This window comes from Athalia rosae, chromosome 2 (genome assembly GCF_917208135.1).
Source record: "Athalia rosae chromosome 2, iyAthRosa1.1, whole genome shotgun sequence".
NCBI classification, from domain to species: domain Eukaryota; kingdom Metazoa; phylum Arthropoda; class Insecta; order Hymenoptera; family Athaliidae; genus Athalia; species Athalia rosae.
The window spans coordinates 28,064,165-28,179,716 of NC_064027.1; the positions used below are offsets into that span (position 1 = coordinate 28,064,165).

General features: G+C 39.1%; 9 protein-coding genes and 1 long non-coding RNA gene across 21 annotated transcripts; 6 read left to right on the plus strand and 4 right to left on the minus strand.

Moving 5' to 3' along the window:
* Positions 1-8,937: 8,937 nt before the first annotated feature.
* On the plus strand, positions 8,938-18,657 carry LOC105685710. Of its 2 annotated transcripts, none has more exons than XM_048651367.1 (4): positions 8,938-9,589; positions 11,586-12,624; positions 12,998-13,659; positions 16,768-18,657. In XM_048651367.1, exons 2-4 carry the CDS (start codon positions 11,910-11,912, stop codon positions 17,251-17,253), a joined length of 1,863 nt encoding a protein of 620 aa, XP_048507324.1. In that variant the 5' UTR covers positions 8,938-9,589; positions 11,586-11,909; the 3' UTR covers positions 17,254-18,657. The 2 variants fall into 2 exon arrangements, with proteins under 2 accessions (XP_048507324.1, XP_048507323.1); XM_048651366.1 differs by having other exon boundaries at positions 8,938-9,452.
* A 162-nt stretch (positions 18,658-18,819) lies between these two features.
* Positions 18,820-19,958, plus strand: LOC105685736 (vesicle transport protein SEC20). The gene is made up of 3 exons (XM_012400095.3): positions 18,820-19,055; positions 19,133-19,547; positions 19,642-19,958. The coding sequence occupies exons 1-3, from the start codon at positions 18,975-18,977 to the stop codon at positions 19,827-19,829; spliced, it is 684 nt and encodes a 227-aa protein (XP_012255518.2). The 5' UTR covers positions 18,820-18,974; the 3' UTR covers positions 19,830-19,958.
* Positions 19,931-22,605, minus strand: LOC105685735 (Kv channel-interacting protein 4). 4 transcript variants are annotated; one of them, XM_012400093.3, is made up of 5 exons: positions 22,580-22,605; positions 21,373-21,539; positions 20,416-20,749; positions 20,141-20,339; positions 19,931-20,055 (listed from the first exon to the last, which is right to left on the minus strand). In XM_012400093.3, the coding sequence occupies exons 1-5, from the start codon at positions 22,588-22,590 to the stop codon at positions 20,008-20,010; spliced, it is 759 nt and encodes a 252-aa protein (XP_012255516.1). In that variant the 5' UTR covers positions 22,591-22,605; the 3' UTR covers positions 19,931-20,007. The 4 variants fall into 4 exon arrangements, with proteins under 4 accessions (XP_012255516.1, XP_048507327.1, XP_048507328.1 ...); XM_048651370.1 differs by having other exon boundaries at positions 20,134-20,339; XM_048651371.1 differs by lacking the exon at positions 22,580-22,605 and adding an exon at positions 21,808-22,063 and having other exon boundaries at positions 21,373-21,485.
* Positions 22,606-22,614: 9 nt separating this feature from the next.
* LOC105685805 lies at positions 22,615-25,615 on the plus strand. Its single transcript, XR_001103008.3, has 2 exons — positions 22,615-24,547; positions 24,969-25,615. It is a non-coding gene; the product is annotated as an uncharacterized LOC105685805 (long non-coding RNA).
* On the minus strand, positions 25,408-33,565 carry LOC105685804 (phosphoinositide 3-kinase regulatory subunit 4). Of its 2 annotated transcripts, XM_012400231.4 has the most exons (18): positions 33,454-33,557; positions 31,531-32,544; positions 31,254-31,434; positions 31,033-31,176; positions 30,796-30,950; positions 30,502-30,692; positions 29,798-30,423; positions 29,419-29,727; positions 28,957-29,340; positions 28,559-28,882; positions 28,161-28,490; positions 27,945-28,098; positions 27,662-27,799; positions 27,393-27,585; positions 27,168-27,333; positions 26,830-27,100; positions 26,441-26,771; positions 25,408-26,373 (listed from the first exon to the last, which is right to left on the minus strand). In XM_012400231.4, the coding sequence occupies exons 2-18, from the start codon at positions 31,620-31,622 to the stop codon at positions 26,142-26,144; spliced, it is 4,221 nt and encodes a 1,406-aa protein (XP_012255654.2). In that variant the 5' UTR covers positions 31,623-32,544; positions 33,454-33,557; the 3' UTR covers positions 25,408-26,141. The 2 variants fall into 2 exon arrangements, with proteins under 2 accessions (XP_012255654.2, XP_012255655.2); XM_012400232.4 differs by having other exon boundaries at positions 27,662-27,775; positions 31,531-33,565.
* Positions 33,566-34,294: 729 nt separating this feature from the next.
* On the plus strand, positions 34,295-39,876 carry LOC105685731 (shootin-1). 2 transcript variants are annotated; one of them, XM_012400088.3, is made up of 10 exons: positions 34,295-34,629; positions 35,534-36,112; positions 37,477-37,590; positions 37,796-37,890; positions 38,054-38,207; positions 38,279-38,407; positions 38,471-38,616; positions 38,686-39,220; positions 39,301-39,359; positions 39,434-39,876. In XM_012400088.3, the coding sequence occupies exons 2-10, from the start codon at positions 35,542-35,544 to the stop codon at positions 39,587-39,589; spliced, it is 1,959 nt and encodes a 652-aa protein (XP_012255511.2). In that variant the 5' UTR covers positions 34,295-34,629; positions 35,534-35,541; the 3' UTR covers positions 39,590-39,876. The 2 variants fall into 2 exon arrangements, with proteins under 2 accessions (XP_012255511.2, XP_020707888.2); XM_020852229.2 differs by having other exon boundaries at positions 34,298-34,321.
* Positions 39,877-39,946: 70 nt separating this feature from the next.
* On the minus strand, positions 39,947-41,327 carry LOC105685741 (protein BCCIP homolog). Of its 2 annotated transcripts, none has more exons than XM_048651368.1 (3): positions 41,153-41,327; positions 40,791-41,054; positions 39,947-40,719 (listed from the first exon to the last, which is right to left on the minus strand). In XM_048651368.1, the coding sequence occupies exons 1-3, from the start codon at positions 41,279-41,281 to the stop codon at positions 40,180-40,182; spliced, it is 933 nt and encodes a 310-aa protein (XP_048507325.1). In that variant the 5' UTR covers positions 41,282-41,327; the 3' UTR covers positions 39,947-40,179. The 2 variants fall into 2 exon arrangements, with proteins under 2 accessions (XP_048507325.1, XP_012255522.2); XM_012400099.3 differs by having other exon boundaries at positions 40,800-41,054; positions 41,153-41,323.
* Positions 41,328-50,802: 9,475 nt separating this feature from the next.
* On the plus strand, positions 50,803-81,783 carry LOC105685708 (protein Skeletor, isoforms B/C). 3 transcript variants are annotated; one of them, XM_012400062.3, is made up of 12 exons: positions 50,803-50,851; positions 51,434-51,637; positions 62,363-62,588; positions 63,610-63,721; positions 75,219-75,457; positions 75,964-76,144; positions 76,254-76,274; positions 76,448-76,814; positions 76,900-77,220; positions 77,329-77,452; positions 77,581-77,875; positions 78,084-81,783. In XM_012400062.3, the coding sequence occupies exons 2-12, from the start codon at positions 51,571-51,573 to the stop codon at positions 78,231-78,233; spliced, it is 2,103 nt and encodes a 700-aa protein (XP_012255485.1). In that variant the 5' UTR covers positions 50,803-50,851; positions 51,434-51,570; the 3' UTR covers positions 78,234-81,783. The 3 variants fall into 3 exon arrangements, with proteins under 3 accessions (XP_012255485.1, XP_048505188.1, XP_048505189.1); XM_048649231.1 differs by lacking the exon at positions 50,803-50,851 and having other exon boundaries at positions 50,976-51,637; XM_048649232.1 differs by lacking the exons at positions 50,803-50,851; positions 76,254-76,274 and having other exon boundaries at positions 50,976-51,637.
* A 2,942-nt stretch (positions 81,784-84,725) lies between these two features.
* LOC105685817 (nuclear pore complex protein Nup107) lies at positions 84,726-88,487 on the minus strand. The gene is made up of 8 exons (XM_012400247.3): positions 88,338-88,487; positions 87,686-88,252; positions 87,090-87,565; positions 86,760-86,967; positions 85,812-86,665; positions 85,420-85,737; positions 85,089-85,340; positions 84,726-84,948 (listed from the first exon to the last, which is right to left on the minus strand). The coding sequence occupies exons 2-8, from the start codon at positions 88,239-88,241 to the stop codon at positions 84,847-84,849; spliced, it is 2,766 nt and encodes a 921-aa protein (XP_012255670.2). The 5' UTR covers positions 88,242-88,252; positions 88,338-88,487; the 3' UTR covers positions 84,726-84,846.
* On the plus strand, positions 88,448-90,133 carry LOC105685818 (general transcription factor IIH subunit 3). Of its 3 annotated transcripts, none has more exons than XM_012400248.3 (6): positions 88,448-88,556; positions 88,805-89,301; positions 89,413-89,535; positions 89,616-89,751; positions 89,841-89,877; positions 89,972-90,133. In XM_012400248.3, exons 1-6 carry the CDS (start codon positions 88,547-88,549, stop codon positions 90,045-90,047), a joined length of 879 nt encoding a protein of 292 aa, XP_012255671.1. In that variant the 5' UTR covers positions 88,448-88,546; the 3' UTR covers positions 90,048-90,133. The 3 variants fall into 3 exon arrangements, with proteins under 3 accessions (XP_012255671.1, XP_048505190.1, XP_020707904.1); XM_048649233.1 differs by having other exon boundaries at positions 88,518-88,593; XM_020852245.2 differs by lacking the exon at positions 88,448-88,556 and adding an exon at positions 88,589-88,711.
* Positions 90,134-115,552: the final 25,419 nt, after the last annotated feature.

The window sequence follows — 115,552 nt, forward strand, 5'->3', positions numbered from 1 at the left end:
CATTTCATACCTAAAAGAAAAAAAATCCAAATCGAACAAATAAATAATCCAATAAACCGAGGGAGTGAAAGAGAGAGAGAGAGAGAGAGAGAGGGAGGCTGGGGTGAAAAATCCTCGAAAAGAAATTAACGAGAACCAGCGCGAATCGCGTATAACCTTTTTTTTTTTTTTCTATCATTCCTCCTTCTTTTCACTTTTCTTTTTCTAATACTTGACATTCCGTACATAAATTATTAGCTCGTCGATTAAACCGCCATGTTTTTTCCCTTTTCTTTCAATCCTAGACTAAATAGACTTGCGATTCGTACAGCTTTCTCTGAAATACGCGTACATTTACATTCCGCTTACACAGGTGCCTGCACAGATATCGTAATATACCGGGTAGGAAAACAGGTTTCTAAACGTTAAATCTCTACAAGATTATATATCAATTGAAAGTAATTTTCATTCACGTGACGCGGAGTGACAACGACGATGAGTAAAACCATACGTCGACCCGTTTGAATATTCATTTGTAAATAGTAAAAGTAGCGGTTTGCCGCGTCTTCGAATCATCATCCTCTACTGATTCATACGCGTATAATATGCGATTAGACTCGGACATTAGCCGCCTTCGTTTTACGTTCGGATAATTTACGACCGTCCGCGTCACGGGCGAAGCTCGTTCTCGAGAAATGATGAAAACGTTTCAAACTAATTGCAGGTAAATGTTGCTGCACCTGTACACAGTACCTACTACGATACAGCTGGAGTTGGACAGCTGGATTACATGCATTTAAATGTACAGACACATCTTTATGCGGAAAGGCTATTCACTTGCACTATACATATACGCTACGCAGGTCTGATATCGCAGTTAATAAAAAATGCATCGTTCGCGTTGATCGATCGGTTTATTCGATCCTAAAAGAATTTTTGTTCGACATGTTCTCGAACGATCTCGTTTAATGGCAAAAAGAGCGAAGAAGAGGGGAAAAAAAAATCAGACGAAGGGAGCCCCGGGACAAAATGAGATCCGTACAGTGTGTGTACGGTTTAATTTTGGGTCAACGACCGAACGGCCGAAGATCATCATCCGAATCATTATGAAAAGATATTCGTGTCGGTCGGATGTTCGTTTTTCCTCTTTCTCTGTGCCGCGTCTCCCTTTATTCGATCGGTAAAATAATGCTTCTTTCTCTTTTCTCATCCGCGGGCACGTCATCGGTTGTATAGGTGTAGCGCCCAGTTTTATAGCCCAGAGAGGTGAAATCTTGCAATACGCGCTTTGGAAGGGGGTCAAATTCACGAGAAGGAGGATATACCATACTACCTGTTGTATTACATTCGAGGAGACGTACGTACGTACGTATGCACTATAAAGAGCAAATATACGCGATACATCGTACTTGTACTCTCCGCGAACTGTGGTCTGTACGCGCGTCTCTTTTCTCTCGTTTTCTCTCGTTTTCTCTCTACTTCCTTTTTCTTTATCTGTTTTACTCGCGTCCACGCACGCACACACCTAGGGCCGATCTACATATCCTCAAATGGGTTTAACAACGTCTTTCCAACTTCTAACCTTCGCAACAAAAGGGTAAGAAATCGTCGACCCGTACACCTCCCCGGGGAGTGTCCCGTCTACGGACACTTTGGGATCCCCTATATTATATATATATAATTCCCTTTTTTTCTCAACACCCGTCCCAATCTTCATCTGTTCTATTTTTTCTCGACACTCGTTTCACGTACCTTTCATCGTCTTTCATTTATACGCAAACCCTTTTATCGGACATCTGTCGTACAATTCAGAAATATCGCCTGCTCTTTGTTTCGTATCCCTTTTTTTTTTCTCGTCTTATCCTTCGTTTTTCTCCGGGGTGTGTATTTTCGATTCGATGATACACCTCTTATTTCACTTTCCATCAGTTTTATGGAAACCCGACCTTTGGACCGTTCGGCAGAGGTGTCCTCGATATACGTGTCTCATTGTCATGGCGAATACTGAGAAAGGTGAGACCGCTTTTTCAAAATTTATCAGTTCACCCTACTTCTTTTTCTACGTCTGCAGCTAGACCCTGACTTGGAACAAAAAAGAAATACATGCGAAGTTATTTCAGGTGTTACGTTGAATTTTTTTTCTGATTATTCTGATTTTTCTCCATCAGAAGTTAGACGAAATGATTTTTCCAACGATAGAAAAACTCGTAGATGTAATTATCATTGGCTACCGAGAAAAAAAAAAAAAAACTAATAAACTGAGGGAAGGAAAATAGCTGTGAAAAAGTTTCGCCACCGAAATGGCGGTGGATAATTTCCAGGGGAGAATTAGAAATAGTTGTTCGTCAGACGTGAGGCGAGGCCGATGAAGTGAGTAAAATTCTTGTGAGAACCGCTCTTCAACGTTCTGCAAGAAACGTATTAACGTATAAAATAGATAGCAAGATAAACGTGTGAATAATACAAAGGACTCGAGATAAGACTCTCTTGATGGTGAAAGTTAAGTTGAGCGAGTTGATGATAATGAGAGGGATGAAAAGCGAGGGTTATGTTATTACGTATCGCGTCTCGACCCGGAAGAGAAAATTAAAGGGAAAGGAGAAGCGAGGAGAAAACGTAAGAAGAAACTGATTAAGTGAAAAGAAAAGGGTACGAGTAGATTTCTAGTTCCATAAACGTGACTCTCTGCAAGCCAAGGATTCATAAGGGAAGATTCCCCGACTTGGACCGTGTACCGCCATCACGTACACTGCAACACTCTGTAACACGTGCGTAGACGGTTTATCTAAGGGCAATGTTAGTCGTTCGGTAAAGGCTTACTGCTTCAGCTTTTAGGAGTCCCATAGGATACCAGGCATTAACCCACTATACACGTAGTCGGTACATAGGCACGGGTACATATATAGAACTATATTAGGAACCAGTTTAGGCTACCCTCAATTCTCAAACCACTCGCCATGTATTTTATACCTCCGAAGACGCTTTTTTATTCTCCATCTTTTTTTTTTTTTCATCCGAAATAAAAATTCCAAAATAAAACGATATCTTTTTTTTTCAACGTTATTAGTATCATACTTACAACTGGGAATGTCGATATCTATTCGATGAATGTATACCTATCGAAATTACTCGTTTAATCAGAATTAATTAACAGAATACGAGATGTTATTATCATCTTCAAGGTGTAGTAGGGTGGTCGGATTCAGAGTGCTTCGGAGCGAATTAAGTGTACAGGTATATGGGTATAATCAGGCCTGGCGATAATAATAATAATAATAACGGCGATGATAATAATAATCTACCTATCTATATCTGTATTATACAGTCACTTTAATTAACGGCGATTAAAAATGAAAAGCAAGCTCTAAGTAAGCTCACTCAGAAATGAAATCGCAAGATTACTACGTGCAGAGCCGTATTTGGGGTAGGCACTTACCGAGAATTCTTCTTCACTTTATTCGTTTCATAAAGTAAATTTAAAAAACATCTCAATGATCCCTTTTGAAATTCAGCCACATGAATCAAGTGGGTATAACGAAAGTGCGGGGGACGCGAAAAATACGGTATGTACTAATTACCGTCCGAACAAATAGGACCTCATCACCGACAATTTCGTTTTTAAAAAGCTTCGACTTCTTCAACGAAGTATGGAAGAATAGAAGAAAAAGGACGAAACAACACGGTTTCGACCTACCCGTACGTGTATGAAATAATTCTTGATATCCTCAGAGAATATATAAAGGTAAAATGTATCATGTTCGAGAATTGATGTCTTCCATAAACATAACGTTATACCTATGCAAGAACAGATGTCGTACCGCGACAAAAATTCCGTATGTACATTTTATTTTATTTTATTATGCATCAACATGAGCCGGCTATAAAACCTCTTCCGTACCAGATGATCCAGAATTTGAATTCATGTTTATCGAAAAGAGAAGAAAAAAAAATGAAATAAAATAAAATTAGAGGGAAAAACGAAACTGACTTCTCTCGATCGCCATAGATGTGACGACGATCGATTACATTCTTTTCCCTTCTCTTCGTTCTTTTCTTTGGGGCGCCGAACGTTCGTTTCTCAAATTTTTTCGATAAAAGGATTAATTAATAATAAAAAGCGTCGGCTCGTGCCCTGTACCTTTTTTTTTTTCTTCTTCTCTTTTTTTGCTCCTCAGGACATCGTTGGATCTTTTTTTTTTTTTTTTTTTTTTTTTTTATCATCGTTTTGTTCCCCGAAGGTAAGAAGGGACAGGATCGGATCCACTGGCCAGAAAGTGTATAGGTACGTTTAATACGAAAAGAAGGGTGCCTTGATCCTGCAGGATTTAAGAGTGAAATGAAAAGCCGAAACAAAAGAGTGTCACGCACTCGAGAACATTCATCGCATCTCCTTTTATTCGTCTTAACGTCCCCGCAATTCCTTTGTTCGCCTCCACTCCCGGCTATACCTACATTTATGTCATATCAAGGATATACATTATACATATAATTTATATATATATATATATATGTACAACCTAGTGAATTAGCAGACAAAACATTCATCCCTTTATTTCAAAAGTGCACTCCAAAGAGGTTTTTAAGTGATCTTTTTGACAAAATAACGACGGTAATAAGAAACGGTATGATAATGATAACAACGTGACGCGATAATGACATCAACCTTTAAGAAGCCACTCGGTGGTCGGGCCATTTTTTTATTTTCTTTTTTTTTTTCTTTTTTCACGTATTAAAGTTATAAATTGCATACTTATACACCCATTCCTACGTTTACCTTTTGTTCTTTGATATATTCTTTGAAAAAGCAAAGTAAAATATTTCCCAACATGTCGCTGAGATTTAAAGAGAAATGAAGACTGAAAAATAAGAGGAAGAAAAAATTGCATTTCAGGTCAGGTTAGATTCGCTTGGCCGATGACACCGGTTCTCGTTCGTCGGCGCGAAAGCTCGCGCCGACATAATGAGATTGAACTTTTGGGGCTGTGCGCGGATGCGCGGAGATATATATTTTTATTTTTTTATTTTTTTTTCATCTCGGAAATTTTTTTCATCAAGTAACACAATGAACCCGTGCTCGTTATAATAATCCGCGTTACGGGGAGAAATTATTCTCTGCAGGACTACGTCGGTTCCGCGAGAATCTATAAACGTGTATAGTTGAAATATGAAAGCTCGACGGGATGATATTGTGCACATGCACCAAGCGAATACCAAAACTCGCTTATTGTCGACTCTGTCGTTGTAGTTGTCGTCCTATCGTCAGTTTTCATCTCCTACCAGCGTATTACTTATACACGCGTTATACACCTGATCATCTTTCGTACTTGGACTGCATCCGCACAAAGTTTCTACTATAAATTCTATATAAAGAAAAATTTTCCATTATTAGAATATCATATCAAACTGGATATAATATATATTGTGCCTACCTTTTCACGTAGATCCTTATTTGTACCGTACCATTTTTAATAAAAAAACTTTTCGAAGAGAATAAAAAAAGAAATAAAAAAAGAAGAAACAACTGCAAACGAAAATTTTCATCTACTTTGATTTCCCATGGAATATTTTTGGAGCGACGCCGCGTTTCGTTTTGAAATTCTCGTTTTTGAGCAGGATTTTTTTCCCCTTTAACATTTTGTGAGTTTTCAAATTCGAATAAAAAATCCGGCACGCACGGCCGTGCACCTACAGTAGAAGCGTGTCCTTTCGATTATTTTTCTCTCTTTCGTCTGGGCAAAGAATTAATTAAATAATTTTCACGAATAAAGCGGACCACCTGCGCAACGTTTTTTTATTTCTCATTTTTCATTGGTTTTTATAGATCCGGATAACCTCCTCGTACTACTCCGAAACATATTGTTCATATTATATGGCATAAAAGCTGGTGAACACAGAAAAACCCAGCCGATATTATATAGGGGAAGGTAAAATTTGCATAATCGTGATTTTACCCTTTCACGGTAGACGTGATCACGCCACTTTTTACATATGTGTACGTTCCTCCATGGGATACTATAGGTATACAATTTTATGGAATTCAGAGTATCCCTTTTTTTTAAAGTCACGGTACAATAGAACCTTTATTTTATGGTTTTTTTTTTCCTTCTCTCGTACGATGTTTGCTGAATTCAAAAACGGCTGGTATGATATACGAGGTATGAAAAGTCCGAATATTTCATCATCCGAAATAGATTTACAGTTTCTTTGACGGGAGAATGTAAAATGTGCAATAATATCATCGGGTTCGGGAAGTTGATGGAATTTTTTTTGACAGCATTTCCAATTTTTCTCTGTTAATTTTTCTTTGGAACTATTTCCCCTTTTCGTTCGACTATGCGACGATATTATTTTATATTCCGAACGATTTGTCAGAAAAATTCTGATCGTTCGAAGAAAAGTGATTTTTTTTTCCTAATATTTGTTCCTTTTTGTCTGTTCATCCCAACGTTACATTCGCCCATCTATATATACTTGAGCACACGACGAGTGAAATCAGCTGCGATTAAATTGTGAAGGTGTTCTCCTTTAAGTCTAGCGGCACGGTGATTTTTTTTTTCAGCATAAAATTTTTTTTCTTCTCTTTTTTCTCTTACATGGTCCATGGTATTATAATGCTCATTTTAAGACGCTGATACAGGTGTAATACATCACCGTTGTATACCCCATTTTCATTATTGTTGTTACTGTAATATTATCGTCAAAACGAATGAAATATGAAAATTTATCCGTTAAAAAATATTTGTTAATTAGTTACTGCACCTCGACTAATTCCGAACAAGGTAAAATCTGGGGATACCAGATCTCTTCGTTTTTTTGTTCAACGGGATGAGCATTGTTGTAATATCCGTGAACAGGTGCGTGACTACCGTTATGGAATATATATTTTATATAATTTATAAAAATAAAGTAGAGCATGCGAATAAGAAATTTATTACATCTCCCACACACAATTGGCTGTGCATCGTCTGTCTGTCCGGGCGAACAACCTCGAATCTCGCATTTCAAAAATGCGCCGGAACTCAAGATTTCGCCTTGTTCTAACCGTGGGCAAATTATTATGCAGCGAAGAAAGAAGAGGAGGAAGCGAATAGAAGATGAAAAAAAAATTACTGTAAAAACTTGTAATTGGCCTAGACCATGAAACGGTTAGAAAATATAAGAGGGTAGCTACTCTGGAAAACTCCTCATTCAGACACACACGCGAAGCTGACATCTTTCTATAATATTCTATGGATTATACCTATACGGGAATAAAGTTTGTCTTGCCAGTTTTAATGGGGAGAGAGATAAGCGGAAGATTAGGGAGATTCCCCGGAGGTATAAGTCTAGATATAGGTATACAGGTATACCTACACGTTGTGATACTTATATAACTTGTACTCTGTACTAATAATAATAATAATTATTATTATTATTATTTTTTTCATCCTCAATTTGTCGTAAGATCTTATTTATCCAGCCATTTACTTGTACACACGTACGTACTCGCAACGCCGAGGTAAAAACTCCAATTAAAAAGGAAGAACGTTGAAAGAGAACAAAACAGAAAAATTCATCCTACAATTTCACATCCGAAGGATTGAGGAAAATAATACCGCGTCGGATGAAATGTGAGAAAATCAGAGAATGAGATAAATTCGAAATAAGCGAAATTGATAGAAAAAAAATAAAATATCCCCAATCATTGTAATATTCGAGTGAAATTTTCTTTACACTTTTCTTTCCGCGCTTTCGCGTATAAAAATGACTACAGGTACATTGGCAGATAGCCAATAAGAAATTGCTATGAAAAAAAGTTCCTCGTTGCCATCACGACCAATTTGATAAATGATGAGAACGCTTATAATATCGAACACCCCGAGAAACAAGGAAAAAGGGAGAGAGACGGAGGGAAAAAAGTTAACGACGGTCCTTCTGCAATTTCAGGCTTTTTCACAGTCGCATTATATTTCTTTAGTGTGAATATAATACGATAAAATTCATCGACGCGTAACGCGGTTACCATACTATATGGAGCACGATAATCACATTCACGAATATTATTCTCAGATTTTCGCGGTCATTTCTTCGTTTATTTGTTCAGTTTTTTTTTTTTTTGTTTTTTTTCTGTTCCCCCACCTGCAATTTTATCGGAATTGATTTGGTCGAATCGTTCCACACGGCGAACCGCGAAACTCGCCAGTCAAAAAATTGCTTGACAAGTGTGGAAAAATTTAAGGTAATCAAAATACACCAACCCTTGACGCTAACCGTGGTTATACGGGAGGGAGAGAAAAAATGAAAAACAGGAAATGAAGAGAGCACAGTATACCTGTACGTGTACACGCCACGATCGCACGCGTAAAACCGAGCGTAAAACAGTTCTGCATAATAATGAGAAAAGGGAATTAAACAATGCGATTTAAATTTCAGGGATGAATATGCATTAGGACATATTTTTAAACCTGACTTATAAAACTTTTCACGCACGTTCCTAGATCCTCAGATTCCGCACGAAGCCGCGTGACGCGCATTGATCGAAATTTTTGATTCGAATGAAAAATAAAAATTGAATCAAATCAATGATGACGAAGTTCAAAAAATGAGAAAGAAATTCCTACAGGTATAAGACCGATACCCCAGATATTACAGGTGTGTATATTTGGGGCCTTATATTGGGCGGTTTTAAGACGCAGCTTCAAGGTCCTTAATTCTTCTCGCTCTTCCTCTTCCTTTTCCTCTTCATATTCATCTTCTTCTTCTTCTTCTTCTTCTTCTTCTTCTCCTGCGGTATGCAGGACAGTAGGTCGCCAACCGCATCTTCAAGGGGGCCCCGCGCGAGCGTCGCGCGTTTTAATGCGAAGTATGTATATGTAGGTATATAAACGTGGTATGTACGAGGATGTATGTATACAGATGATGATCGTAAGGCCCTCGGGGCCTCGGGCCAACTTGGACCACTTCCACTGAGCGAACTGCCGCTGCTGCCGCTGATTCAGCTGCTTCAAACAGTGTCAAACATTCGAATGCGAGAGTCTTTTCGTACCGCAACGATTTTCAAACTCGGCATATTTAAATTATTTGATTTTCCGCCGATTCGTATGAACGCGGGTGCGGCTTGACGCGCTATGTCAAAATATGCGGTCCGAGATATTCAAGAAATTATTGAAAAAAAAAAACGAGAAATCGAACACACGACGGATGAAATATTGACGACGAGACTCTCCGAAATTTTTTCATTTATGTAAAACCGAAATTTTATCATTCGGTCGCAGAGACACGTATCCTCGTTACGAAATAGTGTTTCGTTCCCATAAAAAAAACAAAAAAATTACGTTTTTAAATTCGTGACTTGTTTTTCGAATAACTCAAAGTGTGTGTCAGACAAAAAAAAAAAAAAAAAAATTGGTGTTTCTTTAATTAGTGACCATCAATTGATTTGGATATTAAATCTCCCGTGTGTACATATTGTAACTCATAAACTACTAAAGCTGGTAAGAGGATTGATTTTCTACACGTGTGCGAATATATCGGTAGTATAATTAGTTGCGACGAAGTGAAGTGAAATTGAAATAGATTTCGTTGTGCAGAATCGACGAGGGGGGAAAAAGGAGCAGTACGATATCTAACGGTAATTATCTCGGTGGATCGTTCGCGATTTTATGTATCCGCCGATACGCGTATACGCGAAACGACGTCGTCCAGTTTTCCTGCAGGTATACATTCAGCCGGAATTCAATTATTGTTACAATTATTACCATCATCGCGTCTGGAGGTTGATTTACGTTTATTACGACCTTACGTCGTATGTTATCAGCTGCGTGTACGCGTACAGCAAGTTGACGCGATAATTAGGCAACGGTGGCGTCGCGCCCCCGGATCCACGTCGCGTGCTTTATTGTTGACAGGGGATGAGAATCAGTCATACCCCCACCCCCACGTGTAGTTCGCGCGTCGGGGTGACGGACGAGAAATATTAACGCGTCGCAAATACCGAATAATCATGCCCCGGGAATATTTATCATCTTCGTCTCAAGGCTCGGGACTCGATAGATTCTGATTAAACCGCATCCTGCGATTAGCGAAATTTCCCTCAACTGCGGCTGAATTATTCAGAGAACTTTTCGGCTGCGCTTCGGAATCGTCAACGAAATATGAATCTTCTCGATACTTCCGGTACGCGGTTGCGGTAGGTGGATGAAATTGGTGCACCGATGTTACTCTACGGTGTAATTTCGAGTGACATAAATATGTATTATGTGACATCGATAAATTTTGAAAATAAAAGACAACGGTAGACGGTCGTGCATAAAATATAAATATAAATAATGTAGGCGCTTATATTTATTTCATGCGATACGGTCGTACACCTCGTCGGTATGATACGGTAAATTTATAGATAGGTCTGTTGTACGTGTATTCCACACGTAATAGTACAAACGTGGTAATAAGCCGAAGAAAATTCATCCAACCGGAAAACACTCGGGGTGTACCCCGAGGTATACCCGCTGTCGTAAAACGTTACAAGCAACACGTATTATTTAGTTTATAGTATATTATACGATAGGATGCGACGCGATGCGTGAACATCCCCCCTATCGTGATTTTCAACCTATAATACAGTAGGCACTGTACGATATAGAAGAATTTATATCCTTCGACGACGATATCCTCGCGGAGCGTCGGATTCTCCTTTTTACCTCCTCGCCGTTTCGAATTTATAACGCGGCGACGCGTACCAGTTTTTCCATTTGTCTAAAGATATACCTGTCTTTTATTTTATTTTCCTTTATTTTATCATTTTTGAAACGGTGTTCATCAGACCGCACGTTCGTTTCGCTTTGCGTCTGTAGTGCAGATTTTTCTCCTCCTTCCAGAAAAATGAATGTGAAAAAAAAAAAAAAAAAGAAAAACTCTCCTCACATATTACGTCTCTTCATCTTTTCATCATAAGAGTGAAAAGCTATTTTTTTTTTTTTTTTTCTTTCTTTCTTTCCTCGTACACCTTTGACGAGACACTTGTACTTCGTTTTTATTTCTTTTTTTTTTCATACTACATTTTTCATTCTTCTTTGTCTTAACATCCAACGTTGGCGGAGGGTAGTGGCTATATCCATCCGCGAGGAGTAATAAAAGAAAAAGGAATATGTAGAACAAAACGAAGGAATGCAGAAGAAATATCTGTAGACAACCTTCAAACGTGCTTTTTTTTTTTTATAAATTTCCGATGAAAATTACCGCCGAATTTACTTCTATCATTCCTTTTTCTTCCCACCATTCCGTGTGATGTATAGCATCGTTTTATTTTATTTTTTTTTTTCCCTTCGCAGGGAGTCGAATTCTGCAGGGTATGAATAAGAACGAAAACGAGCAATCTGTTAGCTACACACATAAGATTCTCGGAGATTTTCTATTACGCGTATTTAATTGCTAATACCCGTGAGAATATTTTTTTTCTATTTTTCTTACGTCTTACCATGATAGGTGTAATAGTTGGCTGATTTCTCCGACTTCCTTCCTATGAGAGTAATAAATTTGTGTAAAAGAATATATAGCTGAATTGTAATAAACCCTATATAATATCCTACTGAATTGAATCATGCGAATTTCGCTCTAATATTTCACAGGAGGCGCGATAATAAATACGCCGAGGAAAGAAGAGAGAGAGAGAGAGAGTCACTTCGTGTTGCTAGTGAATAAAGAAGAGGCACTAGAAAGTGTGGTGTACGCACGTAGATATCTAACATATCCTAAGCCAACTTTGAATCGTTGATGTGATTCTGTGCCAGCGATATAATCACCTGTACATGTGAAGTGGGCCGATGCCGCGAGGCAAGAAGCGCCGGTAGGAAGTCTATCGGTGTAAAAAATAAGAAAGAGAAAGATTGAAAGAAAGAAAGAAAGAAGAAAAAAAAAGCAACGTGAAAAACGAATCGAAAACACTACCGAAAATGAGCAGGAGAACCTTACCGCTGCCGGGCATTAATTCCTGCGAAAGGATAAGACCGGAAAGACCGAGGAACGCTATACAGAGGCTCGTTTGGTCCGGGGCACAATTTCAAGTTGGCCCGATGAGTTCCATCGAGGACGAGGCATCGAATCCTAGAATGGCATTGAGAAGATTACTCAGACTCTACGAGGGTAGACAGTACAGAGAGGCGGCCAGTTTTCTCTCGAGACTTCCGGTTTATACGTTGAAAACTGCTCTGCCGGATATACCTATCGATTTATTGGTGGACGCGCTGCCCCACAGTTTGGCTTTGCTCGAAATTCTATACATCAGATTGACCGAGTTGAACAGCGAAGATTTGAAGAGTTTGAGGGTAGATCCCGTGTTGTGGAAAATCGTTTACTTGATATCGACCGCGCAGGACAATTATCAAGTGAGAATATGGACGAAACTTTTGACCGCTTTGTCGAAAGTAGCGCCGAATTCTAAGAATATTCTCAACAATAGGAGGAGAGCCCTAGAAAGAGCAGTCGAGGGACTGGGGAAACATGGACTCGTTACTTCGACCGTTGGAAATGGATTGGAAAACACTAACGCACAGAATCTTGTATCTTTACCTGTTGCTCTGAAGGACGAACTCGAGTCGCGAGCGGAGGCTTATAAACTTGCTTTGCACAAAATTGAAAGCTTCGCGAAACACGGGGGCACGAACAAAGGTGAGGGGAAAAAATGTTCTCCACGAAATTTCTCTCTATTTCGTTTTATTCATCATTTTCGTTTCTATTTTTATTCTATTTTCATTTCTTTCGGTTGTGGGCGAAAAATAAACTAATCGTCCGGCCATTCAGTGGCGTCCCGTTTCAAACTCCATTCACGTATAACGCGGTGTATGGATTTTTTTTTTTTTTTTTTTTTCCCACAAGTTGGAGTGGGTTTTTTCCCTTTAGAATCAATTCAACTAGAATTGCGAGGATTTATATTCTCTACCTTTTTGAGAGGGTGTCGAAAAGGGTTGAATTCGGAAACGTGTGCGGTATATATTCGCAGTGTGCATAATTTGTTTTTTTTTTTTCCACCTCGTCGTTTCAGGGGATCAAGGAGTGCACGCGGCTTCTCATCAGAGGCAGTTATCTTTGAAGTACAGTGAGATTCAGCAACGGCTCATCAATAATCAGGGACTCTTGAATACCTTGGAAAAAGCGACGAGTTCGGCGCTCGAAAATCTTCTCAGAGAATTGAAACATAGAGTCGAGTACGACAAGGAAGCTCTGAGGCAATGGACCGCTTTGAGGAAATCAAATTTTCGAACGAATGCTAAAAATCCGCCACTGGCCGCCAGACTATTGCAGTGCGCCAGGGGGTGCGGACTCGCACTGCAAATTATCGCCGAAGAAACGAATTCGAATAATTGCGATAACACGATGAGGGACGTTAACGTCAACTTTGACCACCAAGAAAACACGCTCGTAGAAGATTACGAAGAAGAATCCAGCAGCGCCGGTTATCATACAGACGAAAGCGGAAGTCCGACCCCCGAACCCGGGGATCCCAACGGCAGCGATGACAATTTTCAATGTATTTCCAATAATTCTTACAAGTCTCTTGGAAATCTTACCGTTGGACAATTGGCCGAAAGATATGCCGCGTTGTACGCCCAAGCTCAACTTCATACTCTCGACGCTCTGGACGCCCTTGAACCCCTCAAGGATGCTCCAGATCTTAAAGCGAAAATACTTTACTCCGTAGTTGTGGTGAGTACCTAGAAAATTGCGGACCAATTACACCGCATCGAAAACTAAAAAAAAAAAAAAAAATTCATAAAAACATACCGAATCAAACCTCGCGAAACTATATGTACATAACTAGATCGCATCCGATCCCTCGACGTTCTTCTTTTTTTAATATTTCATTTCAAATCGAAGACGAGAACGTATTTCAGAATATCCTTTGAAATCGAGCATGCATATGTACAGTTGATGTACATGTGTATTTCGTATTACTTTGAAAGAGGCCATAAGTTTCAACTTTGTATATATACATATATAATAAGTATGTACGTAGATACATTAGATGGTGGAAAGCTCACGTGACTTCAGTTGTACAATATACCGAGATTTTTGAACACTCTCGGTAAGGGTAAATCTAACGTCGCGTGAGGCGTCTTTATACAATACCTTTGGGGCGTACATATGTACGTATACAGAGGTACATTATATAAAGGTACGCAAGAAGGGATACGTCATCCCCCGCACAAGCACAAACGTAAACTTTGAACACAAACTCGAAAATATATACCACTCTTTCGTACACACCTTCAGGGCGCACCTGTACACGTGGAATTTCACGTTTATTTATATATATATATATATATATATATATATATATATATATATATATATGTATAAATACCATAAAGAGCACCTGCCAGTTTGCGATGTGGGAACAGTTTACCGATACACATGTGCATATATGATATGTATTCGCAGTATGTACCGTTATACGTGTATGTATGTATACCATAAAACACATGTATGCGGACGAACGTATGTACATGCTTCTTCCCCATGCTCTCGTAAACAGGAGACAGCGCACCAAGAGTTCACTTTTCCCTCTGATTCTGTTTCTACTTCTTGCGCTTTTCTACCTTTTATATTCTCAGGGCGACAGCTTTTCCGTAGCTACAGATGCTGAAAATTTCTTCGTATAACAGCAGCAAGAAAATCGGCAAGGAAAGGAACGCGAGTCACCCGTCGTGACGTAAAATTCAGTTACCTTGTATATATATATATATACGTACACCTGTACACATACACATACGTGTATACCCATATAACTACCTCCGGGAAAAAGGAGGAAGGAAGTCTCTGGGATTTCAAAAGTTTCTTCGTATATTCTATTCGACCGACTCGATTCAACTCGACAGTACCGCCCACATATGTATATGTATATAAAGCACTTGAAGATTTTGTCATTGCGAACCGCGTTATTTATTTATTTTTTTTTTTTCTCAGTTTTCTTTAATCCGCGTATTTTGTATAACTCGTGTGCGCGTAGAAGAGAGACAAAATAAATAAATAAAAATGAGAGAGATTGGATTCAAATATTATGTGGTATGAATAATTCCGATTGGAGATTACTCGACATATACATATATAGTTACGCGGGATATGGTGTTCGCTAGGGATTTTGTGACGAACCTTCGTTGTCGAGTGAGAAGGTGTAAATTAAATTTTGGGAATTGCCTCCCCTTTGAAGCGGAGTTAGGGAAGCGTTTGTGTTCATCGTTTCTCGTTCGCAGTACCGAATGTAAGAGGGAGATAGAGGAAGAGAGAAAAGAGAAATGTTGGCGAGGAAGGAGACCGAGTCTCCTGGTAGCTGCTTGTTGCGGAGCTTTTGTTGGGATATCTCTTGCGGGTGTTGCGGTGGTTGAATATAACTCGATTTTCTGTAGGTACGTACATCGTCGTGGTATACGTTCGTACTGTACGGGTACCTCAGACACCGCGATGAATTCCAAAACTTTCAGATTAAAATCCTTCAGGATTAAGACAACCGAGTTTTGTCATGGGCACCCATATTATAAAGCTTTCGATAAACCGCTATTGTAATCATATTATTTGGCTAACGCTCTTCGTTTCATAATCGAATCGTTATTTTATCTCATAAGTTTACTGTCAGGATATCTAAATAGGTGATCATATCTATTCAGATCGTCCGTAATTTGTTGAAAATTACGTTGCTGTTATCCGAAAGAAAGAAAAAGTAATGGAACGACAAAAAATTTACAAACGACAGGGTATTCTTTTTCAGCCACCCCTGCAAAGTTTTTCACGCGTTCACATGCGTCACACCTTGTTTTGCATTCCGAAAAAGCGAAGGGTGGGGAAGAAAAAAAATTAAAAGAAGAAATTAAAGGTGTTGAGGTAAAACACTCTTGAATTATTATTGTTTATTATACGTAACGTACAACGGTGAATTTTTAGGGCTAAACTGTCGTTTGCACATACCGCGAATACGTCTCGTAAAGCTGTCAGCTTGCGGCGATGTTCGTTCGTTATTCTAGTCAGTCAAGTGTCAGCCCGAGGGAATATCCCTTGCATATAGATATAGTACAGGTAACATCCGAATAGTTATGTGCCTATACAGATCTATATAAATTGTACGTAATATCACGGGAGATGTGCAGAAACGCTGCAACGATGCAACGCGCGCCCGGCCCTCAGAAATCAATAAACTAAAATAATAAACGGTCGGAAAATGATGAAAAAAAATCCAGAGTACTCCGAAATTCTGTATAAACAATTTTCCAAAATTCACGGGATTAAGGGGGAAGGGGGGAGGGGGATGCGTGAAATTTTTCCGCCGCAGGTATAAGAGCTTCGGAAAATTTTCAAGACTAAAAAAAAAAAAGTGTTGAAGAAAAAAGCGGAAAATAGAAAATTGCCGAATTCGTTTTGGTTTTAGATATGATACCTGAAATTTGCAATGCCATAAATTTATTTAACGTGCTGCATATTCCGGCTGGGGGATGGAGGGCGTGAAATTTATTGTTAGTGTGCGTGTTTCGCGTTAGATTTCGTATTATATACGAGCGAAAATTTTTCTATTTGTTATAGGTAACGGGTGTAATCATTTACGAAGAACATCCCGCAGGTTAGCGTATTATAGCTACAACCTGTACGGGAAACTCTGAATTTTATTGATCGAAGTACTGACATTATTTTATGCAAGAAAAATCTAAGAGCGATCTGAACTTTTTCCACAAAGTTTGCGACGTTTGATTCGATGGTTCATAAAAAATCAAAAAATACCTATCGCTTGTAGACAAAAGCATCACTTGATTCGATTCGAATTTTCAGCTGTCATGGCGTCTTGCTGGAATGATTCAAACTTCTCGACGTTTGGAGGTAATAAACGTATTAACCGGAACATCTGAGCTTCAATTGCAGACCGGATGTCCATCTGTAGCGTCTGATCCTGAGTTAGAAGATTGCATAAGGAGACAATTAGCTACAATTGGTTACCAAACGGGAGTCGTTGAGGTTTCAACGCAAGTCCTCAACCAGCTGGAACGCACCCTTTACGATTTTCCCTGCCTACGTAGCTCTTCGGAATTAAAAATTTACGCAGATTCTTCGGCTAGTTTGGCGTGGTCTTGTTTAGCTAGATCCACTCCGCTCGTATTAGACGTTGCGCAGGGTGTAGATTTCAGAACCGAATTTCACGCCAGACATCACGGTTCCCCAAATCCAAATGGTTCCAGAATCAGAAACGTTCTGTGGCCAGGATTAAGGGAGGGATGCCAAGGACGCTGTTTGCACAGAGCTGTGGTCCTCACCAATTAATTATTCATTCAATTATTTTTCTTTTCTCCATCCTTCTGTTTTTGTTCGTTTTGCGGTTTGTTTTATTTTCTGCCCAATGATCCTTTGTCTCTGGATTTTCATATACGTACGGCTGGATACATAAAATAAAAGTTTTCCTGTCTAGCCCCTGGGGCTTAAGAATTATGATCATATGTACATACACAGTTAATTTTCTTCCTTTTGTTTTATGTCACGTAGGCGAGGTATAAGTACATATACCAATATAGATTTTTGTACAAAAAGTTCGGGTTCGCTCAAAATAAATTAATATACACTCGAATTATTATACGATAGAATTATTACATGTATGTTAGTAAAGAAAGTGACCCAAAATGTTTTCGCTCTTCGACTACGAGTAAAACTTCATTTTTGCAAATAATAATTAGATGAAGTATTTCAGATCATCCTAAGTAACTTAATCGATATTAAGAATTTTATTAATTCTACTACAATAATAATTAATTATGTCATTATCTATCTATAGTATGCATTGTTATTATATTTATTAATTCATTGGTTATTCACAAATAAATTTATTAATAATCGTTAATCGAATAATAATTGATTGAAGTACCAATATAAGAAGATTTTGAGAGAGGAATGATTTTTCTTTTGATTATGTGTGACATGTTTCGAGCAAGAGGTTTTTTAATATGACTTTCTATACCTGATTCGTACCGAGAAATTTCTGACGTTCTATACTGTACATTATACGTGTTTCATATGTGCTTACAAATGCAGAAACGCGCGAAAGTCTTTTGACAAGGTTTTTATAACGTGTTTTTCATATTATATGTGGTTGTATACAGGTCAAAGCGTCATATGTAAATTCATGTATGATGTGTATAATATGAGTGATAATGTTATTACCATGCAGGGAAATACGAACTGGATTTAGAGTGAAGCTTGCAAAGAAAATTGACGATTTCTACTGGGAATTTATTCGGACTGTGAATGGGGATTACTTTTGATTGATTCGGACGTATTCACCGCCGTATAAACCAACGTACAGAGTAACTCATTCGACTCGTAAATCTAAATTTCATCGTACGGGAATTTATATGGCTTCATTTTCTAGAATTTCGTATCTTGATTATTCGTTATAGATAGTGAAATAGAATCATGATTACTGTATCCGCATTACTATAATCTTCTGCTTCATGCAGGAAGAAGTTTTCAATGTTTCTTTTTTGCTTTCAGCAAAAGCGAAGGCTTTGCTTAGTTGATTTTCCACACGAAAAATGGCAAAACGTCTATACGAATCGGAGGGATAAGCTCAACATGTTTCCGCAGTACTAGTAACATCATATAATCCATTCAAATTTAGGGTAGAATTCAAATTTCACGTCTGTTTCACTAATGTGATATTTTGTTAACACATTTTGAAAAATTGTTCCATTTTTAAACTATATGGATTAGGATATAGTTGAGATCAGTAATACCGACTGTAAACAATTTGATTTAGTTATTACAAAATTCCACAGATAGCCTAACTGGACGGGCAGGGCAAAACTTGTGTAGAATCGAGTAGAATCACAGATGGTAGAATCAGTATATTGTTCATTGTATAAACTAAAAGATAACCTAAGTATGTCTGACATAAGACTATTCAAGATCGTGTGTAATTAGGCATGAAATTCTGGAGATGAATTACTGATTTGCATTTCCAAGTACCTGATTCAACTTGACAATCAGAAAAAATGACTTCCGTACAGCAATCAGTGGACTTAGTCCGACAAGAGATTGTCAACAACAATATGCAAGTCAAAGCTATTATCCAAGTATGTCCTACAGAAGTGAGAAACATTTTGTATTCATGCGATTTGTCTGGTTAATACTGCTATCTTCTTTTTCACAGGATATCCAAAATTGTACAGAGTCTATGGAATTACTGAATGAATTAAATGCAAAGGGCAGAGCTAAGATAGCGGCATTAAGATCTAGCATTGAACGACTGCAAGGTTTGGCGTTCCAAGAGCACAGTAATAAAAAAAAATTGGAGCTCTATACAGAAATCGATAGCCACAAAAGTCAGTTGACTATTACTCTAGGCGCTTTTCGCAATGCGAATGTTGTGAGTGCCTGCGTTATTGATAGAATGGCAAAGGAAGAACTGTTAGAAATGCCAGAGGATCAACAAAATGCTTTACGTAAAAGACGAGATAAGCAAACTCTCATAAAAATGTCTGGAGGTGTCACCGATAAATTATTAAGCATTTCTAGGCACCTGGCAGAAACTACACAGAAAAGTGCCCATACTTTAGACACACTAAGTATGTCAATAATTTCTTCATTGTAAAAGAAACCACCGTCTTCATATATGGTATCAAATTGTTATGTGTGCCAATTTTCTGTGTTTGATTTCAGTCATTTCATCAGATAAAGTAAGTGGGACAAAGGATGAGCTCGAGCATCAGCAGCAAGTCATAGTTCAATCGGGAAAGTTACTGGGAAAGTACGGTCGCCGTGAAGTTACCGACAAGGCTTTACTAGTTCTAGCATTCGCTTTTTTTCTTGCCTGTGTTTTCTATATACTTCAAAAACGATTATTTTGAGTTACATGACACATGATAATAAAAAAAAATTGCTTGATTAATTATGAAAACACTTACCACATTCCGTTGTGAAATTTTAATTATGAGACACAATTGTTTAATTGTTATATTAAATGTTTATTTAATTACAGTTTTATATGAAAACAGTTGCATCAAATCCTTCCCAATAAATATTCAATTACCAGAGATCGTCAAAGATGGAGAGTTGGGTGTAAATAGTTTGATCCTGTAATAACGAATGAATAAAAAAAAAAAACCATGAATTGAACAAAACCCAGTATAATACAAATTCTTTTCCAAATACTTATTACGTTTATACAGCAAGCCATAAATTCGTCTCTGGATATGACTCCGTCCTTGTCTAAATCCATCTTTTCAAATAGTTTGTCGACGTGTTTGTTCACTGCCCGTTGTATGGTTTGGCTAGTCTGAACCATCTCATAAATTGCTGAGACTATAAACGACATTTCATGTCTCGTGATATGCCCATCTCCGTTCATGTCATACAGTCTAAAAAAAAATTGAAGACAATGCACGGTGCATTTACTAGTTTTTTTTTGTCTATTTATTTTATTTGCAAACCCACCCAAAAATCCATGACAATTTTTCCTCAGGTTTCCCTTTTACGATAAGTGCCAATCCGGTCAAGAAATCTCCGAAGCTAACAAGCCCATCTTTATTAGTATCAAAAGTGTTGAAAACGACCTGTGCGTATTTTGTGGAATCTCCGAGTGGAAATAATTTGGCATAAGCAGGACTTAAATCGTTTGGCGTTGCCGCACCGCCCGGGCAATGTTGTTTGAAAGCTCTGTAAATCTTGCAAATTTCATCCCTCTTAAATCCCGTCTGAAGAACCAAGGTCGACAATCTTTCCGGAACTACGTGTACCGGCTTCGTCGATTCCTCATCGTTATCATCCTCTGGAAAGATCTAAGACTAAGTCAACATTTCATTATAAAATTTTGAAATTGAATGGATATTAATTGAAATAAATGGAAGCATTATCGTTCGTTTTGTTACAAACTAATGGATAAATAAATCATGCGCGTAGAAAGGCGAGATAAACGCGGGGCCGCGATACAGGAAATACTGCAGTTGTACTTCCATTATATTAGCTTCATAATTCATTTATAATTGTTATACTAGCTGAGGAGGTGGAATTAGAGCGTGGAAAACTGCTGTGACCCACTCGTTCATATTACAGCTCCGTATACCAATTCTCCTCTAATGTTTATATTATAAATCACCGCGCCGTGTTTTCACCGATACAGAAACACTATTTTTAACTTTCAAAGATTTTCGGGCATTTCAATGTATTCGATAACCATATCGGTGCTAAATTTAATTCCACCAGGCATCGCGGGATGGTATAATTTACTTATATATTTAGAAAATATAGTTTAAATTGATCTTCAAGCACTGCTGATCAATCTTCCGACTAAGAGCGCACTTGTTTCATTCAGATGAACCATAATTATACCGCATCATTTAAAAAGAATTATCTGCAATTCTGATTTGTTTAAAGAATAATGCACCTACTTACCGGTTATCTTTTTAATGCTTTTTTTAACTCTTCGAATACTTCTCCGCATTTTTCGAGTCAGGCTAGGCCTATGAAGTCGTTGTTGACTCCCATCGCTTCCTGCAGCATCTTCGCTGTCCGACATTATAGGTATATTGTTTATATGAAAAGATCCGTGACCTGTCGATCTTTAGAATAGATTTGTAATCGTTTGACTCTACGATGTATGTACAAATTAAAAAACAAGTATTTCAATGCGAGCAATTTATCTGCACGACTGGTTTTTACCCCTATTATTTTTTATCGATGGACGAAATAAAAAGTAAAGAACAAAAAAAAAAAGTGTGCACCAAATTTTGGAGAACTCGCGAGTTCAATTTATCTCGAGTATCTCTTATAGAAATCGCCATGCGATTCGACTGACGATTATAAAGTATGTCTCTTTCATTTCCTTACTGAAACGTGCGTTTTGGAGCTTTGCCAAACCTTCTACGCGCTTGCACCTTGCCGAAGAAAAGAAAACAAAAAATAAATGAATGAAAAGAAACAAAAATTCGAACCAAATAAATCAAAATAAGTAAAAAAAAAAAACTTCTGAAACTTCTAGACTTATTGTTAGATCTCTATTGCGGTCGACGTTGCCCTGCTCAAGTTTGCCGGCTGTTATAAAATGCGAGCGATTCTAGACGCGATTAGTTCTAAACTGAAGACGCTGAACCGCCCGTACCAACGACTCGACGGGTGCAGAATACACATACAGCTGGTAAATTTCAATCACGTTGAAATATTTAGACGATTTATCAAGTCTAATGCCTTATATAATCTGCAGGCATCTACCCCTGGTGAAGAAAGAATTATGTGAATTTATTTAGGACTCGCATGCATGCAGGCATATGAATTGATTGGAAAATCAAAATGGCTGCGGCGATTCCCGCAGTAATTGATGATTAGAAATTTAATTAATACGTCTTGTCATCCGCAGTTTAAATTCGATTTTTAGCCGACAAATGAAAAGAATTTATTTGTTCATTTCACCGACTGTATAAGCATCCGCTTAACAGATAGACATGAAGTCACGCAGCTGATGAAGATTTGAATATATTTATTTTCGCGTCTATCTTAAGACTCCTCGCGAGTTTATTCGAACGTGTATCCGTCACTATTCGGACTTTTGTAATAAAATTGAACCGACTACTATAATTTAATATGGATGTTATTTGGTACTTACCCAGAGTTCATCTCTGCAATCGTAGCACGTGCGGGCTATGCGTACGTGATGCTAATTTATCATTCATTGATACTTCTTTTTTTGCTTTCATTTTGTTATTTACTTTTCGAACGTCTCAATTTTTGAGAACGTACGGAAACACGTATTATCTGCTCAATATAGTGGATGAACATTTCGGATTACGGTCCCAAAAATTGAAGAAGTCCAAAAGCGCCTGCAGTCTTTAATTTCTTGCGATCTTTGGAGTGGAAAACAAAAGCTTCTACATTAACAAATTTGCAGATTTTCCGATGAACTCTCCGCGAAGTCTACATAGACTGCAAACGATTCGTTGAAACCTTGACCGCTTTTTCTTATCAACTTTAATTAATAATACTTGCAAACGAAGACGATGCATATGTTTACATTGAGTTATACATTTTAGAGCAAGGTTGGTTGAGATAATATTTCGCGTTTATGTACACGTTATACGACGAGCTGATAAAGATACATTTTATATAATGCACTCCCAAAAGCACCGCGAACTATATATTCGCGGAACAATGTACCTTTAAAATGATTGAAAATCATTTGATACAAATAAACTCTTTCTTTCAATTATTAAGTTTTTGATTCATCGTAATCATTTTGTACGATAACTGACAGTAAAATTTTCTTCCATTGAATTTTTAAATGTACGTACATAATGTAAGGTACGTACAGTGCAATTGGGGATGAATTTTTAAACCAGGGATCTTGGATGTATCGAATGACATTGATTATAATTGTGATAGGTATGATATCCATTTATGTTATACTTAAAGTTCAGCTACTAGAAACTGCGAACTTCAAATCATAAAGCTTTAATGACGAGATCAACTTTTCACGGTATAAGTTCTGCACTGCAGCTGTACCAGTGCAGTCCAGGAGCAGGTAATTACTCCGGAATGCTGAAGTCTTATAAGTTTTACTCCCGGGATATATCCAAAAGAAATGAACATGCGAGGATATAAAACGGCAGGTAGATAGAATTGCTATTCTAATTCTACGCCGAACTAAACTCGTTATTAGAGAGTGCAATTCTGAAATCACAGGAAATCTAAGGTCCCTATACGTAGGTACATGAGTATATTTATAACCAGTACTAAGGTAACCCGTGGACTTTCTCTGTGATCGATGTCTATTAATAGATCCTATAGATCCATACGATTAAAACCGGTCATTACGGTAACAGGAAAATTGCCATATAATAGTAATCGATCGGATTTGAATATTCATCTGTACGTACGTCGATTTCCCATTGAAATAAACTGATCATTTCAATACCGATCGAGGGAACTTTTTTGAACTTGTGTATTCCGACTGGAGTTGTTTCTTTCGTATTGTTTTTTTCTTTCTCTTATTTTTGTATGTGGTGTAATAAATTTACAACCCATTTTACATTTCACGAAGAAAATAAAATTTAACAGCGGCATGTGAATCCTAAGACGATCCGGGCAGGGTGATTCACCGAGCGTAAAATAAAACTTATACGCTTGCAGAATCGAAAATGAATTTCGATGGACATTCTTCGAATCGTAAATACATATTCGTACGACAATTATTCTGTGGTTTAGAGCGTAATGATACAGAGATGACGCGGTAAGATAATTCTTTATCATTATGTTTTATTCTCGATGTCCATTCGTTTATTCATTCGTGTGGCTATTTTTTCTTATCTGGGATTCTTCCGAGGGGAATTATATCCCGGGAGAAGTTCCCCCGTATATAAGTATAACATAAAACGTACGAGTGGACATCCAGCATCTCCAGAGCATTACGAAAGTGCGAGAGTGAAGTAGATACTCCAGTGGCTGTTGCTCCTCAACTCTTCACTCTCGAGGATATTAAGTTGAAAATTCAAGTTTATTAAGTATATTCAAAAATCATACTCACTACCTGCGCATTGACTACAAGAACTTTTGGCAATGTCATCTGAAAAGTAAAAAAGTATGTAAATCGAATTGCTCTTCATTTTTGAATTTTTCATAAGATTATCTTGAATTTGGGGACTAAATTTCATTAGAGATAAAGCGATCATCATTTTGACTGAGATTTATTTCAATTTTATTTTCATAAATTTTCCAACTTTCAAACTGCGGGCTCCGCTTTATTTTCCTGAAGATTTATAAGTTCAAAGTTTTTATAACGTTTATCGAGGACATGGCTAGACCACAAGTCTGTTATAGTATAAAGTCGTAAAAACGTAGTTATCGCCTTTTACAACTAGCTACTGTTCAGAAAGTGTGAAGTTTGAAAGTAATGTTAAAAACGCATGTTGTCTATACATATTAAATATTACCACAAGAGTCCCAAATCAGAAATCGCCGCGATAATTAAATATAAAATTTTCATATTGCCAATGTTACAGGAATGACTAGTCTACCATAAACGCTCTTCTCTTCCCGCTCATACCCGAACAGTTATCGACAAATTCGGCTCATCGATAGGACCGAATACGAGCAAGTGGCAAACGAAAAGTAAAACGAAAAAAATAAAAATATGAAATCAATCTTTATAATTTTCGCATTGATTGGCTGCGCTTTAGCCGCGCCATGGTTCGATTTGTTCGTAAGAAACCCTGGATACAATAGCGGATCGGGTCACCGACCAAGACAAAATCGTCAAGGAAAAGGAGGAGGTGAACGTTGGAAGGAAATTTGCAGGACAATCACGCCGGATAATTATGCTTTTCCAGGACAAACAGGAGCCATTTGCCCCTGGTGATGGTATAGTTTGGACTCATTCTACTATTGTGTGCCTGTGAATTAAGTGCATAATTTTAAGAAATTGTGAAGATTGCATGGATCTTAGGTGAAAAAATTTCTCATTTTATTATAACAATTTCATATAATTATAATGAATATAGGAATATGTTATTGAGTATGTTTCTTGTAAAGCTGTGTACATTAGTTATAAATACATGAATTTATGTACAGTTATCTCTAATCTGTACCGTACCATGTGTATATTTAAAAAAAAATGAAAAAAAAATGCCATAAATAAGTATTTATTCTACTGTGTAATGAATTTTTAAATCTACCGGATATCGACGCTGAACTAACAATAAAAAAATCAGTAACCTTATTATATACTTTCTCAATTTTATATCATTGAAAAAAATAAAAGGAAAAGCTCATGCGGCAGCCTTGGGTCGAGAATAAATATGTTTACATATAAATGACTAATTTGGTCTTTAAAAATACTGAATAAATTTAGCTAAAGTTAGGGTGTATAAATTTCAGAACAAAGTTACGATTATTCAGCTGGGATACGAAAATTATTGACTCTACATGTGAATTTATAAAAAAATATATATATATATATATATAGGTGTATTATACTTACGAGTTTAACGTTGATACCTAATTTTTACATCAACACTGAATCGATAGTATTTACAGGATTTTGATCACATTTTAGGGACAGCCGATCAACCTCGACGGAATCAAAAGGATTATCATAATTCGTCGTACCGCGTCATCACATAGATAAGTATTCGATAAACGGAAAATATCTCCTAGCTTTGATTTCACATCACTAATTACTTCCATACTTGTATCAATCCATCTGTACTACCTGTTAATATACATGTGTTCGACATAGCCACAGCAGATATAGTGTCATGATGACCTGCTGGTGGTGAATCTGGACCCTGACCTTGACCACCTTCTTCGTGACCTCTGCTGCGTACGGTACTTCCAGTCACCCCTCCTGGTGCAACTCCACCAACCAATACTTCCTGTACTACATTCGTTCCATCGATCAATCGTTGTCTATTGGAAAAACAAAAAAGAAAAGTGTTTCAAAACTGATTCTTAATTTCGATTCCGTTAGACTTACTCGTACGCCAGCGAATTTGGAGGTACGGTGTCATTGGCAGCAGGTAAAGCTACGTATGATTCGTTAGGATTTTGTAAATCCCAAAATCTAAGTCTCATATCTGTTCCCCCAGCAAGTAAGAATCCAGAACGATCAATAGCACCTGAATGCATAGCGCAGACACTGTGCCCAGCTTGGGTGTGACTCAGCGGGGGTGCGCTTGATGCCCATAAAACTGTTTGACGGAACCCTGTTTCTACATTCCACATTGATATTTCATTGTTTCCTTGCACAGCTGAGAGGATCCAAGAATGTTCAGTGGGATGAGTGATCACTTTTCTTACTCGCGCACCTAGCAAGAAATACCATATTAGAGATGAAAGGTCACGAGTTTATTCAATTTTATTTACCTGTCGGATGTTTAATGCTACTGATAGGCAATTGAAATCTCAAGTCCCAGCATATGTGAACCCCGGAACTAGTCCCCAGCGTTAACCACTGTTGATAATTGTTGACACAGAAAGACGTGATAACTCCATGTTTGAGATCGTTTTCTAAACGCCACGCCGTACCAGGACATCTCAAATCCCATCCGATCAGAGATCCGTAAAGTGTGGCGTATACAAGCACTGATTGAGAACCAGAATCTAAATATTGTACATCGACGGCACAACCCTCTTCCTAGAGTATAAAATCAAAATGTAACCTGATTGGGTGTTCCTCAGAAATACAAAAATACAATTATTACCTGTAGATCTAGCTGCCGAGTATAGAGAACATTCATTTTATTCGAAGATTGCTCAACTCTCAAAACAAATACAGTTCCGGATTGGCTCGCCGAACTTGCTAGCGACTGTCCCTGATCACAAACTGCAAGTCCTACCAGGGGGCCTCCTCTATGCGTGTACACTTGTCTGCAAGAAAACACTCAACATTGAACGATTTTTCTACATTAGAGATGTTTTTAAAGTACCTTGATCGATTTGCGATATTTCTTCCTTCCATTTTGCTAACATCCCAAACCCTGACACATCCATCAGCCGCAGTACTTGCAAATAAACTTGTATCAGGAATAGAAACAAGCCGATTTACAGCTGCCCTATGTTCATGCAAATGAGCAACAGGAATTCCACGTGGACGCCAGCCACTTGGAAGCAGTCGAGAACCTTTACAGAAGCATAAGTTCATTACACTATAAATTCTGAAAGACCCGCCTACTGTTCAACAGATATTAATTTTTACCAGTTTGCCACGCAATGTTATCAGCCCAATGCTGCGCTCTTAATGCAGCCGAATGTTGTTCCTGTTTTCTGTAAGTCAGCTGTCGTAACTCAAGTCTGCAGGGGGCACATCGGTCTGCAAAACCATAAAGAGTTGCGACTATCGCCGATTTAGACATCCATAAGTTAGTATTCATGCATACGGAAAATAAAATCTCACAGAAGGAAAGTGAACAAAATCATGCGTCAATGAAAATGAATCTTTACAAACCAATTCAAAAAAATTCATAGGCTGCAAAACTTACATTGAATGTAAGACCTTTCATGTAACGAGTGATCGTTCATACTGTTAACATCCGTCAAGCTATGCTGTGGGGATAAATGAATATCACCACCATGGATACTCTGACTGGGACTACCACCACTGCCAGTCATATCGGACATCTTAATGATTGTGTGCTGAAAGTAAACGTATAGTTACGATTACAGCATATGTTACTGTTCGGCCATTCTTTACTTACTTGTACGCTATCTTGTGCAGCAAACATCGTCCGCCATTCCTGGTTCATCGCAGCGTACGCAATCATGCTATCAGGAGTTCTACGATCCAGTTTTTTGAAAGCAGTAATGCTAAGGTCGCTTTTTGTGTCGGGATATAAAACGACCATATGATGACGTACTTTGTCCTTCATCAAATTTAACTCCAGTTTACCGTCCACTGATTTATTCATACTTAGTTTTGCTTCTATGCTCAGTCTGTGTTTATTAATTTTTAACAAATGTGGTTTCATCATCAGCAACTGATCCTCCTCCATTTCCGTCATTGCCTCAGAACTTAATCTCCGAAACAGCTAGAGGGATGAGAGCGAATTTTAGTTTAAAAGGAAGTGATTAAGAGCAAGTATAGATTTTCACTCACGTTCTTCAATGTAGTACTCATTTCGTTGTATTGCGGTACAATGCCAGAGATCGCCTTCACCCGAGCCATTTGCCTCTGTTCAAATACTCTGAATAATTCATCTATGTCATTATATTTTATCACGGAATCATAAACAACTCGGGGAATCGGAGCGACAAGAGCCTCCAGGAGCAGCACTTCCTTTTCAATTTGTATCAAAGGGTGCCTAAGGTAGGGTTGAATAATTGTTTGCACTTTGCACTGAACATCAACTAAATTCAGAGTTCTTGCCGCAGCCGAAATAAATCCAACTATAGCGTGACGAATCCACAAGTTGGGATGAACCTGAATGTGATAGGAATCAATTTAGACGGAATGTAAGTTTCATGATACAATTGACGCAGCATATTTTAACTCACCAGAAAAACTACACTTTCAGAAAGTAGTTGGTACAATGCTGACTTGTGTAACAGACCAAGTTCGGTAAGGGTAGCCATAGCATTGATAGCTTTAGTGGTCACAAATTCTTCGGGATCGGTGAGACCTTGCTGCAGAAGTGGCATCAGAATGGGACTACTGTGCCAACCCACGTATGCTGCGACTCCGACGATACAATCAAAAAATGATCCTCGAAGTTGCTTGTCATCCTTGTCATTCAAAAATGTTATTATGTGACTCAGTATGACGTCATTCGCTTTCTGTTTTCCAAAAAATACACAGAGTTTTGTTATGCTGTTCTCCATTAACGTTTGTTTCACCAAATTCTGAGGATCTGTGAGTAGCATTGCCACCGATTGTTGAACCTATAAGGTCAAGTCTCATGATTAATTCTATAATTTATCGCATACTGACTGTTGCTCATCTAAATTAAACTTCCGCACCATTTCATGAAGAGTTTGAAGTTCACTGTCATAACTGGGCCTTGGCCCTTCTTTGTTATTTGGATTTGTTAAATGAGAATTTTCCAAGTATCGTAGAGCGATGTGAGATAAATGCGCGATATTTTCGGCATACGCTGCCCTAACGATCACAGCTTCGTCTTGAGTAATGTGAGATAATCCTGGCAGTATATATTCGGGAAAAATGTTTACATCCGTTGGCGGTATGGATTTGACAAGATATAAACATTTCGTCAATGTATGAATGGCTGAGACTCGTACGCGGGGCGCGGGATCGTGAACTAGATGAAACTGAATAAAAACAAATGTAGGCAATCAAAATTCTCAACGTATTCATAGAATTTTGTAAAATATTACTTACAATGTAAGGTAGAATTCTATCCAAGATCGTTTCATCGGAAGTGTGTGCTGCAAGTTCCAATAAAATGTCTAAACTTTGCAGCTTGGATTGGGAATGGTGTAAGCCTCGGATGCACGAGGTGACTAGTTGAGTTATTATAATCAGCCCTTCCAAAGTCTCGCTAGATTTGCCCACCTTTGTAGCTGCTTCTGAATCTTCTTTTTTTTTATCCTCACCGGAAGCATGGAATTGCTCATTATTTTCTTTTTCATCCGAGTCATTTGATAATTCTGTATTATTATCACGTGACTTAAAAATACTCGAGCTAGATGAATCGCTCGATGAATTTGTTTTTTCCTTATGTTCAGACTTCAAAATTTTAATGATATTCCCAATATCTTTTTTCAGTCTGTTTATCTTCTCATCAGGTGACAATATTGGAGCAGTGGAGAATATGAGCATATAAGATTGAAGGAATGAATAAAAATACTCTGGAAAAATCTTCCCACGTTCTTGGGCTAAATATATTTCAGCACTCGTTCTGTCCATAGGATTTCTTTCCAGCATCGAAGCTAACAGTGCTCTTATTCTACTATCCTCAATTTTGTCTAGATGTTTGTTTGCAGAATATTCTCCATTTCTATATGCTGCTCGTTGTAAAAATAAAAAATTATTTTAACACATTACTTTGCCTGTAATCTTTAGCAATTATTTCTAATATTCACCTAAAAGTTGAGAAAAATCAAAGGGTGGATGGCCTTCATTGAACAACTCTGTTAATGCACATCCTGCGGAAAATATATCCATCATTGGGTGTAAGTCACCTGTTTTAACTTCTTGTTCTGGCAGCAACATCGTGTTGCTTAATTCTGACGATAAGGTCTTAACAAATCTTTCTGGTGCTATGTAACATGTTCTGAAAGGTATTCATTATATTTGTAATGAGAAAAAATCAGACATACATCAACACCATCATTACAACATGAAAAATACAATAGGATAATATCTGTTGAATGAACCTTCGTCTGGAAGTATCGAAGAAATATGAAAAGTCTGCTGGGTTGTCCTCTGGTAGGTATGTAGGTTTAAAGCTCGCAAAATCAGTCAATAACACCCAGTTCCAGCTCGTTATCATTATATTTTCAAGTTTGATATCACCATGGCATACGCCAAACTGAAAATTCACATGAATATCTGATAGAGCCAAGAAGTGTGTGTAATTGAGATGACAATATGACTGCACCCTGTTAGCGTACCTTGTGAGCTTGATGCAAAGCATAAAGTACTTGGAAAGTGATCCATTTCTTTTCTATACTGGATAAAAATGGCCTTGTACTAATTCTATCATATAGAGAATATTTAACGTATTCTCTCATTATAAATCCAGCTTTTTCAGTTAGCTAAAAATTGATTTTTATATTAGGTAGATAAGTATACTGTCATGTTGCGAGGTAGTTCAATGGGTATATTGACTTACAATAGTTCGTTGAAAGGGTAAACAGTTAACTGCAGAGGCAAGTTTGGTCCTATTGTCCTCAAGTTTGTCTTTATACATAGTTAACGGTAAAGTAGGATCATGAATAGCAAAGACTTTAACAACAATCAGGCCTTCTTGACTTTTAGCTCGAGCAACTTTAAAAAATCTGGTGCTGCCCAGGCTAAAAATTATGAAACAATTGGTCGATGCAAAGTAGATTCCTTACAACAATTTACATTTAAACAAAAAGCATAAGAATTGAATATTCAATACTCACTTAACGTCAAACTGTAGATCATTGTGATCTGTCAAATAATGTTCAACAGGGAATATTTGACTGGGAGCAATCCCTACCAGTTGATTACCCATGTTTTAATAGATTTTTTGAATCGTGTATCGACTGTAGTATTTATTTTGGTTAGCTTAGACTATGCTGTGTGATTTTTTAATAAATCCATCGTAACGAAACCAGCTTCCGTGTCATCTACTGGATAGGTTAGGTCGATCAGCTGTTTCGTATCGTGTAGGATTAAAAAACTTGTAAATTTAACAGCTGGCTTTCTAGAACGTCACTGCAGCGCCACCACTACGTAAGGTGGAAGACGAGCGAATTAAGTTTAAATTCTGAGATTCCTCTGCAGCAATGATGGGTTTTTTAAATATCATTTAAATCATTTTTCAGAGGCTGTCGCAAAAATGTCCATCGTAATAATTGTCACCTCTCAACATTTGACTTAATAATTATCACTCATATCTTGAATTCATTGAATTTCCGAACGTTTCGCTAGTCTCCAAATGTATAGGCCTATATTGTACCCATGCATAATGTATATGAGTGAAAATTTACTTGTATTGGAATAACACGTCAATTAATCCATGACGAGCAGTTAATTATAACGTTTAACTTATATTCCAACATAAACGAACAATTTTGTCATGACTCACATCAAGAGCTCGTCCATCACGAGGGCGGTGGCCTCTCTACGTTGGGGAAGAGAATAGCGTTTAATTTAAAACAATATGAAACGATTAAATTTTTTAATCATAACGATGAATAAGTATAAGTATATTATGGAGTATTCTTCCGATATCGATGACCGATTGATTAGTTGGTAAAATACGTTCACGTATTCGTGTTATCTCTTATCTTATTATACGATCCAACCGCAGTTCGTACCCACTCACAACAATTTATTTGTGGCGGAAGTTGATTCGTAAGATATAATAATATTTCATCCATCCAGAAATCCAGGAAGTCCTGAGGCTGACGTATATAAAATAATTCTAATACCTGTAGATGAGAATAACACGCCTTTTATCGCCCACCCGTAGTAAGTTGGCTCATGGAAAACATTGCAACAGCAATTGCTGCAGCATTCGTGAAAGTATATACTGCAGTACATTCAGAGTACGTGCATAACTATTTACTTGGGGGAATTCAAATACATGGCGTCGTTTCGCAGTCAATATTACAATTAAAAAATCACATTCTCCATTCGCCGTTCCATAGCCAGGTATATTACAATAATACTTCGTCAGAGTCTAAAATGCATTGATAAGTATTCCGAGAATAAAGACAATAAAAATTCCTGTCTCTTAGGTAAATAATGTAACATAATATAAGTACTCTCATCGCCGAATCGTTTAGAAATATATCATATATACGTGTATAGAGGCATAATGCTTTGAAAAATCTTTCCAATGGCATAAAGTCGAAAACCTCTCTTCTACCTTATATACCGAAACAAAGAACACGCGTCTGCTGATTATTCAAGAGCAGGACGATGACTCAAAGCCAAGTAATTTTATGATTTATCAGTCTAAGTATATTACATCGAGGATGTGCGGTTATACCATTATTATTTTTCGTTCCATGAGCTGTCTTTCAATAAATTCCTTTCCAACCAATTTGTGGTCTTTACGGCAGTATAAATTCACTCTCAACTTTCACCGTAATTTTTCCAGTTCAGGTTCAATTTTCTCATTACAAACAATACAGATATGAATTTGAAAAATACAAAATAGCAAAAGATAAGTAACAATAAGTATAATATAGTTCTCTGATAACGTTCCAAGTCATGCTACTAGAAAACTATTTTTATCTTGTACACCTCATTTATTATGATTTCTATTGAAATAATAGAGATTAAGCAGAAAAAGATTATAATTATAATACGTCCAATTGTTTCTCTTGATATACCTATAGATTCGTGTTCTGTAGTAGGGAATGTCGTCATCATCGTCGCGTTTTAATATCTTTTTCAAAAATTGTCTCCACGACTTGCGACCTTGCCTCGCGGATCGCGATCTATACTGACGACCGTCTGAGTGTGTACGACGTTCAGTCTCTCACCTCTGAAATTTCTCTTCAAGAAAATGGAGATATCGTTTAAAAAAAAAAAATAAAAAAAAATAAAACTGAAGAAAAACATTGCATGCATTATATGTATGTATGTATACGCTGCATTCCATCGCGGCAACGAAGACGTCGCACGAGGGAATGAATTAATAACAAGTAATAAAATTTGTGCCATTTCTTTTTCTTTTTCTTTAAAATTTTTTCTTTCATTTTTTACATCTGTGTAGTCTCAATTACTTTATTATACTACACAAATCGAAGGTCGTATCAAATGTACGCTACACGCGTTGTCCCAATCGCGACCTTATGTACGTGAACGTGACGTGAACACGTATAGGTCATATACAAATATTATATACACGTTTTCAATGTACGTATGTAAGTGTAAGAGAAAAAGCAGCACAGTTTGCGTTTGAAAGAACGCGACAAAGACGACGCGTACTCCTGGAACAAACTTCTCACCACTCCTGAATCCCGAGATCCCCACTCTGGTGCAGGTTTTTAACTCAAACTGACTAACTCCGTACACCATGTATAAAATACATATATACGTGTGCTATAGGTGTATATATGTGTGCACACTTAGTGACCAAGATAAAGTGAAGTGATATTGCTTTAGTCTGTTCCGACACGCGAAAGGAGTAAGACAGGAGTTGTGTCGATTTTGTCATCTTCAAGTGCAGCGCGCGAATAATATAGGGCGATAATTGTACGTCATTTTAGCGGTCAAGTGAAAAGTTTTTTTCGACAATTTATGTGTTAGAGTTTGTGATCATTAATAAAATAGAAAATAGCGGTTGCGATGTTTTATTTTTATGTTCCTATGATGTCAGTGTTCTATGTTCGAAACTAAACGCGCGATGACGTTATGGTTCAATTGATCATTCGATGATTACAATTACTGTGTAGACGCGAAAAGAAATAAGAAGTTTGGATAAAACTTGAAGCAATAGATATTGAGAAATATATGTCACAAATTTGATACTCTAGAAGTCCAATCATTAGACTGTATCATAGGTAAGCTATTATCGTAACATTAATTATTTCAAATTCAACTGAAACAAAACACGAAATTCAAATATGGAGTATTACGCCGGACGAGTTGCGCAGAGTGAGAAAAACTCAACCGCCTTTCGATTTTCTCTTCTCATTTGTTATTTTCTGTTCTTTTCAAATAATTTGAAAAGTAAAAAATTACTTTTGGTTACTTAGGATTTCAACGAGCCGCAGAATATACTTTGACAGTAGCGCGCTATTTCCAGGCCCTCGTAGGGGGCCGTCTATTAAGAGATTATTTTTAGAAAACTAGCATAAGTTATTAACCCTTAGCCACTAGGCGTCTAGTTTTCAATCAATATTTACCTTTACCGACTAACTTATAATTACTAATAAAAAACGTTCCATCATCGCATGCACCTAGCTATAATCCATTATCAAATATTTCGGTATCAATGTAGAATTCATGTAAATGCAGAATTATCTAATCTAATTGATTGTTTTTTTTCTTTATCCAATTTCAATAACTCTTTTATTACACATCATACAATACAACAGTTCGGTGTAACCATCAGAACCCGATCTAACGTATCAAAAATTCTTAGAATATAAGCGCATGGTACACCCATATGATATTGTGTTGACGGAGACATAACGACGCGACGAAATCACACCTCTGAACAATCACTGCGTTTCTATACAGAGATAAATAAAATATGCGTACCTGAACACAGGCGAAACATTATATAAAATTTCTTATCTCAATTCGGCAAATCCGTCATTTAATATTGTATATAGTAGCGGGCTTATCTGGTTTCTGATGATCGCTATAGTTAGGCGAATGAATTCTTTTATTCATGTCATTGCAGTTATTATTATTGAAGCGATATCTTCGTTATCGTCATTTTTATTTTCATGTGTACAGATGCGAAAATGAATAAAACACAGTTGGAAATTGTTTTGGCGTCCGAACCGCCTAGATCTGGATCAACTCCAGGTGCAGGCCAACAGCAATCCACGATAACGTCGCATTCTCATATTCCATTGCCAAAAGCATCGCCAACGAGTAAAGTATTGGACAGATATCCACCGGCGAGAAACCGGGATGTGCATCAGGATCACATAAATAATAGGGGAAACAATGGCGGAAACTTGAGGATTTCTCCTCTGGGAAATAGAACAACGACAACGACGTCGGTGGCTCTTCATAGAGCTTCTTTTGAGAGAGGCGAAAGTAATCCGGGAATTCAACAATTTAGATCGAGGAATAATTCCTCGAATTCGAATAACGAGTTCAACAAAAATACTCAAGATGAAAAAACTACGCTTTGGAGAACGAATTCCAACGAGGGTAAAAGGGTGGAGTCGATTAGAAGCAGTCTCGAACTTAACAATGATAAAAAAATACTCAACAGAAGCAATAGTTTTATGGAGAGTAAATGGAAAACGAAGTACGAAGATTCTGAAAAAAGAAGAAAACTGCTCCTGCAAAAGAATGAATCTAGTAAGATCATTATTATTTTTATTATTATTATCTTTATAAGTATTTTCATAGAAAGTCAACGATCGGTGTAACGAACTTTCCAGGTGTACATACTCGAATGATTTGTTGAATCGTGCGAATTTTAATTGCGGTTTTTCAGAATACTCGGCGATCACAAAATTCCGAGGATACGAGATTTCTTTTCTCTCTAGACGAACGACAAAACCATCGAAGACGGTTCTTGACTGTTCAATATAGTTACTCGAGTGTCACATGTGTTTATTCTCAAATATACTTTTAAAATCCTACGTGGCGTGTCTCGGTATAGATTAAAATGAGCCGCTATGGTCACCAAATACGGCATGAAATTATCTTCGTAATATTTTCGGAGGCCTAAAATTACACATTCATATTAGTACAGCAACATATAAACGTCATGATATATTATCAGACCATCGACGATCTAAAGCGTCTCCATTTAGGATGGAAAAAATTAATAGTCGCATCGACGTGGTCTCGATATCGCGGAATGCAACGACAGAAAAATACAGCTGTGTAGACACAGTTTTCTTCATTTTTCTTATGGTCTTATTTTTTTATTTTTGAAGTAGCAGAGCTTCCGGTAGTTGACATGTTTTTTTTTTTTTTTTTTTCAAAAAACAAATGTCACATACGTGATGAATTCTTCAAAAAACAAAACTGGCATTTTAAGATCGCAAGACCAATAAGGTCACCGATGCGGATGACAATTTTTTCTTCTTTGTAATTATCAGATATGTAGTTTCACTGCGCTCGCGGATTTAATTGTGATCATAAAATGCAGAAGGATTCTTGGATAAAAATAACTAAGACCATCAACGGAATTTAAAAAACCTTAATTGATAGTTTCCTGAAATTTTTAAGCGCTGCGAATCTTTAGTGTAACGATAAAAGTCAAGCCGAATGAAAATGGATAGCGGCGCCTCGGCGTCCTGACGCCTCGATCAGTTCGTGGGTTAGCGTCGAGGGCTTGTATGAATCACGCGGAATATGCAAAAACCGCAATCGGGAACATAAAATAATATAACGATGTTATGCAGCCGCAGAAAAAAATGACTCATGCACATTACAATATTCGCTATGACGAGTAACGGATAAAGAGCTATACCATCGCGGAATTTCGATTGATGAAAAAAATTGTATAATAGATGCATGCATATGCAAATTAAAATGTTGAAGGAATTCAAGAATGATATTTATTATTGTTAATGTTATGCTATCTTGCAGAATTTAATTTGTATACAAACAATCGTTTGTTAATTGTATAATTGTTGGATACGTCCAATATTTCATTTTCGCTTCATCAGCCGTATCAGATTGAAAAAAAAAAAAACGAAAATTTACAGCATTGAAGGACCATGCAGATTTGGAAAAAAAATATAACCAGCTGCAAAGGCAGAATAATACCTTGCAGACTCAAGTTCAAGACAGAGAAGAAAAACTTCACAAGTTACGCACAGGTAATTTTTATAAATTTCCCAATGTTACGATATTCCTATAACTTGCATATATGCAATTATTATCATCACGATAAAGTGCATCATCCTATGCACACGTGTGAAGTGTGTCACGACCGCAATAGTTAAATAACGTGCAGCAAATTCGCAATTGATAAATTGACCTTGTTAAATAAATTAATCTCTTATGATTCTTTCTCGGAATAAGTCTCGGAAGCCGTCTGCAAGGAATACGGACAATTGAAACGACAATATGACGTCGAGACAGGGGCCATGCACAAGGCAATGCAACAAGCCACTCAGGTAGCTATCCCTTTGCCATTTTTGTCCGCACACATTCATTCGAGTTCAAATAAATATGGATTACCTCGGAGATATTTTCAACTGCATCTTGTTCACCTGGAGCTGATGTCCAGCCTTTTTTTTTATCTCTTACGGTCGGGCGTCAATAAAATTTGTGTTGCAGTGGTACAAACAGAACAGGGAACTCAAAAGAAAGTCTCAGGTGCTCGCTCAGAAATTTCTGCAGGTGAATCCTGATGGAATCATCGATATCGATATTTCCGATGAAGTAGATTCGAATTCAGACGATGCTGAACAGTTGAGAGAGACCGTCAGAGGTACGAATTGTCAAAATATGAGGATTGGACGATGTTGAAACAATTAATCAAATATGATTTATCTTTGCCAGAGTTAAGCGAGGAAGTAGCCAGACTGCAGACAGAATTGAATTTTGCAAAACTGCAGGAATTCGAAGCTCAAGAACAGGTCACCTTGCTTTCCGCGCAACTTGAAGAGGAGAGAACTCGCAAAGAAGAAGGTAGGGCTGATCGTGGAATTAATTATCCAGAGTATAAATTATGAATTTCCATGATTATTTTAGGTGAGGAGAAGATGAGGGACTTCCAGAAACAAAGGGAGAACATGGAACGAGTTACTCGCTTGGTAGCGGACGAGGTTCAGTCCTTAAAGGAGCAGTGCGAGAAGGAAAGAGAAACTGCTCAAATAATGAAAATTGAGGCTGATAGGGTCAGTGATTGACGATACATCAAATCAGCATTTTTTCGATTTTGGAGATGCTAATCATTAATTTTACAGGCGCAGAAAGAGCGGAATGTTCTGGCTCACCAGAGTTCGCTCCTCTTGGCAGAGGTGGCAACAGATCCGGATGGACGTCTATTGGCAGTTCTGCAAGAAGTCGAGTCCTTGAAGCGTTCTTTAGAGGAGGAGCAACAGCGTCATGTAGCCCTGATCCAAGGGCTTCAGGAGAAATTGGAGGAGCGAGAATCCATTGCGGAATTTGAAATTTTGGAAGAAAAACTCAAACTGGCTGATGCTGAGTTGGAAATAGCTATACAGAGGTCCGAGTGTGCTGAACGTTCCGTTGCAAGACTTGAAAAAACCGTCCAGGAGCTTGAAGAGAAGGTCAAGGATCTCGAGTTCAAGGCTGCTCAGCCTCCTGCACCACCATTGCCTCCACCCCCGCCTCCTCCTCCGATGTTCGGAGTCGCAAATGCAACGATAAAACTTCTCACGCGAGAGAAAAACCGTGGAGATGGCAGTTCGGCGGTAACTGATATGGAAAACATGCTCGGCATCACCAAAAAACCAGCTGCAGTTGCTCAACAACCCGGTGAGAAACTATATATACGGGTATTTCGGTCGATTTTTGAGTAGATCTGTTTTATTTTAAGCATTTTTCGTTCATTCCAGCTATTGACGATGTTATCAGCCAGATAAAGGGGGGCAGATTTACATTGAAACAAACCGATGTAAGTATTCGATATGATTACCAGTTATTTTCCGTAATACGGATGCAATCGGTTACCTCAAATTTTTAATCTAGAAACAGCGAGAGGAGGAACGAAGACGAAGACAGGAGGCTGAAGCTGCTCCACCCGCAGTTTCAGAAATGCTAACGATCCTAGGCACCATGCGACGAAGAGCAAAGCCGACCAGACAATCGTTCAAATTTGCAGACTTTAACGAGTCTACTGCATAGTCTTAAGAACGTTGGTTTCTTCAACTGATATTTGACTAATTGTTATCAATGGAACGTTCCTGAAAACTGTCAGCACTGCCAGATCATTTTTCATCGTCCATAGAGACGTGTCCGTGATATTAAGGTGTACCGTAAGAGTTTGCCTCACGAGCTTAGTATTCACGCGAAACGAAGAGCCGATGAGGTGTGGGATATTACGTCCGTTACATACATATATACCATTCAATAATATATCATCAATTTAAAGTATTATCATATTATTTCATAATAAAATATCTTTTATATCATTTCGGTATTCTGAATATGATTGACTTACCTCTGTAGGAGATGGAAAGACGTTGATTGTCGATGCCATAGTAAATGGTAGCTTTTTTATTTTTAATAACAAAATTCAGAAATTTTTATAAAACAAGGTATTTTCGGTCACAAATATTTGCTTTCAATATTCTCCAAAAATACAGTTCTATCTTTGCGTATGAATATTTCCATCACTGGGAAACAAACCAACACAAATCTTCTGTATTTATCACAGTGATAAGAAATTTTTTCAAGTATGAAGCATGTGTTATTTAAACTGAATTGCTAATAGCCTAGACATGTAATTTTATCTTCTCGATAATTGACGGAAGTTTGGAGGCTTCAAAAAGTAAGACTTTCCTATATGGTGTCATTTCGCTGTCACCTTCCGTCCAACTTCCTGCTAAGCCACTATCAGAGTCTTTTTCAACAGAAAATTCAAACTCACAGTCTGCTTCTTCAGCGAATATCTCTTCTTCTAGGTTACTCCACAACACCTCGGCCTGCGAACTATCCTTATTCTTGTTAGTTTTTTTTGATTCCACTTTCGTCTTCGAATTTTCCGTTTTGTAGAGTTTACATATTAGGATGTAATAAGAGAAGTTAAATGGCATTTTCTTTTCCTTGGCTCGTTTTACTTCTGATAATAAGTTCTCTAACAGAGGTACGGATATTTGAGCCGGAATATTGATAAATCTTTCATTAATCAAGAGACCCAATGGAGCAGCATCATTTTCAAGAACATTTCTAATCATAGTGTTGGTAGCGTCGGTCGCATGCTCTTCTGAAAGCACTTTCAGTAAATCCCTCAACTGTTTCACACAAGGTTGGTTCTGAAAACAATTCAAACATTAGAGGCAAAAATATAAGATAATCTTAGCAAAAAATTTAAGCATGATCCTACATGCGTTACCTGTCTGTCAGATATGTTAACAACTGTTGTTATTCCAAAGACGTCAATAGCATTGTCTTCTTCGTCAGAATCTTCCGCATCGTTGGCTGATTGCTTAACAACAGATCCAACATAATTTTGTGAAATAATTAAGTTGGTAAGTGCCCCCAGATCAAGGTGAGCTTTTAGAAACAATTGTTGTAGCAGCGTTTTAATGCCATCGAAGTCAGGATCTTGGGGATTCCGACCCTCAAAATCTACTTGGATTTCCATATCCTGAAAATTAATATTTTTGACAGGTGAGCACATGTTTGATTGAGGTTAGCTTGCGGTAATTGCTCGGTTATACAGAATTAATTTTCAGTAAAGTTTACCTGGTTCGTCAATGCTGCATTTTCATCTTCAACGTCACTCTCGTTATTCGAAGAACTATTTTCTTCGTCATTTTCATGAAGATTATCACTTTTAGGTTGCAATTCACGTTTTTTTGTCGGCGCAGCCATGATGGAATTATCCACTGTGTTTAAACAGTTGAAGCCATGTGAACCGGCACGCAATGTAAATGGCGCATCGAGACCTTCAACTTTTTACGAATGTGACGCACTTCCTCTTATCTTCTTTTGTCGCTGGTAGAGTTTGAATTTCAAATTGATGCGATTATTACTTAATTCGTTGACTGAAGATTAATGCTTAATTATTCACCGAATGAGGGGATATCGAACTTGTTCACTTGCTACATCAATAATATATCCTGCATAGAACTCAGAAACGTCTTTGATATCCACACACAGGGTCAATATTCACCGAATGAATCGACAGATTCATTTCGTAGATGAATTCAAATCCGGGAGATCGTTTAACGATAAATCAATATTCCAGCGGTCACAAAGTACCCCGAAAGTTGGATGATATGAAAAAACTGTATTGCTAAATATTTTCCGACCCATACTTCCAATTTATTCAACATGCAATCCACATAGTGCGATTGACATGCGTGCTCTGGATTTTGCAAGAAACGCAGGCGCGTATTTCGCACATCGCACGCGTATTTACCTTCACAATATTGGTATCTGGACTATAATATTATGAAAATTGTGAGAGATACGTTATTCGTTTGATATATTGGTATTATATTTAAAAAACAGGAATATAATATCTATACTACTCTCATTTTTCATCTGCCGATGGGTAGGGAAAAATGAACAGGATATAAAGGTGGCCAAAGATCTTCCAGGAAACCGAGAATTCATGCTAACCCTGAAGAACTGTAAACGGAATTTTGTTAGAGCCTTCAGGAGTAAACTCAATCCTACGTCCCTATTGTCGCGTCACCGTTGCTCTGTAGGTAGGTAGGTAGGTGGAGGGTTGAGAGGGTAGAATTCGATTAAAAGCACGCTCTACTCGCGCATGACTGAAGGAAATTCTATTTTCTAGAATTTCCCGGAGTCTGCAGCAAGGCTGCTGCTCATCTACACGTACTGCACAGCGCACCGCGCACTGTTCCGTATTGAGAAGCAAAGTTACGCAGTTATCACATCTTGTAGGTTATAACAAAAAAAAGAAGATATTCAAAAAAAAATTTCATTATAATTATTTGAAAATATAATACAATAACGTCTATATGTTTGATATATAATAAATATGAACTAAATATACGTACGTAACAATTCAAAATCGTATAACAGAAATTACGCGCGGTTATACTTCATTTATGATATTCTACTTATATACAATATATGCATATAGGAGATAATAAAGTGTAATGGATATGCAAGTTTTTTAATATACATACAATTGACATACATGTTATCAAGAGTGGCAGGCGGGGGGTGAGATGGCTGTCATGGTGTTTAGATGTTCGATTGATGTTTAAATGAACTTTTCATACACATATATGTGTGCCACGATACATAATATACATAATATACATGCATCACGTATAGAGATTTTGAATGTTTTAAATTCTGGCTGTTATATATGTATTCATATTAAATGATATGGGTGTTCATTAGCGATGTCTCTTTAGAATATAGCTGTCTCACCTGCCTTTGACTGTTTTTTTTTTTCCATGAGTTCAATTTTACTTTTTCTTCCATTACTGCTTCCTAAAAATCATACATAGTTAAATGCGCTCAATTGATATTATAATCATGACATACAATTCTATGTACTCCATACGCAATGTATAGAATGTGCATACACCGAGAACAACATTACCTACCTATATATATATATCTGCCTATATATGTACAATTAATTCACGAGGTGTACATATATCTTTCACGCATCCTTCAACGTTCTTTAATCATTATCACATGATACGTATCAAATATCACTGTGTGTTAAATAAAAATGCTACTTGAATACGAATGAAAAAAAAAAATAAGAAGACCACTGGATCTAGTTGATGGTCTGTTTACACGAACTAATACCTTCTCGACGAAAATTCATATCGCCTGCTACAGTGCTTGAGAAGAAACGTTCTTTCCTCTCAATCATTTTTGGCTTTTTTTTTGGTTCAAGCATTCAAAAATTGCTATGTATATACCAGTTACATTTAGTGTGTAGTCGTATGGTCGTACGAATATTTACGGTAATTGCGGGTTTGAAGCAAATAAAAAAATTTTTTTTCAAATAACTAAATGTAAAGAACGATGCAAGGTACACGTTTGTATTATGTATATGTATATCACATACTTATATATATTACATGGTAGTTATATACGTTACTCCTGCTGCTGCTGGTGCTGCAGGGTGGTGGGTTCTTTATGGATTTTTCCACCACAATTGAATGAAATTAACCCATTTGCCGACATCGTAGGGGCGTGCTAGTCTGTGGCGCTCTAGCGGGTGAGCAACTGGTTGATTTATGACCGCTTTGCGTGTACATATAGCTATATTATATACGTACATACACACACACACAGTTAGAAACGAGCATTTTGCAATTATTAGGCGGTAGCTAAGAACTGCGAGGAAAAGGGGCTAAATTAGATAGTGCTGAGTGTATACAAATGAGTTTATTCAAATTTTTCAGAATGCATTTAAAAATTTATCGATAGGGTGATACGCCCGCATCATAATCTCACCCTATTCTCTTGTACCCGCTGCTGTGCATTGCGCATAATAAAAATTTGCCGTGAAATAGGTATACATAGAATTAGAGACCTGCTACTCGCATCCTCTTCCTCGTCCTTGTCACGTCGATTCGCATTTTAATCGAATCATCGTTGGGAAAAAGTGAAAGAAAAATCAAATGAATTCGGAAAATATTCACTGCAACATGTATACATACTAAATATATACATGAATATACATATATATCCATCCTGCAGCAGCAGTGTTCTCTGACGCAATCAATAACTGTTTCTCCAACTCTATATATATATACATATGCAATGTACGGTACATATCTATGTATAAAATATGTCAACTCGAAATGCTTACACGTCAGAATGACAATTTTCAACTTTTAAAACGAGACTTTGTTTTTTTCATTGAATAATTTTCCTGGTGTTTTTGATTGCATAATTGGCGATGAATTTCGTAAATAAAACCTGTAGGTACACGAAACGCTTTTCGATGCATGTCGCGTGCTCATCGTCGTCCTCGTCATTTGTTACGTTAGCAAAGAATAATAGTCGTTTTGACCTGTTGTATTTCATGAATTGTTAGATAAACAAAAGGTAAAAGGGGACGCGATATTCCCAAAGTCCGAGCGTGCGGATGCGGTAATGAAACAACCGTGAAGATAATTAATATGATAACGAATATAACGTAGGTAAATCGAAAGCGATTGAACAAGTAGGTCAATGTTACGGAAACCGTACGGCTGTTAGTTTTCACCCTCATTTTTGCGCTGGGTAGAAGATAGAATTTAACGGGCGTTATCACACATAATATGCATTAATTAACGTGAAAATTGAGAAAAAGATTTAAGAACCGGGAAATTATAGGGTGTTGTGTTTTCAACAGCTGTTGGGGTTCGGAGGAGAGAAAAATTCAGAAAAAAAACCCAACCGTACATAAGAAAAAGAAAAAGTTATAGAAAAAGCGAAAAAAGTCGACTTCGTCGCGCGGCTCGTTAAACGGAGGGAGTGCGAAACGCATTATACAGAAAATGGTGTATATATATATATATATACGTAATATATGTATACATATATACAAAGATATATAGGTATACATGTACCGAGCTAAGGGTGAGAAGGCGTAAGGAGCCATAAGGAGGCTGCACACAGAGAGAGAGAAGTTTATTGATTTGGTTTCTCACCGTGAGTTTTTTCTATCCTTTTTTGACTTAGTATTTTCCGTCGCACTCACACTTGTCGTCGTCCTCGTCGTCGTCCTCCTCGTTTTCGATGTATGTATACCTATAACGTTCCTTTAAGTTCTCTACGGACATAACTACGATATAGATATATACTTTATGTTGGTATATATAATAAACCTACGTGCACACACGGGATCAAAGTGTTCGTGTGAGAGTGTATGTGTATATATTATAATCTCGTACCCCGAGCGCTGCGGGGGTATAAAATAAATTTGACCAAACTTTTTTCATTCAACTTTAAACAACTATAACATTATTATAGATAGCTAATAATTATCGGCGTCGATGATTATCCTTATTCAGGGTTTGAGAGGGGCTGAAAATATCCGAGTAGAAATTAATTTCAACGCTTTTCACAGGCCGAGACTGCGATTACAATATAGGTATTATGAAATTGAAAAAAAAAAAAGAAGAGAATAAAAATGCCCGCATGCGAACTCGTTATTTTTAATGAGTCGGCTGGGAGATGAGGAAAAAATTTTCCTTCTCGAATTCGAAGAAATTTCGCAACGCACACCGCTCGGGTGTGGATTAAAATTTTTGTTTTATCGTTGATTTTTTTCCAGCGAAGCAAAAAATGAAAATTTTAATTTTTCTTTGGGTATCACAATTTTCGCTTCAAACTCTCCCTCCCATTCTACACTAAGGACGTGTATACAGTATGTAGATACGAATGTGAGTTCGTTCTCTTTTTTTGCACGGAAAACGTAGAAATGCAATTAATCTTTACGTGGAAAATTTCCCCGGGGAATAAATCCTCGTAGTGATCGCTACGTGCGAGTGATAAAAAAAATTTTCCCGTAAATAAGGGAGAATATTAGCGGGTAATAACCGCGTCACGCTACCAGCCCTATGAAATTCTACTTCAGAATTGGCAGGACATAACATATACAGTACACGCGTAACGTATATATATCTATATAGATGTAAATCAGGCGGCTCATTCCGGAGATCGAAATGAATTTACTGTTTACTTTTGCCCTTGGCCTCGCGCTGATAGCCTTGGGGTTTATTTTTTACTCCGCTCCTTATGGTTTTCCGGAGCTTCTCTTTTTCATCTTTTGCCACGAAGAATAGGCGGGTAGTGCGGGGAAGGGTAAATTTTTCCTACGCTTACACAGAAAACGGTAGATTCTATTCTACTTCATTTCATTCCAGGGTTGTATCAACCCCCGCACGAAGGACTCCCCTTCACGCAAACAGTTTAGGATCATCGGAGTCCTGGGCACCGAATACCGCGAAACTGTGCTTCCGCAGTTGGTGCTGCCGCTTCGCCGCTGCGGCGATTCCTCCAACTGTTTTGCAACCCCCGTACTCGTCCTTGCGTTACCTACACGCATATATATATATATTCGCACAATAAAAGCTCCACCATTTCCACATCGACTCGCATGCATTCAACAACAAATTTCCGGCGATGCGCGCCAAGTTTTTCGGTTACCACGTTTCACGTATACCTTGCTGCGCATGCATGATGCATACACGTGCACGAGTATATGTATATACCCGTGATGTACAGCGAGTACGTAATATGTTTGTACCGCAGGGTGAAATCCGAGCTTTCGGCATCACATGGAAATTTCAAGCGTCAGAAATGTCAGCGCCATTTTTGTTCTTCTCCAAAATGAAATCTTTGACTAAAATGAGCTTTATTCCCCCATTTTCACATCGTCGAATGCTTCGTACATCTACGCCTGCACTCGCATTACACAACTCGTGTACGTGTGCAGACGAGTACACAAAATGTGTAACACGTTAGTCACCTACGATACATTTTGACCATTATATAAACATCTTGGTCACGTGTCGTACAGTAATGATAATACGAGGGTAAAAGGGTGAAAAATTGTACCTTCGACTGGTTCGATTCCGACCGATTTATACGGTCTACGTGTGTACATAAAATCCGGTGTGTGTGTGTTTATAGTCGGAATGAATTCGATCAATTTTAAACGAGCGACGATAGGTCCGAAAACTTTTTCATCAAAAAATTGAACGTTACGAGGAAGCTCGCAGGGAAAAATTTGATCCACGCATCGTATGAAAATAAATTTACAAACGCGCAAATAAGATGAAAATATTGTTCGATCGGACAGTTGATGTTTGCTTAATTTCTACTCGACTAGCTCTATCTACCCTGTATCTAGGTATATATCGGAGTCGATATCCCCCTCGTGAATTGTAGCCAGTATTACCAAAACACCCTTCTCATCTCCTCAAATATAATATCCCTTTCAAGATTGACAAGAGAATAGCTCATGCTTCGTACGAGAGAAAGGCGTTTGCTGGCCGTTTGTACGTAAGTAGCGTGTACACGTTGCAGGGTGAAATATTTGACAGCCCTTAATGAGTCAGTGAGCTCGCCGATCACGTCGGTCTATATTATGCACAGATCAATGAGACGCCAAAATGCCGATAATTATTTATACGTCGAGCTATGCACTTCCCGCTTTTCTATCTATTATATACATTACGTACATCAAAGAGACACGTGTGGCATCAAAATTGATGAAACTTTGATTAAAATATTGGATCTGCGGATCGCTATACCAATACACGTACACCCACTCGCACGTATACTACCGCCAAGTCCACGTGAAATCGATCTGACCGAAAACTACCCCCGTCCTCTCTGCACGATCGGTCCAAATTTTTGCGCCATTCATTCATTTTTTCAGTTACTTACTTAGGATTTTTTTTTTTTCGCCTAGAAGTTGACTAGAGGTAGAAAAATTTTTGATGTCGAAGTCCAATAAAATAAAACGATGCGAGTCGCGACACACCTGCACAAAAAAGTTGAAGTTTAACAAAAATTATCTTCCAGTTAGTTTAAATTTAAATTGTTCATAGATTTTCACGTGGAATTGAAGCACTCTCGACGGAGGAACGAAGTATCGGAAAGAATGAGAAACCTTAACAGAAAAAAATTGAGATAAAAAAATAAAAATCAGAGACGGAATTAACGGGGATATCGGGTTATTTTAAAGTCTGTGATCAGGATGAGGATGTAGCAGTTTTTCTTCTTTTCTTTTTTTTTTTCTTTCTTGATTGCGGAGGGGTATCCTTTGTCTCATTGAAATTAAGAAAAGCGCGAGTCCGTGGTGGCTGTCGGCGGTACGATGATCGTCGAAATTCGGAGGAGCCGTTTTCCAGGGCTATCTAATATTAGCCTCGGCCAATCCGGAGGAGCTGCTCTCCTCTCTCTTATCCTATAAGTTCTCTCGTTCTTCAAAAAGCTTTCTTTTCACCGTCGCGTAGCTAGGTGTACAGTGTACGTAGAGGCGGGTAGACGGACGTACGTACAGAGGGGAGAGGAAAAAAAGTAAGAAGTAAAGAAGTAAAGAAAGGGAAAAAAGAAGAAAATGAAAAAGACGTAGGGAAACGAGATGAAGGGAGTGATTTGTAAAGGGATACTCTTGAGTAGGGCGAGAAGCTCGACAACGAAGTGCCGCCGCCGAATAACTAATTTGAAATTCAGCATTGCCACCTTATTTCGTAGCGCACGAACGAGCTTTCTCTTATTTCCTGCAAATTTCCCCTCGCGATCAACGGCGCGCCTTATATCGTCTACTGGATACGAACCGCTTTTTTCCCTCTCTTTTTCCCTACTTCCTTTCATTGTTTCTCTTGTTTTCAACCCCCTCCCCCTGCATCGCGATCCGAAATATCGCCGATGATGTATTCGGAACATGATGTCGTGCAATTTCAACGCGAAATTTTATTTATCGATACACGTCTATGCCAAATATCCGTGAATATTTTCACTACTTTTTTTTTTCGCTCGTTTTCGCGACGGAATCGCACGTACAAATTTCGTAATCGCAATTAGACGATTGCGAGTCGTTGAATTTTTATTTTTCCAGGCCATCTGGATGGGCCTACTAATCTGATCTGGTTGTTGAAAAAAAAATCAGGATAATCATCGGCGGTCTTTCCTTTTTTTTTGTGACTCGCCGCGGTTTGGTGATCAAGAACAATCGAGCGGATGGTTATAATTAATTATAGCCGATTCTTGCGTTATTGGATACTGGTAATAACGTATACCTGCGGTAGAATAAATGAAATACATAAACGGTGGGCGTTTATACACACCAATTTATATGGTATATTACATAGGTTTATGTACAATACACTAGATTACCGCTTTCACAACTGCAATTGTTCTCATATCCGGCACTCGCGGCGACACACATACCTACTCCACCAGACGCACGTACGTGCACCCCTGTATAAATACCTATAATACACCCGAACGTATACAACACCGTATTCATATACACCCGCGTAGGTATTCCATGTATATAGATACAATACATACGTATATGCGCTGCAGAGAATCGCAACCGCGGTCTCAATAATATACCTATGCTAGAGTATTATTTGATTTCTGTATCGCCTACCCCGTATACCTTCGTACCTGTAGTGGACCCATACATATATACTACATGTACACGACGATTTCCGGGCGCGAAAAATATATATTTTCTACCGATACGGGTGCGACGGTGAGAGAACATCGAAGTTTGCAAAAACGAAGAAAGAGAAACGAAGAGATCTTCGAGGATAAGCTTAATTTGGAGTGATCTGGTCGTAGGAACCGAAGAAAAAAAAAAAAAAAAATTATTATATAAATTGGCCACGTCGTTTCGGAATTTGATTTTTTTTTCCGTAACCTTGGTCCCCCGCAGCAGCACGTGGGGTAACGTGAAAATTCGCTCGTATCGTCGCACGTGCTCAACGTTTCCCGCCAAAAAAAAAAAAAGTTGTAGGTACGCCGCAGAATTAGCGTTTCGTATCGAGAACCGTAATTCCGCGGGGGTATGTTGCGATGAATACGTAGAGCTAGAGATTTATCGAAATCTAGACACTCGGCTGATATAATCGGACCGTTATAATTGGTACAGCTGTTACGAACGATTGAAAAAAGACCGTCTGCGGAATTAGCGCATTATGCATCGCGTGGGCGTCGGCCATATCGTTTTTTGGGAAAAGCTCGGGAGCTTGCGGCGCGCGCGTCTCGATTTACGGATAGGTACCCGCGTATCTGTTGTATGTATTAGAATTATACATACGCACGGATATTATATACGGTAACGCCTAGGTATTTGGTTTACTGCACGTACAATATTTATCTAAACATATTTCAAACATGCAATGCGACACAAACGGCGATGCGTAAAACGATCGGATTTCTTGTAAAGTTTTAACGCCAAATGTCACGTGAGTATAAATATATGTAAGTGATTTAGATAATATGCACGTATGTATGTATATAACGTGATATCCGTGAACGCATGCTTCGAGCTTTTATGCTTTTTACCTTACATACTTTGACCAGCTTTCGCTGTAACGTATTTATGTACATATAAATATGTAACACCAAATATACATACCTGTACATACATTTATGTATATATATATATATATGTATACATATATTTTATGAGGAACGTAGTTTTGGCGAGAGTTTTGGGTCGCGAGCGCGGTGGTTTCTGTTGCCGTACGCTAACGTACGGAGAGCTTAAAGTCAGTTGGAAAGAAAAAAGCCCAAAAAGGAGGGGTTGTACTACGGGGTAGGTCGTAGTAAGGGCGCAAGCTCGCCCTCCCCAGAGTCCTCCTACTCCCTCGGAAAAGGGGCGGAGCTTTAGATATTGCCAATAGATATCCAGTCTGAAATCCTCAGTCCTTTCTCGACCGATGTTCGCGTAGCGTGACGCGCAGTGGTTTCTGGAACACCTAGGTAAAAATATAAATCCCACGTGAAGATTAAAAAAAAAAAAAAAAAAAACAAAGGAAACACAGTTTTCTTCATTATTCTCAAACCGTCGTTTCGTTTGCCATTTTTTTTTTCTTCGTTTTTCGATCACGGTTATCCGAGCAATTTTTGGATTTTGAAACGATATCGATACACCGTGCAACGACGTTATATAGGTATCGTTTGGTTTTTTTTTTCTTTATCGGCTCCCAAAAAGGTCGATTCGCATTTTCTTGTGAAAAGAAAATTTTTGCGGTTGATCGAAATCGCACCACTTGGAAAACAAAAATGAAAAAACGAAAATAGTTTCGATGTAACATTTTGTGTACCCACCTATTGGGAGAAACCCTCTAAAACCGTACACATGCGTATGCTTGTACACCTGTGTAGGTATATAAATTTTACCTGGAAGAGATTTTGAAATTTGTTCTCTCCGGGCAACGTGATTCGTTGCGCACGATGAAGATACGACAGCAGGGGGTGTATCGTTCGAACGCAGGGGATATAAAATACACGTAACACTTGAGATTAATATTAAAATTGGTGATGATTTTTCGATGATTGCAGATCAATGTAAGTGCGCGGGTAAGCCTCGTGTGCAGTGTGCGTGCGTGCACCATTTATATATAAAACGGAAACGGGATCGGAGTCTGCAGATATAGTGAGCCGCATTTACTGTGCGGCGGAGAACTGGAGAACGGAAAATGGAGGCGACGGGGCTGCGCGTCACATCCGCCCTTATTTTGTGTGTTTTCTTTAAACCGTCCTTGGGTAAGTCTTGAAACAAATTATTACCGTTATTCCAACAACAAAAAAACACACGTTTACGTATTTCTTAAGCGTCTTTCTTGTCCTCCAAACCAATCGTCGAAATCCTTCGGAATGTCACCCTTGCATCATTCGTCCCTGAAAATTTTATCTCTCGCAAAAAAAATCCCTTTTTTTTTTCATCGATCGATAACCGATAGACGATTATTGTTCTACGATCTGTCGAAGGTCAGCTGATATATAAATATCGCTGAATTTTCTACATTTTTTAAAATATCATCACCCAACTTGTGTACCGGCAATGTAACACTCACCCCCTGACAAATACGTATATCGCCTACGATACGAATGGCGTCAAATTTATTTGGGTATACATTTGGCTAATAGCGTATAAATTACCGATCGTTTAACAACGTTTAATATCGAATATATGTGTTACACGTTACATAGCCACCCACACACGCGAAAATGGCGTCGCAGGGAGGGAGGGTTGCCCTCATATTTGTACATAATGGCGTTCAAAAGGACAAAACATTGATATAATCTTTCTATACCTGAAACTCACGTACTATTCAATGACCCTGCACCCCTAATGAGCAACCTTTCAAGGCCCCCCATATTCCACGGGTCTTGGATTTCAATGAAAACTTAACGCTTGTACTTTTTTCAAGTTATGCTTCCATTGTACCGCGGAGTTCGATAAAAAATGGAATCAGAATCAGCGATTTCTTTCGCTATTTTTTTTTCAAAGTCCAAGTACGTGATACAGGTTACACACGCGGGGGACAAATCTCGTTCGATCATAGCGCGTAAAATATGAGGATATATCTAGAATGGGAGAAATAGAAAAAAAATAAAGAAGTAAGTAGAAAAACGTGTAGTCGGCAAGTTTCTGCAGATTTGCTGAAAGGGAAGAAAGAGTAAGAGAAACCCGGGGGGGGGGGGGGTTAAAATAAGCCGTAGGTATATTCTCTTGTTTCAATTATAGAGTTACAGGGCGCAGTTTGAGCTGTACCGGCGTTTAAGACACGGATCCCATATAATAGGCGGGGGCTAAACTCGGTATTAGTCGGGTTCAAGTACAGAATATTGTTTCTGCAGATCCTCGAGCTCAAATTGCGCACATTTAGCAGCTTATCGGGCTTACCGTCAGATCCCTGCAGCCTCTGGGGCTCCGCGCGAAAACATCGGGGGGCGCATGATCGATAATAACTTTACAAGTTACATATGCGAGAGACGTTGGAAAAAAGTAAATGCGCGAGCGGAACGAAACGTATGCATAAAAAAAAATAGAAGAAAAAAAAAAAACAACACGATCAGTTTTGAAAATGATAATCCGCAGAGGGATTTCCGATTGCTTTTTTTTTTTTTCTATAATCCTGTTTTTTTTTTCTCCCTCCTTGCGATCGCTGTCGCGCCACGCTGTACGCGAAGAGATCTCGCGTTTTTTATTTTCTTAAAAAATTTATATCGTGGGAATGGAGAGGTCATACCATTTATAAATTGCAGCTGCCGATTTCTCTTTCTCCATTGATCTCGCACGAGAGCGTTCTCGCGTTCCGAAAAAAAAGAAGGGGAGAAAATTAAACAACAAAATGGCAAAAGAAGAAAAATAAAATCGCACTTGATCCCTTTTAGGAACGATCAAGGCGTGATATTATCATGATTATACACGTACGCCTGTTCTCTTCAACCTTTCTCTTCTCTACCTTCCGAACACGTTCTTGAACTGCGGTTGAGAATATAAAAGGGAAAGCTATACAGTCGAGCGTGTACACGGAACATCGTCAACGATATCATCAAAAGTCCTGGCAACTATCTTGCAATTTATATACCTTTACCGCAAAAATGCATTACAATACCGCGATTCTTTTGACATCATCGCGTTCCCGTAGACGTGCATGCGCGGAAAAATATCAGACGACCGTTTGAAAATTTTGTAAAGATGTTACGCCGCATATGAATAAATTTTAGTCCCGAAGTTTCAGATATTTGGGGATTTCGATTATTTTGCTAAGGCCGAGTGTAAAAAATGAAAAAAATACAAGTACGACGTATGTACTCGCTGTGTCTCGTTCGAGATAGGTGGTAAGAATGTCGCCGTAAATTCTAAGCCGCGGCTGATCTTTATACGATTTTTTCCTGCTCAGTGAAATAGAAAAACTCAAAAACTCTTTTTTCCTTTTTTTTTTTTTTTTCTTATTATTCACTTCCCCCTCATTTAACGATATCTGTATACCTTACTCGCTTCGAGGCGGCTTAAATCTGTTCAAATTCACTCGAGTTTGTTTTTCGTTCCTTATGACAAAATTCTGCCAATGCCGAACGGAGCCCGCGCATACCCGTGTCAGCGGATACACGTACATACAACTCACGTACATAGGTACGATCTGTATATATCGTACACGAGTACGGTTATAATATGAGGGATGATTTGAAGGATGGACCGGTCGACCGGTACAATATAATGCTTCTGCTGAGAGGATCATGTCCCGACGTGGAACGCGGAACGTTCTCCGCAAGCGAAACGGTAACGCGTTTCTGCAGAACTTCCCCGGTATACCGTTCTCCACCCCTCCTCTCTCTCTCTCTCTCTCTCTCTCTCTCTCTTCGTAATATTCTCCCCTATAATATTTCGCCATGGCATATCTGTGTGTGTATATACATATATACATATATATATGTACAATCTCTGTGTATACACTGCGAAAATACGCCTTCAGGTATATCTACGTATACCACCGGCTGATATCCGCCTAGGAGTATTTCGGATCGACGACCTATTGTCTGCTTTTTCGACTCTCGAGTACAGATTCGAGATTCCATAACCGCGGTTTATTGGATAAAATATCAGCGGGCCCCCGACTCTCGGACCAATTTGGATGTTTCCCGATTATTTCTCGCATCGTCGACCTCCCGCGAAAAACCTGTAAAAATTTGGACAAAACAATTTTTCATCAAAGCAAATTTTTTTTTCATTCATCGATCGTCGAAGCCTAACGTTACAGAACGGCGGTTGTCGAACGTTTAATTTCCGCAGATGGGTTCTCCCTGAAACGGACCCGTTTCAGTTATAAATAATCGCTGGCTTGAATCGTAAAATTATACAAAGCAGCAAATGAATTTCCTGACTCGGTAGGCCTCTGCACCGCCATTAAGGACCGCGATACACAAAATCCACGAAAATTATGTGGGCTCCGTATACACACGTACTTTATACACACGTATACGTATATACATGGTGTACGCGAATACGATATAAACGTGGAGATAGCGGCCGTAGCCACTTTGCCGGAATAGCGTCATGCAAACCGTCCGCGTTAAATCCCAATGAGGTGATTGGCTGGGACGTATAATGGAACGCTTCAAAATCCTCCCGATTACACCCGCGCCGTAGGTAGGAATGAAACTGAACAAAATAAATATTCAATCGCACGGGGTGTCGCGTCGTTGGATGGAAATCAAAGTATATATTTTCTCTTCGGAGGTTCTTTTTTTTTTTTTTTTTGTACTCAACGCGTTCCGTGTACGTTACACGAAAAATGACCACGCTCTTGCGAATCCCTCCTAGCTCGTATACATACAGGTTCGTACGTCGATCGTCGGTCGGTTTTACGGCAATTAAGGGTGAGCCGCAAAGTTAAGGGATGGTTCAAATTATCGAAGAGTGCTGTAAGCGTATAGAGACATGTTACGGGGGGGGGGGTTTTAGACTCCCGGTGGGAATTGCACATCTGGTGTGTCCTAGGCGGTACGAGCAACAAGTATACCACCTATACCGGATACACCATCGGTATACGCGTTTGTACATACGTACATGTAACATATTAAATGCGGACTCATTCGTCGTACCAATTATCCGAAGTACCAACGCTCGAAAATTCCCCTTATTTCTCATCCACCGCCTTCCCTTGCACCCTTGACCAAGCGTCACGTTGACCTGCGCTACTGAATTAAATATCACGATTTACACGGTGTTACGTACGTTACAGAGACTAAAATGGGTTAAATTTTATGCCAACATTTGTCCACCTGTTGGGTATTCGTTCGTCCGAACGTGTAATTTTCACTTACGGCGAGGGTGATCGAAAAACCGGAAGGAGAAGAGCGTGAAAAATCGAACGATGATCCTGAGGAGAGAAGCTGCTTCATTTTCCACAAGAACACTGGTGTACGATATTTTGATTTTGAGAATGTGAAGGCTGATTGTTTGATCATTTCATTTTTTAATTCATCGGAAAAGCTCAATTCGACAAGAATCTCCACCCCTGAATCAAGGGCAGCGAGACGAATGGAAAGACTCCGGAGTTGATTGAAAAAAAAAAAAAAAGAAAGGAAGAAGGAAAATGATAAATAGAAGTTTTCATGGAAATTAGGATTAAACAGCGAAAGACATTTATTGTATACTTAGTCGATCCTTTTTTCAAAGAAAATCTACTGTGTTCGCGGTACACCGTAGGGTAGGTATATCTGTATCGTACCTGTATCAGGAGGAAAACGCGAACCGTACAATTTAACTAATGGAAGGGAACGTCGGACCGGTGGCTCTGGCTGTTCCAGGTCTACGGAATATAAGTAATCTTACACGTATACCCATTATCGTTGTCTGGATTTTACACCGTACACACAGACGCTACAGGTCATGACAGAAATAGAAAAAAAAAAAAAAAAAAAAAAAAAACAAATAAAACTAAGCGGAGGGAGGACGAAGGGATAGGAAATAGTGGATATTTCTTTGTTCACGGCATGTGTCGTGACCCGTGTTTCAAAGCTGTTGTAATGGGTGTATGATACATGTGTTAACGTACATCAACCTGACCCGGTCTGTTTTAATTTTTAATTTTCTCTAACAACACACGTTCAGCTATTCAATCGTCGACGAGAATCCTGCAGCGCCGTTTATCGGTGCGTAATGGCGACATCACCTGCAAACTTTGAGCCCTTGTTACGCCTGTAGATGGAAATAATTTACAGAAAACGTTACCAGCGTGAAAAAGTGCAGAAATGAACCATTTTTTTTTAGCCCATCGGATGTCCTTGACGATAATTTGTGGCATCTTTATAACAGGATGTACGACTACCGATGTCATGGTTGACGTCGTTACAGGTTATGGTTTTTTTTTTTTTTTTTGCCTTCACGGGCGTTAGTTGGCGACGGGATAGAGGAAGAGAGAAGAAAAAAAGGGGGTGAGAATATGGGGGGGAGGGGGAGGGGGGAACACTAGGGGACCGAAGGAGAACGAGGATGGTTCCGTGAAATTCATGTTATGTGCGTGGCACGGGGTTTTGTACGACACGCCGTCTATGTGTGCGCTTTCCGCAATCAATATATGTGACGGGACTCCCATGGGGAGACATTCATATTAACGCAGTGGAACTCAAACAACCTGATCCTGCAGCAGGACAGATAACGCTGGAATTTATATTATGCATGTATATAGAATACATATTCCCCCTCGAACTCCCCCGCAAACCTCGCAGGAGCGAAATTACAGCCCCAAAAGTCGTCTGCAAAATCAGAAATTTTTTTTTCTTTACCTCCTTCGTGTGTGAATAGTTTGATCAGCCGGCCGTTGTGGTGGTAAAAAATTCGGCGTATTGTACACCAGTTTTGTGCATATCGACGATTGCCTCTGTTCGTACGTGGACGTGTGCGTCGTCCGTGTAAAATACCGAAGATCCTTGGCGAGTGTTTTATTACATATCGCACGTACGACGAGGATGATTTTTACAGAATTCGGTGTAAGAAACGGTGTTTAAACGGTTCGGAGGAATGTTAGGGGTGGATTACCGGTCCGAGGAATTCCCGGAGGGTAAAATTGCCCGGAAAACGGTATTAAATATCACGTCCTCGTGGCTCCGCGTACGCGATCGTATACCGCGTGTTCGAGGAGGAAGAAAAAAAGGATAACGCGCAATCTCTGCCTCCCGTCGCGATTACTGTGGACACAATGCACGGGTGAGAATAATTCCGAGAAATAGTCTGGGATGCGATTGATCGAAAACGAAAGCGAGACGACGGTGTAATTTCTTAATTGAACCTCGCCATTCGACCGTGCGTCCAAAGTCCTAACGAAGAGAACATAAATGATATATATATATATATATATAGATATATATATATACGTACATGGGATATATTTTTTGTCGTTTGCCCGTTAAGAGATTAAAGTAGAGAGGGGTGGTTGCGCGGGGGCTTCGTTTTAGAGCCATTATATTCTCCTGGATGTTCGTAGGCAGAGAAGGAGAAAGAGAAAGAGGAAGAGAAAGATAAAGAGAGAGAGAGAGAGAGAGAGAGAGAGACGAAGAGAAGAAAAGAGATAAAGAAGCGTAGTATACGCGGGAGACTTTGGGATCGGGAGGGGAAAAACTGTAGAACCAGAAGATAGCTGCTGAGCTTGCGGAAAGGGTGTCTGGTGATGCGTAGTATACCTGCTTTGGCAAATGCATCAATTCCCAGCGGGCAATATTGTGTGTATCCTTAGATATAGATGGTAAGGTATGTACCTATACCTACCTATACACATACACATATATTTATACGAGTGTGTTGCACATGTCGCAATCCGATCGAAAAAAAAAACAAAAAAAAAAAAAAAAAAAAAAACGGTCGGCAGAGGGGAAAAAAGAGCTTTTCAAACACATACTTGGAACGCGATGAGCTTTCGTCGCGAGCAAGTTTCCGAGGCAAATGCACGTGACTAATTTCACCAGAATTCCAGATAGTCAGCCATGTTTGATGCAGGAGTACATGACCCGTCTACTTACCGGGCTGTACTTTGCCTACGTGACATGGAAAATAAAAAAGGAGGAGAAAAAAACCGGAGTTATATGTATATTATAATGTTGAAAAAAAATGAAAAAATGAAAAAATGAAAAAATGAAAAAAATAAAGTCGAGCATCGTACAACGCGCGTATACACCTACTTGTTCGGCACTTAGAAGATCGATAACCCGACTCGCTTGATCTGGTGTTGGCTGCTGCCAGCCCATATCTTGATTAAAATCAGCGCCTCCCGCGTCCCAGAATTCCCCACCCCCCGTTTCTATCCTCTTCCTATCTTTATCCCGCACTCCCTCTCCACTCTCTCTCTCTCTTACTCCTCCTCTCTCTCCCTCTTACTTCTCCTCTCTCCATACGCCCCCTGATGAATCCGGTTAGTCTCGTTAATGTCTAAGCCACCCCCGTACTGCCACTCCATGCTTCCCCCGCGTCCGCCAAAGACAATAGAACTTAGCTTCCGGTTGATGCGTTATCTACCCATAGTGCCCCGCGCGTTAACGGGCCCAACGTATAGCACCTCATCGACGACGTTTTAGTTCTAGTCTCCGCTCCTAGCGTGGATATATTCCCTCGGTCCAACGATCTCTTCGTTATAAAACACGAACCATTAACGCATTCGACGTCGGTACCGGTTTCCCCTGTTGTTTTTTTTTTTTCTTTCACGCTATTGTAGGTACAGATTTTTACGCCGGTGTTCGCTTTCGGCCAAATTGGAAGGGTTCTCGGGCAACTTTCCGATCGAATCTCGCTCCCGTCGTATTCGAGAAAAACATATTTCGACCCCTCGTTTTCGACGAGACAGAACCAGAAGTTTCCAGAAATCCATCTTCGTTTTTACCCTTATCGGGGAAAATCTGCTTTCAGAGTCGCTCGGTCGGCCGCGGATCGGACATTCCCCGTACGTTTTACACGCGAGGTAAAAACCAGTCGCGTATTCCTCCACCTTTCCAAACGAGTCGCAACGTAAGTTCCGTACACCGCAATCGCGATTCGTGTAATTAGCGAGCAGTTGGGCAATACGCCGACCAGTTTCTCCCGGGGCCGTTCTCGTTCGCGTCCAGTGGAAACAGTGGTTTTCAGTCGGTGAGCGAAATGCTCGGTCCAGCCGCGATACAGTTTCGCGAAGCTTGTACACGGTGCAAAAAAGATGGGATTCGCGGTACGCCCGGCAGTCGGGTAGGTTTTCCGTTGCAGCAAAAGGGACGGCAGTAGGAGGACGACGCTACGGTCCCCGAGGAACGATCCAGAAGTGGCGGGAGGAGACGCTGTATCCGAGCTCGCGGGGGTAGAGAGAGGAAACGGCGATGTGAGGAGAGGAACTGTTTGCACCGATCAAATGTTGACCGACTCCCACCGAGCAGTTTCCGCGCGTTACCCTCGCCCGTATCTCTCTCTTTCGCCGCGCTCCGCAGCGGCGGCCGGCACTAGCCCGTCGAACTATAGTCCACTTTTACTCCCCGATGTGCACCAATCCTCGGCAGCGTTCCCCTTTTTTCTTTTTTTTTTTTTTTTTCTCCTGAAAGCTCCTGCAGCCACCACTTCAAGACCATATCCTGCTTTCAGGACCTCCGCCGCCGCAGCAGCAACCTCCGATTCCCCCTTTCTCCTTTTCCCCGCGTACGTTCATCCGCTGGTACTCCGCGTCGCATCGCTCGCGTTTGTACACGTTGTCGAAGCAGACCTGGAAACGGGTCGTGTCCGTGAAAAAAAAATATTTCGGACAATGGAGAGAAAGAGGAGAAAATCATTTCCGAAAATATTGGGCGATAAGTTTCTCCGGTGTAGGTGAGACGGTCCCTTTTACCGCGCATCGGGTAAAATGACGGCGTGGCATCGGTCGTCGACGTCGACGTTTACGGTGTGGTAATTATAGATCCATTAGCGTTAGCTGTTTCCTAACAAATTACGGTATGGCTGACTATAATCCAATTTCGCATCGACGTGTGTACGTCCACGGCGTATATAACGATATAATGCACACGGGGGGTTGGTTTGGGCACAAGTCATGGGTGGTTTATCGTGGCGCGGTGTTTAAGGGAGGTGGGCGTGTGCGTGTGCGTGTGCGCGTGTGCGTCGCGGCTTGGAAGTGTGCGTAAACGTGGATTTTCAAAGCCCCCGCGTTAGATAGTGATCATTGCATTCATTGTCACATCGCGCTATATATAATATATCCTGCGGGACGTCGGCCCCGTCGAATAAATGACGGGGGATGGGGTGAAACGATGTGCCGCTGCGCCGCGCTACCGACCGTTTCTGCACAAAACGTTGGGGGAACCTCAACGCTACGTTGGAAAAAGGGGTGCGCTAAAAGCTGAAACGCATTTCAGATAAGGACCACCAACGGCACCACTACCAACCTCCTGATAATTATCACGCGACAAACGTTTTTCTATATAGCCGTATACATACATGTACAATACGCACACCCACGTAGCCACGCACCGTGCGCACGATTTCCGTTTACGTTGGATCGGTTTTTCAACGGGAATTCACACGATTTCGGACGTGCGCGAGTCGTCGAAATTTTCGCGCCAAAAAGTACAACGCGACGACGGTGAGAAAAAAAAAGGATGAAGAATTACCGCCGCAGGGATTATTTTCCAGATCTTCACGCAGTTTGAACGACACTTAATTTCTCGTCGAGTATTTCATCTGCTCGGTTCAGGGGGGTTGCGTTTATTCGTTGGCTTACAAGCTTTCATCGCTTTCATCGCTTTCATCTCAATTCGCGTAATGGCAGTCGGTGGTTTTACGGTTTCAGACAAGTTAGTGTCTACGCAGCCGTATCAAATGAAATGAATTTCATGCAAATCAAAGGGCGCTGCAAAACCCCCTCCCCCTCCCCCACCCCCCGTACACAGCGTGTATCGTTTTTGTATTGGGGTGGCGATGCGTTAGACTCGCACATCCTCAACCGATATCTTTTGGGGGAGTCACACGCTTGCAACGATCCGACGTTAAACGCGGTAAGTTGCCCACGTAAACGGACGCAAACTTTTACACCCCTGATGTACACCCACCGCTATAGGTATAGGTATATATATATATATATACCGTATACAACTTTCTTGTATAAATTTACACCGTCTATGCGTATATAGAAAATCTATCGACTGACTCAAATACGCTTCCAATATATCCAATCGACGTTATATCGGATCCGGCGACCCGCCGTTGGGTACGACCTACCGGTCTGGAGGCGGGACTTTGAGCGGAATAAAATTTGCATATCATTAGCTCGTCGTTTACCGTGCACTGCACTAAATCTAGGAGTATAAAGCTCCGCGGACGATCATCCTAATATGCCGGGGGAAAACAGGAGAAGAGGACAAAGCGACAACGATCTCAAGGACGTTACACGGATCCTTTCAAATTTCGGATCGAAAATTATTATACAAAAAGTTACTTTTTTTTTCGATTTTCCGGAAAGCGAAATTTTCATTTTCTCTCAACTATTTTGAAAAGTTTTTAGTTTCGAAAACTCCGCGTCAAAGAAGTTAGGATTCCCCTATTCCCCTTTTTTCTTTCGGTGTCGTTCGGAGCGTTTCTACATGTATTTAGCGCGGGTCCTTTGATCCTTGGGAAATAAGGAAATGTCTACAGGAAATTGGAAAGGTAAACGTGTGAGTTATACAGGCGTCGCTATCGTCGAACATCCAAGAATGTCAGACTAACGTAGTACGACTGTAACGTTAGAAGGGAGGGTGCAACGCCCTCGAAAATCTATCGAGGACATTTCGCAGCTGAGCGAGGATTTGATTCTCATCATTTATAATTAGCGGCATCCCGTCACTCCGAACGCTACACCGGTACGATCCCCTGAAAATCAACGGAACTCCGTGAGAATTATTCGCCGCGAGATCCGCGTGGAAATCCGATGGGAAATTTCTTCGTCCGATTTTCAACTTCGTAGCCGCATCGTTCCAATTTTCTGTGTTTTTCAGGGCAGGCTAGGAACGGTCCGAATTATTACGGCCGATTGATAGGACCTCTGAAGGAATACAGCCACGGGATCGAAGGGACGGTTTACGCCGTCGACGACACTACGATATTCATCAAAGGTTTCAGCTACGACGGAACCGGTCCCGCCGCTTATTTCTGGGTCGGCAACACGTCGAGACCGAATCCCGAGGGATACATCGTCCCGTATCCCGAAGACTACAACGAGAGGTGAGTGCGTGTATTCAGACGAGGCGAAAGAAAGGGAAGACAGAAGAAAAAAAAAAAACAAACATACCCAACACGATCCACGAGGTGTTTTCTCCACACCTTGACCTCCGAATGTTATTTCGTTCTTCCCTCTTCCCCCTCCCCCCCCTCCCCACCGCCACTTATTTCACGTGGAGCGCGACCCCTATTATAGTTATACGTCGTTATATCCCGGAAAAAAAAAGGAGACCAGGGGGGAGTAAAACGTAATAACGGGAAGATGAACTCAGGGAAGAACGGGAACTGCAAGTCGGTAATTCCAATTTTATTAACTGCAGGAGCATCGCCAACTCGTCTTTCCACCCCGCTCCACGTTCTCTCTCTCTTCTCTCTCTCTCCGCACCACCCCCTCGCGGTGTTACACCCCCCACCCCCCCTCCCCACCCCCCCTATCCCCTCGACGTACCCCGAAAAATCTCCCTCCACAACAAGCCCTTTGAGTTTCATTGAGTTTCATTTCATCCCTCGACCCGACCGCCATGGGCTACTGCTTATACACATTGTACATACACATGCATATGCATATATATACATGAATATTTCCGTTTTTCGTCCTCCGTTTCGTCTACTTGTGTATCGTATATACTTGTGTGTATATACGATGTATATATCATCTGAATGGTATTTGTAGTCCTGACCGCGAGATGCTTTTTTCGCATTCGACGGGGGTGCGGCGTGGTCCTTCACCGCGAAAAACTTTTACCAAAATTATACCACGCGCGTTATACATCAGCTGTTCAAATCGTCGCACACCGTTTGAACTTTGAACGATCGGGGTCAAAAAATAAGAAGCAAAAAAAAAAGAACGAAAAAGGCATCGGGCGGGAGGGCGAAGTGTTTCAGAAATTCGGAGGGCAGGTGAATTTAGAGTATCTGTATTATTTTTTCACTAAATCTTGAATCCCTTTTTCGGGAAAATGAATTCGAAAAATACGGAAATTTGTAAATTTTTCTAATTTTTCTGTTTTCTTTTTTTTCATAGAGACCCGCCAGCCCTAAAAGCGTACAACAACACGGATGTGATCCTGAGGTTACCCCAGGGACACCGAATAAGGAATATCAAATGGCTCAGCATTTGGTGTCAAAGATTCACGGTGAGTGTATAAGTGGTTTGAAATGTTCATTTCTAGGTTTGTCCATGTCTACGACGAAATACCGAACATTCGATCGCGTGGGGGCTGATTAGAAACGCGCATACAAATTATGGCTAATGAGGGAACGAAATACCTCAGTTGATCGTGGAAACGCAGTCGGAAAATGGGCTAAAAAAAAAAAAAAAACGCATGCAATTCGTTGAAAACTGCGGTTTTCAACCTCCCAGAAATTGGCGCGATGCCCGAGCTACGCCAAAACTCGTTTTGGCGGTTGACAATTAAAAAGACAAAAATGAAGAGAAGTAAGAGAAAAGAAAATAAAAAAAAAGGGAAAAAACAAGACAAAATGAAAACCAGGGAAACGTTATCACCGTCACCACGCCCATATATAATAAGCTTCCGACCGCACGTAAAAATTTATGGGAATTTTTCTCAGTTTTTCTTTTTATTACTTTATTATAACGGACGAAGGAATGGATACAGATCCAGAATCCGCGGGTTTATGCAACACGAATTCAATCGACGTTCGAAAGAATCCGATCGTGGAATCTAGTGGTTCGCGTTGGCGTGTCTCTATTTTATTCTGTTTTCGCGTCGCGGCGTGCGATTCGTGTACGCTGCTGAATTCGTCGGACACCCGTTATAATGGGTCTTCGAACACGCGGATTCGCGATCGCGCGGACAATTCCGAGAGCGACCGCGACGCCGGCGACGATGCGTAGCTGATGGAGGGTTGTCACGGTCCAGAAGAACCCCTCAGACTGTGATATTAAACCCCTACGTATATAAGAGCAAAAGGGAACTCGGTCTCACCCAAACTCCGACTCCGACTCCAACCCCTGCGTTTTTTCTCTCTCTCTCTCTCTCTCTCTCTCTACCTACTACCCACTACCCCCGCAACGCCCGATGATACATATATACGCCCCTGTCTTGGCTTCCGAATCCATCGCGCACGCACCATTGACCACGAATACAGAGCCGATAGGGGCGTCTCGGCCCCCGGTATACGTCCCGCCGTTTTCCGGCCCCCTCAAAAATCAAGTTATCTCGATGCTTTATGTATCACCGGACTTAAAATCAAACATATTTCACCCGCAAAGAGCCGAAATCGCGCCCACGTACTCCGCTACGACTCCGACCTGATGCATAATTTTCTCCCCATCGCTGCCGATTTTCGGAAATCGGTATACTCCATGAAATTCTGACGAATTCTAATCCCTGAATATTTCGAAGACACTCGACGATTCGGGCGAATGTGCGTGGAGAGAAAAAAAATTGTTATCATGGCACACCGTAGGTGTACACGTAAGTATAGATACCGTCGCTATCGGTTCCTGAGGGAAGAAGATTTGCAGCGACCTGAACGTCTGTCAGTCAACTATACGTATACTCCGGACTTCGTTGGCTTAGGGGATGTATTGTCAGGATAAACCAGCTTCACGTATAACCTATCTCACCCTTCTTTTTCTTTTTTCTTTCATTTTCTTTTCTTTTCTTTTTTGTCTTCGTTTTTTCCTCAACGGACAGAGAAACCGACTCAAAATCCAACCAGAGTCCGCGGGACGATCTTTTCACGTAGTATATACCCTATACCTATATAGGTATGTATCATATATAACTCCGGCGTGGAATATAAGAGGAGATCCCGTTGCGATATCAAACCGCCACTCAACGGTCTACCGATTCAGATAGAATTTAGCAATTTCATTCTTTTTTTTTTTTTTTGTTTTTTTTTTTCATCCCCTTTTTTCGACCATTTTTTTTTCCTCTCTTCGTTCAGTCGGGCGTCCAGTTTTCTTCTCTTCTAGTCGTGGTCGCGACGCGGTCACCTAGAACCTCACAATCTCGATAAAATTCTGGGAGATCGGCGAACGTGTGGAAAGAGAAATCTGCGACGACTTTGCGAGGGTGGAACTGCAGTCGCAGTCCGGGAAGCGGGGGGTGGCGAAGATTGATAACATCTGCATCAGCTGATTTTTCAACCTTTGACGATCGAAATCACTGTTTATCCCTCGATCCCGTCTGTTCTAGAACTTCCTTTCGGTGCTTCTATCCACTGTTTATTTTCCTCTTTATACTTCTTCGTCTGCGCAGTTGTCGCAATTTTCGAATCGATGTTCCAAGGCGATGTACACCGGTACCGGACCGAAGATCCTCTCTGAAAAAAGATTGCAGATCCGCATCGCGGGTTCGATGTACCTGCCGTTATTGTACGGCGAAAGGAGGGACGTTCAAAGTTCGACGGACTATATACATATATACGTATCGTAAGGGTTATCTAATAGAGTCCGGCGAGCTCAGTAGCGGGGATCTGCTTTTTTCATCCCTGTCTTCCCTCCCCTTTACAAGCGCATCGATATATTCCTCTCTATTCTATTTCTCCGCACACTCGCCGCTATACCTATGTATATTAGCGCGGAACACGTTATACGTACACGTTACACGTAGACGCGTGGCGGTAGGTATGACACGGTGTGCATTTGCATCTGAATTTCCTTGAGCGGAACACTACAGTTAATTAAACGTCTCATAGTTTCGGGAAGCCCTGCCGGTGACGTGAAGTGGACCGACCGGCCCCATACCCCTCTCTCGCCCCTCTCCGCCTTTCCTTCGTCCCTCATCCCTTTCTCCACTCCTTTCCATCTCTTGCGAGAGCGTCGCCTCGTATTAAGCGTCAATTAATACATCCTATATTAGCACCTCCGTATAGGTACGTTTTACGTACAACGTACGTGTGTAATGTATGCGGGTGAAAGGTGGGAGGTGGACGCGCTTGTGTGTGTGTGTGTGTGTGTGGACGAGGCTAGGATAGGAAATGAAAATTGTGCTCCGTTCTCTGTTCTGCATACGATCCCGTCGACGGGGGTTGCAATAAGCTCGCCGGTTTCGAAGCTTTCACTTCAAACCATTACCGATTCTGCTGTACCGCACCCGGTAGGTACTTTGCGCCGTATAACGTTCACGGTGCTTTCAACATGGCGGCTGATTGCACTCGCAGTTTGTACGCAGAAAGAGAAAGAAAAAAAAATAAATAAATAAAGGAAAAGATTCACCCCGTTCACGCCGGGCTCTGCGAGAAATGATTTTGACAAAATGAGCGACATTTCAGATTTTCAGTTTTGGTTTTTGGGGGGAAGCGAGCGAAAGTTTATCGCACGATTTGACGTCTGACGTTTTCTTTTCGGGGGTTGCGTCTGTATAGATACGTAGAGGTACGAAATCGTTCCATTTTCCTCCCCGATGCCGACGACTAAAGACACGCCGGTTTCGCTAATCGTGCCAATTATTCCCCTCCCTCTACGCAATATTTCAACCCCCGGCGGAGCTGTTATGTTACCATGACTTTATCCGTCAAAACGAACACGCGATCTGTTTTAGTATTTCTCTTCTTTTTTTTCTCTTTTTTTCTGTCATTTTTCTACTTTTGTTTGCGTGCCGGTTTCGCAACGTCAAAAAAGCAACTTGTCAGAATGACGGTACGCCATCATCATTACCGTTGGGATCGTGATCATTATTTTTTTTTTTTTTTCTATCAATTCTGGAACATTTCGAAAATCATGTAAATATGCATAAAATGATAACAGCGTTAGTGAAGTGTTCAAATGGAAAAAAAAAAAAAAAAAAAAATCGCATCACGTCGAACCTCTTCAAGCAACCCTCTTCGGGTCTGCGGGATCCCCTTGGCTAGAGCTAATTTCTCTCGACGTCAAAATATTGGAATCTGAAGGTCTGCTAAAATCTAGAAGTCAAGATCCTTCGCGCATTCGATTCGTCATCTGCTATCCATCTCCATTTCTCTTCCAAGAGGGTTCTTCTCAAATTCCAAAATCTCTTTCTTTTGGTACTATGCGTTGTGCTGCTGCTGCTGCAAAAAATTGCGAGTCGTTTCTTTCGCCCTGACAAGTTTAATTCTATGCAACGATTTGCGACGGTCAATCAAATGGACGATAAGGGTGAAATTGAAAAAGAATATCGCACTTTTTCGATCTAGTTTTCCGATACATTAGACGAGGTATATTATTAAAGTGCCGTACGTCGATGCATCGACGTATTTCCTTTTGTACGGGGCATCCCGTTATACGTTGTATCTTCATATACATATATATACATATACATATCATACACCACCGGGGGTGAAAGGGGTTCCCGTGGGTTGAGTACGCGATCAGGTATTGAGGCACAGTTGATATTCTGGCAACAGTCGCGCCTGCGCTTCATTTGCGGGGGTGACGGTCGATGTTGGCCGGGGCTGCCTGCCGCCGTGGCACCGCGCTATCCACCAGGAATGCAGCTGTCTTAATGCCCGGACTTTAAACCGACGCCATCTTGAAAATTATATAATAATACTTTGAATAAATAAATACAGCCCATAAATACGTCTGACCGTATAATATCCCGCGCATAATTGACCGTATCCCGGACGAGCTGGAGCTGGATCTCCGTTCAATTCCTCAGGGGGATGAAATCGAAGTAGGGGGAAAAAAAATGAACGCGGGGTACAAAACGAAAGAATTTTCCAATCGATCACCGATCAATCGGACCGATCGCGATCGTCGCAACGCACGTAGGTCGCGTTGCACAGTTTTTGGCAAGAAATATGCATGAAATCGATCGGGGAATGAAGGACGGGAAGGAAAAAAAAGAAGAGATTCCAAAAAGTCGCCGAGTCACGAAAACGGGCTGTAGATTCGAGTCTGGGCCACGTCTGCATGTAATTTCGTGAAGAGGACCGCAGTTCACTTCGCGTGTAGCCCCCATTTCAATCGATTTTTTTTATTCTCATTTTTACAATTTTTCGGTCTGTTTTCGGTATTCATTTTTAGCTGGCCGAGTTCCAGTAACCATGGAGCTTTTTCGTAGCGGAGTCAGGGAGAATTGCGAAAGCTCTTCCGTATAACGTTTCAACAAAAGTCACGGTGCACGTACATCGTTTATTCGACTTTCACGCGTTTTCGAATTTGTTTCTGGTGTTTTTCTCTTTTTTTACTTTCGTTTTTCTTTCGAATTTTATTTTCTTACACCCCCATCCCCTCTCGTCCTCCTCTCCCGAGCTGATGCAACGAGCTTTCAAAGGCGCGTTCGCGAATCACCGCAGTTCTGGTTGGAGGGCGTCTCTTTCTGCGAAGCTCAGGTGCCGAGGAACGCCCTCGCAGTTGTAACCGGCGCGCCAGCTCCGCGTAAGTTTTGTCATCGCTTTCCCTCCGTATATATATATATATATATATATATATATATGTGTATATGTATATAATATAATACCACGTATATATATATATATAATATATATATATATATATATAAGATATGTGACATACACCTACGTACACCGGTGTGTGGTATAAGTGAGCAAAACGCGCGCGCGGAACACAAAATGAGGTAAAATGTATAGGGGATGAAGAAAGGTATACGTGAAGGTAAAAGGAAGAGGGGGGAGGGTGGGGTGGGTGGGTAAGGGGTGAATGTATGTCGGGGATGATGACCATATTATATATATATATACCTGTGTGGAATTGATTCTCGCGATCGGTTTTCACTTTTATTCAAAATGTATAATTTTAGGTACATCCAGCTGTGCGTGGGTATACCTCTATCTATGATTTCATTTCATTTCGTTACGATAGGAACCAATTTTATTTATGGGCTGCTCGTATCTATATTCGAGGATTTTTCGATTCGTTAATTATTTATTTTTTCTTTTTTGGCACTCACCCTGAACCCGATCGCGTTATCGCGGATATTCTTTCGGTGCGTGCGAATTTTTTGTAGCAAAAAATTGGAGGGGTTTCTCGATTTCGTTAAAACTTTTCACAGATTTTATCGTATACTTGGGCACCCCGTCCGCCTTGATCCGCTTCATTTTTCGATATTCTAACGAATCGGTTTTCAGGATAATCGAATCGCAGCTCGTTCAATATGACGATGAGAAATCCCATGCGCGTGGTAGGTACCTACGTACGTACCTACCACCTACGTCAGTGTCGAAAGGTTACGGAGTCGCGAACGGTGTGTGGGATGAACGCGGTATACTATAAAATACCAAAGTGGAGACGTGGGCGAGCAGTTGTACTCCAAAGTTGTACTCGTACGCTATGCTATAGAATATCTTGTAGCGCAATATCCGCACCGCCCTTGCGTTGAAGATCATTCGAGCACGTGCGGAGCGTTTATTAAATGAAAGCGTGTAACTAATATACCCACGCGTATACGCGAAGGTCTCAACGGGACGACGTTCGAGAAGGGACCAGTTTTAATTCGACGGAGAATTTCGAATTCCTTCCTATTTTTGTTTTATGATAAAAAAAAAAGAAAAAATGGAACCATAAGAAGGAGAGAAAAAAAAATATAAATCGTATTACATTGCTATACGTAAGTTTGAAACAAGAGCTTTTTCTCTGTGTAGTATAATATAAATTGAGGGGGCGACGAATAACGTCTTCGTTTGAGTAGCGGACGATAAATTTAACGATCCGCTTGTTACTCGTCGTCGCCCCTGCGTTATAACGCTCATCCGATTTAATCGAAGTTTTTGCGATGCGAAATTGTTTTTTTTTTTTTTATCTTATTTCATTCGTTCTTTCTCTCGTCTTCGCGGACTAAACCCCCCATTAAATACGACCCCCCCTCCGAAACGTCAGGCACGTGGTCTAATTAGCACAGATTTAACGCACGGTATCCGCGTCCGAGGTCCTCCGTGTTTTTAAGAGTTTAAGACTTTCGGATCTTAAAGACGCCATTTTGTTACAGCTATTAAACATCCGAGAACTTGACTGAACTCCGTCGTCGAATTTCTTGTACACCTTTTTCCATTTCCTTTTTGTCCCCCCACTTTACCCGATTCATTCGAGTAAAAAAGAAATATTATACGTGTATTTAGGAGGACCGGGGAAAAAGCACTCGTTATCAACTTCTCACTCGACAAGTATTCATGGGGCATTCGAAGTTTCCAAAATATTTTTTGAACTTGATGAAATTTTTTCGACGTTTTGAGGAGTTTCAGAAACCAGTCTATAAAACTGATGCAGTTATCGCCAATTTATCGCCTGGGAAAAGTGAAAAAATTAAAATCTCTCAATGGGAATTTTTTGTAGCCCAATTTTGATGATGGATTCGTGTTTCTGAGGTAAAAATATCCTGGAAAAGTGTACTGAGGTCGATTTTGAAAATACTTTATTTTCGGGCCAAAATTCAAAAAAATCCAAAGGGGTACCCCTTGAAATTTTGTCGATTTTGGGTCGAAAAAAAATATTTTATTTTATATGCTATTCTGATGTATTTTGATCCCAGGAATTCGAATCCGGAAGCCAAATTGATCTATCTATAAAATTTATCGAGTTATCGCCGATTTTTCGCATTTTGGAGCATAAAAATGGAGATATCTCGAAGGGAAAAATTCGTTGCTCAATTTGGACAACGGATTCGTGTTCCTGAGGTCAAAATACGTTAGTAAAGCGTCACGCGATCAATTTTTAAAAATAAAAATTTTTGGCCAAAAATCGAAAATTTTCCAAGGGGTACCCCTTACGATTTTTTCAAATTTTGGCCAAAAATTTTTATTTTTTAAAATCGATCGTATGACACTTTTCTAACGTATTTTGACCCCAGGAACACGAATCCGTTGGCCAAATTGAGCTACGAATTTTTCCCTTCGAGATTTACTCCTTGGAGTTTTTATTCAATTTCGGGGTAAAAAATTGACATGTTTTTTAAATCGGGTTTACAGGCTATTCTCATGTATTTTGATCTCAGGTATCCGAATTCGCAACTCAAATTGATCTATCTATTGAATTGATCGAGTTATCGCCAATTGATCGCTCCAAAATGTGAAAAATCATGCAAAAACATTTAGAGTTAAAAAAATATTTCGGAAAAAACAGCCCACTCGACGTGGAACGTCCCATGTATCCGCAGACTTCATCTTGCGATGATTTGTCGAAAATTCGGCCCACATATCCAATCACAGTGCATGTGCATCGTCCCTTACAACGGATACTCGCAGCGGTGCATATGCGTAGATGTATAATAAGGGGGGGGGGCATCTACGGTGTGCAAACAAGTACGTTTAATATACATCTAGGTATGTACGTCGGGGTTGTCGCGTGCAGCGATGATTTTATACGAGGGGGGTAGGTAGCAGGGCTATCGTCCGTAACAAGGCCTGATGTCTCAATTTCCGAAACGACGCCCGTCTCAGCGGGAACCAGGAACCCCCCATAGCCCGGGGTGAACTGATACTGGGGTGATAAGGTGCTAAAATAATATACCGACGTTATATATAGGTATATATATATTTTATACCGAGAGACCATTGTTTCCCGATGTTATCTGTCCCTCTAGTTTGTTGGGGGATTTATTTGATTGAATATCGACTCCCAGAGGTGGAATGAAACTGCAGCGTTCGTTTTGGTCTTTTCTTTTTTTTTTTTTTTTTTTTTTTTTTACGCTGCCCTTATATTCTGGGTATATTTTTTTTATTTTATTTTTTTTTTTACGAACGCGGTACCCGTTGCAAAAAACTCCGATGCAAACGGAGAATCGGAGGATATTCGACACGAAAAATCGGACATTGTTTCCGCGACGAGATGACGTCGAAAAATTTTCGTTCGAAATCGAAGAATTCAAAAGCGTTTTTAATCTTTCGCGTTACCGGGCTCAGATCATGGAAAAGTAGATCCAATCGCACGAGTTACGAGTCGGGACTACAGTTTTTATGCCGGTTAATAATTTCGTTCGCCATTTGGAGTTTAAAAATAATTCTTATTCAATGCGATCCGAAGGAAGAAATAAATAAATAAACGATGCGCGGGGTGCATGAAAAATGAACCAACGAGAAGCAATATAACAAAAAATTCAAAGCTCCGGTTTTTGCAAACCCTTTTCTCACGCAGTTATCCATACTACAGCTGGTATTAACGCGAGGAGTATGCGGTGTCGATATAATGGAGCGTTGGCATTTCTTTTCACATCGAAGATACGTATAGGTAGAACAATTTGAGGGTATACCTCATTTCGGTAAAGTGTCCCACGTGCATCGCACGTACCACACACCGTATACTCGCGGTACAATACGCGGCTGGATAGATTTTTTCAACCACGGATCACCGCGTCACGCTGACCTCTTTCGCGTATCATGCACACGACACACACATAATGTATTATTTTTTCATCTCATTTTTCGCCGTATCTTTTCCTTTCCGTTCGACGTACGGTTTCGCGATGAGGAAGCGCGGCTCACACGCGATACCAATTAGTTAATTATGAAATGAAAAACGAAAAATTGATTTTTTCAAATCTTTTCACCGCGAAACTAATGAAGCTGTAAACGTGCGTGGAGGACGTCACGCATACGCGTGTAAAGCAAAATCGGTAAATCAGCAACGCGCCCCCCCCCCCCCCCCCCCCCCCCGCATATACGTCAGCAGGAAGAGAAGCTATCCGTTACGCGTCCCGAATTTCCCCGCGCATTTCTCTCTCCAGTTCTCCCTCCGTTATAGATATTATAATTATCTACGTACGTACGTGCGTTACAACGTATGTATATACCAGCGCCGACAATCATCCCTAGGGACGTATCATCCAGGGTCTTAAATATTCGAGTGCAACCCCTTAGGTGGTCGTACCAAAACCGTGGGAGGTAATCTGAATAGGTATATACGCACGTAAGCTACATTTATTTAAACGGTTCGAGAGCGAAGTACGATCGAGAGTTGTAGAGAAAAAACTAAAAGGATCGTTTTCAAGCGGCTAGAATTATTGGATAAATGAAAAACTAGCACAACGGATACAAATTCCTATAATCGAATCAGAGGCGTTACGGGAATATAATGCCGCTCGTTAAGATACACTAATATATCGTACATACCGACCTACCCTTTCGAACGTAGGTAGGTAGGTAGGTAGGTAGGATGTGTGCGGCGGAGGTTCGGCAGCACCACAAAAACCGCAACGTCGACCGCTCGGCGATTACAGCTGCGCTCAGGAGCGTCATTAGGATATAACGTGTGTAATACATGTACGTACGTACGTACCAAGTTATATGTGTATAATACGAAGACATGTATATCCGTCAAAAAGCCCGTACGAGAACCGTCAGTTTGCGATACCTTTGATCTAGTCGTTACACTCGTTCCCGCGGAACGAGTCCGCGTCGTCCCGTTTGCCGTTCTGCAGACATCCCGCATCCCCCTTTTGCCTTGTTCCCCTCGCTACGCCTTATACTCCCGATTTATCTCGTAAGCCCGGATTTAGATTTCGATCCAAAAGCTCTCATGCGTCGGTGCGCCCTCCTGGTCCTGCACTACATCCGTGTACTCCGTATCTCTCTCTCTCTCTCTCTCTCTCTGTGTATATAATGTAGCTGGATAAATTCGCCATAATATAATACACGTATACACGACAGAGAACTGTGTACGTATGTATAGGAAACGATATTGCAACGCAACCTCCTGCAAGCGAATAGATAAACTGCTTAGGGTAACTATATCGGCCTTAATTGATCCCACTCTTTATGATATTCTGGAGCTCCTTACCTATCGCATTGTTTGGTGTGCGGCTCCGTTTTATCTTTATTTTCTCTTCGTTTCCTTTTCTTTTCTTTGTTTTTTTTTTCTCTTACTTTCCACCCTACAACGGAACACCGAGGGTGTCCGAATTTCACTTTGGCGAAGAGGAGCAAATCGTGTTTTACCATTTTCAAGGCATCGAAGGTCATCGAATCCTGGATGCCATGGAATTCCGGTGTGATTTCGATGATATATATTAATCGATCGAATGATTTGAAAAAAATAACTGATATGATCGTGGAAATCGTCAAAGCGAGAAATAGTTTTCAAACTGTTCCACCGCCGTGTGTAGAGAACGAAAAAAAGGCTGGTACTATTTCGTCTCAATACTTCCTGTAAAAATAGAACTTTCTCCCTCTCCCTCTCCCTATTTTCTTTTTCTTCTCCTCTCCCGATATACGCGTATGGTACGAGTTTACCTTCACCGTATAACCGCGACGACGAGTCCCGAGAGGGTATCCCGTATCCCGCGACTTTCTCCCGCGGACCAGCGCGCCAGCGGGATAGATTTGTCCGGGGGTTTTAGAATGGGCTGAGAAATCGTTGGGATAGGGAGTGAAATCGCGGTAGTAAAGCACCCCCTTCAAGGGAAAGAGCTGCAAGGGTAGGAGGTAACTATATATACATATATATATATGTATGTATAGTGCGGAGAGGCTGTGGGAGAAAATCCTTCGTATTATATGGGAACGATCTCTAAGTCGTCTTTCAACGTTTGACGGGGTTTCAAATAAATACTACCGGGAGGGGTGTATATAAGGGTGCGCGAAGAGAGTCGCGAATGAAAGAAGAAAAAAGATGAGAAAAAAAAAAAAATAGCCAGGATATATTAGGGCGATGAAAAAAAAAACCATTGAGAAAACAAAAAACTAAGCCATTCGTATGTATGATTTTTTTGGGTTTTTTTTTTTTTGGTTTTTTTTTTGGCAAAATTCTAGGTCGATTTCGGAGACGTTTTCGTACCGGCGTATCTGGACGTGCCGAAGCCTCGGGTGTTGCCGGAATTTTCTCGTTTCGCTCACGGTCTGCGTAGCGGGAATATCAGCATTTTGGACAGCAAAACTCTGTACATTCCGAATCTTCATTACGACGGGGCTGGACCCGACGCTTATTTCTGGGTAGGAAATGGTTCCGATCCAAACACTCTGGGTATCAAAGTACCAAACGAAGTGGGAAGGTAAGTTAAGCTGATTTTAGAAATCCCTACCCCCTACAGAATAGGCTCGAAACGTTTTCGTTTGCTTCATCTACCTCAATTATTTCTATCCCTCTATTATGTTATGTATATATGTATACATATACCGTAATAGGTACACCACTCGGCCACAAAACTTGACGATAATTAAACCCGTTCACAATATAATGAACATATTCCGCCATTGTAAAGGTAATTCCAGAATAGATAAAATGAATTTCAAATTATGGGCTGAAACGGGCGCTTGAAAGACTGCGGTATATAGAATGAGAAGGAAAGAACCTGTCGAACTTTATTTCCGTCCTTATTCTGATGAGTTTTTTTTTTTTTCTTTTTTTTTTTTCAAAACGAGAATCAGAAAGAGATTTTCGCTATTCTTTCGTTCCGAAAAATGTCGAAACACTCCGTATCACAATATTTTGCCCTCTTTTCCATGACAATATCAGGAATATCCAGAAATAATATTTCCTTTAAATTTACCCTTGCAGTCTGGATCCTTTGCGCGGTTACCAAGGTGAGGATATCGAGATTGTGTTGCCCGGAAATCTGACGGTGTACGACATCGAATGGTTGTCCGTATGGTGTGTGCAATATCGTCAAAATTTCGGACACGTTCATATACCAAAATATCTCGACGTACCGCCGGCTCTTGGACAAACGAAAATTACCGTAAATATGCATATTGTTATTATTTTGTTCAAGAGAAAAAATAATGAAACAAATAAAACGTACGCACGTTGCGCCGAACTAATGAGAGATTTTAAATTCGCATCGACAGCCGCCATGGTGGTACAATCCTGTAAGTATAAAAGATACAATTGTTCGAGCGTTGTTCAGTTTTTTTCCTTTTTATACAAAATATTCGTACACGTGCAGTGTTAAAAAATTACGCAACGAATGACATATCTTTTCGGATCAAAGAAAAACAAAAAAAAAGATTACCCGAACGATGATTGCGCTTCAATCTTTCAGACGAGCAGCACGAGGCCGCCTCCGAAATCGACGTTGACGAATTGTAGGGAAATTTTGAACGACCGAATCCAAGTCCAATGGGAAGTTGTAGAGGATAACATTCAGATAAGATTAACAGCTCGTATACCCGATGACCAGTACGTTGCTTTCGGATTGTCGGGACGTCAGGGAAAAGCGGAAATGATCGGCGGCGACGTCGCCGTCGTCTGGTATAATCAGAAGACAAAAAAATTCCACGCCGACGATTACTACATGTCCGATTTAGCCCAATGCGACGGAAGCAGGGGTGTCTGTCCCGACGAGAGGGTCGGTGGTAAAAACGACGTTCTTCTTTTGCACGGGGAGAGAAAAAACGGCATCACTTCCGGTGAGAATGACCGTTACAAGCACGTTACACGTTCTCTGCATCGTACGTGATTGAAAAAATGATGTTTTTATTTCCATCGAAACAGTGAAATATATGCGCCCATTGAGCACGAATGAGCCCGTAATGGACCAGATGATTCCCGATACCGAAGTGAGCGTGATAGCGGCGATCGGACCCTTAAATTCTCGAGGAGAGGCGAACGCGCACGGAAGTTTCGACAAGACCACCGAAGATATACAGATCGATTTCACCTCCAGAAACGATCATCAGTGCAAATATTCTCTCTACAATATTCCGGGGCCTTCGAAACTGAAACCTTGGCCTCCGGCTGAAATTTCGGGAGAGAATATGCTGAGCGCAAGAATCGGTCCCACCGGAGGACTCAGGGGATACACAGCGATTACAGGTGGGATAAAGTAAAAGAGGGAACGAAAGCTGGAAAAAGATCGTTCCTATTGATTCCAAGTATCGGAGAAACGACCATTTCGTCATTTATGTCATTATGTAATCGCAGGTCAACCTTCGTGGGGGATCGCGTGGTACATCAACGATCTTTTGATCCCCGAAATTTACGTCGAAAGAGGTCAGACGTACACTTTTACCGTTGAGGGGGGTATGGATTCCACTAATCCAGCAAGGTAACGAAATTTGTTCCCCTTTTTTGTTCTCGTTCTCTGACTCCGCGCTTCAGGAGGTTTGAGAACTACATGAAAAAGAATAGATAGCAGATGGCTAAGGAGGAATGAAAATTCCGTTTGCCCGGCAGGTACCACCCCTTTTACATAACGGACGATCCCGAGGGTGGTTACGGTCAAAGAAGTTCCTCGGAACAAGAGAAGCAGAGAATTTTCGCTGGTGTTAAAATGGACGAGGATGGTTATCCTTATCCAACAGCTGCTGGACGCTACTGCGAATGGGTTCATAAAACGATCGACATGAGTGACGATTCCGAAACATTTGAAAGTTTTTTCGAAACGCTAAGACTCGAATGCCAGGAGGGCGAATCGGCAACGCTTACGTGGACGGTACCGAAAGACGCCCCGGACTTGTTGTACTATCAGGTAAATGAAAAGATTTTTTCTTTCGTTTTTTTGCAATGCTTTGATTTTTTCCAACAGATTTCACGCTCCGTTAGCGAGCATCTTTTTCCTCTTAATAATCATCGACACGTCGTAACTATACCGGAATTGAACGACGCGAATCACGTATTAATTAAAAAAGTTTAATCAGCCGGAAAAATTTATTAATAATATATTGTTATTATTACAGTGTTATACTCACATCAATTTAGGATGGAAAATACATGTTGTAGATCCTGGTTTCAAACTACAAAAAAATGACAAAGGGGATGCCGACATTGTAAAAGCGTTGAACGCTGTAATGTTGACTATAACAAGTTTTTTATCACTTTTAAGATGAATTTAAACGAAAGAGAGAAATCACGACAATAATATATATGCATATAATTATGTTATAAATATAAAACACTAAAAGAAAAAGAGAAATAATAACGTAAAAATACAAATAAGAATAAAAAAAAGAAAAACGGTGAAAAGTAACAAACTAATAATGAAAGTCTTAGCGGTGCTTGGGGGTTGAAAAGTATGGTTGTAAATTAACGATATGATAAAGATAACAACTACAATGACAAAAATAATAGTTATAAAGTTAAAAATGATTATACACAAGGTTGTACGAAAGTAACTCAGCTGATACAGTAGGTAAATAGAAGAGTAAAAACTTAGCGGAATATTTTTAAGATAACATATAACATAGAATATTCTACATAGGGTGCAGACAATAACGGTTTGAATAACTAAAGAAATATGTATTTACAAATAAACTAAAAGAAGAGAAACGATAAGCGTTGAACAAATAATACGATACACGAAGAATTAACTTTCGACAATAATAACAATTCGATGTATTATACCTTCATGAATTAAGAAATAAGAAAGAAAGCAAGTAAACGAAGAAATAAACTAAAGTAAAAATTAAAAATTGACAATACGACAGAGCATATATAAGTCTTCAATTATAATAATAATTAGTATATTTCAATTTAAAACTGGAAGGGTGAGAAATAATGAAACAAAATGACGGATGATAGATATTATGCCTTTGTACGTACTACTCAGCGGAATTAAAGGGTCGCCCCGAAAAGGTCCAGCCCTCTCGGGTCGATCCTTCAATTTTCTTGAGTATTATAACAATACGTATGTATTGAGCGAACCGAATGTAAATTTTGCACAAAGCTATGATAAACTAACGATAATAATAACAATAATTATAATCATACCAATAATTATGGTAATAATGATTATAATTGTACTAATGTAAAGGTACTAATTGTAATATTGATAATGATAATTAATTAGTTGAATTCACGTAGGTATATATATATAAAAAAAAAAGATCATCACATTACATGATAAAAAACTAACAAAATAAATGAATCTGTCACGTAATAAAAATTAAGTGATAATGCTGTCTATTTGACAATAATTTATTATATAAGAGAAAAAATTCAAAGTAGTAGCTATAAAAGTAATAGTATTAAGTAAAAAGAATAAAAAAAAGCAACAAAAAAACATAAAAAAAAAAGAATTTAAAAAATTTAAAAAAAAAGTACACGTACACACACAAGAAAAATATCATTAATTATGTACATAAACAAAACAAAAATGGTAACTAGGAGCTTTTACATCACAGTTCTCCAAATTCAATTCACCTATTTAAAATTTCCAATTTTTCTTTCATCGTCCTGAAAATTAATCTGTCTAATACAAAGTAGAATATGGATGTATAAAGCAGTACATATATTCAAGAACAAAATTGATTTTGATGAAAAAATCAATTAGATTTTTTTGTACGACCATTTTTTTTATTTTCTTTCTCTTAAATAATTACTACAGCTTGACTGACAATGAGTTGGCGAATTGGGTAATGAAAAAAAGCTCCTAGCTCTTCGGTACGAAGATAGATAACCTCGTGAATAAAAATGAAGAGAAAATTATGGAAAATGAAAAGAATTGCAGAAAATTACTGACATACGATATACATAATATGATATGAATATTATGTTACGTATGTATTATATGGTGGACCTTCCTAAAACGGAGTGAAAGTAAAAAATGTGCCTTTGGTGCATAATATATATAATTGAATATGTATATATACATGATATACATGAATAAATGTATAAAATAAACTCAAATTGGAATACGTAAATGATGAATTTTTGAAAAAACAATTAAAATTATACCCGAAAATAAGTGTAGAAACTGGTTACCTAAATTGCGAATGATTTTTTCTGTACAAATAATTTTCCAATGGAACGTCGATGAAAATCTACAAAAAGTGAGAAGATAGGTATTCAATATCGCCAGATTGATGAATCGACGTTCTTTTCGCTTTCATTCTCTTTCATTTTTCAATTATATATTTATGAATTTCAACAAGTGTGTAATATTGATACAATAATGTATCATTGAGTATAAACGATGGCGAGAAAATAAAAAATCGCTAGTGTGAGAGAAGAATAGTTCTTCTATTCTTTACGTTTTTCTTTCCTTTTTTTTTAATGTATAATTGTGCGATTGCAGGTATGATGATGATTTATTCGGTGGCTAATGAAAAACGCAACCAAGAAATCAATAAAATACATAATCATCTTAGAACATAGGTAATAATATAAATAATATATGATAATATGATAGAGATATTACTACGCTTCGTTGGAATGCATATAATTGTGCCAGTTTCTACGCTAGTACAGGGTGAGATTTCAAAATTTTTTTGAACAAAATTGAAACAGCACAAAAACTTAAAAGAACAAAAAAAAAACAAACAAACAAACAAATGAAAGAAAAATAAATAATGAATAAATAAATTATATATATGTATACAGCTGTATATTAAATAAAGACCAGATTGTAAATTATTTATATTAAAGAAAAAATAATAATATTATTAATAATTACGGTATTTCAAATACACATATATCGAAGTGAATTTAGAAAAAAGAGAATGTGCAGCGCTATATTACAGTATAAGTTAGTGGTTAATTACTTGGAATGAATTTTCAACCGTTAAGTACATTACTATAATGATAATAACGAGAAAAATAATAACAATAAATATACGAGGATGAATATGAAAGACAATAAAAGAAAAATATGTATACTTCCTTAGGAAATATATAAATCGGAAATTTCAAGACAATATCATACACATACTATATATAATAGTAATCGATGATGCGGCAACTTGAGACAATAATTTTTGAGCCAAGCACGTATTCGATATAAACGTATAACATTTTAATTTATCTTTTTTTCTTCTGCGACAATATATATAAATAGGTATACAAGTATATTATTTATAATGTGTACGAATTGAAAAACACAGAGAAAAATTAATAATATAGATAAACACAATAGCTCTTAAGCGGATCGAACTCCTACGTCTGTGAGCATGACAATAATAAAAAATCAATTCTCGGGCTTATATAAATTGGCTGCCGTTAAAAATGACTTATATGACAAATTATACTCACACATAAAAATATGATAACGCAAAGACGTATGATACAGAATTAGAAAAAGCAGACATGACGTTTAAAACTACATGCAATTAGGTCTCTTACTCGTATCCGGTGTGCAAGAAATCTAGATTCCCAATTCATGAGTTTAAGTGTATAATAGGCTGTTTCCTCCCTCTTTCCCGTCAGTCGTTTTTTTTTTTTTTCTTTTTCTTACGGCAGCCAGATAATGTCCGGATTTGTTAATACGTAAGATAAAAAAATAAAAAATTAGCTTTGTAAAAAAAATATTACGATACGTCGATATCAAAACGAATGAATGATCGGATGAATGAGCAAAGAAGCGGGTCATGAGGAATTGTGTTTCGTATGGCGATTTTTTTTCTTCCAAAATCGTGTATACTGCAATCGTTTGAAAGAGTGATGAAAAAGAATTGACAATAAATATACAAAGAAATTCATCAAGTGGTGGCGGTATAAATTTTTGGAGAAAATCTTAGCTAGCTATACAGTAATGAATCCTATAAATTAGAAGAAGTCAAGGAATGAATCGAAGAAAAAATGAAAAAAATGAAAATTGTGTAAAATTATCGAATATAAGAATACAAATCCATGATATACATATGTGTAGCATCATACGATTATACTAAATATATCACGGGGAAAGTTTCAGGCTATATTTCGTATGATGTATACTAATGATGATAAGAATAATGATAATAATAATGGATAATGATTAATTTGTGAAAATATTATACATACATATGTATACCTATAATAATATCTACTGTACAATTTAGAAGATAATTATTCCAGGTGAAGATATATATTATACGTACCTATACATGTAGTAAATGAAGGGAAACAGTGAAAATTTCCTTCAATATGTATGCTACAAATAACATATTCAGTAAACTACATATTATAGGTATAAAAATTGAAAAAAAAAAGATAGCCATTATATTTAAAAAGTTTTCAGTCAAATAAGATTTCTAGCCACGGTTAAGGAATTTTGTCAATATCGTAATAAGTGCATGCATATGTTTTTTCGACTATAACGAAATGGTATTATGTAAATGATGTGTTGAAAATTAATTTTCAAGATAACACATGCTCGTTTTATGTCTACTGTTTTTTTTATTATTAGAAAAAAAAGTTTTTTCTCACTAAAATTTGATCAGAGATTTTGTGGATTTTTTTTTTGTTCTGCTTTCAATGGCGAGGTGTCCTGAAATTTGAACAAAGTTATAGGAGAATTGAAAGGGGATATAATAATTATATGTACGATTAATCACGGTATTCAATGACGATTATAATAACGTCATCACAAACACTTGATTCGGTATAACTGTGCATTGCGATTACAAAATTGAGCGATACGGACGCACATGAAAGAAATAGTTTTCAGTGATTTAGGTTGAATATGAGTAATCTGCAGTCATCCGAAATGAATAATGATTAAGGCTTGTACTTATATATCTCATGCATTACTATACCATCAAATCTTTTTGAACGTAGAAGATGAATTTCATGTATAAAGTAAGTCTGTGAATTCAAAATTCTTGTTAGCTTCGAAGTCCATAAACTTATTCATATATAATCCTATATGTATACGTAATAAAACCCAAATTATCATGTATAAAATGAGCGAATTGAATTATACCGCGCGTGGGGTAAATCCAATTAATTATCATACACAATAATTATTATATCCGTCGATAATTTGTTCATTATTCAACGGAACGTGATTAGAGTAATGTACATTCCAATCGAAAATCCACCCGCTGCCATTACACATAAAAGATCAATGAATATTTACAGAATACCAATTGAAATAATACAATAATCACACATGAAACTGAAATAATTCAAATTTAAACGCGCACAGAGCAATAGAAGAAAAACCGACGATATCATATAAATAAATCGAGAACGTATCACGAACAAGAATTAAATAAGAATAAATCTTGAAATATCAATAATAATAATAATAATAATAATAATAATAATAATAATATTAAGGATAATGATTATCATTACCATCATCTTTTACGACGTATCAAATTACCATATAAATATATATGCATATATCAATTATCATACATAAGTATATACATAAATTTATCAAACATTGTCAACCATTTTTTCAACGTTTATGTGTTAGGCTAGGTAAATGAAAATGATGATAAAAATAATAATCATAATAATAATAGTTTTGAAAGAGGAAATTGAATGAATACATAATTAATAAACAAGAAAGAAGAGTAAGACCGAAAAAACAGACACTTTAAACTAATATACGAATCATATAGTACCAAACTGTAACTAAAGCAATTTGTTGTACTTTATTAGATATGTGCAAATGTCTAGAGTTTTCAAATTCAATCGCTTTTGTTGGTTCGCGAACAATTAAAAATCTAGGCTGATAATACGCCTGTATTGTATGTACATGTAATAAATTGGACGTTGAAAAAAAAATAATATTCTAATCGAAATATTATAAAGTGTTACCAATAATCAGCGATTGTAGTTTTTACCGTTCATCGCATAAATTATTAGAATTAATATTAATTACATCATATTATTCGTTCTATTAGAAAAAGTAAAACAAAAAACATAAAAAATAAATGCGTAATTGTTTGAATGTTATTTTCTTCATATAGTCTATAATATTATAATGTGCATAAAACATAAATGATTTCTTTAATTTTTTTATGTCTATCGTACGTATCGATTGGAAATTGGAAAAGTAAAAGAAATATATATATATATATATATATATCCATATATACAATGTATATGTAACGTATCAAACCGATCATGTTGATATACTTATGTATATTATACATAATATACATATGTATACTATCTAGTTCCAAGAAAACGAATTATCGTGATATACGTTATCGTTCAACTGTGCTCTATAATGCATACTATACTGTACGTTTGTACAATCAATTTTTTTACTCGATTTATGTGTACAGAAAATACGATGATAAAAATAATAAAAATAGGTCCCATTATAGTAGGCTCGCGTAGTATCTTCAAATGTTAAAAAGTATTATTGGAAGTTGTTCGTTCAATATTTTCTTCATTTTTTGTTCACCATTGCGCAAAGATTGTGCCGATTTAATACTTGACGTCTTACAAGATTTCGTCTGTTCTTTCTTCTAAAATTTTCCTATCCCGTTTTAAGATTCGATACTAATAATGTATTCCATACCTACCTTGAATTCCATGAACGATCAGATATATATCCTATAATTACGATACATTATGATTATTAATTATTGAACATTGTATTAAATTTTATATTCACTTCTTGTGGTTGACAATAAACGGGTTTTTATAAAATATCTGCATTATGATTTATGATTGGCAATATTTTATTTAATTCTTACAGAATGATCATGTAAAATATATTCATCGAAATGAGAAATATTTTTACAAAAATTACGATACCTATTCAACAGAAAAAATTCAAGTACATCATTTGGGATAACCCCAGGGATCTTTTTTCTGGTCCATCAATGCGAGAGAAGATTCGCATATCTTTCGGAAGATATCGCGCAGTCGTTCTCTCGGAAATACCTGTAAAATATTCGGAATGTCATTCAAAAAACTCTTACCTGTGATTTTTTTTCGATAGTTTGGATGGATGAATGGATTTAATGGGGTATCCTGGAAAAAGCGAATTGGGATTTAGAATCAAGGAATCGTCAGCGTTTTACCTTGTAAAGTTGGTGTTGTTCCGAAGCCAATGTATCTGCTAATTGGATGCACTCGGCGTGCTCATTCATCTCAGACATCACCGAATGTAATAGCAATGCGATTTTTGGTACGCATAGTTTTCGCAAATTATCCATTTGATTCTCTCTCAACTGTTCTTCGCGAGAACTATGCTCTTCGTTATTATAATTTGAATCAACAAGCCATCCTCCGTCAGGAAAGAGTAAGACGTTGAACAAAAGTTGTTTGACTGCCTGGTAGACAACATTTTTTTTAGCAATTCGCATCCACGAATCAGAGTTGGCTGAAGAGTAAATACTAGAGTCCTCTTACCTTTGTGTGATGCTGCATGGTGGTCTTCCATCTCTCTAATTCGGCATTGTATTGAGCTTTCTTATGATCGTATGCAACTTTTTCTGTGAAAGTAGCGTACATTGGCAAATCAGGTAACGAACTAGGTTTGCCTTGGTGGAAATGTGTGAACCATTCCATGAACCCTTCTTGGGCATCTAGATATGCCTTGTAACATAAGTACTCGCGAATTGACACTGATGCCTTTTTGGATAAATTATTTGTCATTGTCAGATTTGCTATTGTCCCATCCATAGTTGGATACTCTGACATAATAACTTCGATTGAATCCGTTGGAATCTACATTTAATATTATTCATCATTGTGATTATGACAACGTCCAAAAATGCAAGTTCCAAAAAATTCTCAATTACCTTGTTCAATGCTTTTCTGGCCGCATCTACTTTCTCGTTGGAAAGAAAATATCTTATCAGGGCATTTGCCTGCCATAAGGCTTCCTCCCGTTGACTTTGATAAAACACAACCCAGTCTAAGGCATTGATCTTCTCCATATCACTTTCAGTAATGGTACCCTTGACGTCTGAGGAACTTGAGTCCTCATTTTTTTGCCTTATATTTTCAACGACTAGTTTGGTTATTGCCTCTATATGCAAATTGGTTGCTTCAGCTGCGGCGATGCAGCGTTTCCTTAATTCGTAATCCTGAACATTTTCCAAGAAGCGTGCATAGGTGGTTATTTGCTCTTCCTGTGGTAGCGTAGCTGTATAAAAGGCTACCAAATTCGGATCACCCATTTCGATCAATATCTGTACATAAGCTGCTAATACTTTGTGGCCGATTCTGTCGTTCGTGTTTTTACCAATTTGCCGCAGAAACAAAGTTAAATGAGCTAAGAATCGTAAAAATTGAGAGGTACATGTGCCCGAGTCTACAAGAATCTCAATTTCTTCCATGAGTTTAGGAATTTCGTCGAGAATCAAATATTTTTGTATTATATGATCAGGCTTGTTTGATTGTTCGCGAATATTCGAATATTTGGACGCTTGCAATGCGTCGAATATATCTTTAATGTCCATTTTATTTTTCCAGTATTCTTCTCGCATTGGAGTATAGCTTTTTAATACTGCGCCTCTGATTTCAGATTCTACTGTAATATCAAGTAATGTCTTAACATGTGCCCATAAGGCATCCTGCCAAGATTTTGATATCGTTAAAAGCTGCTGAAGATTCCCACATAAACTGGCGTATATGGCACGGTAGTATTCACCTGAATCCAATGCAAAAACGTGATCGTAGTTGTGTAGTTCAACACGCAAAAAAAATCGTTCCATATCGGAAGCACCATCTTGCTTTGCACTCACCTACGCGCTTGTCTTCGGATAATTCCCAAGCACACAACTTCCAGAGGCTTCTGTTGGGGTTTCCTTCTATAGGAAGTTTTGTATCAGGTAATGGGTTTGTATAATTCGGATCATGATGAGGTGTCCATCCCAATAAACAGGCAGCTTTCCATGGTTGCCCACAATGAACGGCTAAGGCCTGGGCTTCTTGTAAGCGCCCGCACCTCACCTGAGTAGAAAGAATTTGTGATATCATTTTGGAAACAATTTCCGCTCGGTATTATAGTGAACCAGAAGGCTGAAAATTGGCAATAATTAACAAGCAAGAGTTACATTTTCCACTGATCGTACCTCTAAAAACATTCTTTTTTCCAATCTAATGTCATCTTCTCTGTCTAAGTCGTGTAAAGGCCTGCCTTCACGTATTGGTGCATCGGGGTCCAATGATGTAACAATAGGCCTTGATGATTTGAAAGTTATTCCTGATTTTCGGTTCTGTAGTTGATGCAATGTGTTTTCCCAAGCTACCGTTTTATCAGTGAAATATTCTATCATGGGTAATCTATCTGCTTGGTCAGAGGCATTTTTTTCTAGCCAATCTACAATCAGCTGAAATTCTGTCACCAAAGGTTCAGTTTTGTACAAATTCTCTACGACATCTTTTTCAGAGATATTCGATTTCAAGTCTATTTCCATTTGCGATTGGAAGTTTGATGTACTTATGCGGTGTTGGTACAAGCAATACACCAAACGCCAGGTGTTTCTTTCATTTTCCAAATTTACTTCTTCATCAGATATCTGTGTGCTTTCCACTTTGGACTGTAAGCCTGTTTAAATAGAAACTCAGTCTTTTCAATTTAAATTATCACCCTATCTAAATCTTGGAGAATCTCAGAGCACTGCAAGATCAGATTTCTAACAATGCAAATCCAGTATTAAATACATACCTCTCATAAATTCCAGAGTATCAGTACAAGTCTGTATGAAATCTGTAATGGTGTCAAATATTTGTGGGAGAGAAGTATGAACTTGCATGCTCTCTAGGAATTCATGAAACAGTTTAACATTAGCTTCCCGCCAAGGTTCATTTGCTCTGAGAATTATGCCTGTGGCGGCTGAATCATCCATAAGTTCCCGTAAGGTCAGATCAGTTTTTTCAGTAGTATTCATTATGTCCCGCAGTTCGTGGGGGGCCATTGTAATGGAAGTTTCAAAGTCTTCATAGTCATTTCTCATCAACAATTTGTTATTGAAATATGATCCCTGGACTCTTGGGCTTTTCACACCGAGTGTGAATGATCTTGATTCATCGGCAATATTTCGAGAGATGTCATCGATAGAATCTGAGCGCTTTTCTAAATTGTAGTTAGGCTGTAGAGAGATACGTTTAGGCATCGTACTCTTTGTAGATAACCTCAACAGCGATTTTCTTTGAGCTTTTTCCGACCCAAGCAATTTAATAGAATGCTCTAAGTCATCGGTTGTGCCACGTGAAGATTCCATGGTCAAATTATCTGCCAAGTTTTTCACCATTAGAGTAAGAAATTCAACTACTAACCTTAAAATTAACACGAGTCTGAGGGCCTGATAGTTTGATACCTCTTTATCTCACTGTTGAAAGAACACAGTCTTTAGATTTTTTAACTTGTCATCATCCTTGTTACTTGATAAATTATTGGAGGATTTATATATGAATTAACCGAGCACAGATAAATTTGCGAGACGCCGGTACAACACCGTTGAACAGCTTTTCAAACTGTGGTTTAAATCGCATCACTGAATCGGAATAGGTTGCAAATCGAACGGTGATGGCTGAGGGTGAGTTCGATAAAACATGACGTTGATAAACAAACAAGTATATAGTGATTTTCATAAAATGATTGAAACTTTTTGAACTAGAAAACTTATTTAATTGGATCTACGAGTTTACTCTTGAAACATTTTCATACAATTATGCTACGTCAAGCACTGTTGTAAATTTCTAACCTCCGAAAAGTCGTTTGCCTAGTATGCATGAATACTAAACACAGACCTGGTGTTCACTTATTTACCTTATCTTCTTACAGAAGTGGAGAAGAGCCTGCTGGTTATAGTACTGGATACTAATCCGGTTCAGAAATTTGTTCGCCAAGATACAAGAATATTAACACAATGCCTGGACTCGGTCATAGTATTTGCAAATGCTCATTTAATGCAGAAATCAAACAATCAGCTCGCCGTGATGGCTTGCCATTCACATTCATCTACTTTCCTGTATCCTGATGATAAACCGACAGAAATCAGACAAACCGATGGGCAGTATGAAGGTTTCACACTAGTCGAAAGAATGGTCAGGCAAAATTTGCAAAAATTAGTCAACGAAATTTCCACAAATAAACCTCTCAATACCGAGAGTTTAATTGGCGGCGCTCTGGCAATGGCCCTGTGCTACATTGTTAGACTAGAACGTGAAAAGGCTGCTGGTGAAAAAATCCATTCCAGAATTCTAGTCATAACTGGTAGCAATGATTCCGCTTCTCAATACATGAATTACATGAATGTATTCTTCACTGCACAAAAACTGGTGAATAAATTTAATTTTTCTCAGGTTCTAATTGCTTGAATTAACAAACATTGAATCAGAAAACCAATTGTATACCCTTGATAATTGACGGATGACGGATTTATTTTTCAGGGAGTGGTAATTGACGTGTGCAGTTTAGATCAAGAACTGGGATTGCTTCAGCAAGGGTGCGATATAACAGGTGGAAATTATCTGAAGATACCACAGCTGGCTGGACTCCTGCAGTATTTACTGGTAATATCAGGTTCCATAATATTTCATCATATTTGTATCAAGTCCTCTGCTAATGTCTGAATGTTTCCAATTTTTATCAGTGGGTCTTTCTGCCAGATCCTAACATTCGGTCAAAACTAGTTTTACCTCCTCCGGTTAAGGTAGATTACCGAGCTGCCTGTTTTTGCCATCGAGAGCTAGTGGATATTGGATTTGTTTGTTCCGTGTGTCTTTCAAGTGAGATTATCATTGCAATTTTTTTATTCCTAAGACCGTATTTTAGTTTGATTCAGAGTTTCCCATTAATTCAATTCTGCTTTTTACAGTATTCTGCAAATTCAGCCCCATCTGCACTACGTGTCAGTGAGTATATTGCTAATATATGCATTTAATATTACAGAATAGGTATGCATGCAAATTCCTGATAACTATACAGCTGACCTTTTATCTTTCACAGCACCGTTTTCAAAATGCCTGGTCCCATACCAACGAAGATGAAGAAGAAGAAAAAAAATTCCGACATAGTTCATTAATCGTTAAGTTATTCATTCGATTATTATTATTTATTGATCATATGGTTTATCAAATTTTTTCAATAAAAACTTTTGTAAAAAAATAATTAATTTAAAAAGTTGTTTTTCGATATTTGACGTACATGATTGAACCTCTCTCGCCCAAAAAAAATTTGCACATGTTTTCTGCTTCTACCCTTAATCATATGAGCATGGAAGTGAGCCCCGTTTTCTCATTATTCTACGATATACTTCAAAGATTTGCCAGTCATCACTTACAAAGCGTTCGAGGTACAGGTAAGAAAAAAGTGTCGAGTCACGAACAAAGCGCTGTTTCACCAAACGAGGAACAACCAAGACTATAACAATGTACCTATCAGAGATCGAGTAAAGGTATCAAGCCCGATAACACTCACGTAATTGAAAAGTAGTCAAATATGCCTGTACAATTTGCCCTCCAGTTATTTCAAGCCAAACGAATTGGAATAATCATTGAGTGCTTTCATAGAGATGAATAAATAAAATGGATAAATTAAAAAACTGGGACAATTAACAGCCGTGGGGGCTGCAAGTATACCAATAATTGAAACTGTTCACCAACTGGATATAATCATATCGCGGAATGCTCAATTACGCAAAGTGCTGCACTGAGTATATATATATGATATCCTGGTAAAAGTAATCATGATTTTCAGGGGTGATCAGTTAAATAAAACCTAATTCGATTATCGTGGGTACACCAGAAATGTCTATTTATATACAGCAGTATTAATTTTTAATTTTCTCTTCAGTGGTAACGGGCTCTGCATGATATAATTCTTTTGAAAAATTCTGGAAAGTTGATGAAAAATTGAGGGTCTTTTTAATTAACTCCACTCCGTCTCCATAGGGGTGAAAAATTATATATCTTTATTCTTCACTCCTCCCCGCGATATGCGAATCTCACTGATGACATATTCGAGAATGCTGCACAGCTGCTAATAATAAGGGAACAAAAAATGAAAAATTCAGATCTAAAAATATGAATATTTTTTCCATTGAGTGAAATCTATTCAACAATACTCATAGTCTGCACAGTGAATATAAAAAACTTCGAGCGACGTTACGTGTAAATAACTTTGAATTTCTTGCAAATTCTATCATAAACCTTCGATAATTATCCGTATGAGATTATATTATAAGAATTTTACTTCCTGTTTTTCTCAATTCAAAAGTGTATACATACTTAGATGTATCTATAGATATAATGTGAACAGATTGAAAATAATTATTTTCCGACGTTTCGAAATTCATTTCATCTCCCACCCCTTTTTCCCTTTCCACTTCGCAAACTCGACTATGAGATATTGTATACCTTTGAAATGAGCTGGTTAATTATTATCCGACAATTCGACAAATTTGCGCAATTTTGTTTTTGTTTTTCTCAATAAAAATTAAGAAAATCTATTCGACATATCATTCCAATCATTTTACGTTAATCGCACATCACTTTAATCTACTGTTCTATCCTGTTTCGTATTACGATAAGTGATGCGGACGGAGGTGCGGCTGCGTTAAGACGTTTTTTCTCTAATGATTTCTGATGTGTTCTTAATTCGATTTAGAGGTGTCGAATCATGTACTTCTTTAGCGTTTCACAAATGGACAGGGACGTTATTATATGTATGATGTACATGAGAAAATAGGTCATCGCAAACACATTACAAGAGTCATTCCACAACTGTTCGACGTTAGACAAGATGAATGATTCTCAAAGGATGATATAAAACCGATAAATCTATTGCCGATATCAAACTCAATTTTTGGGAGGCGAGAGAGGAATAAAAAAGAAAATACGTCAATAATATTTAATGTTAGCGACACAACAGCGACAATAATAATCATAATAATAATCATAAAATCCGCGTCTCTCGCGTTTGTGGTTTATAAACTATACATATGTATGCTTTGCCTTTAGATACCAGCAGCAACCGGAGTTAGAATCAAATAAAGAAACGATCAGCGACAAAGATACGGTGCATGGACCGAGGTAGCAGGAGGCGACAGCAGCAGCTCATGTTAGCGTTTTACATTTGCACTCGAATCAAAGTAAAATTTCCGAATGTATATGGGTAGATGATATAAACCTGCATGAGTGATGGTCGCGTGTGTGCCACATATGTACGTATGTATACAGGCATCATTATACACGTATATACCGAACGTATACCCTCGGAATCCGAATCTAAAATGTTTTCCGATGCAACGAGTGCTGGAATTCAAATAAATGTGGGTCCTGTACCTATATATACACCATCTAGATTTCATATGTATTTGTAAAAAGTTGCCATTTCGCCGAGCGCAAATAGACTATCGAGTTTTCCTCGCTATAGTCTCAAACCATATCCCTCCTGATATATTCTATACGTGTATACATATAAAGTATAGACATCAATACCATTTGCCCTATTATATTGAAATTTTTTGTTCATCCCCAATTAAATTCTCAATAAAACGTAACAAATATGCCCCGCCGCTTGTATATGCCGGAATATCATACGGGGCATACGCATGTTCTATGCCATATTGGATAAGTTGGATTTTTTTATATGCTCGACTCCACTTCGAAAACCTTTTTGATTATCGTTATTTTTCGAAATTTTTGGCAAAAATAAATATGAATAGACGATAAGTATCTCAGGTGATCAGTATCTCGTCGCCTGTTATTGTTCATCTTATTGTTAAATTGGTCGATGATGTAAAACAGAATGAGAAAAATCCAAATTGGTCAGGGTCGCGGTTCGGTGAGTTGGCACGAAATGCCCCATATGTACAATTTTATTTACGCAATATTAAGCATTTTCGCCAACGAATAAATATTTCAGACATTTTCGTGAGAATACCTATGCATATAGGTATGTAAGAATTATTGAAACAATTTTAAATATTAATTCTCCCTCGTAGAGAATAATATACGTATACGTCAGGTGAAATATTATTATACATCACAGTTTTTTCCTCGTGTATATACGGATAAAATGAATATGGTATGCATGTAATTAAAATACCTGTACGATGTTTTTATATAAAATGTAAAATATATTTCGAATTTACTGCAAATCTCTCCATATACCTATAAATATACACAATATACAATAAAAATTACAATATTGTACATTCTGCAGGACATATTTTATTTCCAACTTTCAACAATTTGAACAGTCGAATGCTTCCGCGAGAGGGAAAGAGAAAAAAAATGTTACAACCGTAACACCGTGCGTAATCTAAAAGAAGTATGAACATTAATTTAAAAATCGAGGGGCTCGAAATTTTATCAGCATATTGTATTAAAATTGACGTCGATCACCGGATGTTCTGCAAGAGTGACTAGATTAATAGGTATCATCCGGACAGTCTAATAAATGAAGGAATCCGGTAGGAGAAATTTTTGTTTTTTTATAAAGACAATAATTCCTATTGAAGGTTGAATCCCGATCGAGCTGACACGAGATACCCCAGATTGTATATTTATACAAGAAAGAGCCCGCAGCCAGTTTGAGTTGCGGTCGAGAGGAGAAACAGGTCCGAGGACCTCTTGGACCTCTTCTCCGTCGCCTTATTACTATAGAAAGAAGTTCGGTCCTCGACGGAAGACAACCCTTAAGAATTTCAATATTTTACAATATTGTAGCTCTTCAGGGAGGGAAGGGTTCATATTGTATAACTGTATACACGTACGATAGGTAGGGAGGTATTATACATGTATATTTTAATAAAGCTCGGAGGTCGTGTGACCTGCTTATCAACCATGCATACCATGGTCATACATATAGAATATAGAGATATACGACATCTTTACCCTCTGAATATTCCTGCAACCCCCATTACATGTAGCATGTCCCCATTCGCTCCCTCGAACACGTCATGACACCATTATGTCCCCTGCTTCCTCGCGGAAGGTCCGCGCAGGGGAATCACCGAGTCCTACTAAGATTTTTGCTCTTTTAATCAACATCGAAGAAAAAATTTCATGAAAAATTGCGAAGGCTTGCGGAAAAAGATTCGAACCACGAAAATCGTTGAAAAACCAATGCGCTTGGATCTGCGAAGCTAATCTTGACCGAAAGTAGAAATCTAGACAGTCCGACGCTATTTAGATGGCCAGAAATCTTCTCGCTTCGACTCGCCGATTCTCCCTTGAGGAGGTCTATCCACAAATCCTCACGGTACATATTTGCGCAGTGGTAACTCGAGGTGTTCGTTTCGCGAGCCCCGCAGGACCGTTCGAAATTACGTAAAATTAATTAAATCGCGCACTCAGGAACATCGATAAAATTTGTTTTTCGCGTTGCGATCGGTATCATTAATATTAATTAACCGCAGGAATACTGCATCGGTATCAGCTGTCCACCGATGTACACGTACAAACGATATCTGGTCAGTTTTGCGACCAAAATTTGCGACGAATTGTTTGGATTTCCCTCGAGTGATAACTCATGTCCAGATTCAAACTCGCGAGGCATCGATTCAGCTGGCGAACTCGCGAGATTCCTCGAAAAGCAGGGATTTTTTTTGCTGAGCTTTTTGCGAAAAAAAACTTCACGATCGTGAGCGGGATGAGATTGGCACGAAAATTATAACGAGGGAGAGAGAGGTATGAAACTTCTGTTTGTTTTTTTTTTTCTAAAAAAAGAAAGGAATTCAGATGCATTGTAAAAAATTTCAATACACCATGGAATCGATACGGAAAAGAAAATGGAATTAAGAATAGAATCGTAAACGGTTTAAAATCCATTGAAAATGAAATTTTCTATTATGTCACAAAGCAGATTAGTTTTGTGCAGTTTTCAGGATATATAATAAAGCGTGTTCAAGTTAAACTTTCTATCCCGTGCAGTTAAAGTTTTCTGAAAATTGTGCGGCGTTCTTGTGGACTTGCAGCTGTAGGTTGCAACGAGAGTACGAAGAGAGAAAAATGCTTAAGCTGATTTTCAAAGTTTTTGCGCTTAAACGATGGTAAACTTTGCGAAGTATATAATTTTTGTTTTATATATTTTTTTTTTTTTTTTATTCTTACCGACGCAATCGTTAATTACTGGTTTTAATTTCTTCAAAGCATTTTAACTCTACGAATTTCTATCTGATAATACATACAACTTCCGGTCCGGTATACTATATTCTCCGCACAATGCCGAATGAGCTATATTTCATTTCTATACATCCACGAAACTCCAACTTATTCTTCGCTTGATTTAACATCAAAGTAAATTAATTGAACTAATTAATTAAAAAATCAGTCGATAGAAAAAAAGAACAAATAATTCACGGAGAAATCCTCTCTCTCAAATGCGATGCAAGATTTCCACAGCGAATTATGCATATATACATATTAAAAATTATCCACCAAAAAGAAATAGGTGGATCAAAAGCGTCGTCTTTTCGTTCGTTATTACGACAAAAAAATTTCCCCTCCGATTCTCTCTCTCTCTCTCTCTCTCTCTCTCTCTCTCTCTTTCTTTCTCTCTCTGTAATCTTGGTTATACGCGCTGAAATTTAAATATTACATAAATAATTTGATCGCACCTACAGGAATTTAATATTCCATTCGTTCCGCGCACATAAGCTTGTACATCGTTATTATAAGGTCGGTTGGTCTTCAGGTTTAGCATATAATTAATTAGAAAAACATATAGATGGCTTTGCAGGGATAGATGAGCCAGAAGGCCATGCATATAATTATTTCTGTCGCTTTTTTTGACTTCTCTTTCGGTGTGTTTTTTTTTTCCCTTTTCGTTTCTTCCACCGAGCACGTGTGGAATGAAAGCTTTTGCGATTAGGAGGAAGAAACGTGCCTCTAAAGGGTGTACTTCATTTCGGTTATTCGCGCGGTTTTATTTATCGAATAAGTAAAATCTGTTGCGGCTTCAAATCCTTTTGCTTTTCTTTCTCGTGTGACACGCGCAGCCGGAGGGTCGCAAATGTAAATCATCTGTGACCGGAATTATGATAATTTTTCAGAATGGCTTTCTCAAAAATTCTAAACTTCTTATAAAGAAGCGAAAAGACTGTGCAGTTCGCGAAGGGTGATAATTCCGTGAACGTTTTTCATTTTTTCATACTCACTTTCTTTCCTCTCTACATTCGTATTTGATATACATGTATTTCTTATTTTCTTTTTTTCTTTGATAAATCATTTTGAGGACGCACAGGGCGGTATAAGTGCGACGGATCTTATACCCCGTGTAGGCAAAACTTGTCCGTAGGAACAACTTAAATGTGTTTTGTTTTCAAAGTTATTTGGATATTATACGTTCGCTTCTGCAGCTTTATGTATCCGCGGTCTCATATTTTCTTTTTTCTTTCTTTCTTTCTTTCTTTCTTCTGTATTATATTTTTTCAAAAAATTTTCTTTCCATAAGAAGTATAATACCCACAGGTTGCGCCGTCCAAGTTTTCGATTTGAATAGGCTGCGCGCTGCGGGCTGTGAAGAATTTCTGTCTTTACATTTATTAATTCGGAATATAATATTATACATCAAAGATTTTTCAACACGTATTCCCGACAACGGAATATAAGTCTCTCGCAAAGTTTTTCAAGCTTATATACCGGCGGTCGATACACCTACCCCTGCACGATTGTACACACTCCACCGACGTGAATATAAAACGGTATTTGTTAAATATTTCATCGGGACACCGACCTTCCTTGGAATAATTGACGTTTCTTCGTCCGGGTGTTGTGTACAAAATAAATCATACATGTATGCATATGTACACGCACGAGTATGTACGAAGGCAATCATCGTAATTTACGTGCGAAAATTTCCCTTTGATCTCGCCTCAGCACGTCGAATCATTTATTTCATACGCGTGAGGATTCGAAATTTCTCTCGCTCTTGTGACGCTCAAAAATGGCGGACCCAGAATTTGAATTCGAACGCAACAAGGCCCGTCGGATGCTTTTCAATTTTTTCGAAAATCTATCGTCCGAGCTTATCGCTAGTCTCCGGCGGAGTTAGACCGTCGTATACGACAGTCACCGAGTATTAAAGGGTTGATGCGAGGGTAATTATAGCTGAGGGGTTCGGAGTGAAGTGGTGTCGATCGAATGGAAGGGATTGGTTGGTACGTTTTGGTTGGTTTGGTACGGGCGGTGCCAGCGCTAGGCGCGGGTGGTGGTCTAACTTAAATTAATTACAGGGATCTTGGTTAGCTTGTTTGTGCTACAGTGTATGTAGCGGGATAGGTATGGTACATATATATATATACGTGTGTATATACACGGGTAGTTACCTTGTATATTAACCATATAGATTTTAACCCGCTCCAACCCTCTCAACAAGCGGCCATTTCGCCTGACCCCTCCCCATACACGAATTAATATCAGCCTCTGCTGCCCTCCCCCCCTCCCCCTTCCCTAATTTAACCGGTTTTGGATTCTTGCAGATTGTATAGACGTGTATATACGTATACTTATATCCTTACATAGGAAGGGGTAGAGACGTGGAATAATTGGAGAATCTCCTATTCTCCCTTTCTTCCCCCTATACATACCCGATATAGGCCATCCCGTGGCAAATCACCCACCTCGCTTATGCAGTCACCCTCGACATTTCACTACCATTTTGTTCGTGTATTCAGATAACTATTTCAAAGGGATTTCCTGCTCTTTTTTTCAACGTTGTCTTCAAACACCGCGAGGAATCCCCGTTATAATGAGAACCGGGGAATCAACGGCAGAGATTAAATTGACGGGTAATTAATGGAATGTTGAGTTGGAGCTTTTTTTTTTAATTTATTTTCAGTTTTTTGTTCGTGCTGTTTTAAAATCGGATAGTTTCTTTCAATTTTCTCCTCTCTCTGTCCGGATTCATATTTATGTAGGTCGCACGAAGTGGAAATTGAATATTGTGGAGTTTTGATGCAGAATTTTGTTAATGTTGAATATATTATACGTATATACTTCTGGGGATAAAGAAGAAGGCGGAAATAATTCTGAGGCTAGCCACGTCCATATCGTACTCCTCTGCACCGGCGGTACTATATGTATAGATACGAGGACGAGGACGAAGAAGAAGAAGAAGAAGCAGCAGCGGCAAATAAACCGACTCCCCTGCAGGCGGAAAACTAATTTTCTTATACATACCGTAATTATTTTATAAATTATTATATACACGGTTACGTGTATAGGTACGATATAATAAAAGAATTTTACGTGACCGGAATATCGCATCCGTTTCGCCGAATCGCTGTTTTGGTCGAAGGGTGGCTTTAATCTTTTTCCTTTCTTTTCTCCTCCTCTTCATCAGTATAGTGCAGAGAATTATGCGCCTTGTTTTCTTTTTATTCCCGTGTCGCCTGTGGGCATTGTATATCCTCTATACGTACACTATAAATGACGGTTGTGGATGAGCTTGATTTGAACGAACGGCCATTGTTGCAATTTTTCTTGCATTTTCACTCATTTTCAGCCATCCCTATATCTGTATAGACGTATGTACGTTCGTTTTTCTCCTTGCCGTTGCTGCGGGTAATTAGAAACCATTTTTTCATCCGGGATTTTGACGTGCAGCCAGTGCACGGTTCACGCCAACATTAAAATCGTTGGGACTATCAACCCTCCGCGTCTATACGACGTGATTCCGTTCAACGGGAATGGCTCCAATCTTCTCTCGAAATAACAAAATTGAAAAAAATTAATTCGCGGAGACTTTAACGCGCGGCGAATGGTGATCCCGAGAATGATGCGGGTGGGTTATTTTCTCTGTAGCGTAGCTTGGGGGATTCTTATTTCCTCGAATCCGTGACCGAAATGAAGTTACGAGTTTAATTAAAATTCCACGAGCGGCTGTAACCCGTATCTCGGGTGTTTCGACAAATGATTACGATTCGGAGGTACAATTATTGAAAAAAAAAAAAAAAGGTTGTTTTTCTTCAATTATATTCTTCCGCTTGAAAATACGTTTCAAAAATACAACATCAAGAATCGGTGTGTCGGAACGTTTTTGCCGTTATTTCTAACCATCGCAACTCCGCAGGACTGCTATAAAAATAGAAAATAGAAAATAAAAAAATAAATAAAAAATGAATCAAAAAAAGTAACGCGTGGATAAATCGTGCCGAATTTCTATTCCGCCATCAGCCACATCTGCCATATCCGAGTCGGCAGATTGCAGAAGTAGAAAATTCTTCGATTCCTGTCGGTGTAGATATATACATGTATATATGTATATATGAGGGAAAAGTTTTCTCATCAAATATTTTCCCTGCTACCAATGTTATAATAACAATGATTATTATCATTGCTATTATTATAATTATTATGCAACGGTATGACCTACGCGTACGTACCACATCAATTTTTATTCACTCTTCACCGTGTTTAGGATATCCCGTGCGGTTTAAAGAGTGGATAATATTATCCTAACTGCGGGTAAATGTTTTCTCGCAGTTCCGCTCCTTCCGATGGTTTTTCCCTTGGTTTATTTCCAATTTTTTTCTCTCGCTACCTTTGTTAATCCAACTCCTTGGTCGTTGCACCATTAGGTTAACGATCATATCACTTGATTCCGCAGGGGCTGAAAATAGATATTTCAAGAATCGGAAAGAATATCGACTAGGTAGCGCATACCTATGTACGTACATACGATGTACCGTATAGTAATAGATGGGGTGTAATATATAAGGAGGTAAGTGACTACGGGAATTCAGTGACCCATGGAAAAATAGGGAATTCTACGTTATTCTCGTTGGCATTTATCCAGCAATTTTCGATGGTCTTTCAAATACAGTTCCAGTTTCTTTTTACAATGACAAAAGACGAGGATAAAAAAATGAAGAAATAAAATCGGACGAAATAAATAAAATAACAAATAAAAATTGTCTATAGGAAATGCAGTGTAATGCTATCATTCGTATTCTATTTCGCAATGAATTAATTTCACATTAATCACCGTTGGTATCAGGGGCTAGCACACGACGAATATTTGTCTTTGTGGTTTTGCCTTTTTTCGCTTTCGTTTTTTTCTCCCTTCTCCTCAACAAAGAGTAAATGGATAAGGATATAAATAATTCCCTGGTGAAAAAGCAGCCTGAAAATATCTCGATCTACCGGAAAAATTGAGGTCACACGGCTATTCGTGTGGGAAAATTGATGTAATATCCAGCAACGGGTAAAAATAGTTGTATTTACTTATAGTAAAATATGGAGTGAAAAGTCATTGTTATCGTTGTTGTTATCGTTATTATTATTATTACTACTACCTATTATTATTATTGTTTGCATATCAAAGTAGGGTAGTGCACGGTGAAAAAGAAGCGTCTAGGTACGGATGTGTATGTACAGGTATACGGATGCGCGCAAGGAAGCGGGTTTGTTGGTTTACTTTTAAAGTAAAACCCGCGTGTGCATTTCAGCTCCGACTGTTTATTCTGAGGAACGTGTTTTCAGCAATAGCGGGGCTTACTTCACCCAACAGGGCTATAACTTTGTGAACATTTCGTCCCAGAGGAACGTTACGTTAACCTATGACTCCGTCCCGTAAGTCCGTTTCACCTTAAACAGGATGTAGTGTAATACACCACCTGCACCGGCGGCAGCGGCACCGGCAGCAGCAGCGGCGTCAGCTATGCGAAATTTTTTTTTTTTTTTATCGCGCCACACCACGGGGCGTTTTGCAAAAAATCAACCTATTTAAAATTTACTAGAAAAATGCAGAATAAGTATCCAAAGATGACTTATCAAAAGATCTTTCGCTTTCGACGTATCCGAAAGTATACATACTACCGGGTCATTTGTATTCGTACCGCGTACGCAGAGTCGCGACATGGAAATTCCGCACATCGCGTACTGATTGGCAATTTGGATTTTGAACTTGATCCAGCAATCAGACTCGTCTCGAACGTATATATACATATAACAACGAAGTCCTGCCGAGCTTTATTAGCCACAGCTGAGATAAAGGTGTCTCTTAAACAAGCCGGAAACTAACACCTACGGGGTCAATAAATCCGCGGTCGCTAAACCGGCGGGATATCATTGTACCTATCTATCCCACACATACGCGCACCTCTGCAGAATTTACCAGCATATTACACGCCGCTACATTATCCATGGATTATAACGTACGGGTACACGATCATGTGGTGCGGGATTCAGCTGTAGGATTTTTACGGTAAATGCTATCAGAATTTTCAAACAGTTGGTTGAAAAATAATAGCACTACCTTCACCATCCCAGACGCATCTTATCCGTTTTTTGGAAGGCCAGTAAAAATTGAAAATAGAAAAAATTCAATGAGGATTCGAGGTTTTTGGAACGCCGCTAACCGAGTTAGGATCCCTATGAAAGTTTTTTATTCCATCTGCGTTACAAGCTGCATACGTGTGTGTGTGCGCCAGTGTACACAAGACGTGAAATTTACGTTGTAAATCATTCCGCACCGTTTGTAGAACAATACGTGTACAACGGCTATGCGCGCCCTATACATGGTATATGTACGGTGGGGTAACACGTTTCGTGCGTTCGCTTGGTACTTCGAAGGTGTATTTTCCCGAAAGTTGCGACAGCTCGCCGTTAACCACATGTCAATGGTTTTAAGACAAATGGTCGAGAATTTGGTTTATGGTATCGATTTCCTCCCGAAGCGTTAAGAAACTGGTTCGCGCACGGCGGAACCACCGCCGTCGGTTTTCGAATCGTCGTACCGCGCGATAAGTATTTCAAATTCACGATAACACTCGATCGCGTGAATTCATCGTCATCGGATTTTTGGTAATTCGTCGGGAAAAAATCGACGGCGAACGAACCCGCGGTGTAACGACGCGAGGGTGGGTCGGCTGATTCGAACAACGGTTTCCCCGTCCGAAAGAATGACGGTTTTTAAAGAAAATAAGGGATCCGCGGAGTTCGTTTGGAAAGTTTTCCTGTCTCTCGGTGATTCGGTCCGCGTAAGATGTCCCCCCTCTATACCGCATCTCCGCCGATAGTACGTAACAAAACACACACACGCTAAAACTTTGCGTCCGATCCAGGGATACGTCCCGATCCGCAATCGAGTCCCCGAGGATTCGATATAGACTCGGAGGCGGCTACGTAGTGTATAAAGTTGTGTATATATATATATATATATATATATATATATATATATATATATCTAAAAACCACTGTACTCGCTGCATACACACGTCACGGTCGTTGCGAGGTGAAGCAAAAGTATGTGTACATACCACCCTTGCTCGCGTGTGTGTGTGTGTGTACGCGGTGCGGATATCGCGCGCACCGCGTTGAAAGTTTCCAGAGTCTTCAAATGAAAAGAGCTGCCTTGACATATCCTACACCGTAGATTGCACTATAACGCCGGAAAGCATCGGCTCTTGCTGGTCGCTTCAATGTCCAATCCCATCGTCAGCTGATTTCGACGATGTGCGGAGAAAACACCCTCTCGTCTTCCTCCCTCCTCCCCCCCCCCCCTCCAAGCCTTTTACTACCCCACAATTCTCCCGTAGGTGAGAATCTTTTTTTTTCTACTTTACTCCGAATACCCGCACCGTACAGCTGCATCACGTAAGGGCCATATCCTCCGAAATTACGAGGACCCGTCCTCCGCACGGGATGTCCGGTAAAAGGTGGAAGGTGGAAGGTGGAAGGGACGTGTGACGTCGTTGCGAATGTTGCAGGCACCCAGCTCCTTAGCGTTGAAAGTTAGTCCGGCGTTTTAATGATGACTGAAACAGAATAAAATGGATAAAAGAGGAGGTGAAATGAGAGAAAAAATAAAAATAAATAATGCACGCACAAGGATAAACCGCTCGGAAAAGTTTCAGCCGGTGGAAACCTATGACGGAATGCGAAGGGGGGAGGGGTAGAGGGGGGGGCGTGGTTCGTAATATTCCTCTTCGGGATATATTATAACGACTGTACCATCCGCGTGCTTTCGGACAAAGTTTTTCTACCTTTTTCCCAGTTTTAGTATATTCTATTTTTCTATTTCCTTTGTTTCTTACCAAAGCCTCTTTCGTTCTCTCTTTGAGGCTGTATCTACTCTTTTTCCGTTTTGCACTTTACGTTATACTTCCTTTGTACGAGCTTATATACATATATACGCTGAGCATTTTTGACGAACGAATTCTGCGAGATCGTAGGGCACTGAAAAAATTCTTTCGCCCCAATCCCGTACCGTTCGTAGTTTCATTTCTCACGACCCGCGATGACCGTTTCAAAATGTACGACGTATCGAGGTACGCGTGAGATCATCCGGCGCACTGGGCGCGGTACAACGTATCGCGAAAAGCAGATTAAACCGGATCAAAGCGAATCGAAGCAGATATTTAAGCTTTCGCGATTGTGAATCGCATCGGGGTGAGTCCCGCTTGTTTTGCCGCTGGACATTACGTAGCTGGCGAAAACTCGGTACACCCTGAACGAGTTCACGTCGCACACGCGAACTCGATTACACGCTGCTTCGAATGAATTATAGATGAATACTCCGTTGAAATCGAATTGGCGTGCGCCTCGTTACGTCTTAGGAAGATTAAATTTCCCGTCGAGGTTAACGAAAGTGAAATTTCATCGCCGGGAAATCGTATAACGTTAAAATTTAGACGTATGTAACATGTAATATCATTCAAACTCTTTGATCCCACCACGTATAATGTGCAACGTATATACTCGGATGCTCACTCGTTTGCAGTACATCCCGGATTAATTAACCGAGGATGAATAATTACAGGTACGTACCTACCTTTGCACCTAGGTAGATATATTACGAGTGTATCCTAGTCGGTGTGGATGAATTTTGTATACCGATGTACACGGATGATTAATTGTCGGAGAAAAATGAGAAATCGAATGTTCACTCGTTCGGAATTCGGGTACAAGTTCTCCTTAACAACGTCCTTGATCCTCGTAACATTCGACCGTAAATTACGCTCAGTTCTCCGAACGAATAAGAAAATATAACGGTGATATCGTACGTAGGCCAGGCCTCCGAGGACTTCGACAAAATTACGGCAGGTACTTGGTCGAGGATACGCGTTTTTTCGCAATTTTCTCGCGCGGCATATAAATAGGAAGTTCGGAAAAGTAAGTTTGGGAAGAGAGCCCGGTCGGGAGATGGACCGGTGAATACGGCAAAGAAATGGCGTTTCTTTGGCGAACGTGTAGAGATGGGATACGGAATCCAGGCGACGCCAGGACAACTCGATTCCGACTTTTAATGCAATTCGACGTCTGCCTTGCAATCCGGGAGTCCTGCTCCGGGACTCGCCCCCGAGTTGCGCTACTCCAAATTAAATAATAAAAGAAAAGAAGGGAAAAAGAAGGGAACAGTATCTTCGCGCCACGCCACATGTGCCAATATATGTATAAGTATAGGTCGTACCTATAGCCCCGACGTAACCTCTTCGGACAAATAATAATAATATCCGATCCTAGAAAAATATAGGTATAAGGTATACGTATGCGCAAGGATAATAATCGAGTTGGATATCTTACGCAGCCCGAGCCACATCGAAATTTTTCATCGTATAATAAAAATCCGACGAAAATATTCGCGATATCCCTCTATATATTTTCAAGGGTTAAGAGGCGGCGAACGAGTAGCGAGTAGTGGGAGGGAAAAAAAAAACAAAATTAAATATACCGAAATAAGATATCAGAAAAGTTCGACCCGACTTGGCGATCAGGTATGAAAAATATTGGTTTCGATTACCGCCAAGTATTTTTCTGCTATTACCTACATCGGGCCGCGCCGTATTTGGTGCGAATCTGATCGTTTCGAGGGTAGGATGTGAAGAAAAAAAGAAGAGAAAAGTACGAGGTAGACTGAAAGGAGAAAGATAAAAAAAGAGAACAAAAAGTTGTCGAAAATATGGTAGGGGTGGTGCGGAGAGTTCGTCTGCGGAATTGATGAAAGTGATTCGCCATAAACAGAAGTTTGACATTCGTTGACACAAAAGTCCTCCAATTAAAATCTTCCGGCAAGTTTTTCAATGATACCTTGCAGTTTTACTTACAATTAGTGAGCGAATTGCTGATGACGGTGATCGCAAATGAGTCGAGTTGTCGATCGAACAATACTCGAAAATGATAACAATAACGATAATAACAATGATATTAATAATAAAAACAAAGTTCTGCGTTATTGCGTTATCAAAGATTGATATTATTAATAACTCGATGATATCGTGTATTTTTCATTCGGAAAACTCGGTTCTTTTTTTTTTCTCCCCATTTATCTAATACGTATAATATTCCCAAGTTAATATACCTTCGGAAATCTGGTATCCCCATTATAACGGCCGACGTTGTGCGATAGATAGACGGGTTTATTGTAAACGCGTAATGTATATAGCTCTACATACATATTTATATTATATAAATATATAGTGATATACTTATATAATATACATGAAAATACATATTAACATATCAAGTGATTGATCCTCTATAACCTTTCTTCCATACCCTTCCTTTTGCACTCTCGAATTTTTCCTCCTTTCCCTTTTGCCTTTTGCCTCTTGCCTTTTTCCTTTTCCCTCCCCTCTTCATCCCTCGGGAAACACAAACGGATCGCTCATACCCCATCCTCCGGATACCGATACGCGGATACAGGGTAGCCAAAAAATAACTCACCTATTCTTGCAATTTTATAATAAAAGTCAAAAAATACCGTACGAACACAAGAATGAATGAAAGTTCGCAGAAACTTGAGAAAAATCTTACCCCAATATCCGTGCGATATGATTCTGCATTTTTTTTTTCGTAAGTCAAGTTTCAAAAATTGACGTACTGACTTGTGAGTCGTGATTCTTTGAAATCCTTTTCACCAAATCTTTCGACGAGTTACACCGTGCGCTCGTACTTACATCTGTTACATCTCGCAACACTCGTAAGCCCCACACGATAGCAAAAACAGCATCTCTCTCTCCCTCTCTCCCTCTCTCTCTCTCTCTCTCTCTCTCCCTTTCTCTCTCTTTGGCAAAACCCTACTATATCCCGGTAATAATGGCCGCTCGGATAAGACGGTTCATGCAAGATGGATGTATATTGAAATACATAAATTTCGCCAACCCTACACAATACCACCACCAACCAGCGCCACCCTATAAAATATAACGTATGTTGTGTCGGAGAAAGGGAGAAATTTGAAGAAGAAAGTGAGAAGGGATATGCATCGACGTATTATGGGGTACTACCTATACATATATGTAACCGAGTCTATACCCGAATTCCTATAAGTTGAGAGAAGTAAAAAGATGAATCGGTAAATCAGTTTTCAAATTTTTCGATGATACTTGAATGGTATAGCTCGATACTTTTCAAGCGTTGAAAAAGATCGACTTCTTTTGAACGGAAGTTTTTATAAATTCGAGCAGGTGAAATGAAAATTTTGAAAAAGATGAAATTGGGTGAAAATTATTCGCTGCATATTTTCTATTTTCGCAGTAATAGAGAATAAAGAGAGAGTAGGACGAAAAATCGAACAGGTATATATTTTATCCGAATTGCTGAGATTTCTGTATTTCGAAAATGAAAATATTCCCGTCGCTCAATTAAACCCTCCAGTTCGTAGGGGCTCTTTAAATTTTCCGTATTTCGTGCGAAACAAGGGCTTGAAGGACGTGAATAAATTGGTACTTGATTCGTGGTTACGAGATGGATAAGATATGTCAGAGTACAGGGGGCTGGATTTACGTAGCCAGAGGCACCAACACGAATTCGCGCGGCTCGGCGACGCTTATTCTAATTTTCAGTCATGAGGTATAACGGCTTAACTGTTCAAAGAAATACTTAATGCGTCCACGCCTCGGTGCTCGGCACGCGCTGCTCCTACTCCAAAACGCCCCATATCTCTAGTTCTCGTTAGACGTAATGTTCGAACTTATACCGACCCTAAGTTTCTGATATAATAACAATCGCGATTATAATAACAACTATAGCACACCCAACGGTATAACGAACGAACGAAGCATTGCAGGAAATACTTTCCGTTTTTTTTTACGTAATAAAAAAAAAAAAAAAAAAAAACCACAATTCAGATTACGATTTCGTGTTCCACCTTTTTTTTTTTTTCCTATTTCCACTTTTTTCTTGGCATGCGAAAATTTTACGTGAATTTATTTATCGCGCAATCGTGATTCTTCGTGCGAAGACACATGATTTTTCCTACTCGCGACCTTATCGTCGCGGTCTCGAGTTTACATTGTGCAAACTTTTTGAGGGTCGCCCGAACGACCGAAATATACGCACGGGGTTTTATACGTACACTTGTATAGCTGCTACGTAATTTCTATCTCTACGCGCGAGTTATTAACCAACCGAGAGAGAGATAAACTTTCTTCAATGTATGGTATCTGTGATTAAGTTTCGTACACTAAAGTTTAGAGAAAACAAACTTTTCACCGCGTGACGATATAATGTAACGGAGGCACTGATAGCCACGATTTTCCGGCGTACTTTATATATATATATATATATATGTATATATATATACGTTACGGGTACATATGTATAACCTCGTGCGAAACACACAAGTTGAAAACATAAAATTTTCCCCGCTCTTTTAAATTCAACTGGAATTTTCCGACCATTTTAGTTTCTTTCATACATTTCTAAGGGTTGATTACGTGTAGTTTCTTTCGGTACACGATGAGGGAAAAGAAATTTTTCATATTTCTCCTCCTTCGAACTTCGGGGTGAAGTTGATTTCTGACCGCGAGTAAAATCTTTTTCCTTGTGCGAAAAAGAGGAGAGAGGAGAGGGAAAAAAGAAAAAAAAAAAATAGTTGCGATCGTGACGCTTTGAGCGTTTGACGTTGACGATATGGTGCTATTCAAGGTTAAATTATACTATTACCATAGAGCCGGGGTATAGGTATGTTGTTTCAACCGCTAAAAGCGACCCTTATTTGTAAGAGTCCGAGAGAATGTTACGGTTTATTAGGACGTTTTACCAGCTTTGAGGGAGGAAAACTGCGGAAACGCTTTGAAACGACTAGAGCTGAGGGCGTGCAGTGCTTCCCAGCTGCTAGCTGAAATTTTCACAATTCACACGTAGGTGTTTCGTACCTGACAATTAGTGGAAAACAACAACTGCGATAATAGGAGAACCGCTACCAGACTTTCGAATAAATTAAGACCTTGCATTCTGCTGCGGCTTAATTATCCTGCGTTCAGAAGGTCGCTTCGGAGATGGGAATTCGGGACTCAATTATCCCGGGATATAGAAATTTGCAAATCGAGGGAAAATTAATGAAAAAAAAAAAAAAACGAAATATTCAATCCGCCGCGAATTCAAACTTTCAACTGAAACGGACATCGCGAGATTAAAAGTATAGCGGAATCGTAACTCGAAAAAAAATCAGGAGAAGTGTAAAGCTGAAAACCAAGAAAAGAATATCTAAAGAGTGCAGAGAAACCAAGAAAATTTTGATTTTTTATTTTCATGACGGCTTGAAATTCTGACGACAGTTCGGAGTAACCGAAGCAACACCGCTGTAAATTTATGTATCCCGTGGATTATGCTCTCGAAAATTAACAACCCTGTTCGCATAATTATAGCGACATTAGGCAACCGCATTTCTAAGTACTCTGCAGACGATACGAGTTCTATATGATACGATATTATTCAAAACACTGTTGAAAATTCCATGAAATTTACAACACGCATTTTCCGCCAATCATACACGATGTTACAAAATTAGTTTCAGGACACCTTAGAACGTTAATACGTCGATTAAATTAAGTTGCGAATAAATCCCATAGAGACATCCTTGATTTTTCACTTTTTCGATCAATGAATTGGCGATAACTCGGTCAATTTTATCGATAGACGAATTTGACTTTCACATTCGAATTACTGAGATCAAAATATATGAAAATACCATATGAAAAAATAACTGGAAAAAATATTGATTTTAGGTCAAAAATGAAATATTTTAAAAATCGATCATATGACACCTTGTAACGCATTTCGGTCTCAGGAACACGAATCCGTAGATCAAATTCAGTTACGAGCCTAATCTATGAATGGAATCCATGGCCACGAAATCACGTATTCGAAATTTCAATGCATCATCAAATTCCGATCATTCGTTCTAGAGATACGACGGGAAACGTGATGGCGGGTTACGTGGCCCGAGATTTCATATTTGAGCGGGCTGCAGCCGAGCGCTCTCTATCTCGTTCGTCTTTCTACCGCTTTGCGGCGTATCGCCTCGCGTTCTACCCTCCCACCACGCTGAGCTTTCTCGCACCAAAATCCATATATAAAAATCATTGGGCAAATGCAGTCCGCGCGGAGTTCGGTGCCAAGCTCCGGCTCACCCAATCAAAAAGAAGTTCGCATCAGCCAATGCGATTTCTTATTTTCACACGTGCGTCGGGTATTTTGACCGATGGCACGTGCCGGAATTTAAACACAATTTATGGCTTTTTAATAGATGATGAGGTGTGAAATCACAGTCCTTGTTTTTTTTCTTGCTCCTATTGTTAGCAGGTGCCAGACGAGCTGTCAACACCTGATTAAGATCTTGTTCACACCTCATAAATCACCCCTCTGATCCACCTAATCGGCGGCATCCCTTTGCGGCATTTCTGCGAATTCTATGGAACCGCAAACCATTTAAGAAAGTACATATGTAAAAATTCAGTATTTAAATGGTTCAGGGTATACCCAGCGAGTTCATTTCTGTCCATGAAGCCATACTGAAGCTTCAGACCTTTGGTACAGAAACAGAGGCACCGAGTGTACATCAAAAAAAAAAAAAATTCCAGATAAATTTTTCTTCCTTTGCATCGCGTTGTAATGCATTATATAAGGTAGATTGATATCTTTGTAATAAAACGGTCGGTCTTAATGATTTCACACGCATAATCAGAGTTTTTTTTTTCAATTTACCAATTTTTCCCATCGAGATATCTCAATTTTTCTACTCCGTAAAGCTAAAAATTGGCGATAACTCGATTAATTTTATAGATGGATTCTCCCGATCAAAATACATAAAAATAACATATAAACCCTATTAAAAAAAATGTTGATTTTTGGGCCAAAACTGAAGTATTTCTAAAATCGATCGAAATACACTTTTCTTACGTATTTTGACCCCAGGAATCCAAATCTGGAAGAAAAATTGATCTATCTCTAAAATTGACCGAGTTATCGCCAATTTTCAGCTTTTTGGGGTCAAAAATGAAAAATTGATTTTTTAGTCTATATTGATGTAATTTGAGCTCAGGAATACGAATCTGGAAGAAAAAATTATGTATCTTGAAAAATGACCGAGTTATCCTTATTTTTTCGCATTTTTTGGCATAAATTTGAGGATATCTCGAGAAGAAAAAATTGTAGCTCCATTTGGACAACGGATTCGTGTTCCTGAGGTCAAATTACATAAGAAAAGTGCCATATGATCAATTTTTTAAAATAAAAATTTTTGACCAAAATTTGAAAAAATCGTAAGGGGTACCCCTTGGAAAAATCTCAAATTTTGGCCGAAAATTTTTATTTTTCAAAAACGATCGTAGGACACTTTTCTAACGTACTTTGACCCCAGGAACACGAATCCGTTAGTCAAATTAAGCTCTGAATTTTTCCCATCGAGTTATTTCAATTTTTCTGCCCCGAAAAGTGGAAAATTGGCGATAACTCGATAAATTTTATAGATAGATCAATTTGGCTTCTAGATTCGGGTTCCTGTGATCGAAATACAAAAGACTATTATAGAAAACTTAGTATAAAAAATTGTTGATTTCTCGCCCTAATTTTGAGGAAAATCTGAGACTATAGGTCTAAGTTTGACGTGGAGTGCTCAGGATATATGGGAACACGTATAAGTGAAATTTCGATAAAATCGAAAAAAATGTCACCGAAGTCAAAAAACTTAACGCAACAGAACGAACCAACTAATCGAATAAACGTTAATTGGAGAAAATTGATATACAACGTAGATTCGAAGATCGTGAGAATTCGATGGGGACGGTCGTCTATTGCGCATGTGAATCGTGATGATATATTGTAATATCAAAGCCTACACATGTATACGATATTCCGTAATTTATTATAATACTATGCGAAGCAATATGCAATGTACATTACATATACCGTCTATTTCATGCCGCTGCATAACTGCGGGAGTAAAATACGCGAGTTTTAGACTGTAATACATGCAATACTACAAGGTTTACTATTGCAGAGAGTTTGAAGCTTCGCTTACGTCTAGTTTACTCTGTACACAGGATTACGCAGTTCCAACGCCTCCCCCCCCCCCCCCTCCCCCACCCCTCCCTGATTCCCCCATGGAACTTCCTCGGAACACCCTCGCTCCTCACCCCCTCGTCCGTATTATACACGTTTCCGTTTGTACCACTTCACCTCCATCTCTCTCTCTCTCTTTCTCTCTCTCTCACTTTTTTTTCTTCCCTCTTCTCCTATTCCTAGCAACAGAAACGAGATTTGCTACTTTGTGCCAACGTTGATCGCGGATAAAATCCATATGCGCCCCGCAGTGATGCTTTTATCATTATTTCCCTTTTTCTCATTCTTGTTATCGTTGTGTATTACGTATACAATTGTTGTCATATCATTATAAGTTCAACCCCCGTGGGCACCTTGATAATATTACGACAAATCCGCGGGGGAATACGTTTGTCAGGCGTGCGACTGAATTCGATAAAACTAACAATAAAACAAAAAAAAGGAATCGCCATTTTTGTTTTTCCCCTTATCTCGTCCGCGTATACGCCGTGAAAAGAGATTAGCTGCAGGTATAAAATAAGGTCGTAAGAACACATCTCTCCAACTATTTTAACGTTAATTTGTTATGGCGTTTTCGAGGTAATCAAACTTCGCACGCGTTTTATATGTATATGTACGTACGTACGTACAGGTGTATGTATACCACATGGACGTAGAGGTATACGGAACTGCATACCTATGTGGCAGTTTCCTCGAACGTAAAACATTTACAACTCGGTACATGCAGCAGACGAGGTTTTTATGGCACATAGTTTTCCGCGAGGGTTAAGGCTGCTCACCTTATACCTATTCTGTCCTATCCTATATCTAACCAGTAGCTGTTCTACGCCGTAATACTGTATACACCATAGTGTTAATTGCTCTTCAAAGTACCCTCCACCCGGGATATAGCTCGTAAAATAGGGACACGTTTCGCGGGCATTTTTTACTCCCTACTTTTTTCTTCGCTTTTTTACTCTCCTTCGATTTTTTTTTTACGTGTATCGAGTTCACGGAATCGTTCGGCGCTATTTGCGAGAAGGATGTATCCCTCGAAAATGACGAGGCTCAGGCGAGAAACTGATAATATTTTTTTTTTTTTCAACGATACGACCCTCTCGCCCCTCAGCCCTGGATGCGGAGTTATATATAACCGTAAACTTAATGCACTACGACGTAGAGTCTGACCCGGGAAGTATTTGAATTGGCACCAAAATTCAATTTCCGGAGCTTTTGGGAATATCCTGTGCATAGAAGCGTCATGACGCAAGTACCGGGGGGGGAGGGGTTACTGTATTCTGTGAAATTTTATGTATAGATAGGATTATTCTAAACAGCCATCTACGCGGTATTCCGCTTCCTCGTATTATACGTATATAATGTATCCCACCATAAATGGAAAATTTCAGGAAAAATCGGGAAGGGATTTTCAGATCCCTTAGCCTCGACAAGATGGAAAGTTCACCTCGTATACATTCGCCAAACACTACGAGGTGGTTTAGTTTTGCTAAAAATTTCCAAAAAAAAGAGCACGTCCTAATTTTTCCAACGATTAGCAATTTTTTCCCGCTCCTCGGTCGTTTCCCCCTCATGATATATAATCGAGTTTCCTTCTCTTTCTTCATTTTTTTCTTTACCTTTTTCGCGCGCCAGACTGCAGATTCGGCAGCGCACATGGGGGTAGGTATATCCGTTGAAGGGTGGAAATCGAGAGAGAGAGAGAGAGAGAGATGAAAAAAAGGAATAGAAGGAGGGAGCTGCTTATCCTGAAAAATCTCCTTGAAAACGTGAGCTATGGAGAGCTGCATTGAATTAACCCGAGCCCATGAATAAGAACTACCGCTCGCACGTCTGCTAGATTTTACGATGTTACGACCTACGTACATATCCCCACCCCATCGGTACGTACGTAGGTAGGGATACGCGGTGCCAGATATATGTAATCGCATTCAAATTAATTCTACACATGTGTACGCGGGACCGGATTATTTTTTCATCCCCACTCGAAATGACCTCGTCGCAGATAACCAGCTGACACGAGAGGCGAGAATCGATTAATTTTTCGCTTCCTTTTTTTTTTTTTTAACGTACGATTGTGCGTCCGACAATTTATTTTCAGGGGTCGGAAGGGTGGAAGGTTCGCACGAAAAGTGATAAACCAGTTCATCGGTGCTGCGGAACGAACCTCGGATCAAGACAGTGCGGCATTTTTGAGATCAGACGAAAACGAAACGAAAAATCTATCGCTTTTAACGGAACTAAAAAAATTCGGGTGAAATCTGAAGGGGATTGAAAAAGAGAAAGAAAAAAAAAAATAAAATAATTGACTTCATTCTCCCGGTCAGATCGCTAATAAATTTTAGCGCGGACGGTTCAATTAATGATAGTTAGAGGTCGTCTAATCTACTCGTGACAGGCCCCTTTATCCTCCGGGGAGATTTCCTTTTATCTTTCCGTATTGTTATGCGCGCAATGTGTGTATAGGAGGTATACGTGTACGTACCACCGGTACATGGGGTCGTACATATGTATTACTTATGTATAATCCCATAATATACCAGGTACGAGATGGTCTGTATTATCGAAAAGGGCCCGGAGGCTCGCCGGGACGCGAGTAGTCGTAGCGCACCAACGTACTACATACACGTGGCGAGCGTCGCCCACGGGATCGGCTACCGCCGCGCCGGTTGAAGCCAGATGGAAAAATAGAGGAGAGGAAACGGTCCGGTTACCTTCGGTGTCTATCGATACACCGTGTATACGTGTCGTTCGGCGTGTGTGCGAACGGGGGAAGATGAAACGCGAGAGGAAGAGAAAGGATAAAAAGAAAGAGCGGGGGACGAGATAAGAGAGAAACAAAACGATCCTCCGATGTCCTCCCCCCGTTTTCATCCCGCTTGCGGAGAGACGGGTATCATAGGGGGGGTTCGACGCCGAGTGCCTCGGAGAAGGAAAAAATCGAATAAAAGAGATGATATTATTTCGCGTGTTTCGGTGCTCCCGATTCTTATCGCTCCTTTGAATTTTGACGAATTTGGCGCACGAGCGGGGAGGAGAAAGAAAAAAAAACGACGACGACTCCAAATCCGGGTTCTAGTTCTCCGATTTTTTCGAAGGGGGATCGAAGTGGCTTCGTGGAGGGTGGGTGGGTGAGAAATTATCGAGGAAAGAGAAAAATTTGAAAAATCGTAAGATTGGGGATCGCGAGTCGGTAGTACGGATACGGGCGATTTGGCACGGAATGTCCCTTACACAGGCGATACGAATACCGCTGGAATTGGTGGGTATACGGGGGATAAAACAATATTGCAATGGTAATGAATACCTTCGGGGTACGCGGATAGGTTTACTATCAAAGGGAGAATTTCCGTTACCTTTTGCTTCCCCGTACAACGAAGCGGCTATTGCTATTATACCGCTGCTGTTGGCTACTGCTGCTGCATGCTTTCGATATTAGAAACTCGCAGAACCGAGAAAAGCGCGCAAGTTATCCGTACAACTATTTCGAAATCCACGTTATTCGTGAGGCCAAATATATACGTACCATACGTACGTACGGTATACGAATACAAATAGATACACCGCACGAGCCCGCGATTGATTCATTCGATTCCGTTTTTTTTTAGTGTTTTTTGTGTTTTTTGTGTTTTCGTTTTTTTTTTCGCCGTTATTTTTCATCTCCCGGGCGATTTTCGAACAAAGAGAATTAATTGAAGATAGAATACTACAGAGCGCGTCTGCACCACCGAGTGAAAATATTTTTTTTCACCAACGTATATCGAGTGTCGCATATATTATTTGAAGTTCTGCCACATATCACCGCGCTCGTGTGACGTGACGTTCGAATAACTCGATAATTGGTAACCCAATCTCTTTGAGCGGCACAAAAACCATAACTTTCGCGCACACACCGGCACCTGCTCTATTTTTTTTTTTTTTTTCTCCCCCTTTTTTTTCCTTCTTCTTTTTTCTAAACACTCGTCTTCGTCGCGCTAGTCGAAACGCGCAAAAAATGACGACCAATTTTTGGATTCCGAACGGTCGCCGGTCGATCGTATCGCGAAGAATCCGTCGTGAGATATGCGAATTTTATCAATTGAGGAGGGTCGGCGATGTTCGAGTTCGCCGAATTGGATATAAATTTGATCTATTTGTAGACGCGAAGATCTAGCTGTACAACGCGCACACTGAAATTGATTGAGTTCGCATAATCTGTATTTACTAATGAACCGCAATCACGGGCCGCTAACCCATAACCGAAAATTAGTGTGACACGAATTCTATCGAATGAAAAGAATGTTCAATATTTAAC

Excerpts from the sequence above, each read along its gene's own strand:
- LOC105685710 (XM_048651367.1), top strand. The coding sequence starts at position 11,910 with ATGAGCAGGAGAACCTTACCGCTGCCGGGCATTAATTCCTGCGAAAGG. Across the intron at positions 12,625-12,997 it reads ACACGGGGGCACGAACAAAG|GGGATCAAGGAGTGCACGCG; the intron begins GTGAGGGGAAAA and ends TCGTCGTTTCAG. Across the intron at positions 13,660-16,767 it reads TACTTTACTCCGTAGTTGTG|CTGTCATGGCGTCTTGCTGG; the intron begins GTGAGTACCTAG and ends TCGAATTTTCAG.
- LOC105685736 (XM_012400095.3), top strand. The coding sequence starts at position 18,975 with ATGACTTCCGTACAGCAATCAGTGGACTTAGTCCGACAAGAGATTGTC. Across the intron at positions 19,056-19,132 it reads AAGTCAAAGCTATTATCCAA|GATATCCAAAATTGTACAGA; the intron begins GTATGTCCTACA and ends TCTTTTTCACAG. Across the intron at positions 19,548-19,641 it reads CCATACTTTAGACACACTAA|TCATTTCATCAGATAAAGTA; the intron begins GTATGTCAATAA and ends GTTTGATTTCAG.
- LOC105685735 (XM_012400093.3), bottom strand. Across the intron at positions 20,750-21,372 it reads AAGCATTAAAAAGATAACCG|AGGATGATAACGATGAGGAA; the intron begins GTAAGTAGGTGC and ends AGATCTTTCCAG. Across the intron at positions 20,056-20,140 it reads TTATGGCTTGCTGTATAAAC|GATCAAACTATTTACACCCA; the intron begins GTAATAAGTATT and ends TCGTTATTACAG.
- LOC105685804 (XM_012400231.4), bottom strand. The coding sequence starts at position 31,622 with ATGGGTAATCAACTGGTAGGGATTGCTCCCAGTCAAATATTCCCTGTT. Across the intron at positions 31,177-31,253 it reads TACCCTTTCAACGAACTATT|CTAACTGAAAAAGCTGGATT; the intron begins GTAAGTCAATAT and ends ATCAATTTTTAG. Across the intron at positions 27,334-27,392 it reads AATATCGCAAATCGATCAAG|ACAAGTGTACACGCATAGAG; the intron begins GTACTTTAAAAA and ends GTTTTCTTGCAG.
- LOC105685731 (XM_012400088.3), top strand. The coding sequence starts at position 35,542 with ATGAATAAAACACAGTTGGAAATTGTTTTGGCGTCCGAACCGCCTAGA. Across the intron at positions 37,591-37,795 it reads ACTTCACAAGTTACGCACAG|TCTCGGAAGCCGTCTGCAAG; the intron begins GTAATTTTTATA and ends TCTCGGAATAAG. Across the intron at positions 38,617-38,685 it reads TGAAAATTGAGGCTGATAGG|GCGCAGAAAGAGCGGAATGT; the intron begins GTCAGTGATTGA and ends TTAATTTTACAG.
- LOC105685741 (XM_048651368.1), bottom strand. The coding sequence starts at position 41,281 with ATGGCTGCGCCGACAAAAAAACGTGAATTGCAACCTAAAAGTGATAAT. Across the intron at positions 41,055-41,152 it reads ATGCAGCATTGACGAACCAG|GATATGGAAATCCAAGTAGA; the intron begins GTAAACTTTACT and ends ATTAATTTTCAG. Across the intron at positions 40,720-40,790 it reads CTGACAGACAGGTAACGCAT|AACCAACCTTGTGTGAAACA; the intron begins GTAGGATCATGC and ends AATTGTTTTCAG.
- LOC105685708 (XM_012400062.3), top strand. The coding sequence starts at position 51,571 with ATGGAGGCGACGGGGCTGCGCGTCACATCCGCCCTTATTTTGTGTGTT. Across the intron at positions 75,458-75,963 it reads GTACCAAACGAAGTGGGAAG|TCTGGATCCTTTGCGCGGTT; the intron begins GTAAGTTAAGCT and ends TTACCCTTGCAG. Across the intron at positions 76,815-76,899 it reads AAAAAACGGCATCACTTCCG|TGAAATATATGCGCCCATTG; the intron begins GTGAGAATGACC and ends CCATCGAAACAG.
- LOC105685817 (XM_012400247.3), bottom strand. The coding sequence starts at position 88,241 with ATGGAATCTTCACGTGGCACAACCGATGACTTAGAGCATTCTATTAAA. Across the intron at positions 86,666-86,759 it reads ATCCGAAGACAAGCGCGTAG|GTGAATACTACCGTGCCATA; the intron begins GTGAGTGCAAAG and ends CATTGGATTCAG. Across the intron at positions 84,949-85,088 it reads AACAACACCAACTTTACAAG|GTATTTCCGAGAGAACGACT; the intron begins GTAAAACGCTGA and ends AATATTTTACAG.
- LOC105685818 (XM_012400248.3), top strand. Across the intron at positions 89,536-89,615 it reads GACTCCTGCAGTATTTACTG|TGGGTCTTTCTGCCAGATCC; the intron begins GTAATATCAGGT and ends AATTTTTATCAG. Across the intron at positions 89,878-89,971 it reads CCCATCTGCACTACGTGTCA|CACCGTTTTCAAAATGCCTG; the intron begins GTGAGTATATTG and ends TATCTTTCACAG.